Source organism: Crotalus tigris, unplaced genomic scaffold, assembly GCF_016545835.1.
Source record: "Crotalus tigris isolate CLP2741 ecotype Arizona unplaced genomic scaffold, ASM1654583v1 scf7180000019946.203332, whole genome shotgun sequence".
NCBI classification, from domain to species: domain Eukaryota; kingdom Metazoa; phylum Chordata; class Lepidosauria; order Squamata; family Viperidae; genus Crotalus; species Crotalus tigris.
Window position 1 is genome coordinate 27,701 of NW_024097784.1, and position 144,179 is coordinate 171,879.

Consider the following 144,179-nt stretch of genomic DNA (forward strand, 5'->3'; position numbering starts at 1 on the left):
TGACGATATGGATCAGAAATTCACAGGAAACAAAGGATCTTTGGTTTATGCAGGCATCAAATCTATAGTGAAAACTTCTATGGGTAAGTTCATTTTGCATATTTCATTATTTTCATATTAAATAATTTAAAAGTGATTGTCTTTAAGCTTTCATGGCCTACTCAGTATTATAGATTCATCTATTGACAACTTCTTAAACTAAATTTTTTCATGGACCTGCATGGTGTGCCATTTGATTCAAGGTAAAGCAACATTTGATTTAGAGAGGTGGCAGTAGGTGCAACATTATGCAGTCAACACTTTACACCATATTTTCTCTTTGAATCCAATTCATTGCATTGTCCTAGTTAATAGCATGATTGAATGCTAATAACAATATTAAATGATAATGATAAAACAATGCTTAAAGATTGTTGCAATACCTATATTATAATGATAAATTTAACATGATGCATTCAGATATTAAGAAGTTGTGTTTATTGTGTCTACTGTCAATCCATAATTCCTTTTCAGGAACAACAGAGAACTTGAGGCACAGCCGAAGTGGATCTGACAGACATGCAGATATTATTCAGTATACGAGTGAGGAAAGATCACTGGCTTTGCAGCTTTGTGGATGGGTAAAGAAAGGGGCAGATCTGGATGTGGAACCCTTTCTGTGCTCTTTGGAGCAAGAAGGAGACTGGGAGCGAGCTGCTGCTGTAGCGTTATTTAATTTGGACATCCGACGAGCAATACAGATAATGAACAAAGGAGCATCTTCTGGCAAAGGTGTTTTATGATATACTATCACTTTTACAGCATTTGTTCATGCTGAATATTATTTATATGTTTATCTGTTAATCAGACTGCTTTAAGCATTGTTAAATCCACAGGTACAAAAATACCTTTTGTTGATTCACTGACTGCTTTATAGAATGACATATAAGAAAACTGGGACCTAGTTTAAAATTATACTTCTATTTGTAGAACATATGAAATTCATTTGCTACCAAACTGTTTAGTCCCATAGCTGCACAAAAATCTGTGGGATTGTGGTTAATGACTTTTAATTTCTCTTGATTATTCTTTAGATCCAAGCTTGTAGAAACACTTGGACCATAACTTTGTCATTTATCTAATACTATATGAAAATTAGAATTCAGGTATCTTGAACAAGAGCTGTGTGGTGACCTAGTGGTGAAGATGCTCACCTCCCACTTGGAAGGTAGAGAGTTCAGTCCTAGGTAGCAGCAGATGTTTCTGTCCTAGGATGCAAAGAAAAAATATGCTGTGAACAAAAAGGGCATCAGCCAGTAAATGCTCAGTTCCATCCAATCATGGCCTTACATAGTTCACCTGAGTTGATTGGTACTCAGTGGATTGGTTCAGAGTAATTTTACAGAATTAGCAGGGCCAAGTATTGTGAAATTTTAAAATATACATATCTAAAAATTAAATTAATTAAGTATACTGGTAATTTCAAGTTTATCGAACCCTCAAAGAATGTGTAATAAAGAATGGATGTCTGTTTGTTTTTTCTTCCTGTTAGCATTATAAGAAATTTGAAGGTTCTTTAAGTCATGATCTGTATCTGTTTTGGTTTCAAATAACTACATGTAATTATTACAATACAATTACAATACAACGTTGGAAGAAAATATTATAATTAAGAATCTTAATGTTATTTCAAACTATATTCTTAAAAAATAGAATTTGTCACCTCCTTTGGTCTGTTGTATCTTGGTGTCAGGGACACACTGAGTCGATCAAGGTTACTTATTAATGGTTGCAATGTGTATTTACAAGGACAGATATCTGCATTCTCTTGGGAATGGTCAGATAAAACTTAAGGGACTCTGTGGGAGTTAAAGCTTTTGCCATTTTCTGCTGTGCAAGGGCTTTAAACTCAGTCACCTCTTCACACCTTCCTTCACACCCACCATTCTATTTGGAAATCCCACTATACTGGGATATAACAAAAGGATAATTTTATACAAATGGAAAATTAACTTCCTGATTTTAAGGAATGGGTCCAATATATGAATCTGTTATTTTAAAAAAAATTCTCTCTTCCAACATTGAGAAAATGAAACAATATCTTGCAGTATAGTATATATTTAGTGATAAGCTAAAGAACTGGATTTTATATTGCTATCAATAGTTATTGCATGGGTCTTTTCCTTTTTTCAATTTATTATTTTTTATTTTTGTCATATTTATTACATTTGAATCATCAAACAACATAGGCCACATATATTTGCGAATATAGGTACTCCTTGACTTAACGATCATAACTGAGCCCCAAATTTCTGTTGCTAAGCAAGACAGTTAAGTGAGTTTTGCCCCCATTTTATGCCCTTTCTTGCCATAGTTGTTATGTGAATCACTACAATAACACTGTTGTTATGTGAATCACTACAATAACACTGTTGTCAATCTGGCTTCCCCATTGACTTTGTTTGTCAGAAGATGATCACATGGCCCCAGGACACTGCAACCATCAAACATGAGTCAGTTGCCAAGTGTCTAAATTTTTATCATGTGACTATGGGGATGCTGCAGTGGTCGTAAGTGTGAAAAACAGTTATAAGTCATTTTTTTTTCAGTGCCATTGTAACTTGGAACAATCACTAAATGAACTGTTGTAAGTCGAGGACACCTGTAAACCAAGAATTTTAAGTACCAAAAAATTAAATTTGCCTTATCCATGGATGGGCTTGCCCATGTATATATACATGGAAATGTATTTTTAAAAGTACTATATTTCCATATAGGCTCACATATAAGCCCATCTACAGATAAGCCAAACTTGATTTTTTTTTCTCTTCCCCTATTGATATTGTAGGGATGTGGGTTTTTTTTATATTTATCATTAAAAATTAAAAAAAAGATTGATACATTTCACAGAATAATAGTTTATGTATATTTTGACCTGTTACCTATTGCTTATTATGTTGCTGGTAATTCTGCTGACTTTAGGTTGGGGTTTTTGTTTGTTTGTTTGTTTTGCAATGCAGGTGATCTAAATCTCAATGTGGTGGCTATGGCATTGTCAGGTTATACAGATGAAAAGAATTCCTTATGGAGAGAAATGTGCAGCACTCTTAGGTTGCAGCTGAACAATCCTTACTTATGCGCCATGTTTGCTTTTTTGACCAGCGAATCGGGCTGTTATGATGGGGTTTTGGTAAGCTTTTACCAATTTTTTAAAATTAAAAACTCTATCATTATTGAAATATTATGTAGCAAATAATTCATTTTTATGGATTATTCAGTGTCATATTAGAAGTTTGATCTATCAATTAAAGTGGTATAAATTTTGAGCCTTTGAGACAAAGGCAAAAGATATTTATGATGGAATATATTGTGGCAATATGGTTGAAAGTAGGTTTTCTTTGCATTTATTGTCCTTGCTCTGATGCAAAATATTTTGAAAAATCCCTGACGTTTATGAGAATGTAATCAGAAATATGATTACTTGATCCAAAATATATACTAGTAATCGAGCAATTAGGAGATGAATGATTAATCAAAATGTATCATATTTTTAAGAATTTGATACTGTTTTTATATTTTATATGGGGGTATGATAGCTCAGTGGTTAAGACGCTGAGCTTGTCAGCTGGAAAGCCAGCAGCCCAGGTTTGAGACCTGAGTGCCACACGATGGGGTGAGCTCCAGTCCTCGGCCCAACTCCTGCCAACCTAGCAGTTCAAAAACATGCAAATGCGAGTCCCAAAATAGATACTGCTTTGGTGGGAAAGTAACAGTGCTCTGTGATGTCATGCTGGCTACATGACTGTGGAAATGTTTTTGGATGGTGCTGGCTAAATGGACTTGAAATGGAGATGAGCACCATCCCCTAGAGTTGGCAATGTCTAATGGAGTAAAATCTGCAGGGACTCTTTTACCTTTTTTATCTTTATATTTTACATTTTCAAATTGCAATATATAGATACTTTATAATAGAAATACAGAACTGTCCTACTTCTTACCTCATTTCATGAAAAAATAAATCATTTTAGATTATGGTAAATATCTCTCTCTCTCTCTCTCTCTCTCTCTCTCACTCACTCTGTGTGTGTGTGTGTGTGTGTGTGTGTGTGTGTACATGGGGTTTTTTTTCAGAATGAAAGTAATGTAGCTGTACGAGACAGAGTGGCGTTCGCTTGTAAATTCCTAACTGATATACAGGTAAGGTGATCAGATGTGTTGCCTTTTTTTTTTTTATTCCCAAGTTTTTTCTAGAAAACACACTATGTTGAAAAGAATAAATAATAACACACTTTTCCAAATTTCTAATCTTCTTTGTGAAGAAGTAATAAGGCCAGGAATTGAATTACATCAAAATGATAAATATTTTGTGCTATTCTGGACATCAGTGTGTCTATAGATCAATATTTATCAACCTTGGCAACTTAAAGATATGCATACTTGAACTCCCAGATTTTCCCAGTCTAAGTTTGGTTGGAAACAGTTAGGGTTTGAATTTCACATTTCATTGCTGATAGTGACTATCCAGGTCTGTGGCGGTCTCTGAGCTTTTCTTGCAGACGTTTCATTACTCAAAGTAGCACTGATGATATTATCTAGTTTGGGTGATGAAATGTCTGCAAGAAAGCAACCAAGCTCAGAGACCACCAAGCTAACCAAGTTACAAATATTTTCCTTTATTGGTATAGTGACTACCCTGTGATATTCTGAGCACAGATAACCCTGTGATATTTTGAATTGGCTTTCTATTGACACAAATTTAGTGCTCTTATGAAGCAACAGCATGGCGTTTGCACTTTCTTTAATTGTTAAGAAAAGTTTTCTTAACTTCCTTAAGTTTACTTTTCTATCAAAAATAGAGACCTCAGCATATCCAAAGCTGTAGTTTCTCCCAGCAATTTCTCATATATATTCTGCAGATAAGTCAAATTAATATTTCAGAAATATTTTGAACTGAAAGACATATTGAAAATATGGATAATCTATATTATCATATTTCATATTTTGTTCATATTAAGAAAAAATTAACACAATATATATTTAATACCATATAGAGGCATGCCACATTTATGTGGGTGGGAAATAGGTAAATAATAGGTTAAAGACATTGAGAAAATCATAATTTCTTTTTAATAGCTAAACAGATTTGTTGAAAAACTAACAAATGAAATGAAAGAGGCTGGAAATCTTGAAGGAATCCTACTGACAGGACTCACAAATGATGGAGTTGATCTGATGGAAAGTTATGTAGATAGAACAGGGGATGTTCAGACAGCAAGCTATTGTATGCTGCAGGTTTGTATCTTTTTTGAAAATAATTCAAGCTTCAACATTTGTGAAAATACTATGCCTTGCTTTACACATTTATGTTCTTGCTTGCCTTTGAGGTAAATCATTTTTCATTCTATTGTTTCATTTTATGATCTGTGTGGTATCTTCAGTAAAATATTTTTGAATATTCATCTCCCTACTATTTCTAAATCACTTAGTTTTCAAGCTTGGATACAGTATATAAAATAGGATTATTTTTTGTGAAGACTAGCTAGGTTTTTTTACCTATAATTTTTAACTTCATCAGAAATATTATTTTGTTCTTGAATGCATTTTTGTTGTTGTTCATATTTACCTTTTTAGGGTTCTCCCTGTGAAGTGCTCAAAGATGAGCGAGTTCAATATTGGATTGAAAGTTACCGGAATCTGTTGGATGCATGGAGATTTTGGCATAAACGAGCTGAATTTGACATCCATCGAAGTAAGCTGGATCCTAGCTCAAAACCTTTAGCACAGGCAAGTATTCCTGGCTATGTAGCAATTTAATTAATCTAGTATCTTTAAGGACCTTAATTAAAGTACGTCACTATCTTGCTTGCTACGTTTTGCAAGCCTATTCATACAGTGCTAATCTTCCATTTATGGATGAGTTAAAGTAAAACAGATACCTTTGTCAACATTATATTTCACGTTATATTGTTATAGTAGAAATCATTTGCTTTTGTGTTTTTGATGATATAAGGAGATGTATGCTTTGTTTTTTTCTGCTAGGTATTTGTAAGTTGCAACTTTTGTGGAAAATCAATCTCTTATAGCTGCTCAACTATACCACATCAAGGCCGAGGTTTCAGTCAGTATGGTGTAAGTGGATCCCCAACCAAATCAAAAGTCACAAGTTGTCCTGGATGCCGCAAACCTCTTCCTCGCTGTGCTCTTTGTCTGATAAATATGGGCACTCCAGTTTCCTGCTGTCCAGGTGTGTTTTCCTAGTTTGAAATTGTTCATTTGATTCAAAGATTTCTAGCATTGAAAAACAATTGCTTGAATTCTTCAACTTTTTTTCTTTGTAGATCATTAATGAAATTCAGGACATTTTTACTATAACATTTTTTAGCTATCTATTGAAAACTCATTTTTTCATTCAGGCTTGCCAATATAACTGTTGGAAGAATCGTCCTTTTCTTTTTAACCAGTATTTTGTTTTTTTAAAATTTTCATTATAAACTGCTTGAAAAATAGTTCAGTATAAGAAATGGTATGCAGTGGAATATAAAAATATTACATTAATATTTGAATAACATTGTCTATAATATGCTGCTGATTTTAACTGAATTCAATTAACTTTTATTCCATTTTCTTTGCTGTGATATAATTTAAAACTGCTTTATAGTAAAATACAATTAAAAAGCCAGTATTTCTGGCAAGTACCAGGAGACTGACTCAGGAAAATAGTTTCTTCTTCTTCTTGTGCCATATCCGTTATCGGACGTTGGCGATCATGTTAGCATTCATTAATTGTCAAACTTATATTAAAATCAGACAACTCATGATCTGCTGGGTCCTCTTTTCATAGATGTTTCTAATCTAAACAGAGAAACAGAATGATCCGAGGGTGGGTAAAAAAGCAGTGGGATTGGGAACAATGTCTGACTTCTTATTGGTTTCCCTATTGAGTTGCCCTATGGGAAGCTGGCAGGAAGCATCAGCAATCTTCCTCCCTCTCCTGAAGTTCTGGCTGTCCCACCCTCCTAATAATGATATGGATTGTAATCCAGTCACTTGGCAAATGCCTGGCACTTATGTTAGTGTCCCTTGGTGATCCCATCATGACTATTTGGAACCTTCCCAGCTAGCTTCCCACAAGCAAAGACAATAGAGAAGTCAACAGAGAAGATTGCTAGTTGCACCCATCCCTTTTTCTCCCCAAAAGCCTATTCTGCAGCACCTGCCCCCACCATTCCTTGTCTATCCCCTGCCTCTTCCTGTTTAACCGGTGTGGTTTTGAGGTTGTAATGGCAACTGGGAGTGCCAGGATTGCCATCACTAAGCAGTGTGGTATAGGACATCACTCTTTACCACTGCATCACTTAGTGATGAAAATTCCAGTCCCCCAATTGCCCTCATTATTCAAGAACTGCTTGTATGTACTGTTACATAAACAAACGAAAAAAAACTTCATAACTGAAATCCAGGAATGCTGTTTTGCTTTATCTCAACTTGTTTGGCATGGGAGAATTGTCAATCCAAAGCTGTTTTAGTCATGCAGGATTAATTCAAGAATTCCTTGGATTCCTTTCTTTGCAAATTCATAACACAAATATGTATGAGGAAAACAACTATTTGCTTCAGCTGCATAAAACAAGAGGCATCCTGTCAGACAAATGAAATGACAAATTTTATTTTTGAATCTTTTTCACAATGAAGGGCTTCCTGTCCTGTTTGTTTGGGACGAGATGTCATCAATAAACAGATAATAGCCTGTTACACATGTCTACCAGAAGCTCACAGCAAGTTGTGGTAGAAGCCATGACGTAGATGTCTCGATGGGGAAAAGCAGACTCATATGCAACCTAAATAAGAAAAAATGTCTTTTGATTTGGAGGCCATTTGTTTCCGGGATTGTACCATTTTTTCTTCTTGATAGGATGTGCTCCCCAGGAGGAGCAGGGTGACAATCTGGGAATAGACCTGAACAACTGCTCACAAGGCAGGTGAAGACCGTGACATAGCTTCACTGAAACCTGGAAGAGGATGCACTGATTTAATTTAGAGATTGTTTTACTACAGGGGTGTCAAACTGCCGGCCTGCGAGCCGGATGCATCATAGCGAAACCACGCCCATCCCATTGCTGGCAATGGCAAAAAAGTCGTGATACGTCGCTACACATCACGTGACATTGCAAGTTTGATACCGCTGGTTTACTACAACTTGCTATGAATGGAACTGCCCTTGAAGACAATTTGGAAAATTCAGCTTGTCCAAAGTACAGTTACACTCATGCTCAGGGATCAGTTACAACGCAACAACAGTAGTAATTACTGATCGTTATCTATAAAGCCTTTTATGGCTTGAGGCCTGGGTATTTTAGGAATACCCAGGAATCTTTCCCAAAGATTTCTTCCCTTTGTACTTAAAATAACTAGGGAATGCTTGCTAAGAGCTTTAATTACCAGGAGCTAGGATGAGAAGAGGTCTGGCAGCAGGGATTCTTCTGTATAGCATCTCCATCATTATGGCCTTCTTAAGTAAGTATGTGTGGATTAGTTATATTAGCTATGCTGTATTCAATGAATTTAACTTATAATTTTAACCTTGAAATAGAATTTAATTTGATTACTATTTTTAATTGAGATATTAAGTTGTATTGCATTTTATATGTAAATTCTTTAAGTCATTTGGAGTCCTTATAGTTTCAGATGATATATACATATATGTACACTGTACATATATACATACATAAGTAGATGCAAGTAAGAGTCTGATTTTCCCTTATCACCTTTACAAAAGCCAAATCTGAGCTTATATTAAAATAAATAATTTGAATTTGGGATACTATGGAGGGGGAGGAAGCAACTTAGATAAAAGTGATCATACAACAAATACAAGAAACAGAACAGCAGAATCAGAAAAAAATATTTATTATTTGATATTTTAGTTTTAATTGCAATGGGTATCTGTGGAGATTCTCAGTCATCCAGGTCATAGTTATCCCAAAGATGCTTTTCCATGAGGCAACTGAACTTTCTTGTTTTCTTTGAAGATGTTTCGCTTCTCATCCAAGAAGCTTCTTCAGCTCTGACTGTATGATGAGAAATGAAAGGATTTATATTCCTTGCAGACAGCTAGTTGTTTGCATTCTTTTAGAGAGTTGTTGATGCCACCTGGAGGATTATCTGGTCACCTGAGTATTGCATATGGAACTGTCAAAAGGACTGTTTTATAAACTGAAGATAGATGATGTCGTATCCCTCCCCCTCTGTTGAGAGAGGGCTGTTCAATTTTGACATAGATGGCCTCTTTGACCTCTCTTTCGAACCAGCTGTCCTCTCTGTCCAAAATGTGAATTTGATGAAGGCCCACTTGGGATAGTCACAAGTTCTGAGGGCTTCCTTGATGTATTTTACATCTTTGCTGGTAGGCAGACCTTGAACTTGGTGTAGAGTTCTGATGTGTTCCAGTAGGTGATGAGAATCAAAATATAAATATTAATCTCTGTGTATGGGTTTTCTGCAAATTTCAGTGTTAAGGCTTCTGTCTTCCTTAATGTATAATGCACAGTCCAGGAAGGCTAGACTATTTTCCTTAACATCTTCACATATGAATTTGATGTATCTGTCTATCGAGTTGATATGTTTGGTGAATGCTTCAAATTCCTGTGTTTTGATCTTGACCCAAGTATCGTCCACATACCTATACCAGTGAGTGGGTGGAATTTCGATGAAGGAGTTTAGGGCTTTGGTTTCTATCTCTCCCATGTAGAGATTGGCCGCAGTGGGGGAATGCAAGTGAACCCATGGCGCAGCCACTTTTTTGTCTACAGAAACCTTCACTGTATTTAGAATAGGTAGTGATAGGCAGAGGTCCAGAATGGCACTTATGTGGTCTGCGCTGAGGTTGGTTCTATCATCTAAGGTGCTGTCTTGTAGCAATCATTTCTTCATTACCATGACAGCTTCAATTGTTGGAATGCAAGTGAAGAGGGAAGTCACATAATAGGAATCTATGGTCTCATCTGGGTCTATTTTTAATTTCCAAACCTTGCTAGCAAAGTTGTGTGAATTGTTGATTTTCTTCAGTCTAAAACACAGTCCTTTCAACAGTTCTAAGAAGGTTCCATACCCATTTGCACTCCTCAGGTGACCCTGAGGGCATCAGCGACTCTCTAAAATGAAAATGACCAGCTGTCTGCAAGGAGTATAAATGTTTCTATTCCCCACCATCCTTCTTGGATGAGAAGTGAAACGTCTTCAAAGAAAAATGAGATAATCCAGTTGCCTCATGAAAAAGCATCTTTGGGATAACATTGCAATGGGTATTATTAAAAACATAATTATCAGTTCTAAAGATTATTAGTCTGATACTTAAAACACGACAAAAATTTTCAACTATTTGTACCTATTTTTTTTAAGTGTTCATAAAAATAATTGTCCTATGTACTGATTTTTAACTTGTTCTTTTCTTTTTAGTGATTTAATAACAGCTTTTCTGCTGGAACAATATTCAGTAAGCAACTCTGATTGCTACAAAAGCAAATTAACTGGGTTTTTTTTTTTTCATAAAGGAGGATCCAAGTCAGATGAAAAAGTAGACCTCAGCAAGGACAAGAAATTAGCTCAGTTCAACAACTGGTTTACTTGGTGTCACAACTGCAGGCATGGTGGTCATGCTGGACATATGCTTAGTTGGTTCAGGTAAGGAACTAAAAATAATACTATGTGAAGCCAAGAATCCTTTTTAGCCTTATCACCTTTAGCCAATATGTTTACACATCAACATATATCAGCAAAATTCTAATTCTACAAAATATGTAGAACTAAGAACTATATCAAGAGATAGTCAGATTTGCAAAAAAATAGAGCACTTAATAAATATAAGAAAAATTTGTGTACATTCAGTAAAAGATTTGAGTTTAAAAAAAAGTCACCTGTTTTTCTTTACAAAATCTAACAATTATAATTCTAAATACCATTTGCAGCTCAGTGCAAAGGTTCACAAATAGATTGTACATCCATAAATATTGACATATAGTTCTTTTAAAGAACTGACATAATCTAGTCAGTATTTTTGCCTGAATTTTTATAATTGGACTAAATGGTCAATTTGTCTTTTAATGCATTTTTAATATTTGTATGCTGCCAGCAAAACTTGTTCCTCTTCCATAACATTTTTAAGCACAGTCTAGCTATAACTGCAGACACTAATTAATTACTGGCTCTACTGTCTACAAATAACTCTCAGTACATCCAATGTTAAGTATTTTATTCCATTCTGTATTAGTAAGTCAAATTTAAGAATTTTTCTTCTTTAATTGTAATCTTTATTTCCGTCTAGTTTCCTGTAATGTCCAACCTTTCAAGTTCCATCTTATCATTTTTTTAATAATTCAAAAACTAAAAGCATTTTCCCACAGGAGGGATTCTTATCATTAATTTCAAACTCTTTATTTCCTATCCATCTAGACCACAGGCAACCCTGGCTTTTATGACTCGTGGACTTCAACTCCCAGAATTTCTGAACCAGCATGGCTCAGCTTGGAAACCTCTCCCTTTCCCTTCAGCATGGCTGGCTCAGGAATTCTGGGAGTTGAAGTCTACGAGTCATAAAAGAGCCAAGGTTGCCTACCCCTGATCTAGAATCTCTATGCATTTGTAAATTTCCAAAATCAGTGTTCTAATCACCTTTTCGTACTTTATTCAAAAATAATAATAATTGAAACCCTTAACATACAGTGCTGCAAAATTTATCATTCCAAAGGCTCCTACTGGCTGAAAAGTAGTTAACCAGCAATTTCCAAAAGTAATTAGAAAAGAGTTTGTAAATTCAGTGCCCATAAAAGCACCAACCATGGCTAGAGTTCTAAATCCCACTAGAGCAGGGGTCTTCAACCTTGGCAACTTTAAGACTTGTGGACTTCAACTCCCAGAATTCCTCAGCTAGCAAAGCTGGCTGAGGAATTCTGGGAGTTAAAGTCCACAAGTCTTAAAGTTGCCAAGATTGAGGACCCCTGCACTAGAGACTGCTGTGTTGTGATCTTTTCACAAGGAGTAACTTTGTGGAGGATTTGGGGACAATCCCAAGTCCTTTCCTGTCCAATGGGAAATTACGAAGAGTTGGTCTACTTGCAGGTTGGTCATTCTGCCATGGTCTCAGTCTCTGCTTTTAGCAAAACCATCTTTAGTTAACCATTTCTTCCCGGGAAGTCTAGAACATGTTTCTGTAAAAAAGTATAGCTAACCTATGGCCCTAATTAAATATACACCATCCTATTTATAGAGTTAATTTTTCAATATTGGGAGCTTAATTTTACACTTATTAGCAATTTATAAATTATGTATATCTTCTTTTCTAAGCCCATTCTACCATGTACCACAATACCATGTTCATATTTCTTATGAAAGGTATGCATATAAATTTATAATAATAAAATAAATAATAATAAAAATAATACTGTATTTATACTGTGTGAACAAAGCAGTTGTTCTTGAACTGTTGAACAAAATAATATTCTTTTTGTTCTTATACAGAGATCATAATGAATGCCCTGTTTCTGCATGTTCCTGTAAGTGTATGCAGCTGGATACAACAGGAAATCTCATCCCAGCAGAAGTTGTTCAACCATAGAAGAGAGCTTTTCTAAGAATTTTCACAACATCTCTCTAATACATATTCTTCACAGCCCAAATACATACCTCAGAATAAATTATTCATGACTTGCTTATAATAGAAATATAAATCATTTTATCACATCAGCAATTTGTGCACATGGTTTTTGATGTGCTTTGCATAACCAAGTTCTGCTTGACTGAGTTTTTCAAATGTGTCATATGGGTTTTATTCAGTGGTTTGTAAAGCAGTTCTTTTCAGAAGCTTCATTGAAATATGAAGGAAGACTTATGCTCTCTGCACCTTGAGACAAAAGATGAAATACTGTTGAACACTACCTTTTTATGAATTTTATAAACTTCCAGAAAACTTTTCACCATGAGGCAAATAAATGTGTTTTAGATGTATTTTACACCATTTCTATTAGTGCTTTTCTTAGATCTGAGAAAGTTTCTGTATTTTATTTGCTCACAGTACAGTATAGTTTAGCGACAATCCTATGACAATCTTTTGATTAGCTTAGGTTTTATTTAGTTTGAATAAATAGATAGTAAAGCTGAATTTCCGGTTAGTGTGAATTATATTCATCTGAATATTGTTTTGAATTAGGACACTCATTTCTATCACAGAATTAAAAGTAATAACAATCTGAAAAAGTAGTTTAAATCACTGATAATAGTAGGTGCCACTTGCCATTATTATACTAATGATTTTTTTGCAACTAATCTTTCACTGCAAGTGTTTCTCCATTGATTAAAATCTGTTTAACATACAATAGAAGCTTTGTAAACATGTTACCAACAACAAAATAATAAATTGATTGGAATAGCAAGTTTATTTTTGCTGATAGAATGAATTTTTTTTTTACCCCTTGGACATTTAGTGTTCCCTGATCAGGAAGGGATGAAGATTTTTACTCCTGCATGAGTGGAAATTCACTTGGACATTTGGTATAGTCTGGCATACTTGTTAGTCTACATATTTTCTATCAATTACTAATACAACAAACAGCTATTCAAAATTTCAGTAGATAACTAGAAACCTCTCTACTTTCAGTGCAATTTAGTAACCGCTTTATATAACATTTGCCTAATTGTCAATTTTATATTTTGTATTGTGCAAGTTAGGGATCTAAGAACCATGCAATATTTTAATTCACTTCTTTTCTATTTCTTGAAAAAATCTTTTTGAATGAAAAATGTTCTTCAGAAACCTAGATAATGGGCAGGAATGAAAGGAATATAGAAAATGTATTTCTCTCGCTTATGGAAATGGCCTCCATTTGAACCCAGGATCCAGACAACATCTATATGCCTACTTGGTTTATAAGGGGAAAAAATCCTTAATGGATAAAGTTATATTTATTTTTATGTATAGAGTTTTGTTGCATAAGATGTAGACTTTCTCAGACTACTTCCAATCAAAATTTTGTTTGAGTTCTTAATTTTGTTATATATTTTTGGAATAATAAATAACCACCTGGTTTTAATAATTATCTATTAAGCCGTTAAGAGCAATTTAGAAACTATTTTTGTATCCTTGTATTTGAAGTACTTGTATTTGAGGTGCATGGATAGTAAATTGTCTTCTACCCTTATGTAAATATGAATTGATAATATTTGGGTTTTGAAAAGTAGGGAATTTCAGTTTTATTTCATGAGTAGGGCATCTTGCACTGTTACTTCAGAGATAGCCATGAGATATTGCTAAATAGCTACTCTGAGAACTCCCCTGTCAGCACAATGGCTAGAGAATTCTGAGAGTTGAAATCTATAAATTTTAAAATTGCCAAGTTTGATAAACTTAGTTCTAGATTATCTTCCAGATAACTTGAGTTTCCATCTTCCAAATTCTCAGCTAAATTCTTCTTTCTCGAAAGCTCTTCAAAAATCAGCTCCTAAAGATGTGTCACTCATTGTAAAACAGTAACTTTGAGAATTTTTAGTAAGCACTTCAATTACTTGGATTCCATTAAATACAGCTGTTTCCATTTTAACTAAACTAAATGCTTGATTTGATTGCGCAGTTTTGACTATGATTATTAGATTAAGCTTTTACTGTAAATCTGTATTGAAATATTAAGTTATACTTCATTTTTGCTTTTTCAATATATTTTTAAGATTTAATATTATATTGAAAAGAAGAGCGGAGCATCACCTAAGTTTAGATCATTGTTATTATTATTTTGCATTTTATGGTTGGTAAATACACACGCACACACACACACACACAAATTGTTTTGCTGCATTCAAAGTTTCTTATTAAATATTCATATAATACTATAATTTTCCATTTATTTGTCTTTAAGATCTCTTACTCCATTAATTTTCATTCTTAACTAAGGTCATGTTATTTCATTGTTCATCCCTTCCAATTTGTTCTATTCTATATAAATTACTTGAATTAATTTGTAAAGTATTGTATTTCTAGCGTGCTATATAACTAATGTCCAACAACTTAAACAATTAGATAGAACATTTATTTCTCTTTTCCCTTTAGCAACTTGTGTTGAATACACATATTACAGTCACAAAGTCATCATAGATATATTTCCCTTTTTGTAGAAAATAATAATTTATTCCATAAAAGTTGTAATGTTATCAGTATCTGAGATCAAAGAAGCTTATAGCCAATTGTTAAGAACACTGAAACACTCCTTTTAAAGCATTCATAGTATTGCTTGGGTCCTGCAATGTGAGCTTGAAGCAAAATCAATCAAAATATTTTTTTCAAGATAATTTTAATGAGATGAAAAATCACAGGATGTTTAGAAACACTTGGATTACAACATTTGGTCTGTCATAACAGTAGAACAAATTTCATCTTTTTGTTGTGAAAACAACTCAAAATGAACACTCTCACTCTTATGCACTCCCTCACATTTTCTCCAATATTTGCTAGTCTTTTAGAAAAGATTTTTGTCCCACTTTTCTTCCCATGTACAACTCAAGGTAATAAAAATACCAATACTCCTTCCTCCTATTTTCCCCACAACAACCTGTGAGGTGAATTGGTATGAAAGAGAGTGACTAGCCTAGGGGCGGGCGATTAATTTTTCCAAGGGGCCACATGAGAAATTGAAATTATTATGAAAGTCTGAACCAGAAGATTGAACGTAATACTGCTGAATATTAATTTTACCATTTTATAAAAAGCAGTAAGCTCTTACTATTTCGATTAACTTTTACTGTAACAATGCATGTTATTTTTTATTTATATTTGATTTTCAATTTCCTATTGATCTCAAGGCAGACAGACTGGAATGCAGAAAGGCTGGATGTGGGCAGGGGTCATAAAATGCCCACATTTGGAGTAGCCCAAAGTCACCCAAATGGTTTTTCATGGCTAAAGCAAGGCTAGAACTCAGTCTGCTGTTTTCTAGGCTAACACCTCAACCACTATACCAATCTATCTCAAAACTGGGAAACATTTATTTGCATTTATTTATCAGATTTTGAAACCATACATCTGTCACAGTGGGATTCTGAGCAATGTACAAATAAAATATTAAAACAAAAACAGTATATAATGTTTAAAAAGGCAAGGATGGATTAAAAATCTATGTTTAAACTTAAAATTAAACATCTAATACTGCTAGGAAAGCTGTGCCCCATCCTGATGAGCAAGTGCCAAGCTTTGATGTCACCTCTTTCCAAAAAACACTGCAGACGGTTAACATTCAGAAAGCAGCAGGCCCAGATAACTTCCCTGGATGTGTCCTCAGGGAATGCGCAGAGGAGTTGGCTTGTGTTCTCACAGATATTTTCAACCTCTCATTGCAGCAGGCAGTGGTCTCATCGTGTTTTAAGACGGCCATCATCTTGCCAGTGCCAAAACAGTCCACAATTACAGGCCTCAATGATTACTGTCCGGTTGCACTGACATCCACCATCATGAAATGCTTTGAGAAGATGATACAGGACACTTGTATCTAGCCTTCCGCCAGCATTTGACCCGCTTCAGTTTGCCTACCGACCAAATCGCTCTACGGAGGATGCTATTTCTTTCGTTCTCCATCTGATTCTGAAGCACTTAGAGGAAAGAAATACTCATGTGCATTTGCTGTATGTCGACCTCAGTTCGGCGTTTAACACAATCATTCCCCAGCCATCTAGTAGACAAACTGGGCCTTTTAGGCTTAAACACTCTTTTGTGCAACTGGATTCTTGATTTTCTTACGAACAGGCCCCAATATGTGCAAGTTGGAACAAATACCTCTAATACCATTTTCTTGAGCACAGGTTCTCCTCAGGGCTGCGTCTTAAGTCCGCTGCTGTTCACCCTGTTGACCCATGACTGTTGTGCTAGGTTTGCCACCAACCATATTGTAAAGTTTGCAGATGATACAACAGAAATGGGCCTTATTCAGGATGAAAAGGTGGAAGCTTACCGCAAGGAGGTTGAGGGGTTTGTGAACTGGTGTAAGGAAAACAGCCTAGTTTTAAATATCGGAAAAACCAAAGAGATCATTGTTGATTTCAGAAAAGGCAGGCACAGCCACACTTCTCTGTGCATTAATGATTCACTTGTAGAGATGGTTACCAGCATCAAATCCTTGGGTGTGCAGCTAACGAGTAGGCTGACTTGGTCGCTCAACAGCGAGAAACTGGTGAAGTGGGCACAGCAATGCCTGCATTTTCTGCGTCACATGAGAAAAGCACATCTTCTTTCCCCTGTCCTCACCACTTTCTACAGGGGGACAATCAAGAGCATCCTGTCATATAGCATCACGGCCTGGTTCGGAGGCATCACTGCTTCAGACAGGAAGGCGGTGCAGAGAGTGATGAGAATGGCCGAAAAGATCATTGGCAGTTCCCTCCCTCCCATCCAGGACATAGCACCGAAGCATTATTTGAGCAGGGTCCACAAGATTATCTGGGACACTACACATCCTCTTCACAACCTGTTTTCCTTGTTACCTTCTGGGAGAAGGCTTCGTGGTATCCATAGCAGAACATCCAGATTCAGCCAGTTTCATCCCATACAGCATTAACCTTGTAAACTTCCGCCTTCCGTTATATATTCAAGATGGACAGTATTTAATATTTATTTACTACGTATATGTAGGGATGTGGGTCTGTACATACGTTGTTCATAGTATGTTTAGGTGTGTGTCATGTATGTTTTTCACTTTGAGAGCAGGCAACTAAATTTCATTTTTGATGTGTGCCATTGTGCCCACAGTAAAAAAATGACAATAAAAGTTATCTTCTCCTCCTATTATTTTCCCACAAAACCAAATCTGTGAGGCAATTTGGGCTGAGTGACAAGCACAAAGTCATCCAGCTAGCTTTCACATCTAAGGCAGGACTAGAATTCAGTCTCCTGGTTTCTAGCCCTTTCTTGCGCACCTTTCCTAAACCTTACCATAATTCCCTTACGTTCTCATGTCTCTCCCTGGCAGCCGCTTTCTGCTACTGGCTGTTCGTGAGCCACCTGGGACTTGCAACTTTCTGCTGGCTTCCCCACTGACTTGGCTGTGAGAAGCTAGCAGGAATTTGCCTAGCCCAGAGGTAGGCAACCTTGGCTCTTTTATGACTCGTGGACTTCAATTCCCAGAATTCCTGAACTTACCCCTGGCCTAACCTAAGGACACTGGGGTTTAGTTAACAGTAACCAGGCTTGCAGGAATTGCCACCACTAAGTGGTGAATTTGCACTTTACAATCACATCACTTAGCAATGAACATTCAAGTGCCAATTGCCCTTGTAAGTTGAATACAACAGCAGCTTTATTTCAGTTCTGTTTCTTTTTATTTCCAAAGTGGAATATGTCCATACTACAGCAAGCGTTGCATTGATACTTTCTTTTTAATACTTACAAATTATATAGTTCAACCTTGTATTTAAAAAGTTTCAAATCTTCAATTTATGTTTCCTCTTCAAATCAGAGAAATTATCTTTCAGAAATAAATGTCACCTGGGTACTAATTAGTCTGTTATGTTTTGCACTTTTGTCAAACCAAGCAGTTGCATTTACCAATTATAGTAACATTTGTGGTAACGGTGTTTGCTTTCTAAGAGAGCAACCATTTTCTGAATACAGAGTGAAATGGTACCTACTATTCATAAAGCTTTTTAGTCTATCAATTTCACTGCAGACAGAATGGCTAAAAAACTCCTATATCAAATATGAACTGCTTCAAATGTTCAGTGCTTAGAAACCAAACCTATTTTAAGTAGAACATTTTCAAGCATTCTGTGTTGTTTCACATGTGATTCCAAATTTGTCTTCTGTGTTCTTATAGTGTAGTGGGAGGATCAGTTGTGTTCCTGCTATTGATTTAGGCTGAATGGATGAATTAGAATAAACTTTTGGACTAAAGCAATAGGCATTTATGAAGCACAGTGAGGGACTGCTATTCTAGATCTAAGAGAGATCTACAGCTAGAAGGGCATTTTTTCACAGGGAAGGAGAAAGAGACAGGATTAGGAAAAGCACAAATTGATTAGCAGCAAAATCCCTATTCTTAAGGACAGTAGAGAACTGCAAAGTGGCTGAAGCAGCAGATATCATACTAACTTCAACAAGTAGCTTCAACCTTTTCTGCATCACTGATGCAGGGAGCAAAATGTTCATACGACCTGAATGAATCTTGGAGATCTTCTAGTGCAGCCCTTGCCCAAGACAGGAGTCATTATGCCATTCTGGACAAATGGTTATCTAATCTTTGCTTGAAAACCACCAATGGAGCACCTATAACTCCAAGAGGCAAGTGGTTCCATTGATTAATCCTTCTGTCAGGAAATTCATCCTTAATTCCAGGTTGGATCTCCCTCTGATGGAACTTCCACCCATTGCTTCTTGTCCTGCCGTCAGGTGCTATGGAGAATAAATTGACACCTTCTTCCCTGTGACAGTCTTTCAGATATTGGAAGACTGTAATTAGGTGGCCCAAAAAGCAATATAGAATATTTGATGAAGAAACTAAATGAGTTTGGAGCTTTAGTTGGCTTTAAAATAAACAGAAAACAATGCTTGTTAAGAATATGACCTCCCAGGGTTATGAAATATTGGCTAAAAAGTTGTGTTTTAAGGTGGAGAAATACCTGGGGATTATATTGACAAATACAAATACTAAATTGTTTCAAAATAACTTGGTGCCTTTTTGGGATGATATTAAAAAAAAGTCTAATTAAGATGTGATAAATTCTATCTATTATTGGGCAGAATCTGTAATTAACATGAATGTCTTACTAATGATGCTTTTTCTGTTTCAGACTCTACCAATACTTATAAATGATATTCCATTTAAGCAATAGCAAATGGACATATCTAAGTTTACATGGCAAAGGAAAAAAGAAAAATTGGATATAAATTATTGCAAGATGCTAAGGAGAGGAGCTTTGGATTTACGATTTGAAATTGTATTTTGATGCCTGTTTGGTTTGGCTAAAAGAGTGGGTGATTCTCCAAAATACAGATTGCTTGAGCTGGAGGGCCATGAATTAAGATTTGAATGGCACAGCTATTTATAGTATGGTAAGGCTAAAAGTAAATATTGATTTCAAACATTGTTAGATGTGCCATCCTAAGAGTTTGGAATAAATATAAAGTAAGGTTCGTTCCAGGAAGCCTTTTTATCAAAAATAAATGGTGGGGAGGACAAATTGGTGGAATTATGGTCAAATAATATCTTTCAATTATGGTTACCCTATCATCAAATCTAAAGGAGTTATAACCAGAAGGTTTGCATATTTACAACAGAAATATGCAATTGGTTTGTATGTTTACAATAAAAAGATTTAAATTAGATTTTAAAAGCTATGGATTTGAATTTGTGAAAAATGAATTGGAAATCCTATTATATGAAACAATGAACATATTTTTGCTAAGGTGCATAAATTCTAATTAAAATTGGAGAAAGAGTATGTTAAGTATTACATGATTCAGCAGGCAATGGGAGAACATATCCCGTCCTTCTCCAGCTCCTGCAAACAAGGCAATTTGAAAGCATGCAAATACGAGATTAATAAATACCACTTCAGGGGGAAGGTAATAGCACTGCATGACATCGTATTGGCCACACGACAGGGAAAACATTTTGGGGGAGTGCTGGCTAGATGGCCTTGAAATGGAGATGAGCACCATCCTTAGAGTTGGTAAAGACTAGTGGAGTAAATCTGCAGGGACTCCTTTACCCTTTACTTCTTTATGGATAAAGAACTTGGAAAAAAATGGAACTTTGATGTTATATATGTTGACAGCAGTAAGAACACATTATGCACAAAAATTGAAGGATATTTTTATTCCCACACTGAACCAAGGCTGTAAAAGTTGATAGAATTAGTAGAGATGGCAAAATTGACTGCTTTAGTTAGAGAAAAGAACACAATTTTGTTTCTACTTAGAAACTGCATTTGAATTTTGTGCTTGAGGTGGAAAAAACGAAACTTTGATTTTGGGTTTTGCTGATTAGACAGGTTTGTTGTTATAGAAATAGCTAGTATATATTATTATATAAAAGTAAAAAGTTGGTTTTATGTTACTGCCTTATTCTGCTGTACCATAAAACATATATACAATCATACTGAGAAACAATACAAGATAATTTGAAACTCACACACTCTTTCTCATTTTGCTTAGACATTTTAAGGGTCTAACCAACTGATTTTTTAAAATTTGAATTATTTTATTTATAACTGTTAATTACAACATTTTTAAGTGAAACTTTTTTTCTCCTTTAATTTTTAATTCAACTCTGGTGCTTCTATACAGCAAGATTTTACCCACCCTCAAGTGAAATAAATTTAGAATGAATTTGCTTAAAGAGCAAATGTTTAAAGAGTTTATTAACAATGAAAATAACACTACCTCAAAACAGATTGTAACAGATTACACAAAAGCTTAATTGTTGGCTAGACATAGAGTAAATCAAATCAGGTAACATTCCTCATTAATATATCAAAAATAGTTGCAATATTTCAGGCTTCAATAAACAAACATCATGTATACATTTCCATAATTGTGTTATTCTTTTTGGACAGTTATTCGTATGTAGAAAATAAGGAATTTTGTCATTCTTTCCAAGCCTTGCATACTCAAGTGAGGCTGAGCCTTTATTGTAGTAAAAGTGTGATCTGCTCAATGAAACTTCTTTTAACTTGAGCATTTTTCACGCACACAGATTTATCATCAAAGATAGGTTACTGTCCAGTGAAGTCCACTGATAGGAAAACAAATATGAAATCCAAACATTTGCGACATATGATAGGCAAATTATTAGAAAATTAGATTTGTAGGAAAGTTGTTCCTCACTGAGGTTCTTTATACTTTTGTTCAATAAACATTATAAAAGGATCTCAAATACCAAAATAAGCATCAGTCATACATCCGTACCGAAAGGGTAGTACTCAGGAAACTCATGGATAACTTTTACAGCCTCACTGTACATTGAAAGATCTGAAAGAAATTGGACAGAAAATGAAAACAGAATGTATTGTTCTATATGAAAATACACATGTTCTAATGATGCCATATTAATCATATTTTTCATCTATTTTAAAAGATAAGCGAATTACAACATTAATCTAGTTGCAAAATATTTCAAGGAATTGCTTTTAATATCATGACTGAATCCATGTATAAATTAAACTGGATATTCAAGAGTTTTCAGATATAAAAATATATCTATAATAAATCTCTATATAGATGAAAAATCAAAACTGGAAAATCTAAGCTAAGCATCAGTAGGATCCTACTCAGCTGGATATATAGTTTTATTTATTTTTCAGATTAAGAAATTTTGAGAACTGGTTTGCTGCTGCAAAGTTGTTGTGAATATTTCTGTATTCACCTGCTTAGGCATGGAAACAAAAAACTATTATGCGGAAACAGGCTCCATGTGGATTTAAATTCTGATGTAAGAAATTGTGTATATTACAGAAGAATTAGCAAGAGACTTTGAGGAATTAGAAGCTTATTAAAGAGTAAGAAAAAGCCACAATGAAATACAAAAATAATTTGCTTACCAAACATGTTTTTATCTTCTTTGAATTGCATATATGATGAACACATGATATTCAACTGATTTGTAACTCTTCCTACTACTTCAATAACACCAGAAATCTCTTCTTCAAGCTAACGAAGTAGATGAGAGTCAGCATCTCAAAAATCAGGAATTTTAATCATTTCAATGAAATTTGGGGAAAACAAACTAAAATGAAGTCTTTACCCTCAGTATTTTCATGGTTAAAATTTATCAATAAAACTTTCTAGTAACCATTAAGCAATGTTTTAACAAAAAAGTTTAGGTTGTATTAAAGATTTTAAGAGGCCATAGTAGAATAGAAAACATCTCGCTCAGTATTTTCTGCTCATAGAAATAATTTCTATTTTCTCAAATTGCAACTTAAAATTAATTTCTTGAGAGCATTTGGCTTAGTCATTGCTTGCTTCTCCTCTCTTACTGTCATTTAAATTACAACACCTGAACCTGTGCTTTGCTTCTGTTAGAATAAAATGTAATTGAATCCTATATCATTTAGTGTAGATGATAAGAAAGTGAGGCATATAGCATCCCAATAAAATCATATGAGAAGAAATGATAGCGCTAGGAGAATGGGACACAAACAGACATCAAGACAAGTTTTAAGGAGATCCTTGTTGATACTACAGCAACATTAGAATGATAGGAGTTTGTTTCAGGATAACCTTTTCATAAACTGACATTGGTGCATCACAACATAATATGGTCATTCAAATGAAAACTTCCCAAGCCAATAAAAATGATAACTTGTAATAAATTACAAGGCCCTTTAATGTATATTCATACTTACAGGTGTATTTAGCTCAATTGCTGCATTTTTTCCTTCTCCATCAGATAGAAAGAAGAATTTCCCAGATGGATGGATCTACCAAATAATAATTAGTAGTAATATTTTAATAGAGACAAAGATCCACACAAAGAAAACGGTTAACACTGTGTTAGGATCAGAAGTCTAATAGCACCTTTCCTTTTTATATGCAGGTAGTCCTTGAGTTACGAAAATAGAGCCAAATCATTTTGGTTATGATGGTTGTAAAATCCAGTCATGGATTTTTTTGGTGGCAGTTACTAAGTGAATTATTAGTAAGCAAACTAAGCAAACTAATCCTTCACTATAGGTGCAGTTTTGCCCCAAACTGGAAGTAAATGCCGGTTTTCAGCAAAACTGTTACAAAATGCAGTCAGAGGATCATGGGACACTGCAAACAGCCATAAATGCAGCCCTGTTACCAAATGTCTGAAGTGAGATCACATGATTGCTAGGTGGAGTTGACTGTCAGAATTCTGAATCTAGGTCATAGGTACTCCATAAGTAGTTATGCAGCTGGTTATAAAGTTGAGGACTATCTGTATGTATAATTTTACTGAAAAGATTAAACATAAGAATAAGACTAATACAAACTAAAAAAGAGAAAAAGATGACAAAAGAAAAAAATAAGAAAAAAAAAATAGAGGTGCTAAAAGAAATAGTTTCCAATCTTTTTTAGAACAGTTACAAATATAATTGTAACGTAACCTCTCTAAAGCTACATCATAATGATATTGAAACCTGCCGGGGCAAAAGATTAGGATCACACAGGGGTGTGAGACGATATTCCAGGGGGTGTGAAAACCTGGGTTTATAAGTTTCAAAATTATAGTGTATATGCATAATTTGTTATTTTGAACTTTTGTAAGGGACACGAGAATATATCAGAAGTGTTCTAGAGGTGCGGGGTATAGAAAAGGTTGGGAGTTGCTGTGTTATGGGAACATCTAACCCTAGAAAGATGAGTGATACTCCATATCAGTTCTCTAAGAAAAGATGCTTAAAAAATGGCTGAAAATAAACTCTTCCCAACATTGAGTACCAGCAGAAGCCAAGCCATATCTATTAATATTTCCTTAGCCACTGCTAAAAGGGCAAATTATATCTAAGAGTATTTTCAGTATTATTGTGCAAATAGGATATCAGGCACTTCTTAAAGAAAATGGGTGGGCCATACTGATTACTTTTGATCTAATTCATGTGATTATGTGCTGGCGGCAGCATCAATAAGATTTATTCTTTTCAAATATTTGTATGTCACCTATTCAGATAGTCTAAGCAGCTTGCAAATTATTTTTTTTAAAAAAATCACACTAGTCTTACATGACAAAAAAGAACAAAGAAAAAAAGCAACAACAAATGAAGTTAAAGGAGGAATTTATGAAATTAGAATTAAAACTACTAAGATATCCACAAAAGAAAACACTTAAAAAGCAAATGGAAATAATAAAACATAAATTAAACTTAGCTGAGGCTGAAAAAATGGCTCAGCAAATTAAAAGGGCAAAACAAAATTTATTTGAAAATGCTAACAAACTGGGTAGGTGGTTACATACAAACTGAAAAAAGAAAGAGAAAAAATTGATAAATAAACTGCAAGACTCAAAAGGCGATTTACAGTTCCAAAATGGCATAATTAAAAAAATAATTAAAGACTTTTATGAGACACTTTATGACACAGAAGAAACTTCTCAAGAAAAAATAAAGCAATATTTAAAAAGCTGAGTTACAAAAAATTCCAGAGAACATACAAAACAGGCTAAATGAAAAAATACCAATGATGGAGGTAAAAGAGGCAATAAAAAGGCAAAAAAAAAAAAAAATGACAAGACTTCGGGTCCAGATGGGCTACCCACAGAGTTTTATAAATGCCTGCAAGATACATTAAGCCCACTAATGAAAGAACTGTGTGATGAAGTACTTTTAGAGGCTAAAATACCAAAAAGTGGATAGAAGCCAACTTTACTTTAATACCTACAGAAGATTCAGACTTGACGCAGATAAAGAATTATAGACCAATATCTCTATTACTTGTAGACTATAAATTTTTTGCTTCAATGGCAGAAAGATTAAAGAAATTCTTGATTGAATTTATACATACAGACCAAAATGGATTTTTACCTAAGAGACAAATAAAAAATAACGTTAAGAATGATCTTAGATATTTTGGAATATTATGAAATGCATCCAGGGAAGCAGATGGCGCTAATATTCCTAGATGCACAGAAGGCTTTTTGATAACTTAAATTGGCAATTTATGATTCAACAATTAAATAAAATGGATTTTGGAGAAAACTTTATAAATATAATTAAAACAATTTATCATAGACAAAGAACTAAAATAATCATAAATGGAGACTTTACAGAAAACTTTATCAAAAAGGCACAAGACAAGGATGTCCATTTTCCATTATTAGTACTGAACAGAAATATTAGGCAAGACTCAGAAATTAAAGGATTGGAGATAAAAGATGAAAAATATAAACAAGCATTCGCAGATGACTTGGTCTTTGTATTAGAAGAACCACTTGAGACAAGCCTCAAGCTTATGAAAAAGATAGAAGAATTTGGAGAAGTGGCAGGACTGAAAATAAATAGAGAAAAGACCAAAGTGATAACTAAAAACCTTACAGGTAAACAAAAAAATCAACTGTCAGAAAAAACAGACCTTCAAATAATTAAGAAAGTCAAATACTTGGGGATATATTTAACAGCAAGATGTGCAACAATAAAAGAAGATAACTACGTAAAATTACTAAAACAAATAAAATTAGACTTGGAAAAATGGAAAAATCTACAAGTTTCAATGTTAGGGAGAATAGCAACAGTGAAGATGAATATTTATCAAAACTACTATTTTTATTTCAACCAATACCTATAAAACTGGGGAATTTTTTTTGATGAATTAAATACATTGATTTTGAAATTTATATGGCAAGGAAAAAAAGCTAGAATTAGATTGAAAATGCTACAAGAAGCGAAAGTAAATGGAGGATTTGGGCTGTCAGATTGGGCCTTATATTATCAAGCATCTGTATTAACTTGGTTAAAAGAATGGATAACTCTTAGACATAAAAGATTACTATACCTAGAAGGGGCATGACCTACAACTCGGATAGCATGCCTTCTTATGGTATAAGAAACGCTTCTAGAATGGGAAAAAGTAAAAGCAAAAATTTATATGAATGGCTTTCAACAATGGAAGCATTTGTTCACCCAAAGTTAATTAACTATGAGAAAATTCTGACTTATAAAGACATTTTGAATACTGAAGGGAAACTAAAAACCAGACAAGAACTGGAAGAACAGGATACTGATCTATCATGGTAGCCACACCTGCAAATTCAAACGAGATATGAAAAAGATGTTAAAACATCTGGATTTTACAAAGAACAGACAGAATTTCATCAGGTATTATTGACATCAATAGTATGCTGTCAGTTTTTGGGCACTTGGTCTCTAAAAGGTTCTTTATCACTGTTTTAGACTGTGCAGAAATGGACAGACTGACACTGAAAATGAAAGAGAAAGAAGATTCAGAATACTTTAGAACATAGGATACATTTTATCAATGGCTAGAAAAACGAGGTAAAGAGAAAGGAGTTTAACATGTATTAGTAAGCTAAATATTGAAACCCAGACAATATGTTGCTGATAAAATATTAAGGATTTGTGACTATAAAAAATTAATAAAATATTGAAAAAAATCATCCTAGTCCACAATTGTTATCCAGCTAAATTATGTATTCTTCCCCGAAGAGCCATCTTCAATTCAGTAAATAACATAAGCCCCAAAGGCCCTATAACTTAAATAACATAGGGAGGAAGAGAAGCCCAACAAATTTAAATTTAATAAAATATTACACAAGCCACTGATTTAAAGCACCACTATAATACCTTCAAAATTACAACCCTTGGTTTCTAGAGCAAGATTACTCTAAATAGGAATACTTCAATATACATACAAACTTAACAAAGATAAGGGCATACCTCATAGTAAATATTTCATATGTCATCCCTGCCAAGAATAATAATCGGGATTATAGATGATTCCCCTATTTGAAATAAAGTGCTGGCATCTACCTACCATTTCCCAGATCAAGAAAGATCTAACTTAGTGGCGCTAACATCAAAGACAGTAACTATTTCCTATTACCTTTTCAAGGCGTCCCACGAAACAGACAAGCTTTCCAACGTATTGCGACAGTTGACTTGCGCTGACACGAACGCGGGGACCCTCTAATATATCGGCCATTTCAGAACGAAATCCTGGTTAACTTCTCAGCTTTTTGCCTTGGCGGGAAACTTGACTTCCGCTCTCCTGCTAGAGCGCGAGCGTATAGCCACAAGCAACTAAAGGCACGTGGAAGATCGAAACTTCCTCCCCCCTCCAATACAGTTCCAGAGCTGCAACCCCCCCACTAGACACGTGATTTGCGGGCAACGAGGAATGTCGGCAAAAGAGTAATGCGCAGGCGCAACGTGTCAACGTGCAATGAAGACTTATTCCAGGTTGCGTCCTTAGTGAACCGGAAGTAAAGATTGTTGTGGGAAGGTATCTGAAAGAGGTGGGTGTTTGATGGAGCAGAATAGGATTATTATAGTTGGATTCGGCTGTGCTGAGAGGGGAAGCTGGAAAAATGAAACTCGCCGGACACTAATTGCGTGATACCCTCAATTATTATATGGGGCATTGTACGTTAATTTGGTGGTTTTGACGTTTAAAGTATTTTGACGGGCGAAGGGTTCAAATGTGCTCGCTCATGAGTTGGTTCGGAATTCATGAGGCACTTCTGACAGATTTTATTTGCATGATTAGCAAGAATATCTGTCATGCACAAGCTTGATTTAGAAACCTTCTTCAGACGTTATATTCGTGTATGTGTGTGTATGCAGTTTTCTTAGCAATATTTTCAGTTTTGCTACTGCCTCTTACTAGGATTGAGAAAGAGTGACTGGCTCAGAATCTCTTTCCAGTTTGTGCCTTAACCCGAACATCAAATTAGTTCCTTCAGTCTTATTTAGAGTATACAGCTGTTTATGAACTGGTCCTTTTGTGTTGGCAACGGTTAGGCTTGTTGCTATAGCTACAAGCTGTGTCTCATTTGCAGCTTACAGTGGCGCTAGAACACCTCGGCAACTCCTATAAGTCCATTCAATCCTACAAATTTTGGTTTAATTTTGTGCCTAGAGTAGTCCCAAATTTAAACACATCATTCTTTCTGTTCCTGGAAAGTGCTTTTTTCTTGGGTATATTGACCTGTTTCTGTCACAGCTATTGTACAAAATGGTTTTTTAAATGCATTCTATTATTTCTTTTGGAAGGAGCTAGGCCAGGGGTAGGCAACCCAAAACACTTAAAGAGCCACTTGGACCTGTTTCCCACCAAAAACAAAACACTGGGAGCCGCAAAACCCTTTTGATATCTAAAATGAAGATAACACTGCATATATCCTTTTTTATCTTTATTATAGGTGTGTGTGTTTGTGTGTGTGGGGGTATTTGTGTGTGTGTATGTATGTGTGTGTGTGTGTGTGTGTGTGTGTATATGTATATGTATGTATGTATGTATATATATATATATATATATACATACACACACACACACACAGGTAAAAAAAGGATATATGCAGTGTTATCTTCATTTTATAGGTGACCAAATGGGAGACCTTGCTTATAATAATTGGGGTAAAGAGACAGCATGGGAATCCTTATTATCGTACCATTCTTTTAGCTGCATGGTGGCTCACTAAAAAAACTTGATCTTACTGCAGATATGATTGGGGACTAGTCTGAACTGCTACAGAATATTTTCAACCTCCTCTCTCTGGAATTAGAAGTGGTTTAGGACAGGGGTCTCCAATCCCTAGGCCACATCCCACTAGTGGGCCTTGGGCCATTTGGAACCGGGCTGCAAAAGTGGTAGGCAAGCATGTACGCATGTGTGCATCCCCACTTGCATGAGCAGCGGGTGAGAAGGCATGCACATGGTCCATTTGCGGGAGTGGCAGACACGCATGCCAGCTGCACACGCAAATGGAGCTGCGTGCGTACCTACCACTCACATAGACCCATCCCCTATCCCTCCTGGCCAGTCTGCAAAGCCAGAACGGTTGGGGAACAGTGGTTAGCAGTTCATGGCTATCATGCAAGCATGGGTTTGAACCAAATCATGACTGGTCCAACTCGTCTGCCCTCTTTTGATCCAGTGTTCATCTCAAAGGAGATGTGTGGTCATTTTGGTTACATGGAATTTTTCTATCAACTATCATGGAGAAATCACTTTTTTGTGACAATATTGATTGGAGTTACCAGTCTATCAGTAACATTTGTGATGGATTTAGGAGGCTTCTTGGCAGCCCTTCAGAAATGCTTTAGTCTAGAGTCAGTTTTGTTAGGTGTGTCTGGAATATGGAGGCAACCAAGATGTTTAACAATATCACTTCCAAGTAGCCTCTTCCCGTCTGCTAATCCCTTGTAGTTTGAGAATGAAGCAGCAATTAGTTTCATTCCATACAGCATTAACCTTGTGAACTCTCAAGCTTCTTCCTTCCATTATATATTCAAGATGGACAGTATTTAATATTTATTTGTTATGTATATGTAGGGGTGTGGGCCTATACATATGTTGTACATAGTATGTTTAGGTGTGTGTCATGTATGTGTTTCACTTTGAGAGTGGGCAATTAAATTTTATTTTTGATGTGTGCCGTGGTGCCCTCAGTAAAAAAAATGACAATAAAGGCAATCTTATCTAATAAAAATGGCAAAATAATTCACTTAATTATAAAACTGTGTGAATAAAATGAAAAGTAAATTGCTAAGAAAGTATGTGTGTTAAAGGACAGATAAATAAGAACTTTTTTGTAGTCAGTTACCATAGAGCTACCCTTAAAGACAATTTGGAAACTTCAAATGATGTAAAAAAAACTGCTGCATGGATAATAAATGGTGGCATTTACACACCACATGTAACTGCAGTACTCCATGAACTGCAGTGGCTGCCAGAGTATTTCTGAATGCAATTCAAGGTGCTGGTTTCACCTTTAAAGTCCTACATGGGTCAGTACCAAGTTGCCTGAAAGACCATCTTTTTTGCAAGAGTTTCTACCTGGTAAATTCAATCCAACAGGGCATGCTTCAGCCAAAGAGTGTTAACTGGTGGGAACTAGAAGAATGGCTTTTTCTGCCTTATAGAATATTCTCCCCTCAGAGATTAGAATGGCCCCAATCCTGTGGGCTTTACGCAAAGCTTTAAAAATTTGGTTAGATATCAGTCTGAGGTTCAGGATGGGTTAAAGCCCTGTTACTTAGCTTTATTATTAGTTGATTGATTATAATGGCTGCTATTTGTATTTATTTATTTTGTGGATGTTTCTATTTTAATGTTTTTGAAATTGTTTTATAATTTTAGAATTGTAATCTCCCCCCCAAAGGCCACGTGGTGAGTTGGGCAGCTATAGAGATTGAATTAAAGAATAAACAAACAAATAATAACAGAATTGTTAAGTGAATGTGGCTTCCCCATTGACTTTGCTTGTCAGAAGGACACAAAAGGTGATCACATGACATTGGGACACTGCAGCCAACATAAATATGAACCAGTTGCTAAATATCTGAATTTTAATCACATGATCATGTGGATGCTGTAACAGTTATAAGTGTGAAAAATAATCATAAGTCACTTTTTTCAGTGCTATTGCAACTTCAAATGATCACTAAATGAATGGTTATAAGTCAAGAACTATCTATATTTAAAGTATAAAACTTAGTTTAAATTATTATTGTTAATCTGCTACTGATGTTGAGCATCTGAGTATCTTTCCGAAAATCCTTTTTTAAATTATTGAATATTTTACTATCGACCACTTTTCCATGCAGTAGTCTAGTTCTTCTAAATCTAAGAACAATCCAAATTTAAGTCAAAATAGTTGCATCATCAGCATAAAGGAGTACCTCCAGCTCTTACTGTTAAATTTAGGGAGCTGGAATTCTGCTTTATTGTGCAAAATTCTAATGCTTGGGAACTGACCATTCCTGCTTCAACATACAATGCCTAGGTAGTTTTTTAAATTAATGGTAATTATTTAATTGTCTCTCTTTAAGTTTACCCCTTCCACGTGGAATGCTTTCCAAAATTTATTTTGATAATTCTGGGAATGTGAATTTGTTTTGCTTAAGCAGAAAATGTTCCATTTCTTTACTTTTTGTTCCTAGATTTTCATTGCAAAGAGATGTTCAATTTATTCAGAAAAAACCAGGATAGCAAAAAGATAGTAGTGACTGACAAAGAAGCAGATGGATTTGTTTTTCTGGGTAAGTACCTTTAATCACATAGAAATCATTTATTTTTTAAAATTATTTTCTAGATACTGTATGCTATAAGGTACTAGCTGAAAAGTACATACAATGTAGTGCTTGAATAAGTATAGATGGTTACTAATTCAGTCAATATTTTTAAATAAATTATTATTTTGGGAATAAGAATGTAAATGAATGGTTTATAGCTGTTGCAATTATTTTGCCCTCATTCTTTTTATAAGTTCCTTGCATCTCTAGCGACCATCTCCATAAACAAATAATAATATAGTTCTGTGATTTATTTCCTTTGGTTATAACAATCTAAAAATAGGTCAGTTAGTGTCATATTACGGTTGCTTTTAAAACCATTATATTTCAGGATGTTTTAGTTCTAAAGTAAGGTTTATTTATTTAGCTATTCTAAAGTAATTCCAATTTGTTGTTGTTGTTAAGTGCGAAGTCATGTGCAACCCATCGTGACCCCATGGACAACGTTCCTCCAGGCCTTCCTGTCCCCTACTATCTTCTGGAATCCATTTAAGTTCACACCTACTGCTTCAGTGACTCCATCCAACCACCTCATTCTCTGTCATCCCCTTCTTCTATTGCCCTCAATCTTTCCCAGCATTAGGCCCTTTTCCAGTGAATCCTTCCTTCTCATTAGGTGGCCAAAGTATTTGAGTTTCAACTTCAAGATCTGGCCTTCTAAAGAGCAGTCTTCTAGCACTGACCGGTTTGAACGCCTTGCAGTCCAAGGGACTCACAGGAGTCTTCTCCAGCACCATAGTTCAAAGGCCTCAATTCTTTGTCACTCAGCCTTTCTTATGGTCCAACTTTCACATCCATACATTGCAACTGGGAAAACCATGGTCTGGACTATACGCACTTTTGTTGGCAGGGTGATGTCTCTGCTTTTTAGTATGCTGTCTAGATTTGCTATAGCTTTCCTCCCCAGGAGCAAGCGTCCTTTAATTTCTTGGCTGCAGTCCCCATCTGAAGTGATCTTGGAGCCCAGGAAAATAAAATCTGTCACTATCTCCATTTCTTCCCCATCTATTTGCTAGGAATTGAGAGGGCCAGATGCCATGATTTTAGTTTTCTTAATGTTGGGTTTCAAGCCAACTTTTGCACTCTCCTTCTTCACCCGCATCAAGAGGCTCTTTAGCTCGTCTTCACTTTCTGCCATTAGAGTGGTATCATCTGCATATCTTAGGTTGTTGATATTTCTCCCGGCAATCTTAATTCCAATTTTTGATTCATCTAGCCCTGCCTTTCTCATGATGTGCTCTGCATATAAGTTAAATAGGCAGGGTGACAGTATACAGCCTTGCCAGACTCCTTTTCCAATTTTGAACCAATCAGTGGTTCCGTGCAGTTCTCACTGTTGCTTCTTGACCCGCATATAGGTTTCTCAAGAGACAAATAAGATGGTCTGGTATTCCCATCTCTTTAAGAACTTGCCACAATTTGTTGTGATCCACACAATCAAAGGCTTTAGCATAGTCAATGAAGCAGAAGTAGATGTTTTTCTGGAACTCCCTAGCTTTCTCCATGATCCAACGTATGTTGGCAATTTGATCTCTAAGTTCTTCTGCCTCTTCGAAATCCTGACTGTACTTCTGGTTATTGAATGGTTTGCCTTGGATTCGAAGTGAGATCATTAATTCCAATACAAAACTGAATACAAAACTTATTGAACAGTCACCACTTACAGGGGTTGCAAACACTATTATATATTTCTATTTGTTGATATACTTGATTTTGCATTGATTGTTGTCTTAAAACATTAAAAAAATGTAATGAATTCAAAAGTAACCCATAGTTTTATATCTCAATTAAATCATGTACTTTAGAGAAGAAGCAATTGTGAGAAAAACAGTTGTGGGGGAAACAAAAAAGCAAAGATGATTGGAGAGTTTTTGCTTTTGAGTAGCTAACCGTTCCTTTGTTGTTTCTATTGCTAATGTTCCCATTGCACTATTTCTCTGTGGGAATACCAGTCTTTTTCAAAAGTAGTCTTCAATGTATGACTTTGTCAAATAGCAAATAAGGTTCTCAGAATTTTTTCCCACAAGATTTTATGTGCTGCGTCATATCTCAAATCCTTTGTGGGTTTTTCTTTAGAGAATGAGAGGGAAACTATTCCAATCATGTGCCTGTGGGAGTTAGGTAGTACTATTGCTTACTATATGTTGTTTTCCAGTACGAGTTGCCTACTGCCAAGGCATGCATGCTCAAGGGTATGTGCTCATGTGCATCCCAGTGGATATACAATATAGTTGATGTTTCTGGAAAAGAAAGTTGCCAGAACAATTAATTTGCTAGGAACACAGAAAAATAACATTACTTCATATGGAAAAATGAAGTACAGCACATGAAATTTTAACCTTTTTCATTACCAGTGGTCTCTTGAATTCTAGTTTTATATATTTTTTGTGTTAACTAGTTAGGTAACATAACTCACATTCAGATCCTTGTGACTACATAGACAAATCCTATTCTGATCTGTTTTCATTCATCCACCTTATGTTTATCTTCTACCCGCTTCAAATTTGCTAGGCACAGGATATTGTCTGGTTCATATTATTTGCCCAAAATATGTGAGCTTTTTGCCTTAAGAGAGCAGTCAATAGTCTGTATTAATGCTATGTTGTCTATAGGAAATAGTTTGTGATTCTGTTCCGCAAGATTTCCTTCCTAAAAACTGACCACTACTCTAATATTTGGACCGATGTAATCTGGATTTAAAACAGAATATTCTTGTATTCAAGCACATTGCCATCAAAGTCATAACAAACAAAGATGTGCAGTAGTTTACAGATGAGGTTATGACTTTTCAAAGGGGAAGTGAAAAAAATTTACATGCATTCTTAGTTACTGCCTTTTCAATAGCAAAATTGCAACATCTCTAAACTCCAGTTACTTTTAACGAATATGTATTATTTGTGAGGTGTTCTTTTACTTCAGCGGCTCCCAACCTTTTCTATAGCCGCATCCCTAGAACGCCTGTGATATATTCTTGCACCCCTTACAAAAGTTTAAAATAACGGCAATGAATTTTGCATATACACTATAATTTTGAAAACCCCATGGAATCGTCTTCGCACCCCCTGTTTTACTTTGATGCAAGTAATAAGATTTCCCACCTGATAACCTCCTCTATAAAAGCCATTTCATGGTTTTCGTTTACAGATTACTTTTATGTAATAGCTACTTTCAGAAGTGAGATTTTTGGCTTTGTTGTTGTTCTCTATTTTGTGAATAATAGGGTTAAACGTTCCACATGTCTGATTTCAGTACTTTGAATTCAATGAGCAAGAACTATGAGGAGATCAGAAAAACAACCCTCTCCAGTGTCATTGATTTCTAGTCGCATAAGGAGATAATTGCAATCTGTTCATTCAGAGTAGAGTCAAATAATCCTCTTGGGTACTTTTGTTTTACACAAAAACAAAGTGCAGTATGCTTTTGAATCATTAGGTGGCATATTTCTTCATGTTCTCATTCTCCTTGACTAAATTGAATGCAGCATTTATTACCAGCCTGTTCTTTTATCTAAAATCATATTTCAATATTTTAAATGTGTTTTCAAAATTAATGGAATGAAATTTGTAGTCAGTTTAGTAAGTCTGAAATAACAGAAATCTCAAGACAGGTTTCATCATTTATTCCAAAACACGATTACTGATGAGTCATTGGAAAACAAAATACTTAAAATAAATGAATTTGCATATTTTCAAAGAGACAATAATGGAGTGCAGGAGTAGGAAATACTATAAGCTTTGTGTTGTATTAAAATTGTAAGAAATACAGTATATATGTTGGCTAACTTCATGAATGCCTTCATATTTTGGCTGAATGAACTTGGTAGGCATTTCCACTGCAGATTAATAGAATTTAGATAATGAAGGACTAATACTTTGTGGTGTAAGGGATGATTTTCTTAACAATAAAATCTTCTATGTACTGCTTTCTCTGGATTTTATATAGTGTCATGTCTGAGTGTTCCCACTGCTATCTACAAACACAAATGTTTGTCTTCTAGCAATTTTATTTATAGGTACAGTTATATAGTTCTGTAGTGGGTGTAATCTTTAAAAATAGTATCTGCTACATTTGGATAAAATAGGAGACTAGCTGCTAACCTATAGAAAGAGAATGTTTTAATTTTCCATGAGACCTATGTAAATTTATAAAACTGCACTACTTTTTAATCCACCACATATATCTTTATGTAGTTAGCCTTTAAAATGTGTTTAAATATCTTAATATGAAATGATAACAACATTCCAAATAGTCCAAGATCCTGCAGATGGGTCTGTTATTTAGAGAGTAAATGTTTCACACTAGGTATCAATTTTTTTTTTAAATATGTACTTATGGTCAGGTCATTTCTGCAGATAGACCTTGGGTTACAATCACTCATTCAGCAACCATTCAAAGTTACAATAGTACCGAATGAACAGAACTTATGACCAGTTGTTGAAGTTGCAGCCATTGCAGCATCCCCACAGCCATATGATCACCATTCGCAACCTTTCCTGCCAGCTTTCAACAAGCAAATTCAATAGGGAAGCTAGCAGGAGGTCACAAGTCACTCCCACTCCCACTGCATTTTTGCCCACCTGTCTGTACTCTGTAGCTCCTGCCCGCAACTCCTTCTACCATCCTGTGCTCTATAGCACCCACCTACTGGCCTGCTTGCATGGGATTCCTCTTCCCATCTTGTAGTCACATGAAGTCTTTGCTTAACACCTATGCAATTCTGGAGTTACAACAGTAACTAGGACTTCCAGGATTACCATTGCTAAGCAATACCATCACGTGACATTATGCTGCGCAACTGCATCACTTAGCAACAGAAATTCTGGTCCCAGTTACCCTTTTAACCTCAGGGTTACTTGTACAACTTTCCCTTATGTGAAATTCTTAAATTTATTGTAATATATACAGTATTATATTTGCCGAAGACTGGTGAACAAATATATATATTATGTGAAGATCCGTTCCTTCTCAGCAGTTGTACTAAGCCGGAGGTCTATGACTGAGTATTACCCAAAGCATTTTTCTTATCACACATCTTCCCTAGGATCTGCAAGTGCTAACAAATGACTTTTAGTAATACTATCCATTAGTACATCATTGTCCCTTTCAGTCTTAGCAAGAGAATTCTATAAATATTGCAGAATAAACAGGATAAAGTTTGAAATACCAGCAAATGAAGGTAAAATTATTGTGCCAAGAAAAGGGAAACAGTGATTCGCAGAGATGGCTGAATACAGGAAAACAAGGAAAAAGTAGTTTCAAAGTCAAAAGAAACAAGCACATGTTTAAAGAAATATTAGTAGAAATGTGTTGCTGAGCTGTGGAATCATTTCCAAAGTTATGATTTCAAATAAAGAGCTGCCCTGTGGGACCAAGTGATAATAATCTTTATGTGATAATTGTGCTGAAACTTATTTAAGAGGTATAAAAACTCAGAGCAACTTTTTAAATTTTATTTTCTTAATTCAAGAACAGTTATCTAAATTCTATTGAAAATGCCCCAGTTCAAACATAATTTTAATTGTATATTATACATAAACTAAGGCTGTATGCTTTTCTTCTGTTCTTCTATTTTATAAAGAAAACTAAAAACTTCATAATTTAAACAAAGCACGTTTTCCAGTAATATCTAAATTTAGGTAATGTTGCTCATTGATGCCAGATTGAGCAACCTCTTAATGGTAGGGGCATACATAATATATTTTGGATAAGACAATGATGCAAACTGAATTTCTTTTACTTTTTGTTTGTTGGAGAAGTTAGAACTGTGGACTTGTTTGTTTTGAAATAATATTAAGCCTTTTGTAGCAAAAACAATATAGTTGTTGGGTATTCATTGCTTTAATTGATTGAAATTATTTATTAATATTTTAGGTTCCTAAACTGCCCATCTATCTAAAATAGGGATTAAATAATAATAATAATAATAATAATAATAAATAATTGGAGAAGACTCCAGTTTCATAAAGAAAGGGCTGAGCTCTGCTTCTAGTTTGATTAATGAGAATGAAACATGATTTTACATTGAATTCAGATTGTACAAACTGAAATTCAGATGTCCCAAAATATTCTGAGTAGTTGTGAAATCGAAATATTCTTACCATTGGAGAATGAAGTAGAAAGAAAGAACACAGAGCTCAAGATTGCTTGATAATGAGGATGAGGATGTTAATCTTCAATTCAATTCACAATCTGGGACTGGTAAAAACTTAACAGTTCAAGTCCTAACCAAGGACCTAAGAGCTGTTAAGGTAGCGTCTGAATAAATAGGTAGTTCCGAGGGGGGGGGGTTTGCAAAATAAGGATATTCAGGTTTAATAAGTTCAAGATTTCCATGTATCTAAGTAGCCCTTTGGGTATTGTGTCAAGGGTTCTTATTACTATTAGCACAACCATTGACTTTTTTCTCTATAATCGCTCAACTTTAATTTTCAAATCATAATATTTTGTTATTTTTTTATCTATTTCTCCTCAATTCATGCATCACTTGGTATTGCAATATCAATGAACCAGACTTTTTTCTTTTCCACAATAGTGATGTTAAGCATGTTGTGGGCCAGATGTCTGTCTATTTGGATCAGAAAGTCCCACAGGATCTTGACTTGCTCATTTTCAAGAATTTTGTCAATTTTTGTTCCCAGGAATTTTTATTGCATTCAAACCCAAACTTCTGGCAAAGCTCCAGTGTATCATTTTGGCAACTTGATCATGACATTGTAGATAATCAGTCTGAGATTTTGCTGCAGCCACTGATAAGATGATCCACTGTTTCTCTAGATTAAAAGGAATAAAAATAAGTAAGATTGATTATAGGCTGAGAACTTTTGCTGATGATTTGGTTGTGACATTATCCCATCCAACAGATTCGGTTAAAGATTTGGTTGAAATTTTAGCACAGTATGGACAGGTCTCTGGTTTTAAGGTAAATAAGAATAAAACTAAAATATTATTGAAAAATATGTCTAGGAAGAGAAAAGATTTTATAGCTGAAACAACCGGTTATGAAATAGTTAATAAGGTTAAGTATTTAGGTGTTTATATTACAACATCTAATGGAAAATTGTATAAGAATAATTATGAGCGCTTATGGGTTAAAGTTCAAAAAGATTTAAATGATTGGCAAAAGCTACAACTATCGTTATTGGGGAGAATTTCAGTAGTGAAGATGAATGTTCTACCAAAGTTTCTTTTTTTGTTTCAGATGATACCCATTTTAAAGAAGGATGCTAATTTGGATGAGAGGCAGAAGGGTATTAATAAATTTATTTGGGGCGGGAAGAAATCAAGGGTAAAGTTTAAGATTTTACAAGATGCTCGAGAAAGAGGTGGACTTAAAGCACCAAATTTGAAATTATATTATGATGCGGCCACTTTAACTTTAGTAAGTGACTGGCTCAATTTAACAAATAGAGATATTCTTGTTCTTGAAGGGTGGGATTTATTATATGGTTGGCATGCATATTTAATTTTTGATAAGAAAGTAGATTTGGTCTTTAAGTCACATATTTTAAGATATGCTTTACTTCGAGTTTGAAAAAAATATTATTATAAGTTAAATTATAAAATACCTATTTGGGGGATCCCTGGACAAGCAATCCAGGGGGTTTCTTTTTTTTATTATTAAAAAAGTTTTTATTTTCCATTTATTCATACAAAATACAATTAACCATTGGTACCGCCTGCCCATTCCCCCCAGGCTGCGTCCACCCTCTCTAAACCTTCCCTACTTCCCTCCTCTTTCTCTCCTCCCCTCCTACTCTTTTCCCCTCCCCATCTCCTCTAACCATCCTACTTCCTCCCTACTCCTTCCTCCCCTCTCATCATCCAGGGGGTTTCTAAGGGGGTGAATTTTGACAACATTTCGTATAAAGAGTTACTTACCTGGTAGGGCACTGATTGGCAATTAAAGTCTTCTGATGTGTTAAGGCAAGAAAACATTTTACAATCGTGGTTTCAATATTTGCAAATTGTGCAGAGATGGACTTTGGATAAGAAAGTGGGAATTACTTTAGTAGATGAAAATTTGGTAATTCAGGTCAAGGATCAGAAATGTGCCCATATTAAAAGAATTTATAATGAGTTAATAAAATTGGATTCAGAAACAGAGTTAGTTAAAGATTGTATGATTAAATGGGCCCAGAATATTCAAGAACCGATCTCGTTGGACTTATGGGAGGTAATTTGGACTAGAAATGTTAAATTTACGCAGGCCCAGAATTTGAGGGAAAATTTTTACAAAATGTTTTATAGATGGCATTTGGATCCTAAAAAGTTGTCTTGTATGTACCCGAACCTGCAACCTAAATGTTGGAGATGTGGTTGCTTGGATGCAACCTATTTTCATGTTTGGTGGACTTGTAAAGTTATTAAAGCCTTCTGGATTATGATTTGGTGGAACATTCAAAAGGTTTTTAAAAGGAAGATTAAGTTTACTCCCCAACTGTTTCTTTTGGGAATTTTCGTGGACTTTAATGTTAAAGAAACTATCTTAATGTTGAATTTAATAACAGCAACAAGATTACTGGTGGGTCAATATTGGAAGAAAGATACTCTGCCTTCTTTAGAAGAATGGGTGGCGCAGCAATTAGAGTGCAGTACTGCAGGCCACTTTAGCTGACTGTGTTCAGCAGGTCAGCGGTTCAAATCTCACCAGGTTGACTCAGCCTTCCATCCTTCCGGGGTAGGTAAAATGAGGACCCAGATTGTTGGGGGCAATGTAAATATGTATATACATTGCTTACTGGTGTACACCGCTTAGAGAGTGCTTGCACTTAAAGCGGTATATAAGTCTCATAAATAAATAAATAAATAAATTTAAGGTTTCTAATTTAGCAGAAATGGTTAAAGTTTCTGCTTATTTAAAGGACCATTCACAAGAGAGATATTTTAATGTATGGAGAAGATAGATAGAATATGTACAGAAGAAATATGGAATTACAAAGTTTCACTTATTCTGTGAGTAATGATTTTGTTTATAAACTTATGATGTTAAAGTTTGAAGAGAGTTAAGGGTTTTTATGATTTTGTTCATTGTATAATTAGTAAACTTAAATAGATTATGTTTAATATGTTTGCATAATCCTGTATTTTGCTCTGGGAAGTCGGGGGGGGGAGGGGGTGGGGGAGGGGGGTGGATGGGTTGAAGTTTAAGTAGTTCAGATAAAGTAGAAATAGTCTTATTGTATATAATATTAATGTTTTAATTTTGAGAGAGGAACTGCTTGGGCATTTCCCCTGGACCACATCAAGAGGGAGGAGAAGAAGGTGAGAAGTAAGTAGGAAGGTTGAGGTGAAGGAGGAGAGGGGGTGAGTGAAGAAAAAGAGGGAAAGAAGTAAGTTGGTTTGAGATGGGATGCGGTTTGGGAGAAAATGGGCGGGCAAGACCGAATGTGGTATGTATCAATTTGTTTTATTTTTTATCTGAAGTATTTGTAAGATTGTTATGTATTGTAAAGTTGAAAATAAAAATTTTTACAAAAAAAAAAGATGATCCACTGTTTCATCTTTCTTGTTACATAAGCAACATTTGCTGTTGTTACTGATGTGTTGATTTTTTTGTTTCCATGGCACTGATCTGCAAGGCTTGCTCTTGAGCAACCAAAATGAAGCCGTCAGTTTCTTTCTTCAGTACCCCTGATCTCAATCAGCTCTGTGTTAGCTTTGTATCTATCTTTTCTTCAATGTTCTTCAGGTATTGACTGTGCATAGGCTTCTTTTTCCAGTTAGCAACTTGTAGAATAGAATAGACCTGGAAGGGACTTTGGAGGTCTTCTAGTCCAGCCCCCTGCTCAAGCAGGAGGACCTATACCACCTTAGACAAATGACTGTCTAGCCTCTTCTTAAAAATCTCCAGTGATGGAGCAACCATGATTTCTGGAGGCAAGCTGTTCCACTGGTTAATTGTCCTCACTGTCAGGAAGTTCCTCCTTAATTCCAGGTTGCTTCTCTCTTTGATCAGTTTCCAACCATTGTTTCTTGTTCTGCCCCTTGTTGCTTTGGAGAATAACGTGATCCCCTCTTCTTGGTGGCAGCCCTTCATACTGGAATATTGCTATCATGTCTCCACTATTTCTTCTTTTCTTTAGTCTAGCCCACAGGTCAGCAATGTGTGCCTCCGGAGCCTTATGCGGCTCTTTGAGCCTTCCCCTGCGGCTCCCAGCCTCCTCTGCCATTTGCAGAGAGAGACAGAGACAGAGAGAGGCACTTGCACTTCCCTTCTGTCCCCCCCCCTCTCTCGTGTGTGTGTGTGTGTGTGTGTGTGTGTAAAAAAGAAGCCTCACCCTATTCCGACGAGTTGACAAGCTTATTGGGCGGGGCTCCTCCTTTGCTTCATCTCTGCAGGAAGCAGGAAGGGCAGGAGAGAGCTAGCTAGCCTAGCTATGCTGACTCAGGAATTCTGGGAGTTGAAGTCCATGAGTCATAAAAGAGCCAAGGTTGCCTACCCCTGATCTAGCCCAATAAGAATGCGTGTCAGCTTGTTGGAGAACAGCTTGAAGCCAGCTTGCCAGGTGAGCAGAAGATTGGAAAGAGGAAGGGGGGGAGAGAAAGAGAGAGAGGGGAGGAATAAGAGAGAGGAGAGATGGGGGGAGAGGAGAAAGAGAGAGAAAGAGAGGGGGAGAGGAGAGAGAGGGAGAGGAAAGGGAGAAAGGGAGAGAGAGAGAGAGAGAGACACACACACACAGAGAGAGAGAGACACCTATAATAACGGTAAAAAGGATATATGCAGTGTTATCTTCATTTTAGATATCAAAAGGGGTTTGCGGCTCCCAGTGTTTTGTTTTTGGTGGGAAACAGGTCCAAGTGGCTCTTTGAGTGTTTTGGGTTGCCTATCCCTGGTCTAGCCAAACTTAAGTTCTGCAGCCATTCTTCATATGTTTTAGTTTCCAGGCGTTTGATCATCTTAGTTGCTCTTCTCTGAATTTTTTTCCAAACTCTCAACATCTTTTTTGTGATATGGTGACCAAAATTGGCTGCAGTATCTGTTTGCTTGTGCTCATTTTTCTACCTTGTTATTTATTTAACCTTCTTAGTATTATGTTAGTTTTATTTATCCTTTTCTTCCCTCTATTTTTTTTAAGTTTTTGAGCTTCAATTCAAAACTTGATGCTCAATTATTTCCTTTCAATATTCTGCTTTCAATCTTGCTGTTTTCAAAAGGTTTCCCTTGTTCACCTCCTTCAGCAGAGATTCTTTTGCTTTTTTTATGTAATCATTTAAGCTGTGTTTTCCTTTTCCACAGTTTGTTTAATCTGTAAGATCTAGGCAAGTACAATTGATCATTATCACTTTTGGGTGCAGAGCATGGTGTATTGTCATTAGTTTTCTTGTCTTTCAGTCTAAGTTATCACGTTCTAGCTGGATCCAATTAATTATTCCAGCTGAGTATCGTATTACAGGCAGTAATGAAAATTGGACCATAAGAAAGGCTGAGCGCAAAAGAATTGAGGCCTTTGAATTATGGTGCTGGAGAAGACTCCTGCAAGTCCTGGACTGCAAGGCAATCAAACCGGTCAGTCCTAGAGGAGATTAACCCTGTCTGCTCTTTAGAAGGCCAGATCTTGAAGTTGAAACTCAAATACTTTGGCCACCTAATGAGAAGGAAAGACTCACTGGAGAAGGGCCTAATGCTGGGAAAGATTGAGGGCAACAGAAGAAGGGGACGACAGAGAATGAGATGGCTGGATGGAGTCACTGAAGCAGTAGGCATGAGCTTAAATGGACTCCAGAAGATGGTAGAGGACAGGAAGGCCTGGAGGAACGTTGTCCATAGGGTCGTGATGGGTCGGACACAACTTTGCAACTAACAACAACAACAACCAAGGTGTTAATTGCCTTTATGACATTCCCTCCACTCAGCTTTGATCTCAAGATTTTCCGGACTCGCTTTATGTACTTTGTTGAAGTAAATTCCTTGACTTGGTTATGCAATAGGTCAGAAGCTTCCAAAACTCCTAAGTACTTGTACCCTTCTTTTGATGTTATTGCTTTTATCAACTCTTCATTACCAAGTTCGAATTCATCATCTTCAACAATTTTTCCTGCCTTAACAGTAATTGTTGCACATTTGTCAATGCCAGATTGCATTTCAATGTTTCTGCTAAACTCCTCAGTGCTTTTCAGCAATGAGTTCAATTCAGCTTTTGTTTATCCAGTTTCAAATATCCATGTGGAATAAATGGGAAATTTTTAACCCCTTTTTAGCCAATTCATAGCCACAATTTGTTTTGTTCAAAATTCTTGTTAATTATGCCATTGAAAGTACAAATCACAGAAGTGACAATGAATTGCTTTGGAAGATTCCTCAATTTCAATTTCACCAAGTTCTTCTCCACAGGCCATCAGCTTAGTTTGCCATAGCTTCATGGAAGTCTTCAGCAATTGCTGGATATTGCTGCTAAATGTCTAAGCATTTCTCATCCAGCTGTGTGGTACAGAATCAAATACTTTCTTATAATCAATCCAGGCCATGAACAAATTTGTTCATCTTTTCTTTGAATTCTTCAAACCAATTTATCAATCACCAGTTGGTCTTTGGTTCCTCTTACATTTTTGCAGTACCCTTTCTATTCTATAGGCGGCAAAATCTTGTTTTCTAGATATCTATGTATGTTATTGGCAGGCAAGTGATTGGCCTGTAATTTATTTCCCTTTTCTGCATCCTTCTGAATCAAACAAGTTCTTCTGGATGTTAGTCATTTTTCACTTTCTGGTGTTTCCAGAACTTGATTCATCTGGTTTGCTAATATTGCATACAAACTTGTTAGTGATTTCATCCAGAATCCATGCAGCTCATCTAAACCAGGGACACTCCAGTTTTTGACTTTCTTTGCTTGTTTTTGCACCATTTCTTTTGTTATATGAACATCTTCCATTCTAGTCACTTTTACAGTGCTTTCATCTTGCTTGATCCATTTTGAATTCCCATTTTGCTTCTTTGCCCACAAGTTCATGCAAAACTATGTCTACTTTCTATGATCTTACAGAAATAGTGCTGTTTCGCTCAAAATTGTGAATTTGCTGAAATTATTCGGTTGTCATATTGCTTTATTTTCTGTTTGTTTCAGCTCTTCAACTGTATCTGCAATTTTCTTGTTTTTCCAGTCATAGCTTGTTGTAGGCTCTGATTTATTTTATTCTTTAGGCTTCCTTGCCTCAAATCCTTCAAATTACTCAAATCCAATAGAACTTCATTTATTTTTAACTGCAGGATTTTCCACTTTGAGTTTCCCTTCTTAATTGCTTTATTCTTTCCAATTTTCAAATCCAATTCTTGCAGTAACATAACCTGCTGCATATATTAATGCTACTTTGTTTGAACTAATAGTCTGGACAGCTGCGTTCAGATTCTTCAATAATTTAGCCAAACTTCTCTAACTTGATTCAGTTTTGGCAATTAAATTCTTTCCATGTTTTCTAGCTGAATCTTCGCAGGTAATTTGGCTCTATCTGTTGGTTTTTCAAAATCTAATCCAGCTCTTGGTTTTTGTTCCTCATCCGCTTCTTCGATTTCCTTTCTTTCTCCACTACTTGTGGTTCCCTATCAAAGTTATTTCTGTTATCAGTTACACTTGAGCATTGATCTTGCACTGCTCTGCCTGCAGTCACTTGTAATTCTGTCTTAGTGAAGAGCTTGTGCTTCAAAATAACATATCTCTGGTCCATAAGTCTTTGTTTATTGAGATCCATATCCAGATGATTCTCCTTCCAGATCTTGAACATGCACTTTTGAAATCCACATTTTGTTGGTTCAGATTGATAATAAGCTTTCATAATTGAGTAATTTTCGTTCTTTGTCCAGATTTTTCATAATTTCGTTTGTCCTCCAATTGCTTGTCAACTCTATGTGGTGGTTGCCTAGCAGAGGGAGTTGAGTCATGTGGCATATTTTTTACTGAGCACCCAGGAACCATATTATTCAATATGAATCTTGTTGATCTGGGCGATACTCTATCCGACATAGAATTCACTTGATGTGTTTACCATAGTTAAAAGGATTTGGAGCAAGTTTAGTGTGGCTCTTCACAGAACATGTTGTTGTTGTTAATAATAATAATAATAATAATGATTTTACTGGGAAACAATAGCTTTCTTTACCTTAATTTCACCTTACTTTTTTTCTGCAGTATGTTCTTTGTGAAATGATTTTCAGGAAATTTTTGTTTGCTATCTCTCAATGGTATGGTCCTTTATGATTATGCTTCATTGTTTATTTCTCAGGGGTGGGAAGAAAATTCTATATTTGTTATGGTCACATATCTGATGCATCAGATCCTTGCCCCAACTCTGGTAAATCTTCCCAGATACTGTTTTTACATGATGGTGTAGTACAGCTAGTCCTCGACTTATGACCATAACGAAACTTGTTCATTACAGTCACCAGTAGTGACAGTCATTAAGCAAGATGGCCTCACTTAGCCTTCCACCCCTGCTCTCCCTAATATGGACGTTAAACGACGGTTGTTAAGTGGAGCATAGGTGTGTCTTGGGTGGGGAAAGCTTAGCTCAGAGCCTCACACCAGAGTCTGGCCCTCCCAAGGCTTCCTGCACCCCATGAGACACCCCATGTTCTGCTTCCCACCCATCAGGATATCCATATCTCTTGTGCTTTTCCCTCCACAGGATTTCCACAGGCCTTTCCTTGCCAGTGGGTCCCCCAGGCCTTGGACCTACTTTTTACTCATCAGGCCTCACATCTTCTTCTTGACTTATCTTTTGAAGAACTTCAGAGCTCAAGAGATCAGAGTTGGGATGTAGAGTAGGCCTCTCCATTTCTGGGCCACATGGTACGATCCCAGAAGCAGCAACCATTTTCCAACCAGATATTTTGAATTGCTTATAGAAAATGATGGCCACTTCCAGGGGGCGCTGTGCAGTCCATTAACAGAGCTCCTTTCTTTACTTCACTAATGTGAGCTCTGTAACATTCCACAGTATTTCAATGCTGTGGAATGCTGCAGAGCTCACATTAGTGAAATAAAGCAAGCCTATGCATTGCTGGGTTGCATGTCACAATCCCACAAGCAGCTACCATTTTCCAAGTAAGTACTTCCAGGATTGCACCATGTGGCCCAGCAACAAAGCGGTTTGAGATTGTACAGAGCAGTCCTGAAAGTTTCTGCTCAGAAAATGACAGCTGCTTGGATGGATCACAGTGCAGTCCCAACAATAGAGCACCTTGCTTTATTTTGCTAGTATATTCTCTGCAGCGTTCCGCCACTTCCAGGATCATGTCATGTAGCCCAGTAATGAAGGTGCCTGCCTTTCTTCACTAACCCAACCTCCAGAGCTCCAAGTTCTACAAAAAGTAAGTCAGAAGCAGGGTATGGGATCTGCATAGTGGGAGGCCCAAGGCCTGTAGGCAGGGGATGGGTTGGGAGATAGATGGAGGAGCTCTACAGCTTTCCTGCAGTTGATTGTAAGAACAAACTTCCATGAGGGTCTTCTGGGTCTATAACTTTGGGATTGGGTTGTAAGTAACTTTTGGGGGTCCCACCACAACTTTGAACAGTCACTAAGCTAGGACTACCTATAGCTTGCTTTTTAATATATTTCCTGGCTTTCTGCAATAATTTAAAATAAGCATATTGCTGAAAATTCCTATAACAATTTTATTGATCTGAGTCTGTAAATAAATTCAATTCTTATAACATTTTATCCATATTTGAAATAATAAAAAATGCCTGTCAGAACCAATGATGGTATAATTAATTGTATATTTTAATCAATTATTTAGTTAACTTCCAATCTAAATGGAAGTTACCTTCCAATCTAAAATAAAGTTTGTGTAAAAAACTGCTTGATTCAATTTTTGTCTCACTGTAATCTTCTTCATATGCTTTTTTATTTTACTGATGTTTTAAGATAAAAAAAATTAACATTTAACAAACTCAACATAACCAAATGACAAGGTTTATCTAATTATTTAGATAAAATAAAGTTGATCGGAAAGTCAGAAATGAAATACAAATATTTATTAAGAATATAGAAGACCTTGACAGGTAATTCATCTTGAACAGGAATATGGTATTCCCCTAAGATAAAGCTTTATATTATTTGTTTTGAAGATTTGACAGACGAAATAAAGTGAAAAACAACTATAAATGTATATCTTAGAAACCTATCTGTCTAATTCTTGTTATGGAAGTACTTTAACGTATAAAATAAAGTTGAGTTCTTTTCAGTGCTACAGTGTAACATTTTGCTTTTCTAATTCAGTTTGGCCTTAGGAACAATAATATCAAAAGGCCCTTTGGAAGTGACATTGACAAGAAAGGAATTATATCTTACTTTAAAATGGTCACCTGCTTCATAGTTGTCATGTCTAAAGCTATACTGACAGTTCTGGCTGTTATTCAGTTGCTGAAAAGTGATGCAACTTTGACGTTACACAAGTTCCTTGTAATAGTACAGATAGCTGGTAATGCTTAGTAAGGCAGCTTAAACTCACTGGTATTAATTATATCCAGTTCTTATCCTTATCTATTATTACCTTCCTGCTCTTTCTGACAATTGTTTCTTTTTCCTGGATTATTTATTTTCTATCCTGGTGTGACTGTTTTAGTATCTTATTCATTAAGTTGCCACATAAATCCGATTACAAGCAAGATCTGATCTCAAGTTTATTAATACTTAACTGATCACACTCAGACCAATAAAAACGTTATAAGAATTTCCTACAATTTGGTTATTTTAAATTATTGCAGAAAGCCAGGAAGAAATTTTGTGTCTTTCTAAAAGATTTAAATAGTAAAAATACATTGTTTGATGTGTTTTTGTTCAACTGTTGAACATTTATATGTGCATTTTATTGATTTTGATTTAAGCTGCATAATAAGTGCAACAGTTGAATTGTTTTTGCCTTTTGAGTATTGCTGGCAGATTACTATATGCAACAGTTTACATCCTGCTTATATATAAGGAAGAGATAAATACAAACCAATAAGCAGATAAAGTTTTTGTTATGCTTATGGGTTCTGTTAAAATGAATCCATGTGGACTGTTCTTTTCTAGGTTCTATAGCTATATGCAGGGCTACAGAAATGTTTTCTTAAATTACGGCTTTCATGGTTGCTACAGCAATTTACTTAGAAAATTTTTTAAATAATCCCTTTGACAAACTTTTTGTGTATTTGGATAAAGGTAGTTAATAAATGTTACCATCCAACCTAATTATGAGATCTAGGGTGAAAGGTAGAAAAGGTTTATTTCAAACTCCAATTATTCTTCAAGTGTTCTCAGTGGAATCTCAGAACATTTTAAACATTCAAATTTCCTTTTAAACATAGCCACATGTTTTTTAATTCATGCATACCCAACACCCAACGGGAATTTGTGCTTGGTCCTCTTAGATTCATTGAGATTTAAAGCCCTCAGGGAATTTAACTTAATTAACGTTTTAAATGTAAACTTGTACTGAAATATTTTAAAAAATCAGTTACATATCCACTCCAACCTCATTCCTATTTTACAGAATCTCTTCCCCAAGTCTCTCTTTTACTTATTCTCATATTTATGTTAACATTCAGTTCCAGGATGAAACAGAATTGAAAATAGGCTAAAATTTATTTATTTATTTATTTATTTATTTATTTATGAGACTTGTATACCGCTTTAAGTGCAAGCACTCTCTAAGTGGTGTACACCAGTAAGCAATGTATATATATATATATTTTACATTGCCCCCAACAATCTGGGTCCTCATTTTACCTACCCCAGAAGGATGGAAGGCTGAGTCAACCTTGAGCTGGTGAGATTTGAACCGCTGACCTGCTGAACACAGTCAGCTAAAGTGGCCTGCAGTACTGCACTCTAACTGCTGAGCCACCTCGGCTCTTAACTGCAATTTGGGGGTGAAAAGAAAGAGTAAACTATTAAATGTTAAAAAGCATTATGAAATTAATGCTACAAAACAACAAAATATTAGAATAAGTTATAGAACAAGAGTCAGTAAAGGCTTCTATCTGCAGAAACTAATATTTTGCTACTGAATCTAAAAGTGATGAGAAAACAGTCTAATCTATGATTCTGCTGTAATGAATTCAAAGCTATGTATAGTACACAAAAAAGCTCCTTCCCCACATTCTTTCCAAATGATTTTTTTTTTTAAAAATGGCGATGAGATAAAAAGTAGATTTGAAAACATAGACTAAAATCCAGATTTTTCAGGAGATTGCACTTAAATAACCAAACCTAAACCATTTAATGCTTAAAAATGATAATCGTAATTTGAATTGGTTCAGAAATAAACAGGAAGTAAGGGTAAGCTTGAAATGAAAGCAAGATGTGCTTTCAGCTTGAAAAAAGAACCACCCAACTTGAAATGTTTTGTTGAAATGCATCAACTTTTCTATTTCAGTGAATAGCACTCAAAGTTTTCAATCATGGGGGGGAAAAGGGAATTTGGGAAAAGCTTTTGCTTTTTCAGCCTGGGCCCAGTGGAGTTTGTAGTAGAAAATCTGCTAATAGTCAATTAATGTGAAGAAGAGAAAAAAAAATCTCTGAAAGGTTAATTCCCCCCCAAAAAATACTCTAAAATATTTTGAAAATATTTACATCCCTATGCAACTTTCTTATTTCCATTTAAAAGTAAGTTGATTTAGATTAGAATCTATTATCAGAAAAGATATCCCATCTTTCAACAGACAAAACTTTTAGATCTTAACTTTTGAAATGCTGAGCCTGCAGAAGAAGAAAGCTAATCTCTGAATATTTTTTCATGTAGTATTTCTCTCAAACTGAAAGACAAGCATTAATTATTAAGGTTTAGTGTTAGGGTTTTAAAATTCATAAATAAAATAAATTTACTTATTTATTTGATTTCTAAAGTGACCTATCAGCAAGTGACTCTGGAAGGCATATATCATAAAATAATTAAAGATAATTAAAACAATTAAAGCAGTAAAAATAAATATATATAGCATGAAGTAAAACTTATTATGGATGTTAATACAGCGAAGAAATGAAAGTTTTAACAATCTTGGGGCCCCAGGTGCAGACAGGCAACCAAGTCTTTACACCCTTACAAAATATTCCAGATGGCAGAACTATGGCAAAGAATACACATTTCTCGGTTTCTGCTGACTGACATTTCTTGGCTGAAGGGACTTGTAGCATGCTCAACTTGCCTGCCTGGTAAAAACAACTGGGAGAAAATGGTCCCTTGGGTAACTAGGCTCCAAGCCATGAAAGACTTTAAAGGTGAAAAGACTTTAAAGGTGAAACATACTGGCAACTAATGCCAGAAACATACTGGCAACTAATGCATTTCACAAAGCGGTGATACTACGTGTGTCAAATACCCAACACTCTTTATTTCCTGTGCAGATGCATTCTGTGCCATTTGAAACTTCTGAATGCACTTCAAGGACATGCAGAATGTGTTGCAGTAGTCCAGACAAAAAGTCACAAGGGCATGAGTTACTGTCAGTGCTTTTTTTCTTAAAAAAAAAAAAAAAGTGCCAGAACTCACACATGCCATACAACCCGCCTTGCCTACCCTGCAAGATTCCATCCAAAAAAAGGTGCCAGAACTCCATTCTGGGCGTTCTAGGAGAAAAAGCCCTGGTTATTGTGGTTAAAGCTTCCTGATCTAGGAACAGGTGCAACTTATCCTTTGTATCACTTTTCTACTGGTAGTTCCACCTTACAACAACAAAAAAATATATGTTTGCAGCAATATGCAAAATACCCTGTTTCTGGGCAGATCACATATGAAACACCATTAAACATCAAGCAACCACAGTCTATTAGTCTTTACATTTGCACCTTTAAACAGCATTAACAATATATTTTTGTAAAGATACCTTTGCGTTACTAATTGTTAAAATAAATAACAGCATGGCACTCATAAGCTCTGACTGCAACCCACATACTGACAGTAACAGTAATTTCTCCACAGTAAAATTTTTCATAGTTTAGCAAGTAGGTTGGTAGACATACAGCTGTGAAGTCTTCAGTCAAACCATATACATTGCTGCTGCTTTCCTTTCATGTTTAATCACCCATACATTCTAAACCAGTAGTACTGTAGCAGGAAAGTGTCATATTTCTGTTGTTGTACAGACTGACCTAGAAAAAGTTTTTAAAGGCAGGTCAGAGTTCCTTTCAAAAATGTTGCTATAAAAAAGAGGAAGTCCTATCATCCTTGAGCAAAATATGTGAAATAAGAGTTGAAAGTGAATAAAATATTCTTTAGAATTGAGTAGTGGAAATTAACTATTATAGTTGTAGAAGATATATATATAACTTATATAGATATGCTGGCAGCTGCCAGCGAAAGCTTGGTCTTTTATCTCATTAAAACTTTTTTATAGTTTTATAATTTCCTGGTGTTCATGCATTTCTGCTAGTTAAACATGAGTCTATCCAGGAATCACCTTTTTGTTTTTAGCATTCATATATATATATATATATATATATATATATATATATATGTGTGTGTATGTATGTATGTATAAAACATGTAATATTTGCAAGTTCTCTTCCATATTAATTAAATTTGGAGATTATAATTTCAAAGCTAGCCTTGAAGCAGTATTACAGATGTAATAAATTAGTTAATATAACAGACTAAGCCATAATATGGCTTCTTTGATTTTGACTTAGCATGATCTATTAATTTAACCATGGTTTATGTTAAGATAATGTAAAGAATCCATGATTTAGTGTGATGTAAATCCATGTCACTATTTCTATTATGTATTGTATTCATGATTGATGATGATGATGATGATGATATTATATTATAATTAGAGACCAAATGTTCTGGAGCCAATTTAATCTAATGGTTAAGGCACCAGCTAGAAACTATGAATTCTTCAGCACATGAGATGGAGAATCCACCAATGGGTTTTCTTTGTCTGCCTGCTCTTGAGACCAAGTTAGCCAAACTTGACACGCCCCTGTTGCTAGGGGATTCCAGTCTTGACTTGGTCTCAAGCTCTTGAAGACATGTCAGGTTTGGCTCTCAGATTTCAAGATCTTTCTAACGGCCCAAAAGTCGCGGCCGCCATTTTGGTTGGCTGCCGAAGTCAACAAAGTTTAAACGGAGGCCCTTTTTTTCTCATTATCTGGGGATCACTTCAAATAATTGACTCTGTTTTTCCACGTTCAGGACAAGGGCTCCAGGCTTCTCATAGCCTTTCCTACCCCAGGAGGTTTTGGCGAACTTTGCTGTGGCCGCCATTTTGGGCGCGCCATGTAGCCCTCCTTCAGGCCTCACATTACCCTTGACTTACTTACTGAGGGTCTTAAACATCCTACAGGGCCATTCCCTGGGACTCCAGGCTTCTCAACACAGTTTTGCCTTCCCCAGGAATTTTCGGCGGAGTCTGCTGCGGCCGCCATTTTGGGCACGCCACGCGGCCCTTCCTTAGGCCTCACATTAGCCCTGATTTACTGGCTGAAGGCCTCAAACCTCCTTTAAGGGCCTTCCACATATCACTGGCTCCATTATTCTTGCGCTACACAGGGGAGAAATAATCAATTCACAGGAGCAGGAAAACGACAATATACTGACAAATCAGCCTTCTTCTGCACATTTGGCAGACAATTCTACCAGGCCCTCTGCACCCATACTTGGGTATTCTGGTGCACCTTGCCTGGCCACTTAAGGCCACCAGGTGGAGCCCCATAGCAGGTCCCAACTGTCCCTTTGGCTCTAGTTTCAACAGCCGTGACCGTCATCCCAGAGAGATTGGCCTTCCCGGTCAGGTGGTCAGGGGAGCACTCCATCCCCTGCTCCAACTACTCTTCCCGCCAACTGCTTGCCTGCCAGAGCTCCCTCTCAGTTCCCCTGAGATAGCTCAAACCAGAATGGAGGATTCCACGGTACCTCAACCCATGACCACCACCTCCCCATCCTCAAGTTATGACCGGCACAAAACCTCCAAACAGGAGGCAGCAGGCAAGCTCAAGAACAAGGTGAAGGCCACCTTCAAAAAGCCTTCCAAGTTGGTGGAGAAGCAAGCCAGCCATAGACACCAGGCTCTAGAGAAGGAGTTCTCCAGAGTGCAGAGATAGGTCAGAGCAGAGACGGATCAGTTGGTGGCCCCTGTCTTCGACCTCCTCTAGGTCCTTCGACCTCTGCTCAGGGCCTGTGGTCCTTGGAAGCCCCCACCACACATTGCCCCCTCCAGTGACAGCTCAGAACACAGCTACCAGCCCGTCGACATTCCCCTCATGTTCGGTCCCTGAGGCCACCTTCACCCAAACGGTTGCCAGACTCGGGGCCAGATCTCGGAGACATTTTCTCTGATGACCACTTTACTTTCCAGGGTTGTGGACCGTGCACTTGCGGCACGGACTCACCACCTACCTGGACAGGAGGCTTCTACATCTTGGGTCCCGCCTTATGCTCCTACAGCAGGGGTTCCCATACATCAGGAACCACGTCTCCCGCCCGTTCCTCAATTAGTGGCTACTTATCCCAGGCAGGATGTGACCAGCCGGACTTCACTTGGTCTCAGGAGGAGGAACTCCCCCCAGACCCCTCTCCATCTGGAGGTCTATTCATCCCAGCTCACTTCTTTCCTTTGCTCCTCAAGGCCACCATGACGGCCAACATAGGGTCTGATCAGTTCCCTCAACCACAAGGCACATCCGATTTGAGCCCGAATCCGGTGTTCTTCGAAACGGTGGCAGCCCAGCACCGTGTTCCCTGCCCTTCCATCTTTCTTTTTTTTTTTTTTTTTTTTTAAATTAATTTTTATTCATTAATACAATTAAAACAACAATGGACAAACATGACATTCCAGAGTGAATTTTTCTATCAGTTCCTACCATAGTACAAAAATTTTATAATTTTATAATTTTTTGTTCTTAACCTCTATATAAACCTCATCTTTTATACAATACAATTATATATACAATTATATGTACAGTTATGTATATCTTTTAGTTCTACCATTAGTTTGAAGTCCGAGCAGTTCTTAATTCATACCAGCGGTAAAATTTGCCCCAGATTTCGAAGTATTCGTGTTCCGTTTTGTCTTTCATAATCATTGTAAGCCTGTCCATCTCAGCACATATTAAAATTTTATGCAGGATCTCTTCTTCCGTTGGGGTTTCCTTGTTCCTCCAATTTTGAGCAAAAACCAGCCTGGAGGCCGTTAAAATGTGTAGCATTAAATAAAATACGCCTTTGTCATGTTTTTGCGTAGTTAAACCTAATAGAAAGAGTTCTGGTTTTGGTTCTACCGCTTGCTCTAATATTTCTTCCAACCAAATTTTAATCCTGTTCCAAAAATCACGAGCTCGCGTGCATTCCCACCACATATGATAGTAAGTTCCACTTTTCAAATTGCATTTCCAACATTTAGGGGAGACATTGGTATACATTTTAGACAATCTTGTGGGTGGGAGATGCCATCTATAAAACATTTTGTAAAGGTTCTCTTTGTAAGAGGTGGCCAAAGTAAGCTTCTTGTTTCTTGCCCATAGTTCTTGCCATATATGCAGATCAAAATTAAGACCAAAATCCTTACTCCAATTCAACATAGTCACTTTTACTTGTTCCTCGTACGTTGCCTGATCTAGCAAATAATAGTATAGTTTTTTAATCATTTTATCCTCCGACCCCAAAATTATTTTATCCAATTCTATTGGTTCTAATTTAATACCTAACTCTTTTTTGTCTTTCCGATATCTTGCCTGCAGTTGCAGGTATGCCCACCATTCTAATTCTATCCCTTCATCGTGGATGGTTTTCCTGGATTTCAATTCCCCTCTTTCATCTAAAATATTTTTATATGTTATGATCTTGTCTAATTGAGTAAATTTTGGGTGTACATATATTTCTAACGGTGAGATCCAACTAGGTACTTGGGTATAATTTGGTTGCCAAATTTTTGTCCATACATCAATAAGAGCTTGCCTAATATAGTGACTTCGAAAATATTTATGTACTTTATATTTATGATCCCATAATATGGCATGCCATCCTATTTGTAGGTCATGGCCCTCCAGACACAATAGTCTCCTATTTTTTAGTAATATCCAATCTCTTACCCATACTAATGCTGCGGCCTGGTAATATTTCTCCAAGTCTGGAAGACCAAATCCCCCCCTTTCCTTTGAGTCCTGTAGTAATTTTAATTTAATCCTTGCTCTTTTTCCTTGCCAGATGAATTTACACATCATTTTGTTCAAATTTTGAAAAAATTTCTTGTCTAATTTTATAGGTATACATTGGAACAAAAATAAAATTTTTGGCAACACATTCATTTTAATCACCGCGATTCTGCCCGTAAGAGAGAGCTGTAGGTTAGTCCAAATATCGCCCTTCCATCTTTCTTAAAGGAGTTAAGAAACAATGGGTTTCCCCGTCCTCTTTTCCTTCCATGGGGGGAACAGACAAAAAGCTATTTAGTACCTCTCCAGACCTGACTGATGCTCTGGAGGTGCCAAAGGTGGATGAAGCCTGGATCCCTCTGGTGTCTTCGACCGTGGTCTCAAGGGACATAGCTGAGGCACTTAAGGCAGAAGACAGGAAATGGGACTTGACCTTTCGCAAGGCCCATCAGGCAGCCGTGTGGGCAATTAAAACAGCCACGTGTGCGTCTTTCTTTACCAGGACCACCCTCTTATGGCTCCGTCAGCTTCAGGCCAGACTTCCTCCCGAGGACATATGGACCCATCAGAACCTAAGCAAAATGGCTGCAGCGATGGAATATGCGTCAGATGCAACCCTGCAATTGGCCAACTTTGCTTCTAGGTCCATAGCTTCCAATGCTACTGCCAGAAGGATACTATGGCTCAAGAACTGGCAGGCAGATGCAAATCAAAATGGTGTCTAGCTACGGCTCCCTACCAGGGCGACCATCATTTCGGGGAGGCCCTGAATCTGTTCCTCACAGAAAACAAGGACAAACGGAAGGTCATGGCCCACCTCTCCAAGAGGTCCGATAGGTGCACCACTCCTTACGGACGTAGGCAGTCCTTTCGGCCAGCAACAGGCTCAGGAGCAGCCCAACCTTCCTGCCCTTTCACGCCTAGAGAGGACCGTCCATATGACAGGTCAGGCTTTAGACCCAGACAAGAAAATCAGGGCAAGAGGCCATTTCGAGGAAGTGGTCATCCCTTCAGGAGGTCCAAGTGACTCCTGGACCAACCCTCCCATAGGTGGCAGGCTATCCCTTTTCTTCCACCAGTGGGAGCTCATCTCCTCGGACGCCTGGGTCCTGCAAACTATTCAATTTGGCCTGTCCCTCGAATTTGTATCCAGTCCCCTGGGTCATTTCATTTTCTGTCCCACGTCCTGAGACTCAGCCAAACGGGGGCTTATGCAGGAGGCCATTCCCCATCTTCTGGAAATACAGGCCATAGAACCGGTACCGCCGGATCAGAAGGGAGGGGGATTCTACTCCATCCTCTTTGTGGTCCCAAAAGCCTCGGGGGGATAGAAGGCAATTCTAGATCTCAAAGGTCTGAATTACCACATTGCATACAAAAAATTCAAGATGCAATCGCTGTAGTCCATCTTAGGGGGGATCAGAAAGGGAGACTTCCTGACGTCTATAGACCTCACAGAAGCATATCTCCATATCCCCATCCTTCCGGACCACCAGCGGTATCTCTGGTTCTGCTACAGGGGCCACCACTTCAATTCCGGGCCCTCCCGTTAGGTTTATCCTCAGCTCCCAGGGTGTTCACCAAAATCCTAGCTGTACTAGCTGCTCATTTAAGGAAGGTATCTGTATGCTTCCAGTGATACCTGGACAACATTCTTATTCAATCATCCTCCTTCCAGATGGCACAGTTGGACCTGAACTTAATCATCCAGGTCCTCCAACAGCATAGGTTTTCGGTGAACTTCCTAAAGAACCAGACGGTTCCCTCATCCAGACTTCTGCACCTAGGAGCCATCACAGACATCACAAATTGCATGGTCTACCTCTCCCAGGAGCGTCTGGACAGCATCAGGGACCTAGCTCGCCAGGTGTACAGAGACCACACCATTTCCCTGATCTTACTTTCTCAATTCCTAGGTAAAATGGTCTCCTGCGTAGCCATAGTTCCCTGGGCCAGGCTGCATTTACGGAGTCTTCAATGGTTCCTCCTCCCATTCCAGCGGATGAACGTCAGCTCATCCAGCCGACAGGTGAGGCTCCCAGTCCAAACCCTGATGTCTCTTCGCTGGTGGTTCTCACAAGCGGTTACCAGCGGGTCATTATTCAAGGAGCCCGACCATCTCACAATCACGACGGACGCCAGTCTGTTTGGTTGGGGAGCTCACCTATGGTCTCAGTTTGTGCAGGGCCGTTGGTCCCATGCAGATTTGAGACACAACATCAAGGGCCATTCAACTGGCTCTGCGCCACTTCCGCAACCAGATCAGGGGGTGACAGATATTGGTCCTTACGGACAACGTGGCATCAAAGGCCCACATGAACAGGCAAGGGGCACCCGGTCCAAGGCTGTTATGTCCGAGGCCCAGTTACTGAGCTCCTGGGCAGAGTCCAACCTGTCCTCCCTCAGGGCCAAGCACATATCGGGGGAGAACTGGCAGGCAGACTTTATGAGCCGCTCCACCGTAGATCCCTCGGAATGGGGTCTACACCTGGATCTTTTCACCGAGATGTCCTAAAGGTTCGATGACCGGTCCTCGACCTATTCTCCTCGTCGAGCAATGCTCAGCTCCCGAGATATTTCTCTTGCTATTACTTCCCAGGGGCGGAGGGGACGGATGCTTTACGAACTCCGTGGCCGGAGGGCCTACTCTACACCTTCCCTCCCCTTCTGTTGATCCTGGCAACCATCCATAAGCTGATACAAGAGCAGGCGGAGGTGATCCTCATGGCCCCCTACTGGCCTCGGAGACCCTGGTTCGCCGACCTGGTGAATCTCTCCCACATTTCCCCTTGGAAGATTCCTCCGGATCATGTGTTCCTGCACCAGGGGATCCTACAACATCCAGACCCTCAGTGGTTAAAGTTAGCCGCCTGGCACTTGAGCGCAGAATCATGATTTAGGAGTCGTTCTCACCAAGGGCGATTTCCATGATTCAGGCCTCTCGCAGGCTGGCAACCAATCGCATTTATGACGCTACATGGAAGAATTTTTGCAATTGGTGTGCAGGGCAGCAACTAGACATTTCAAAATTGACAATCCCTCAGATCATTGACTACCTTCTGGATGGCCTAGATAGAGGTCTGGCCCCTGTGACCATCCGTAGACAGATGGCGGTCCTATCCACCCTACTCATCTGCGCCAACTCGATTCCTCTGGCTCATCATCCCAGAATACGCGCCTTTCTCAAGGGCGCCAGCAACACCAAGCTACCCGTGGTACACAGATACCCATCTTGGGAGTTGCCCCAAGTTCTAACCGCACTCACTAGACCACTTTTTGAGCCGGTTGCTACTATTGCTTTAAGGTCATTATCCCACAAGCTCACCTTCCTGATCGCTATCACGTCAGCCAGGCGCATTTCTGAGCTGGCGGCTCTATCAGGGATGATCTTTGTATTTTCCACCGGGATCGGGTGGTCCTTTGGCTGGATCCCACATTCGTGCCCAAGGTCAATTCACTCTTCCATAGAGCCCAGGAAATTATTTTGCCAGATTTCTGTCCCAATCCTTCCCATGACTTGGAGTGGCAGTGGCACAAACTGGATGTCTGCAGGGCACTACGACGATACATCAAGCGCACGGCGTTTTTTTCACAGGTCAGAGGCCCTCTTCATCTCCTTCCTCCCATCTTCTATGGGGCAGAAGGTGCCCGCTTCCACCATAGGTAGGTGGATCAGGGCTTGTATTGCGGAGGCGTATCAGTCTTTTTCACTGCCAGCTCCAAGTCATATCACAGCTCACTCCACTTGCAGCGCTGTAACCTATGCAACATGGGCCACTCAGGCATCCATCAAGGAGATTTGCAGGGCTGCAACATGGTCTTCTCCCTCCCCGTTTGTACGCCATTATAAGATTGACTGCTTTGCTTCCGCGGATGCCTCCTTTAGTCGGAGGTCCTTCAGCAGGTGGTTTACGGGGATGTGGAGCCAGCCTCATCTGTTTCCCACCCACTGGGACAGTGAGGCTTTGGTATGTCCCATTGGTGGATTCTCCATCTCCTGTGCTGGAAAAGGGGCGTTGTCTTACCTGAACGCCTTTTCTCAGCATGGAGATGGAGAATCCACACCCACCCTTAAGGTTAATTAGGCCGGAATTAGGGATTTGAGAGCCAACACCTAGTACCATCTTCTGACACTTTCGCCCTCGTCAAGACTGGGATCCCCTAGCAACAGGGGGCATGTCAAGTTTGGCTAACTTGATCTCAAGAGCAGGCAGACAGAAAACCCATTGGTGGATTCTCCATCTCCGTGCTGAGAAAAGGCATTCAGGTAAGACAATGCCCCTTCTAGTTCTATCTGATGCATAAAAGTCAATAGGTGACTTTGGGCCAGTCACTCTTTCTCAGCCTGACTCTTGTATTTGGTATGTTTGCTGCCAAAATTATAAAATAATAAAGATGGAATATAAACAAAAACAAACATTGTACAGAGTCCATTAATTTGTGAGAAATAAAAAGCTTCATATTTGATCATATGTGAATGTATGAGGTACTTAATATTGTCATTCTGGCAGAGGGAAATAAGCTGTTTCATTTGACCTCCTTTATGTCTTCAGTAAGGATTCTTACCTAGCCAAACAGTGTCTGCAAGTTTTCAGCCAAGTCCTAGCTTAGGAAATGAGTTTGTATGTAAAGTCAGCAAATTTATAATTTACTGCTAAGCCCTGGTTGAAGAGAATCTGATAAATGTTATAAGTGTATTTAGGTGAAAAACCAAAGAAATATTGTCAGAATAATTTGCAGATGAACCTTATCTTACATATATAACAAGGCCCAGAAGTATTAAAACTTTCATGTCTTTGCTCATTTCATGTAATATTTTAAATATGATCTAAAGCTTATTGATATGAACTATTATATCAATAGACAAATTCACACAATTATGCTTGGCTGTGAAAATATTTCCATTGATAGTCATTTCTTTCTACAGGTATTTATTCACATGTACTGGGTCTCCACATGTAAAAATTCTGTATATAGAGAAATAATATGTAAACCCAAAATGCCGTTCCTGTTCCATTATAGGTAGATAAAAATGGTTCAGCGATTAGAAACACTGAAGTTATCAACTGGAAGATTGACAGCCAGGGCTAGCTCCTGCCCACCTAGCAGTTTGAAATATGAAAATGCAGGTGGATGAACAAGTACAATTTGGTTGGAAGGTAACAGCATATAGTCATGCTAGCCACATGACCATGGAAACAGATAACACTGGCTCCTTTAGCTAAGAAATGGAGATGAGCACCACCCCAAAGAGTTGGACGTGACTGGACAGGAAAAAACTTTACCTTTACCTTTAGAAAATACCTGCTAAGGCTATGTACAAAGTTACTCTATAATTTGGAACATGTTGCAAATCTTGCTAAAATGTGGTTTATTTAATTGTGGTTTATTGACATTAATACTATTTGAAAACTAATTATAAACAACTGTTTACAAACCACAGTGCCTCAGTTAGTTTAGTCAAACCAAGCTTAAGTGATTTTCAACATTCCATATCTAAAATCTCACTCTTAAAAAAATCTAGTCCCTCCAAAATAGAAACTAGAAACCTGCCTTTTCCAAGAAGGACACTGCATATTTAGAAGCATTCTGTTGTTATATTCATCAGTTACCTTTGATAAAGCATTGAAATAATGTTGATAATGTTATTATACCTTTGTTACCCTCACGGCAGTGATATTGACAGCCCTGTCCAGTAGGAGCCCATGTGCTGCCGCCAGCCCACTTCTGCAGCCACTTGCACGTGTCATCCCCCAGCCTCTGTTTTGCCGGCAGAGGGCTTTAAGAAAAGCCTCTGCAGCTGAGAACAGAGCTCCAGATTGACATTCACGTTGCCCCCCCCCAGCCTCCATTTCGACGGCAGAGAGCTTCAGGAAAGGTCTCTGCACCTGAGAACAGAGTCCCAGGTTAACACGCACATTGCCCCCCCGGCTTCCATTTTGCCAGCATAGGCCTTCAGGAAATAAGAGCCCCTTTTCCTAAGGCCTCTGCTGGTGAAATGGAGGTTGAGAGTGATGCGCATGAGTGGCGGCGAGTGGCTGCAGAAATGGGCAAGTGGCAGCTATATGGGCTTCTGTTGGACAGAGTTGTGGGTGCTACCACTGCGAGGTGAGGCAGGTGTCAGAGCATGGGAGGCCTGGCTGCAGGGGCTGAAATAAGTGGGTGCGGGGTGCATGGGGCAGCTCTACCCCTTTCCCACCTGCCTTGCCTCACCTTATGGTAATGGCACCAGCTGCAATCAAGGCATTTGCTTAACAATTTCCATAAAAAAGGTAAAAAAATCAGTCACATGGTGATCTGCTTAATAACTACAACATCTAATGACCATAATTCCAGAATCAAATGCAGTATAAATTGAGGATTACCTGCATTTTTTATATTTTATATTGTTGCATTTTATTCTATCTATTTGAAATCACCCAGGGTTCAGTTGGATTATGAATTTCATAAATATATAACTAGATCTGAAGCAATATTTGTCACTTATGGAAAGAATTTTCTCTGTAACCCAAACCAAAAAATATATGGTATATCCTTCAAATAAGAAAGAGTTGACTAGTACAAATGTTATTTTATTTTGGCTCTTAAATTCTAATCTCTCAGAGAGTATTTCACTCCTGGAAATACTCTGTGGGATTAATTGCACAAATATGCCCATAGACATCTGCCCATAGACATCTCCCACAAGGTCCTTGAGATAACAAACGGACTGCTCCAGACACAGGATACATTCATCAGCCTTTTGGACAGAGTCTGATAAGAACACCTGCGTAGCCTTGCATCTGGAGAGTGTCTGTTATTTGATACATTGTAACCATCCCTATATACGTCTTTTGATTACGCTGTGTGATGTAAAAACGTTAGTAACAATAAAATAGGGTGTTGGAGTCAGCTCTAGGCTCCCATCCCGAGATACCTGCGTGCGTGTCTCATTCTCCATGGGAGACCACCACATCTGGTGACCCCGATGTGATCCACTGAGGGATACGTCCCTGCCGACCCTTTACTTATCGCCTGGAATAGGCTTGGTGCACCCGACGAAGTTGCTGGCAACTGACTCCTCTTCGTAAGTATGGGGGGTGGAATGTCTCACGCTCAAAAGCAGCATGTGGAAGAGCTGAGGCTACTTGGCAGGAAAAAATATCTTACTGATCAGGAACAGAAATTAACCCGTCACCTTTCTAAATCTGAGGCTGTTAAATTGCTTGCTTACGTATGGGCTAACTGCTCATCCTATCCGGGGTCTGGATCTTTAAAAGTAGATACATGGAGAAAATTGGTACCGTTCTCCATCAGTCTCCGAGAGCCCCCCCCAGAGATTTTGTGCCTTTGGAAAATTGCCTATACCCTGATTCAAACCCATGCTGACTCGCCTCATCAGCCTTTATTAGACCCTCCACCGTATAAAAGTCCGTCTGTTATGTTGGCCACTCCCTTGCCCCCTGGAGCAGGTTTTAACCCTCCTTCTGCCCCTGCAAATTCTATGGATCCTGATAAACAACAAACAGCGTCTCCTGTTCCTGCCACGTTGCCGCCTCTCTCCCGGCCCGGAATCATCCGTGGTGCTTTTCAAAAGGCTTTAAACAATGGTGATTTAAGCGTTTCTGAACTATCCGAGACAGAGTTGTTCCCTGTTACTTACCAACAGACTGCAGCAGGCATAATGGTCGATTGGAAAGCACTTCCCCTGGCTATGATCAGAGAATTGAAAAAGGCTACAAAAGATTATGGCATAACCAGTCCCTATACTAGAGGACTGATACATTCAATTGCTAGTGCATATCGAATGTTGCCTCAAGATTGGAAAGATCTGTTCCACATGCTTCTTAACGGAACGCAATACGTAGTTTTTGAATCTGAATATAAAAGAGAGGCACAAAACAGAGCTAATCACCCAGGTTCACAATGGACAGCAGAACAACTCTTCGGAGAAGGCAATTTTGCTACCCTTAATGCTCAGGCTCAAACTTTTACTCCCTTTGCATTTCCAATCATTAATAGTTGTGTTCTTTCTGCCATGGCTCGTGTTGATGAGTCTGGCACCCCGATTCAATCTTTTTCTGCCATTCGCCAAACTGCAACTGAATCCTATGCAGACTTTGTGAATCCACCTGCAAGTTGCCATTGAGCGTCAAATTTCAAACCGAGATGCAGCAAATGAAATCCTCATAAAATGAACATGCAAATGCAGACTGCCAGTCCATTCTTAAACCACTTGTTTCCAGTCCCACGGCCACCCTAGCAGACTTTCTTAAAGCCTGCCGCATTGTGGGAACCAATGCTTTTCAAATGGACACTCTTGCAGCTGCAATCCAAAAGGGGAATCAACCCCAAGGCACTTGCTTCAATTGTAAAAAACCTGGTCATTTTAAAAAACAATGCAGAGCCCCAGGAGGCGGCGCGGCTCGACCCGCTGCCATTCCCGGAGCCAAGCCCAAAACTGTGTGCCCAAAATGTAAAAAGAGTTTTCATTGGGCCAATCAGTGCCGTTCTTCTCAGTCCAATCGGGGAAACTAACAGAGGGGTCTGCAGCTAACCCCTCTCCAAAGGCTGCATCCTTTTCAGACCTTACTTCTTCTGCTTCGCAATATTTTTCTGGCATAGATTTAAAATTGGCTTCTGATCTTTCTGTTACTTTTCCTAACCTACTCACAGTTGCTGAAACCCTTTATTCTGGACCCTTGCCTCCGGAAACGGAGGCAATAATCCTTCCCACACCTGTTGCTCGGGAACAAGGAGTGTTTGTGCTTCCAGGTATGATAGATCCCACGTATAGAGACACCCTAAAAGTCCAATTTTATACCAATCTCCCTGTCACAATGAACTGGGGGGATACGGTGGCACGCTTGGTCTTATTACCATGTCCAGCACCACCCATTCCAGAGGCTGCATATGCACCTCACTCTGGGAATTCTTCCTTTCATTTATTGGCACTAACAAAGCAAATTACTCCCCAAAAACTGGTGATGCCTTTTTTAATCAATGACATTCTCTTCTCTGGTCTTGTAGACTCTGGTGCGGATGTCTCAGTCATAAGAACAGCTGAATGGCCCTCTAACTGGCCCCTGGAATCCTCACCAGCAGTCAGGGGAGTGGGAGGACTTCAACAAGCAAGCTCCAGTAAAAATTGGCTTACTGCACAACGAATCACAAAAGGCATTTCTGCTAAATTTAAACCTGTCATCCTCCCTCTTCACACAAATTTATGGGGCAGAGACTTACTCTCTCAATTTAATGCGAAGTTAACTCTGGAAGACTAACAATGCCTCCTTCACCCATGAAGCTTACGCTCCTTTCTGACACCCCTGTGTGGGTGGACTAATGGCCACTCACTTTAAAAAAACAAGAAGCATTGCAGAAACTGGTATATCAGCAAATACAATCTGGCCATTTGGAACCAACTACCAGTCCTTATAACACCCCAGTATTTATAGTCAAGAAAAAATCAGGCAACTGGAGAATTATTCATGATTTACGCCTCATTAACATAATAATTAAACCATGGGTCCACTACAGTGCGGAATGCCCAACCCAAATATGATCCCCAAAGACTATGATTTGGCAATTATTGATTTAAAAGACTGTTTTTTTACCATTCCCTTACACCCTGATGACAAACAATTTTTTTCCTTTTCTTTGCCTCAAACTAACATGTCCCGACCTACTCCTCGCTATCAATGGACTGTTCTTCCCCAAGGCATGCTTAATAACCCACCATATGTCAAGCTTTTGTGGACGCTGCTTGTTGCCTTTTCACAAATCCTATCCTAACTTTTTGCTTTATCACTATATGGATGACATTCTCCTAGCTGCCCCGGGTCCTCCTGGCACAGTACAAACTGTCCTACCCCAACTCATTCAGCTTTTAGCTTCTTATGGCTTTATTGTCGCCCCGGAAAAAGTTCAGACCCAATCTCCCTTTTTATATCTGGGACACAAAGTCCTAGCCTCTCATTCTGTTCCAGTACTCCCTGCCATCCACCTTCCTTCTCCTCTCACTTTAGTTGCTTTACAACAAATCTTGGGCACCATAAATTTTGTGCATCCATTTCTTGCGCTCACCACTGCCCAATTGGCACCCTTGTTTTTGGCTTTGCGAGGCCACACTCCCCCCTCCTCTGTTGTTGTTCTTAACCCCACTCAAAAACATGTTTTTGCCTTAATTAATAGTGCCCTCTCCACCCGCTGGGTGGACCGAGCCATTCCCAATGAGCCTTTGTCTTTGGCCATATTTAATACTCCCTCTATTCCTACAGCTGCCTTTCTCCAACATCAAAAGGGGAGGGTCTCCATTGTTGAATGGATTCACCTCCCCAATACCCCTCGCAAATCTATCAATCCACTGCCATATATGTTTGCTCTTTTAATTACAAAGGGCCGTTTTCGAGCAAAATGTTTAATTGGATTTGATATTGTTTTTTTATATGTCCCCATGTCTCTTACTATATGGGAACCTTTATTTGCCTCTTCAGATGTATTGCAACTTTCTCTTGCTGACTGGGCAGGATCTGTTTCCTGTCATATTCTCTCTGACCCTCGCTTCCAACTCCTTAATAATGTTTCAATTTCTCTGCATTCTCCCATTTCCTCCTCTCCCATTCCTAACACTGTCACCCTGTATGTTGATGGCAGCAAAACTTATGGTTCATGTGTATGGAAGGAGGGTGAACAATGGCACACAAAAATTACTCCTCCTCAAACTTCTGCTCAGCGTGCTGAACTTGCCGCTACAATTCTGGCCTTACAAACTTTTTCTTCTGAATCTTTTAATCTTATTTTAGATAGTCTTTATATATATAAAGTTCTCACCTCTTTATCTGACTCATATGTGTCACCCTCGTTGGATGACTCTCTCCTCAGTCTATTTCTCACACTCCAATCCCTTCTTCATTCCCGCTCTAGTTTTTTTTTGCTCATATTAGAAGTCACCAACCTTTCCCTGGTATTATCTCCGAAGGCAATGCCAAGGCGGATGCTGCCGCTTCGGCCGCCTCCACTCACCAGGATGTTTCTGTCCTTGTTTTATCTCCCATAACCCCATGGGACAGCCATTCATATTTTCATCAAAATAAGAAGGCTTTAATGAAACAATTTTCTTTAACGGCTACAGAGGCTGCGGCTATCATACAACAATGTCCCACCTGCAGCCTCCAAGCACACTCTGTTCCTCAAGGGTTCAACCCAAGAGGGACGCAGAGCTGTCAACTTTGGCAAATGGATGTTACGCAATATTTGCCATTTGCCCCCTGGAAATATTTGCATGTTTCCATTGACACCTATTCAGGTTTTATTATGGCCACCCCTCAAAGGGGTGAGTCTGCTAAACATGTTATTAATCATTGTATTCGTACCTTTTCTATCCTGGGCAATCCAAAAGAAATTAAAACTGACAACGCTCCTGCTTATACCAGCACCTCCTTTGCGCAGTTTTGCTCTCGCTGGTCTATTGTTCATAAATTTGGCATTCCATATAACTCCACTGGTCAAGCGATCGTGGAATGAGCCAATCAGACCGTAAAAAGGGCTCTAGACATGAATGCAAAAAAGAAAGGGGAAAATACCCCCGGCTTGCCTGGGATACAAAACACTTTTAATCTTGAACTTTTTACCTTAAACTTTTTGAATGTTTCTGGCACCCCTGGCTCAACTGCCGCAAGCAGGCATTTTTCTGCTTCTCCCACAGATTCTTCACGCCCCCAGGTATACTATCGACGTTTGCCTGATCCCACCTGGAAAGGGCCTGCCTCCCTCATTACCTGGGGTCGAGGCTACGCTGCAATAGACGACCATGGCGAGATCATTTGGACTCCAGCTCGTTGTGTTCGTCCTTATATGGCTCAACGTACACCACCTCAGCCAGGCATATGAGGATCAGGGACTGTGGGCTTTTAATGCTTTTGTACGAGATGCCAGGCGCACTGCTCTTACACTTAACGTCACGCACTGTTGGATTTGCATGCAAATTCCTAGTGACAGTCGTGGTGGTCTTATTTTCCATGCCATCCCGTTCAATGAAACAGGATGGAAGCAGCTGTGGGACATAACTACAGAGACATTGAATATGACATATGCTGTGGACGCTCGTATAATGGAACCTGCCAGGTTTTGTTTTTATAGCACAGGACTATTCCGTACTGCCATTTATTTGGGAACTTATAATAATTGTCAACAAGTTATTATATGGAATTCAGCAAAGAAATGCAAATCCATCAAAAGCAACCTTACTAAGGTAAATGACACTTATCGAAGCAATCAATGGACAAACATCAGTACCTACATAGCTTGCCTTGACATGGAATCCATAATAACATTTGCTAATGAGTCTCACCAGGGTTATTATGAGTTACCCGATATGTGGCTATTATGTGGCCGTAGAGCCTATCGCCAGGTGCCTAAGGATTGGAAAGGCACCTGTACACTGGGCCTTTTGACCCCTGCTGTATATGCTTTGCCTCATCTCCCTGATGGACGCCTGCGGAACAAACGTGATACTGGTTCCTTGGATCCACCCCTAACATTGGGTGGTAGTTTAGAGACTCAAATCAGCAGAGGAATATTGCCCAATCTAGGAGTTGCCATGAACTATAGGGACCTTCATTTGCTTAATAATTGGACTGTTCATATGTTTAATGAAACAATCAACAGCATTAAAATGATTAATCAAGAAATGGGGGAAATAAGGGAAGTAGTTTTGCAAAATTGGTATGCTTTAGATATTATTTTAGCAGCAAAAGGCGGTGTATGTGCCTTAATTCAATCTCATTGTTGTATGTATATACATGATTTTCAACCTAATATTTTTGCTACAGCGAGAAAAATGGAATCTATGATCCAAAATAATCCCTTACGCAGTGATGGATCAGGCACCGTGGATATTTGGGGTGCCCTTTGGTCCTGGCTACCGGATGGATCCTGGCTACGGTCTTTGATTTCTATTATAGTAACCATTTTGTTATTATTTGTATTGCTATGTTGTTGCATTCAATGTATTCCCTCCCTCCTGCAAATGTGAAAAAATGTTACACCCTCCACTAGGAAGGACACCTTAATTAGTGAATCAAGATCCCTTCTGGAACTGTAAGTGAGTAACATTAAAAAAACACAAAAGCAGGAAATGTGGGATTAATTGCACAAATATGCCCATAGACATCTGCCCATAGACATCTCCCACAAGGTCCTTGAGATAACAAACGGACTGCTCCAGACACAGGATACATTCATCAGCCTTTTGGACAGAGTCTGATAAGAACACCTGCGTAGCCTTGCATCTGGAGAGTGTCTGTTATTTGATACATTGTAACCACCCCTATATACGTCTTTTGATTACGCTGTGTGATGTAAAAACATTAGTAACAATAAAATAGGGTGTTGGAGTCAGCTCTGGGCTCCCATCCCGAGATACCTGCGTGCGTGTCTCATTCTCCATGGGAGACCACCACAATACTCTACTACAAAGACATTCGGTTCTCTTAACATAAATGTATTTGTTGGAGAATGCTGTTTCTTCCTACTTATCTCTGTTCTTCTATTTTCCACAGGCTCTTCTGATTTGGGGGAAATTTTCATCTCATCTAATTTACTTCTGCAGAAAACAGTGATATGCATGTAATAATAGTAATAATAATAATAATTATTATTATTTAACAATTGTCGATAAGAAAGACAAAAAAGTCTGGATAGTGGACGTAAGTGAAGAAAAAGAGGGAAAGAAGTAAGTTGGTTTGAGGTGGGATGCGGTTTGGGGGGAAATGGTCGGGCAAGACTGAATGTGGTGTGTATCAATTTGTTTTATTTTTTATCTGAAGTATTTGTAATATTGTTACGTATTGTAAAGTTGAAAATAAAAATTTTTACAAAAAAAAAAAAGACTGGCAAAAGCAAGCAAGGATACTACCAATAGTAATAGGCGCCTGTTAGAGAATTTTAATTTCTCTATTGGTGAAAAAATAAATCAGAAGCTCTCACAGTTGACTGCATTTAGCTGATTCAAAATAACTTCTTTATATTCATATAAAAATATTTACAATACCATACATTTTTCTTTACAGCAACATAGCTCAATTGAAGACTTCTTACAGAGAGATACAGAGACAAACCTGAGACTGAAAATTCAGCTCCTAATACCCTTTTTGCACAGACTCAGTAGCACTTTCTTCACATTGGCTGACTGAGTTACCACATGCCTGTTCCTGCTCATGAATATTCCAACATTCCTCCCTTCGTGACAGAAAGAGACATCAGACCTATTGACTTAATACATTCTCCATAGTGAACACTACCCAATGGTTTAGTCATCATGTCTGCCAAATTATCATCAGAAGAACAATGATGTAAACTAATCAATTTTCCTTTTACAGCTTCCCTGACATTACAATACTTAATGTCTACATGTTTACTTCTGTTCTTCACCCTGTCACCAGTTGCCATTTTTATACAGGCAGCGTTGTCTTCAAATACCTTTACAGATTCTTTTACATTAATACTTAAATCTTGCAACAACTGTGCATCATTATTTGGCAATACCTTTTTCTTATATACCCACTTACAACCCACAGCTTTGGTTCCCTGTGGCAAAATCACTGATTTAAATACTTCATGGTCTCCCATGGATTTCATCTCTTTATCCATGGCCTCCTTCCATCTTTCTTGTTCAGCTTTTGGTAATGCCAACACTTCTTTATAACTTCTTGGCTCATACCACACATTGCAAACGTTTACCTTGCTGGCAGAATACCTGTCAGGCGGAATTCCTTTGTTACATCGCTCTGACCTATGTGGTATTAACTGCTCCTGTATCTCAAGTCTTTCTGGCTTCATGTCTTGTTCAGCCTCTCCTCCCTGAACATTGACATGTTCAATAATCATTTTTCCATCATTAGATGAGTTATTATTGTTAAATAGATCACTGTCATTAAGTGAGACATACCCAGAATTTGCATTAATTCTGTCCCAATTTTATTCTGCAAAATTAGCAGACCTTGAAATTACAATTCTTTTACTTCCATCGCTAAAGCGATATCCTTTTGACCCTGGCTCATAGCCCACAAACCTGAGCTTTCTTGCCTTTTGCTGTCCCTTTCTTCTGATTGCTTTCGGAACATGTACCCATGCAGTACTTCCAAAAATTCTCAAATGTGCCAGTGATGGCTTTCTCCCATATAGAATGGCATATGGAGTATTATTAATGGAGGAACTCCACAGCCTGTTAACTATATAATTTGCAGTCAATATGGCTTCTCCCCAATATGACCTGCTCATACCAGAATCCTCTAATAATGAATCTTTCATTGTTTGCAAAACACCATTCCTTCTTTTAGCTACACCGTTCTCTGCTGCTGTGTAAGGATTTGTACGTCTGTGTCTTATCCCCAACTGCCCCAACCATTGTTGGAATTTAGTTGACATAAATTCAGTACCTCTGTCAGTTTGCAACTGACACACTTGTTGTCTGTATCTTCTCTCTACAAAACATACCCACTGTTTGAATTGTTGTAGCACCTCTGTCTTTGCTCTAAGCAAGTAGCAAAAACTATACCTGCTATAATCATCAACAATTACCAGTGCATATTTTGCTCCTCCCAAACTGGCTTGCATAGGTCCCACCAGAGCTTCATGGACCAGCTCCAGAACTCTTTTTGTTTGTCTTGTGCTATATTTACTAACTGGGAATGTCTTTGACTTTGATGCTTTGCATACTGCACAGTCCAAATACGTTTTGCATCCCTTCAAATTTAGTCCTTCTGCAAACTTTTGCATTTGTTGCAAAACTTTAAAGCTTCCAAGGCCAAGTCTTCTATGTAGAAGATGAACACACGAATCGTGTTCTGCAACATTCTTAAATATATGGGAACATTGAACCTTTTGTCCCTGCAATACATATAGATTATCTTCCTTTATGCCTTCTGCACAAATATTCCCATTCCTTTTGATGAGACACTTCCCATTTACAAAAATGATCTCAAAACCTTGTTTGTCTAAATTAGACACACTTAACAAATTATGTTCCATCTCAGGTACACAAAGCACATTGGTAAACTTTGATTCCAAATATGGAATTTTTACATCGCCTTTTCCGATGACTTTTGCTTTCTGGCCATTTGCCAAAGCCACAGCTTCTTGTGCTACTGGAACAAACCTGCAAAATAATTCAGAGTCATTAACAATTGTTTGACTTGCCCCACTATCTATTAGCCACTTGTCTCTGTTGTTGCTATTGCAAACTTTTGCAACATCAAAATGTTCCTTTTGCAAATCAGTCCTTTTACCTTGCACAAATGTCCTTTGCTGCAAATTGTTCCTCTGCAAACAATTCCTTTTCAGATGTGTCTTTTCTCCACAAATATAGCAATTCTTTTCTTGCTTAGCTCTCTACCTGCAAAATGTTTCTTCTTCAGAGACTTGCAGTCTGGACCCTTCTCCTCAGGAATTTCACCTCCTCGTGGCTGCTTTTAAAATGGCGCTTTTCTTGTTCATTAAGCAAACATGCCTTTAAAGCCTCAAACTTTAAGTCTTGCTCTTCTTTACACTCAAATATGGCAGAAATGGTGTCCCAGATTTTATCTAAACTGTTCTTTGCTAAGAGCTCACAATTCAAGAATACTAATGTTAACTTGGATTGCCAACAAAGTTCTGTCTGTGACAAAACAGAACACAAAATAGCCTTCTCCTTTGAACTGGGGCATTTCCAACCGAATTGCCTCTCCCTTCTTCCCTGATTCTGTCCTTCCTTCCTTGCTTCCTTCCTTCCTTCCTTCCTTTTTTTTTAAGCTGTCAGAGGCTACAGGCAGAGGTGGCAACAGGCAACCAGCTGTGGGCAAAGGCTTCCCCTCCCCGTCGTTACCTCTGCGTGGCTTAGCTTACCTCTCCCAGACACACACAAACATACACACAGAATGTGTGTGTGTGTGTGTGTGTGTGTGTGTGTGTGTGTGTGTGAGCGCACACGAAGGTGTGTGTGTTTCTCTCACCCCTTGCAGCCCCGCACTCTCAACAGAGACCTTCTGCAATGGCAGGCTGCAAACTAATGAAAACTGTTTTTTTGGAGTTCTTTTTCTCAATGTGCTGCCAATTGCATTGTGCCCTGCTCCCCTCAGCTCCCACCCCCAGCCCTGTGGCAGGCTACAAGAAGTGTTCCTCTCCCGTTCTTTTCCTCCCGATATTACAGCGTGGGGCTGCAGGAGGTGAGACCCCCACACACACACACGCACACACACTCACACAAACACGTGTGCAGGTTCTGGGAGAGGTGAGCTGAGAGCCATGGAGCAGGAGGAAACGATAGGGGAAGTGGTCAAAATGGGAAACTTCTGTCCGGAGCCTCTGGCAGCTTAAAAAAAAAACATGTGGAGCAGTGGTTTCCCTTTCAGTCCACCCTCCCCTCCATTGCCTCCATGCCAGGGTTGACTCTACGCCTGCCAAAAGGACAGTTTTGCTTACAACCCCCCCATGCCAGAACCTGAAAACTGCTGCCGATCACCTGCCGTGTCCCCCTGACAGCCTCTGAAAACTCCTATTGCACACTGGCAGGTAGAATCCTAAAGCTCCCATTCTGTTTCCTCCATGCTCAGGAAGGAAGCTGCCGACCGCGGCTCTCCCACTTGGCGGTGGGGCGATCCCAGTGAAAGCGTGACGGGCAAAGCTGGGAGGAGTGGGGTGAAGCCGGGTGGAGCGGGGTAAGGCAAATGAGCTGCAGCTGCTCCTGTGCACCACCAGCCTCTGAGCACTCACCATTTCCTATGCATGCGCCAGGAGATCACCCAGCGGGTTGGGATGGGCCAGGGCTGGGGCAGCAGGGGCTGGTTCCTTGCCATTTCTGTGAACAGCTCCAGGGGCCAAATTTGGACCCTTGGCAGGCCGTATCCGACCTGCGGGTCTTGGGTTTGACATGTCTGTCTTATACCATTTCAGGCAAATGGCTGTCCAGTCTCTTCTTAAAAACTTCCAGTGTTGGAGCATTCACCACTTCTGGAGGCAGGTTGTTTCACTGGTTAATTGTTGTAAATGTCAGGAAGTTTTTCCTTAGTTCTAGGTTGTTTCTCTCCTTGATTAGTTTCCATCTGTTGCTTCTTGTCCTGCCTTCAGGTGCTTTGGGGGGATAGTTTGACTCCCTCTTCTTTGTGGCAACCCCTGAGATATTGGAATTCTGCTATCATGTCCGCCCTCGTCCTTCTCTTCATTAAACGAGACATACCCAATTCCAGCAACCATTCTTTATATATTTTAGCCTCCAGACCTCTAATCATCTTTGTTGCACTTCTCTGTACTCTTTCTAGAGCAGTGCTTCTCAACGTTTGTGTGACGGCGACCCCCGTCACACAAACGTTCTGCGCATGCTCGGCGCCGCGCGCATGGGGGCGGTGCCCCCATGTGCGGTGCGCATGCGCGGCACCACCCCCATGCACGGCGCGCATGCGCGCCGCCCCCATGCATGGTGCGCATGCATGGCGCCGCCTCCAGGCGCAGCGCACGTGTACGGGCACCCCCATGCGCGGCGCGCATGCACGGCGCTGCCCCTATGCATGGCGCACGTGCACGGCGCCGCCCCATGTGCGGCGCACGTGCACGGCGCCGCGAAAAATGGCGGATTGCCACCTTTGGTGACCCCCGAAAAATGGTCGATCGACCCCAAATGGGGTCGCGACCCATAGGTTGAGAACCGCTGTTCTAGAGTCTCAACATCTTTTTTACATCGTGGTGACCAAAATTGGATGCAGTATTCCAAGTGTGGTCTTGCCAAGGCATTGTAAAGTGGTATTAATACTTCATGTGATCTTGATTCTATCCCTCTGTTAATGCAGCCTAGCACTGTGTTGGCTTTTTTGGCAGCTGCAGCACACTGCTGGCTCATATCTAAGTGATTGTCCACTAGGACTCCAAGATCCTTCTCACAGTTTTTACTATTTGTTTGAAGTTAGTATATTTTGTGAATTTGGCAAGTAATTGTAACAAAGTCTAGAAAGAGTTTCTCTTTTTTCAGTATTTTTCTATGCATGCATAATTCTTGAACCCAGAGCAATTAGTCACTAATAACCATTGTATCAGAGTTTATGCTGCTATTTGCTTATATTCTAATTGCTTATTGGATTTACAGTTTGAGCTCAATATCCCTTTTTTCATGTAGGTTCTTTCTTTGATAGAGAATTTGTGAATATATATAAACAGTGAACATCTGTTCATATTCTGATTCATTTTTAAAATAATAATAAACACGTACCATTTGTACTTTTTATTTCCAAAGGATCTATATGGTCATATCCTCAAATAGTATTTCTACACTATTTTATCAACCCAAGGAGACTGTTTTAAAAATATTTTGGAGTGACATGTGAACTTTGCTATTTAAAGAAAAATGCTTTTTTAAAAAAATCTCACAAAGTACATCCAAGATTTGAATGTACTTAATGAAATTTTCTGAGTCCCATCCAGTGTTTCTGTATTTGTTCAGTCTGATTAAGGATGAAATATATGATGATGAGGAGACTAAAATATTTAAACACGATGCCACAAAAATCACCACTAATCAGAATAATAATTATAATTGTTATATTAGAACAATGAAGAAAATGTTAGGAAGTTTTTATATGATAAATTTTCCATGAATGAGTTTCATAGTATGAATAGTAAGCAGGCACCTTACTATAAATATAATAAAAGTAAAAACATTTTTTTCTCATTTTTTTTCCCTTATGGGTAAGAGTGACTGGCCTAAATTTACCCAGCTAGCTTCATGTCTAAGAAGAGACTAGAACTCACAAACTCATTTCTAGCATTAATTTTACTACATCAAACTGGCTGTTTATTAGAACAAGGATTTCCTATCAATTGATTATGTCCAAGGTGGCAAATAAGATTTTATCCCTAGTGGTAGGTAAAAAAAGGACAAAAAGCCTTTGGGGTCTTCTTTTCAACCTTTTCACCCATTGTACCACTTTTAGGATATGGCATTATCCGAGTACCACCAGTCGCCTAGCAAGGTGTCAAAAACTTGATGACCCCCCCCCCCAAGAAAGGAAAAAAGTGATAAAGTACAGATAGTCCTCGACTTACAACAATTCGCTTAGTGACTGTTCAAAGTTACAATGGCACTGAAAAAAGTGACCCCCAAGCCACAGCTGAGCAAGACACCTGCCTGCCTGCCTGGCCACGCTCTTCTTCCTGTCCGAGGTTTTCATTGTTGTAAGCAATTCTGTTGAGGATTGGCAGCGGGGGGTGGGGTGGGGGTTGTTTGATTTTTATTTCCCTCCGTCTGGGTGGTTGCAGCAGGTTTTGGTCACTTCACATGATCCTGGGACACTGTGACCGTCATAAATATGAATCATTTGCCAAGCATCTGAATGTAAAACACAAGACCCTGCAGATGCTGCAACATTCCAGCTGATCGGTGCTTCTTCTGGGCTCAACAGAAGCTCCAGGATCAGCGCCAAGCTCCAGCTGGAGCCTGGCGCTGATCCTGGCACTTCCACTGAGCCCTGACAGCCCTGAAGAAGCGCTGATCCTGGCGCTTCCGCTGAGCCCTGACAGCGCTGCAGCTCCAGCCATCTCTCGCTCAGGCTTGTGCAGTGCTGCCACTGGTTCAGCTCATTCCCTTCCCCCGCTACCACTTTTCTAGGATGGTCACGTACCATCTGCCAGGTGCCAAAGTACCACAGGTGGTACCCGTACCACTGGTTGAAAAGCCCTGTTCTAGGCCAAATCACTACATAATCACTACAGCACAGTGGCTTTCATTCCAAGCATAATGGTCTTCAATTTTGGGGTTGTATATTACTCTTACGCCTTTAGGAGAATTCGCATTTTTCAGTCAGCTTTAGCAAGTTATGCTAAATACTCTAGAGATTTTTAATATGTGTTTTGTGGATTCAGTGGATGAAGTTAAAATTTTATCTTAATGACTGTCTGGTGTTGTGACATATATACTGGTACATAGTATTTTTATTTTATTATTTCTTTTTGACTGTGTTCTAAATTTTTACAAAAGATCAATATTTTGCTATCTGTATGTATGCAGTCTATGGCTAAAACTGTGAGCTGTAAATAATCAAAACATAGCATTTTCCAGATGGATGGATGGATGGATGTCAAGATAGAGATATATGGTTTTGAGAATTCAAAGCAGTTTAGTTTGTTCATAACACAGAACCTATCCACAGAGAACAATTTATAGTCTGTGCCATTCTTCACAGCTGAATGGAGAAGAGATGCTTGTTCATTGAAACAGAGCAGCTGCACCCTGTTTAGCTACTCACATTAACATTTTGTTTTTTTTAATCAAGACCTTCACAGTTCTCAGTTACAGTTTTCCATGACAGCCATGGGCATTTGTGAGGCAGCTGTTTAGAATATAAACAGACTTAGATTTTAAAAAATAAAATAAAATAAAGGTTAAATTTACAACAGGTTGGAAAAATTACAGCCTGATATCATTATGATACAAGAAATACAGATTTTACCAAATCTTTTTCAGATATTCCATCTTTCTCAAGGGATTGGATAAAGTTATATTGGTAGGTAGTCAAACAAACAAATGGCATAGCTATCATATTTATTAGCAATCTTAAAATTGATGTATGAATATTGTGGTAGTAAAGGATATTTTATTTCTTGATATTTAACATAGATTCTCTCACTATTGCCCTTTTGAGGTCCTATTAATTTATTCTGAAATATTTCATAATTATTTTGCAAAATTTTGCAAGTTTCAGTACCTTATATATGTATGGCCAATTATAATGAAATTTAAGATTTTTACTTGTATTTTAAAAAAACCTCTTACTTTTTTTCAGAATTGGAAAGTATTGTAAGCATATATATTGGAATTCAAATGAAGCAATTCGACATTTTTTAAAATCCGTAGCACAGGTAGTATATTTTTTTATGTACACATCAAAGCTGCTTAGACTAAATCAGTTTAGATTTTTATTTTTACTTTTTGCTACAATAGATCACATTATGGACTTTTTTATAGGTCCTGTTGCAATTTCAAATCATACAGTTTCTGGTTTTGGAAATTATTACAAATTAGCTAACTTTCGATGGTACATAAATAGTTCTGTCATTAGACTCCAAGGCTAAGAAAATTTCATTTTCTGGTTAAGTAGATTTGTTCTTTTTTAAAAATCTAAAAACTAAGACTTTAATTTTATCGGACATGTTTAAGCATTTATTAGGAAATTCATTTTTTCTTTTGCTTCAGCAAAAAAGAGGCTTAACAGTTGGTTAAGTATTTACTGTTGTTTTATGCTGGAAACCTCATAGATGAATCATATCAAGACTGACAGCAGCAAAGTTTAAATTGGGGCTGTTATATTCAGAACAATTTGAATATTCTTTGAAATATATTAGGCAGAAATATTGGGAATCGGAGAGAAAGCTGGCAAGCTCTGGGCACTTTGTTTTAAAAAACAGAAACAATGAATTTTTTAAATATGGAATCTAGATTAATGATGGACAATTATTTATTGAAGGAGAATCTAATGATTTACAGTTTTATTATTTTTACCAGTAGTCCTCGATTAATAACTAATTGGGACCAGAATTTCCATTGCTAAGTGATATAACCTTATATTACAGCATCATATGAATGCATTTGTTTAATTCCTTGTTGACACTGTTAAGTGAATTCTCCAGCACTGGAGATGGATAATCCACCAATGGGTTGAGACTGTATTCCTGCCCAATCAGATCAGTCAGCCAAAGTTGCCACGCCCGTCCTGGACCACGAGATCCCCAGTCTTGACTGATCTCGCCCAGCGACCAGATGTGCAATTTTGGCTCTTAGGCAGGTACAGTCTCTCTATTTTTGGTGGATTATCTTCCAGTAGCTGAGAGTTGGTAGGAAGTAATTGGACTTAGTTTAATTGGTCTACTACTAAATTTTTAAATTTCCAAAAGAATCTAAAACTCATATCCCCACGGGGGGATATCACCTTGATAAAGTGCTTGCACTTAAAGCGGTATATAAGTCTCATAAATAAATAAATAAAATCCCTACTCCCCTTACCTAATCCCCTCCCCTACACTCGCCCTCCCGGTCAGCCGGATCAGCTGGATAGCGCTCTCACGCGAACAGAGCTTGCGGCCACAGCTCCGCTGTAGAAGCCAGGCACCTCTTCACAGAGCTCGGAAGTAGAAGAGGGCGGGGAGTGCACGCGGGGAGGGAGCCACACTCAGGGGCCGGATGATCTAGCGCAGAACAGCTGATAGAATAGAAACCGGGAGAACTATTGTTTTTTCGTCTCACTGGAGAGCTCCCAGACTTTTGAGCGGACTGCCATTGTCGGAGCTGCTCAGCGCATGCGCGGCTTTCTTTGTTTCCAACGCACGTAGCATAGGCAGAAAGGGGAAGCTACTGCGCATGCACGGTGGCCATTTTCGCACATGCACGACAGCTTTCTGAGTGCATTCGAAGCTAGGGAGCCACTGCACATGCGTGGCAGTCATTTTGCGCACGCGTGGCCATACTAATCCCTACCGGCCGCAGATTTAAAGGGGCAACTTAAGCGGCCATTACCGGGAGTATCGGCTGTTTAGAGTGGCTTTCTCCTGCTCCACGGAGACAGGAGAAACCTGAGCACAGCGAATTTCCAAACAGTCAAAACAATATTTAGCAATTTCTCCTTCCAGGACTTGGTGCCTCCCCACCTATAATTAATTAAAATGTAATTAATTACTAATAACTAATTAATTAATTAACTAACTAATTTAACTGGCTCCATCCAGACCTCAGGTAACCCCATTAGTGGACCTGTACATATCTGGGTTATTATTGCTTGGATTCCAGGCACTCCCAGTCGTGTGCCTGTCCTTATCCACAACAGACCGGGCCGGATTCCAGGCATCCCCATTAGTGTGCCTGTCCTTATCCGTACACAGCCATTGATTCGGGCCTAGACACAGAGGCTGTACCTGAGTTCCAGGCGCCCCCTGTAGTGCATCTGTCCTTACTCAGGGTGTATACTCTCCTATTACCGGGGTCCCCCTATCGTGGCCCTGCGCTATTGGAGAATGGAGGAAGCTATCATCCCCTCTACAGGAGCCCTGCCTTCCACGTCAGGAGCACCTGCTTCAGAGGGCTCCGACAACACAACGGCCTCTAAGGCCAGGTCTACCAAAAAGTCTTCCAGGAAGGCAGACAAGCAGGCAAGCAGGAGACACCAAGCCCTAGAAAAAAAATTTGCCAGGGCTCAAAAAAGGGCCAGACTTGAAAAGAATCAGGACGGGGGCCTAGTCCCTGAGTTACCCCTGGGGGCCTCATCATCCCCACTGGGAGTCTGGTCAACAGGGGAATCATACCAGTCCCCAGCACGATGCGGGACACGTGAGTTCTCCTCCCTATCCCAATCTTCTTCACCACAGAGGTCGCAGGGGGTCCCCGAGGCCACATTCATACCCACGGCAGTGGGGATGCAAACGAACCCGCCGCCCCCTCTACCGTCGGAGGACCGACTAGCGGTTTTGATAGTGCAAGCTATAGACTGAGCCCTCGAGGCCAGGGCCCAGGGTCCCAGGCCGGGAACGTCCAGGCACAGGACCGGCCATCAGAAAGAGACTGGGACCCAGCAATGCCCCTCCTCTCCCTTCGGGTCATCCCTTTCCGATGACTCCTAGCTTGACCAACCAGGGGCAACGTAGGAGGTCCAAATGTCCGAGGACGAGGACATCCCACCTGAGACGCCTTCTTTCAACGGTCTCTTTAACCCTTCTCTTTTTATCACCCTACTGCGTAAGGCCGAATCCACGGCTCATCTTGGACAGGGAACTCCAGCAGAACCCGCCCTCCCTGACGTGGAGGCCGACCCGAGTTTCGCCGAAAAGGTAACGACCCAGCATTGCATCCCCTGCCCGGCCCTGTTCCTGAACGCAGTCCGGAAACAATGGACCTCCTCCAGCTTCCCTCCCTCTTCCAGGTAATACCGACAAGAGGCTGTACAACATAGCCAAGGAACCGGAGGAGGCGTTGGAGGTACCAATAGTGGACGAGCCCTTAGGGCCCCTTGTATCGGCCACTGCCGTATCTGGAGACTTCTCCGAGGCCCTTAAGGCCGAGGACCGCAAATGCGAGTCCACCTACCGGAGAACGCACCAAGCAACACTATGGGCTACTAGAGCCGCAACCTCCGCTTCCTTTTTCAGCAGAGCCACACTCTGTTGGCTCCGGCAATTGCAAAGCCGGGTGCCAGCGGAGGACATCCGCACACAACAGGAACTCAGCAAAATGGTAGCGGCCACGGAGTATGTGGCAGACGCAACACTCCAAGCGGCCAGGTTCTCAGCCAGGGCCATAGCTTCCAACATCACGGGCAGACGCATGCTTTGGCTAAAACACTGGCAAGCCGATGCCAAATCCAAATGGAAACTGACATCTGCTGCATACCAGGGAGCCAAATTATTTGGGGATGCACTGACACCTTATCTAACAGAGAACAAATGCAAGGTCCTTAATCACATTCTCAAAAGACAGGAGAGACGTTCCGGTCACTACGCAAGGAAGCAGTCCTTTCGCACAGAAACCAGGTTTGCCTACTCCCAGCCATCACAGTCCTTTCAGGATAGACAGGATAGACAGGAGAAGCAGACAGAGAGGCAAAACTCAAGGCCCAGACAGCAAGCACAGGGCAAGTGGCCCTTTCGTGGGAACAACCGCCCCTTCCGCCACTCCAGATGACTCCTCATCAGTCCTTCCCATAGGGGGCAGACTCGCCCAGTTTGCCCACCAGTGGGAAGCAACCACCATGGACGTATGGGTCAGAAACACTGTACGTCATGGGCTTTCCCTAGAATTCCTCTCCAACCCCCCAAATCGATTCCTCCCTTGCCCTTATCCCCGAAACCGAACAAAGAAAAAACTCATGAACGAGGCCGTTCAACATCTACTAGGTATTCGAGCCATAGAACTGGTACCACTGGACCAGAGAGGTCAGGAGTTTTACTCCATACTCTTCATCATCCCCAAGCCATTAGGGGGATGGAGAGCCATTCTAGATCTCAAGGGTCTGAATTTCCATCTGGCATATCGCAAATTTAAAATGCAAACGCTACGCTCCATATTAGGAAGCATAAGAAAAGGGGACCTCCTGACATCTATCGACCTCACGGAGGTGTATCTACATATCCCTATCTCTCTGGCCCATCGCCGTTTTCTACGGTTCGCATTAAGGGGATGCCATTTCCAATACAGGGCGCTCCCGTTCAGCCTGTCATCGGCTCCCAGGGTATTCACCAAGATACTGGTGGTCCTGGCAGCTCATTTAAGGACAATACCAGTCAGAGTCCAATGTTACCTGGACGACATACTAAGCCAGTCATCGTCCACCCGCTCCGCCCTGGCGGATCTTGAACTAGTGGTGAGACTACTCCAGGACCACGGGTTCTTGGTGAATTTCCTCAAGAGCCACCTGGTACTCACAACAAGGCTACTTCATCTCGGGGGCATCATAGACACAGTGGAGTGCCGGGTGTACCTTTCCCAAGAGCGCCACAACAGCATTTTTATTTATTTATTTATTTATTTTTAAAATTTATAAGCCGCCCCACTCCCGAAAGACTCTGGGCGGCTAACAATAAAAAACACAAAACATAACAAAACAACAATACAAAAACAATCATCCAGGGGTAAGGTTTTATAACCCCCAGGCCTGCCGGAAAAGCCAGGTCTTAAGTAGCTTACGGAAGACCAACAGGGTGGGAGCGGTCCTAATCTCCGGGGGGAGCTGATTCCAAAGCGTGGGCACCATCACAGAGAAGGCCCTCCTCCACGGTCCCGCCAAATGGCACTGCTTGGCCGACGGGGCCTGAAGGAGGCCCAGCCTGTGGGATCTAACCGGACATAGGGAATTATGAGGTAGTAGGCGGTCTCGCAAATATCCTGGCCCTGAGCCATATAGGGCTTTAAAGGTAATGACCAACACCTTGAATTGGACCCGGAGACCAATAGGCAACCAGTGCAGCTCACGGAGGATAGGTGTAACGTGGGTGTATCGAGGAGCACCCACTATCACTCGCGCGGCTGCATTCTGGACCAACTGTAGTCTCCGAATACTTTTCAAGGGTAGCCCCATGTAGAGCGCATTGCAGTAGTCCAAACGTGAGGTGACAAGGGTGTGAGTGACTGTAAGGAGAGCCTCCCGGTCCAGGTAGGGTCGCAACTGGTGCAACAGGCGAACTTGTGCAAAGGTCCTCCCAGCACAGCCGTCAATTGATGTTCCAAATTCAGCTGTGGATCAAGGAGGACACCCAGGTTGCGAACCCGCTCCGAAGGGGGTATATTTTCCCCCGCAAGAGTCAACACTGGACAGTCGACATGATCCTTGGGAGGCAACACCCAAAGCCACTCGGTCTTGTCAGGATTGAGCCTGAGTCTGTTAACCCCCATCCAGACCCTCACAGCTTCGAGGCAACGGCCCATCACATCGGCCGCTTCACTGAGAGAGCTTGGGGAGGAGATATATAACTGGGTATCATCAACATACTGATGAAACCTCACCCCGTGCTGTCTGATGATCTCACCCAGCGGCTTCATATAAATGTTAAATAGGGGAGAGAGGACTGACCCCTGTGGCACGCCACATTCAAGGGGCCTCAGGGTTGACCTCTGCCCTCCCACCAATACTGATTGCGACCGGCCAGAGAGGTAGGAGGAGAACTACTGTAAAACGGTGCCTCCCACTCCCACCCCTTCGAGTCGTTGCAAAAGGATATCATGATCGATGGTATCGAAAGCCGCTGAGAGGTCAAATAGCACCAAGACAGAGGAATAACCTCTGTCTCGGGCCCACCAGAGATCATCCATCAGCGCGATCAAAGCGGTTTCTGTGCTGAAGCCAGGCCTGAAGCCAGATTGAAAATGGTCTAGATAATCCACTTCATCCAGAGACCGTCGGAGCTGGAGCACCACCACTCTCTCTACAACCTTCCCCACAAAGGGGAGATTGGAGACTGGACGGAAGTTATTTAAATCAGCCGGGTCCAGGGTAGGCTTCTTGAGCAGGGGCCTCACAACCGCCTCTTTCAGGGATTGTGGAAAAGACCCCTCCCTCAACGAAGCGTTGATCAACACCTGGAGCCAGCTTCATGTCACCTCCTTGGCAGCCGAGACCAATCAGGAAGGACACGGGTCCAATAAACACGTGGAGGCGCTCATTTCTTCCACCGCTCTGTCAACATCCTCAGCGGTCACAGACTCAAATTCATCCCATAAAACTGAGCTAAGACCTGCCCCAGTCATCTCAAAAGGCCCTGCCCAATCGGAGTCTAGGTCTGTCCGAATCCGAGCAATTTTGTCTGATAAGAATTGCACAAATTCCTCCGCTCTACCCTGTAAGGGCTCCCCAGCTTCCCGAACATTAAGTAGGGAACGGGTCACCCTAAACAGGGCGGTGGGGCGAGATTCTGCAGACGCAATAAGGTAAGGGACTCAGTACTCCAGTTGCGCTGGCGACAGTCGGTAACACTGGTCAGCCTTTCCCAACTGTTGGGGAAGATGATCTCGACCATAGCAATCGTCCCATGGGCCAGGCTCCACTCGCGGGAGTTGCAATGGTTCATGCTTCCTTTTCAGAGGCAGGAACTCAGTGCATCCAAAAAAGGATAGGGCTGCCACAACGGGTACGGCGTTCCCTCACGTGGTGGCTATCACCAGCCATACTCAGAGGCTCCCACTTCAGGGAGCCGGACAGACTAATACTCACAACCAACGCAAGCCTGTTTGGTTGGGGAGCTCACCTCGGGATCAAATGGACACAGGGCCGCTGGTCCACATCGGATCTCTGACACAACATAGACTGGCTCGAACTTCGAGCCATCCACCTAGCACTACGGCACTTCCACAATGTACTAACACGGCGCCACGTACTAGTCCTCGTGGGCAACATGACAGCCAAAGCCCACATAAATCGCCAAGGGGGCACTCATTCCCTCTCCCTATGGACCGAGGCCCTCCTACTAGGATCCTGGGCAGAACAGAACCTAGCCTCAATCAAGGCCGACCACATATCAGGGGAAGCAAACACTCAGGCAGACCTACTGAGCAGAACAACAGTAGATCACTCGGAATGGCACCTCCATTCGAGGATCTTCAAGGAAATCTGTCACTGCATCGGTCAACCCCAGGTAGATCTCTTCGCATCTCAGTTCAATGCCCATGTGACTCGCTTCTTCTCCTGATTTCTGTCTGCGGGAGCGGAACAGACGGATACGTTACAGAGCCCATGGCCATTGGGTCTCCTATACGCCTTTCCTCCCCTGCCTCTCCTCCTGGCCGTAATGTGCAAACTCTTCCGGGAACGAGCCGAGGTACTTCTGGTGGCCCCATACTGGCCAAGGAGGCCTTGGTTCGCCAACCTGAGAAGCCTCTCCCTCATGGATCCTTGGTGGATTCCTCCGGACAAGATCTCAGTCAGTGGGTGATTTCCCACCCGGAGCCACAATGGCTACAACTAGCCGTCTGGCACTTGAGCGGTCGATCTTAACAAGGGATTCTGCTCGCAAGGGGTAATAAAGGTAATCTAGGCCTCCAGACGCCCTTCCACGAACCATATTTACGAGGCCACGTGGAAAAGTTTTCAATCATGGTGCTCTGACCAGCGCCTGACCTTCAGGGAATTCACGATTCCCAACATTTTGGAATTCCTACTAAGCGGCCTGGAGAGGGGTCTAGCTCCAAACACACTATGCAGACAGATCGCCGCCCTCTCAACAATACTATCATATAACTCTGGTGAACCCCTGGGTCACCACCCCTTACTCCGTTCATTTCTCAAAGGGGCTGCAAACATTAGACCACCTACCATACACAGGTATCCCTCGTGGGACCTACCATGGGTCCTATGGGCTCTCACCAGCGCACCGTTCGAACCACTGAAAACATGTGATATCCTGACCCACGGTAGCATTCTTGGTAGCAATTACGTCGGCTCGCCGTATTTCTGAGTTAGCCTCACTCTCGATACGGAACGATCTGTGTTGCTTCCACAGGGACTGGGTAGTCCTGCGTTTAGACCCCACTTTCATTCCAAAGGTCAACTCCCTATTTCACAGGTCACAGGAAATAGTCCTACCGGATTTTTGTCCAAATCCAACACACGCCCTGGAACGACATTAGACATCCGTAGGGCTCTAAGGTACTATATTTCGCAGACAGCGGAATTCCGCAGTTCAGAAGCTCTCTTTATATCCTTCCACTCCTCTTCCAGGGGTCGGAAGGCTTCTTCCTCCACTATTGGTAGGTGGATCAGAGCATGCATTGCCGGGGCATATCAGGCGGAGGCCTTGCCGGTTCCCAGACACGTCACGGCACACTCTACAAGGAGTGCAGCCACCTCGGCAGCATGGGCCATCCAAGCTTCCATTGAGGAAGTTTGCAGAGCAGCCACATGGGCCTCACCTTCCCCGTTCATTCGTCACTATAAAATCGACAGATTTTCCTCTGCAGAGGCCTCCTTTGGTAGGGGGGTTCTTCAGCAGGTTTTAAACCAAAGTTCCACTCAGGACCAGTCTATTTCCCACCCTCAGGGACAATAGGCTTTGGTATGTCCCATTGGTGGATTATCCATCTCCAGTGCTGGAGAAGGGGCATTGTCTTATCTGAACGTCTTTTTTCAGCATGGAGATGGAGAATCCACACCCACCTTTATAGGTCATGTAGGTCTAGGGTTAGTTAGTTTGAGGCACAACATCTTGCTGTCAGTCAATGGCTTCACTCGTGTCAAGACTGGGGATCTCGTGGTCCAGGACGGGCGTGGCAACTTTGGCTGACTGATCTGATTGGGCAGGAATACAGTCTCAACCCATTGGTGGATTCTCCATCTCCGTGCTGAGAAAAGGCGTTCAGGTAAGGCAACGCCCCTTCCCTTCCCAGGTTTCACCCCAATCCAAGCAATTCCAGGCTTGGCCCCTCCCAACTCTGAGCCTTGGAAAGGTAAGGGACTGCCTCTAACTCCTCTCACCTGCTATCCTCCCGCCTCTGCACTTTTGGCCACCCTTCATCCTGTCTTGGGGGATAGCAAGCAGCTGCAGAACTACGTGGCTCTGCAGCTGCTTGCCATGCTGCAGCTCAGGAACTTCTTGGCATGCTATAACTCTGGGGCTGCAAGATGTCTCTTGAGTTACAGTCAGAAGCCATGGGCACCCTGTATCTCTCTGCCATTTTATTAAAAGGCATATGCTTTAATAATATTTTATATCAGTAAAGGCTTTCCAGTATCAATCCCGTGATAATGTATTTTCAGGCTTAGAGGCCATGGTTTAATTATTTTGTATCCTGATAGTGCTAAAGATATCAGCCACAAAACATCCAGGTAGCAGATAATTAGACAATAGCCTATTTAGTCTGGAAGCTCATCACAATTTAATAACATTTATTAGCCAGAAAACATGCTACTAGACTCTTCCTGATGTCATATCTAGACTAACGTATCTTTGACAATTGCAATCAACCAGATTTAATCAACTATATCATTGAGCTTTTATCTTAACATCTGTATTTTTTCTTATAAGAGACATTAATTTCCAGTCAAGCCTTAACCATGAAAGGCATCTGGGGGACTTTGTCTCAGTCACTTTCTCAGCCCAACCACCTCACAGGATTGTTGCTCTGGGCAAAATAGTAGGAGGAAGGAATGTAAGATATGTTCACCACTTTGAGTTGTTTATAAAAAATAAAGGTGGAATATAAATTCAATAAATAAATATTGTGATTATTTTCCTCTGTTGGAAAGCAAATGTGTAACACCTTTGAAATCATGGCAGCTATTGGGGTCTAGGAATATTGAACTAGGATCTTCCTTTTCTTTGTTTAGTTATTAATAGGTAAGCAATTATGATTTGATTGTAAAGCACATGAGAGGTTGACATTATGGCCTGATGTCCCTAATTTAGCCTAAGTATTACAACAAAATATTTTTTCTGAAAATAGTGGTGCTAAACAAGAGTTTAATAGTATAAATTAATACTTTGACAGTTTTCAAGATTTTTTGAGATTGTATTTTCAAATACACTTGGCAATATATAAAATTGAAATATATATTAACGAAATAATGTAGACTATATTCTTTAGTAGTCACTAAGTTCAATTTTAATTTCCTTAAGAGATCCTTCACTGAACAGATCAAACCAATTTTATATGGTATTAAAAAGTGAAATAAAAGTTACCATTGTACTACTACTACTTTGTGAAACAAAGAAATAAAAAAAAATTATTAAAGTTCTTTGGGACTTTTCATAGAATGTTTAAAAAAGGGCAGACATTAAACTTTTTATATTGGCTATGTAAGATATTTGAAATTCTTTAACATACCTAATTTGATCTTATTCTGTTAGAGCCATTTTTTGTTTCAAATTAATATATTTATTTGAAGAAATATTTATTTATATTTCATGTTTCTTGTCCATCTCTCTTAAATACATTTAAGAATCCCTATATAATGTTGATTTACATTTCTAAAATATTGAATTTGTCATCTTGTGAAGATCCTTGCCTTATTAAGTTTGGGGTACAGCTCAACACTTAAATAGTAAGAAAATAATTTTCTAATTAAAGAAATGGATCCAGGATGTGATGTTGTTTTTAGTCTTTCAAAAGTCTCTGTGCTCTAAAAATGAAATGCCAAATTATATTACCATATGATCAAAATTTAACAATAAGCTTACCAATGAAATTAATTTAATATTGATTTATGTGGATATTTTGTTTTTGTTCGTATTTTAGCTTAGTTATTTTAGCCACTCTATTTAGTTATTTTGTCTGTTATGCTATTATTATTCAATGAATGCAATGAGCTAACTGTAGCAAAATTTAAAATTAAAGCAAATTTTATTATTGAAGTATTTTTTTTAAATATAATAGTCTTACATATTAACTTAAGTAGTCAGCATATTGAGCATTCTGGAACATTAAGCCCCGCCTACCCTTATTAAATCCAATACAAATCCACATGCAAGCTCTGATTGGTCGAAACAAGTCACATGGCTTAAGCCCCACCCACCCGTGACATCATGGGAAATCCCCAAAACACAAAACCCCAACCACACTCTAACCATTTTGGGAAATCCCCCACACTCTAGCCAACTAAGCCTCATCCACACTCTAACCCCAGCCACACTCTGGCCAACTAAGCCTCATCCACACTCTAGCTAACTTTCATCTACATTCTAGTCTCAACCACACTCTAGTCTCATCCACACTCTAGCCTACTAAGCCCCCCTGCCACACATTAACATTTTTGTCTTCTTTATAAAAACATGTCCACAATAAATAAATATCCACTTCCAGTCTTAAAACAAATAATGAGAGATAATAATATCAAAGGCACAACAACTATAAACATATCTTGAAACTTCTTGCCGAAAGAGGGTTTCTTCCTACTGAGGCCTTACAAAAGGACAAAAGATTGTGAAAAAGATTAATCCAAAATACGAGTACCTTAAATCAGCCTGTCATAATCCAAGGAAGGTGTTAGTTAAAGACATAGAAAGCAGGGTTGTGACAGAGTATCCCTCAAACATGCACTAAGATGCTCATGGAGGAGTTTAACAAACAGCGACAGAAAACTGTATAAGGGTAAGTATGAAATAACACTCATTCCGGAAATTGAATACACCATAAAAAAAATCTTATGCCTAAATAAAATGGACAATAAGACTTTTTGTGAGTTATGTGTCATTGCAAAACAGTGAGGATTGATGGACTTTTATAGACTCAAAAAGCTGAGCTGATAGTTCTACTCAACAAGCCAGTTTCAGAAATACAGGGCGTACTTCCAACACCAGTTCCAGATATATGGTTGTACCTCCAATATCAGCTGCTCCTAAAAATCTTTGGGACAAGGCCAAAACCACCATCAGCAAACATGCTAATTGGATTATTAACCATGTATCCGATGAACCAAAGAGAGTTGTGAATGAAAAACTCAAAGCGCTCAAAACACAAATCCATTGCATTTTCAACAAACCACAAGTCAGAGAAAGCAAGACGGCGATCAAAGGATTTACAAAGCAATACATTATTGATGGTATCGATGGAGTCAAAGCTATTCTGTTTCTAAGATGGGCGAGAAACAAAGTTGTAAATCTGGCTAATAATCGAGGGTTAAAATATAACGTGGTCCTTCGTTGTGGGATGTCATGCACTGATATGAATAACGGGAAAGTTATCTGTTTCGTTCAAAGACTGAAACTGTATTAGAGCTATACGAACTGTATAGCAAAGACGTCATAGCCAAAGTGATTGTGAATGGAGACTGTATTGAGAGCTTTGAGATAAGAAAAGGCACAAGGTCAAAATTGCCGAAGATCCTATTTTTATTTCAAACAATTCCGATAAAACTTGAAAAAAAAATCTTCCAAGATCTAAACTCATGAATTTTGAATTTTGTTTGGCAAAGAAAGAAAGCTAGAATTAAGATGAAAATGTTACAAGGTGCTAAAGAAAATTGAGGTTTTGGGTTACCAGAGTGGGTTTTGTATTTTCAAGCATCTGTTTTAACATGGTGAAAGAATGGATAAAAGGTTGTTATATTTGAAGGGGCATGACTTACAATTGACATGGCACGCTTTCTTATGGTATGGGGAAAATAAAGTCCATAAGTATTTCCAAAATCACTATATGCTTTGTTAACAGTATGGGAAAAAATTAAAACTAAAATATATGTAAAAAATTTCAGTGTGGTTATCAACAACAGAAGCATTTGTACATCCAAACGTGGTAGACTTTGAAAAAATTTGGACATATAGAGATATTCTAAATATTGATGGGAATTTAAAATCTAAACAAGAACTGGAAAATCAGGGTGTCACGGTGGGCACATTTACAGATGTAAAATAGATATGAAAAAGACGTGAAACTATATGGATTTTATAAAGAACAAACTATATTTGATAAGATTTTGTTAACTTCAGATGAGAAATTAATTAAGAAAATATATAATTTTTTGATTCTGGAAATGGAAAGCGAACAAGTTAAAGAAACAATAAAATGGGCGAAAAACTTTGGTTATAATATAGAACTAGAAAAGTGGCAAAAGTTATGGGAGAGAAATTATAAATTGACAATGTCAACCTCGTATAAAGAAAATTTATATAAAATTTTATAGATGGCACTTGCCATCAGCAAGATTAGCAAAAATGTTTAAAAATATGTCAGATAGATGCTGGAAATATAAGCATAACTCAGGTACTTATTATCATGTTTGGTGGACATGTGGTAAAGCTAAGGTGTCCTGGAAAAAGATACATGCTTGGTTAGAAAAACTGTTGGGTGAGCATGTTGTTTTTAAACCTGAACTTTTCCTACTAGGTATAATGCCAGAAAAGATTAACAAACAAAGCCTATATTTGATTTTACATGTCACAACAGCAGCAAGAATAATTTTTGCGCAATAGTGGAAAAATGAAGGACTACCATAGGAGGAAGAATTAATCAGAAAAATATTGGAATGCGCAGAGATGGACAGATTAACTATGAGACTGAAAGATAAAGAAGAAACAGAATATTACCAAACTTGGGGTTTATTTTATCAGTGGCTTAGAGGAAAGAATGAAGGATTAGGAAATGAATATGTATTAGCATTTTTAAACTCAGACAGCACATTGGTTGAAAAACCAATATACGTATGTAACAGAAAATTAATAAAATCTTTATTTTAAAAAAGGATCATAGTCAATGGCGCTGTGCCAGATGAAGGGTAGTAACTGGAGGTTCAATGCCGTGCAAAGGTTGGAGATAAACATTGCCACTTACAGGCCATTAAGGGGTAGGTAGTACATTCCACTTCCACCGATTTTGGCGAGTAAAAAGGCGATTGTCAACATGAAACAACAAATGTTTCCAGTGGTGCATGATGCGAATGTTGAATCCAGTAGACCATAATCCTAACAGAGTGACAGATGAATTGTGGAAACAAGCCAAGAACCTGGTTGAAAAGTGCTGCTATATGCCATTATGCATACTATATTGCATTATTGTGCCCGTGCCTCTAAACCAGGGCTTTTCAACCAGTGGTACGGGTACCACCTGTGGTACATTGGCACCTGACAGGTGGTACGCGATCATCCTAGAAAAGTAGCGGGGGAGGGGAATGAGCTGAACCGGTGGCAGCACCGCACAAGCCTGAGCAAGAGATGGCTGGAGCTGCAGGGCTGTCAGGGCTCAGCGGAAGCGCCAGGATCAGCACTTCTTTAGGGCTGTCAGGGCTCAGTGGAAGCGCCAGGATCAGCGCCAGGCTCCAGCTGGAGCTCGGCACTGATCCTGGAGCTTCTGTTGAGCCCAGAAGAAGCACCAATCAGCTGGAATGTTGCAGCCTTTCCAGGTCACAGTGTCCCAGGGTCATGTGAAGTGACCAGAACCTGCTTCAGCCACCCAGCAGACGGGGAGGGGGAATAAAAGCCAAACACCCACCCCACCCCCGCTGCCAATCCTCAACAGAAATGCTCAGAACAATGAAAATCTCAGATAGGAGGAAGAGCGCCGCTGGGTGGGCAGGCAAGTGTCTTGCTCGGCTGTGGCTTGGGGGGCACTTTTTTCAGTGCCATGGTAACTTCAAACAGTCACTAAGCTAACTGTTGTAAGTCGATAACTACCTGTACTTTATCACTTTTTTCCTTTTTTTTTTTTTTTTTGTTTTTTGGTCATCAACATTTTGACACCTTGCTAGGCAACTGGTGGTACTCGGATATTGCCATATCCTAAAAGTGATACAATGGGTGAAAAGGTTGAAAAGCTCTGCTCTAAACCTTCTCATCAAGTGGCAGTGATTACAAACTTTGTCCACATCGCTCAACTTGCCTTTGCATATACGGCATGTAGTGGCTGCATCTTTAAAACTTCCCTTTAATGGCTGTGATTGGGAGATTTAACAGTCAACTCACCTTCACATATGTGACAAGTAGTAACTGAGGCAAACAAATTTAGATGAAAGGATGATTTTTAGGAATATTAAATGAATACATCGACATCTTAGGAATCAGCGAACTAAAATGGACAGGAATGGGTGAATTTAACTCAGATGACCATCAGGTATACTACTGTGGGCAAGAATCCCTCAGAAGAAATGGAGTAGCCTTCATAGTCAATAAAAGAATAGGAAAAGCAATACTGGGATACAATCCCCAAAATGACAGAATGATCTCAATTCGAATCCAAGGCAAACCATTCAATATCACAGTAGTCCAAATCTATGCCCCAACCACTGGTGCTGAAGAGGATGAAATTGACCGGTTCTATGAAGCCCTACAGCACCTTATAGAATTAACACCAAAAAATGATGTCCTTATCATCATGGGGGATTGGAATGCTAAGGTAGGAAGCCAAAAGATAACCGGAATAACAGGCAAGTTTGGCCTTGGAGTACAAAATGAAGCAGGGCACAGGCTAATAGAATTTTGTCAAGAGAATACGATGGTCATAACAAACACTCTTTTCCAACAACCCAAGAGACGGCTCTACACATGGACATCACCAGACGGTCAACACAGAAATCAGATTGACTATGTGCTCTGCAGCCAAAGATGGAGAAGCTGTATACAGTCAGTAAAAACAAGACCAGGAGCTGACTGTGGCTCAGATCATGAGCTTCTCGTTGCAAAATTTAGGCTTAAATTGAAAAAAGTAGGGAAAAGCACTAGGCCACTCAGGTATGAACTAAATCATATTCCTGATGAATATACAGTAGAGGTGACAAATAGATTTAAGGAACTGGATCTGATAGACAGAGTGCCTGAAGAACTATGGATGGAAGTTCGCAACATTGTACAAGAGGTAGCAACTAAAACCATCCCAAAGAAAAAGAAATGCAAGAAAGCAAAATGGCTGTCTGAGGAAGCTTTGCAAATAGCTGAGGAAAGAAGGGAAGCGAAAGGCAAAGGAGAAAGAGAAAGATACACCCAATTGAATGCAGAATTCCAGAGAGTAGCTAGAAGAGATAAGAATGCCTTCTTAAATGAACAGTGCAAAGAAATAGAAGAAAACAACAGAATAGGGAGGACCAGAGATCTCTTCAAGAAAATTGGAGATATGAAGGGAACGTTTCATGCAAAGATGGGCATGATAAAGGACCAAAATGGCAGAGACCTAACAGAGGCAGAAGAGATTAAGAAGAGATGGCAAAACTACACAGAAGAACTATACAAGAATGAGCTTAACATCCCAGATAACCACAATGAGATGGTCACTGACCTCGAACCAGACATCCTAGAATGTGAAGTGAAATGGGCCTTAGAAAATCTGAGCAACAACAAAGCTAGTGGAGGTGACAGTATTCCAGCTGAGCTATTCAAAATCTTAAAAGACGATGCAGTAAAAGTGCTACACTCAATTTGCCAGCAAATTTGGAAAACTCAACAGTGGCCACAGGATTGGAAAAGGTCAGTTTACATTCCAATTCCAAAGAAAGGCAATGCCAAAGAATGTTCAAACTATCGCACCATTGCACTCATTTCACATGCTAGTAAAGTTATGCTTAAAATCCTACAAGCTAGACTCCAGCAGTATGTGGATCGAGAACTACCAGAAGTACAGGCAGGATTTCGAAGAGGCAGAGGAACTAGAGATCAAATTGCCAACATACGCTGGATCATGGAGAAAGCTAGGGAGTTCCAGAAAAACATCTACTTCTGCTTCATTGACTATGCAAAAGCCTTTGATTGTGTGGATCACAACAAATTGTGGCAAGTTCTTAAAGAGATGGGAGTACCAGACCATCTCATTTGTCTCCTGAGAAACCTATATGCGGGTCAAGAAGCAACAGTGAGAACCGAACACGGAACCACTGATTGGTTCAAAATTGGAAAAGGAGTCCGGCAAGGCTGTATACTGTCGCCCTGCCTATTTAACTTATATGCAGAGCACATCATGAGAAAGGCAGGGCTAGATGAATCAAAAGTTGGAATTAAGATTGCCGGGAGAAATATCAACAACCTAAGATATGCAGATGATACCACTCTAATGGCAGAAAGTGAAGAGGGACTAAAGAGCCTCTTGATGCGGGTGAAGAAGGAGAGTGCAAAAGTTGGCTTGAAACTCAACATTAAGAAAACCAAAATCATGGCATCCGGCCCTCTCAATTCCTGGCAAATAGATGGGGAAGAAATGGAGGTAGTGACAGATTTTATTTTTCTGGGCTCCAAGATCACCTCAGATGGGGACTGCAGCCAAGAAATTAAAAGACGCTTGCTCCTGGGGAGGAAAGCTATGGCAAATCTAGACAGCATACTAAAAAGCAGAGACATCACCCTGCCAACAAAAGTGCGTATAGTCCAGGCCATGGTTTTCCCAGTTGCAATGTATGGCTGTGAAAGTTGGACCATAAGAAAGGCTGAGCGCCAAAGAATTGAGGCCTTTGAACTATGGTGCTGGAGAAGACTCCTGCGAGTCCCTTGGACTGCAAGGCGTTCAAACCAGTCAGTCCTAGAAGAGATCAACCCCGACTGCTCTTTAGAAGGCCAGATCCTGAAGTTGAAACTCAAATACTTTGGCCACCTAATGAGAAGGAAGGACTCACTGGAGAAGGGCCTAATGCTGGGAAAGATTGAGGGCAATAGAAGAAGGGGACGACAGAGAATGAGATGGCTGGATGGAGTCACTGAAGCAGTAGGTGTGAATTTAAATGGACTCCAGGAGATGGTAGAGGACAGGAAGACCTGGAGGAACATTGTCCATGGGGTCGCGACGGGTCGGACACGACTTCGCAATTAACAACAACAAAATGAATACTTGCTCATTTTGAAATTAAAAAAAGTGAAACAACTTTCAGTTCTAAAGTTGAATTAATTAAGTAGTATATTAAGTTCCTGTCTGGAACAACATTCCATGTTTCATCACAAGGTTTTTCTCTTTTATTTTTTTAATATTAAAATATATTAACATAATGGGATATTCTTTTTTCTAGAATTACTCTTTGCAAATAAATATTTTACTTACCTATACTTGCTGTAACAATTATATAAACCACTTGTCCTCCTTGGTATGCTTTTTCCTATACAAGGCCCAATATCCAGCTAACTCATACGTCTCTGTTAGAGAGAGAGAGATAAATATTGGGTCTTTCTCCTGTTTACTTATTAGAATGACATTTTTTGATAAACAGTATTTCACAATGTAGCTTTTTAGCATCAAGTGCTAATTTCAAAGTATCTTCATTTTTCAGATATGTTAACTGTTGGGCTGCTGCAGCATTCTAGTCTAGAGAACCTATAGTTTTCAAAAGCCTTTACCCTTTAGAAAGTTGCTAAGAATCCCCATATTGATAGAAAACGGACACAAAAGCAAAAATTGAAAAGCTTAGCTCCACTAGTAAAGCATTCTGTATCAGTAATGAAGGCCTTTAGGTTATGGGCAAATTTATGTTGAGGTGGCAATAAAGTATAATTGTAACAAAATGAATTCATTTGCAACTGAGCAATGAAGAAAATTGAAAAATAAGAGGATATTGATGAGCATGGGAACTAGTTATATGCCTTAAGTTCCTGCCAAATTATGTCAGTGCAGTGTCTTTTAAAATTGATAAAAGATCTGATAATTGACACTAGAATTTGTCTGTTAGACTTTGAAATATGATACAGCTGCCAAGTGAGATGGGCAATATATACTGTAAAATAAATAAGGTAAATAAGTGCCCGCAAGTCTTGTCTCCAGCAATCTTGTATATCCTTTGCATTTTCTGATAATAAGAATTTGTATTGCCAACAAAAAAATAAGGTTTAAATTATATGTCCCATTTCACATGAAGAGTCTTATTAGCCAAGAGACATGAGTTGACTATACACCTAGAATGGTGTATGGCAGAACTCTCTAGAAATCTAGCACTGAAGTGGGATGGTTAAGATTTCCTCCAATAAAGTGAAGCTTAAAGTAGGAGCTATTTCTATGGAGTTCATAAAGTCAAAACAATATTTGTCTTACTACTTTAATTACATGAAACGGGATGGTCTAATAACAGGTGATTGGAAATATTCAAGTTTCAAAGTTTGAAAATTGTTTTGTGGGAGAAAAGTGGCTTATTTTATAAATCTATAACTAGTTCTTTCAATCAACTATGGAAAAAAGAGGTGCATTCTCTCACTATAGATTATATTTTCTCACAACTTGTTGGTACTCAAGTATTTCCATTGCCCAGTGCTGACAGTGGATTTAGATCTTATTACGCTGGTAGATTTTTCTTCAAAAGGTTGCCTATGAGGATTTCTAATATTTCTGAGTTGCCTCAATGATCTGTTTCCCAACAGCATTTGAAAGATATTTCAGTATTCATGGATGATATTTTTGATTATAGCTGTATTGAAGATGAACAAGGGCAGAAACTATGTTCCAGAAAATCAGTCATAAAAATTGAGCAAAAGCAATTACATACTATATTTCACATACTTTGAACACATACTTCACATAGTTTGGAACTCAGAATCAAAATAGAAACATAATCATTCTATTTTTTAAAAAAGTATAATGTTCTTGATTTAAGTAGTATTTAAACAATGCATATAAATAGTATTTTATGTTTATTTTTAAAGCCTTTCTATTGTCCATAAATACCTTATATTACATATATTGTATAGCAACAATAAATAATAAAGCAAAGTAGAACAACTGTAGCCTGAACATATACAGCTTTGTAAATTTTCTGTAAAAATGTGTTCAATTTTAATACTTGCTATCATATGCAATACTGTAATCACATAGTATTTTTGTTAAGACTGGAAGAGAAAGTTCTAGAATCTACTAAATTAAGCAACTCCAGTTGCTTTGTAGAAGCTGAGAATACCCCCCCCCCTTTTTTTCAGGTAATTTTTTTGGAAATATATGGACTTCTCTGGTCCTAAGAGGACAGGTTAGAGAAGGTATAAAAGGCAATATTTTAGATATTTTTGCTTTCCTCTGGCTGTATTGAGATAACTGATAAGTCTTTTTTAAAAAATTGGTTTGACTTCTAATTACAGCAGAAATGTCCAATAAAAATCAGTACTGGCTGCATTTATTAGATAGGCATAAGCTTTTGTTTCCCTTCAGGAGAATCATTGTGACAGTTCAGAGAACATCCTGTGCACTCCATCTTTTGAAGATGTTAATTTGTTTTGCTTTTATCATGCCAAAAATAATTTTTGTACAAATTAAAGTTGAAACATGTGTTGGCTCATGATCCAAGGAAAAGATGTGACTGTTAAGAAAAAGCAAACAATTTCTATATCTCTTCACCCATACTTTTTGGAAATAAATCCAAAGAACTGCATTTCACTATCTGATACATAATTGTGAGAATGAAATCTTTTTTTGAGATATATTAAGATTTTAAACTGAACAGTATAAAATTAAGTTTCTCAGTAGGATCATTATTTCATTCACATGACCTTGTATTGTGTTCAAGAAATATTTAGTGATTCAGGTTATGTCATTTACATGTTTTATTTATTTAAAACGGGGGTGGGAAACTATGGCCCTTTTGTGACTTGTGGACTTTAACTCCCAGAATTCCTGAGCCAGCCATGCTACCTGAAGAATTCTGGAAGTTGAAGCCACAAGTCATAAAAGGGCTATAGGTCCCCAACTCTGATTTAAAACATTTGTATAGTTCTTACTGTTTTAAAAATAACATTAAGTTTTTCAAACAAAACAATAATTTAAATCCTTGATTAAAGATATATTAAAATATTAAATAAAATACAGTATTAAAATAAATGACAAAATAATAAAACAATAAAAGAAAGTAAAACAGTAATGCAAACTATAAATTATAGCAACATTAATGTTTTGTTTCAATGTTCTGAGAGAATAGGAATGTCTACTACCAGAAAGAACAGTAAAGATGTCAACAGATGTATCTTTTTGGTGAGAGGTAAATAGGGAACTACCATTAAAAACGCTCCTTTCAGTCATTTACACCATCTTAGTATGGGAGAATGCCTGGATAATGCCTTGCAAAAATATTATGATATAAGTACAAATATATATGGGAAGAAATGTTATGTTAAATAGTGTGATCCCAAACCATGAATGGTTTAGATGGTTAAATTTGGGACTGGAAACCAATTGTAAATATATATATACATTGCTTACTGGTGTGCTTGCACTTAAAGCGGTATATAAGTCTCATAAATAAATAAATTGGGAGTCATCAATGAAGGTCATAGAAGTGGCATGATGTATTCGTATTGCCCCTTCCCAGTCAGTGTGTTTGACTGGGGCATTTTCTACCAACTGAAATTTTCAAATCATAACTGAGGGCAGTTATATAACATATTGCATAGCATCAAGAAGAGTTAACCAGGGCATGCATCACTGTAGCAAAGTAATCGTTATCCAGTGATAATTATAGTTGGTGTATCAGCCTAAGCTAGTGAAGATTTTTATGCAACAGAGGCCACTTGTGCCTGAACAATCAACAATGAATAAAGGAATATCTCCAAACTATAAATATGATCCTTTATCAGGAATATGATACTATCCAGAATAGGTTGAATTCCACTCAACCTGGGCATATGCCATTCACTGGCAGTACCTCTCCTTGTCTGAATTGACTTTCAGTGTTTGGGCTCTTATCTAGTCCATTACTGCAGGGAGGCAATGGCTCAACAATTGCACCCAAGCCAGTGAAAAGAAGAAAAGGAGAAATAGAACTTAGTGCCATCAGCCCATTGATGGCATTTTATTCTATATCTGTGAATAATCTCTCTTGTAGGGAGGAATTTAGAAGCTTCCCACTTAATGTGATCAATGATGAGATAAAATGACCAGGCAAATATATTGTTGGCTGAACATGACTAGCCACCTATTCAGTTAATCAAATATTAAAACTGGACTTGCAATATTCCTGCAAACTGAATTGCCAAAACTGAACACTGTAAGTCAGAAGAAATGTGATAGATTTTATCCTCAAAGCATCTATCTAATACATGAGTCCCCAACCTGTGAGCCGCGGCCCACTATTGGGCTGTGGCCAGCTGGCCAGCAGGCCGCAGAACAGGCTGGCCAGTGCCCGCACATGTGTGTGCATGCTTATCCCCATTTGCGCTAGTGTCACTGATACTACACTAAGGGGTACTGCACGGTGAAAATGAGATGCCGTATGGCAAAAATGGGGCACCACATGGTGAAAATGCAGTGCTAGTGCCCACATGGCAAAATTGGGGCAGTGCTACTGAATGCCATGCAGATGCTAGCACCGCCCTGTTTGCATTGTGCATCCTCACGGTCCTGTTTGTGTGTGCGCATGCATACACATGTAAAATGCTTCCCCCTCCCTGTCCCTCCAGTCTAACAACCAAGAAAGATTGGAGACCTCTGATCTAGTAAATACAGATAGTCCCCGCTTAGTGACTGTTTGAAATGACAGTGGATCTCAAAAAAGTTACTTACAACTTGGATTCAAAGATCCAATGCTGTTTCTTCCTTACTTGTGGTCATGTGATCACAGTTTGGCTATTAGGCAACCAGCCCACATTTATGACCATTTACAGTGTCACACAATCACAATTTATGATATTTTTTGCTGGAAAACTCTCCCATTGTGAACAATGATTGCTGGAAAAAAATGTCATAAAATTGGGTTGGTCATGTGATTACCAGTTTAATGACTGCCATGACTTATGATTATAATTCTGGGCTCAATTACAATTCTAAGTTGAGGACTACCTGTAAAGACTATTACATTTTTTTTGAAATTGATAGATTGCCACTTCAATAGGTAACAAGTTGAATAAAAAAAAAAAGAATTCTTGTAAGCTACAGCAGTTCTCTCTTCCTGATTGTATGAATGATATTGGGAGCTATAGATTCTCAGAGCATGAATACCAATTAAATCAATACCTAATAGCTCTCAGCTCTAAAGTTGAGAATCTCAAGGTAAAATGTCCAGGCCTAAAAGAAATGCAGGATGTAGCAAGACTATTTCTGGTGCAAAAATGGCAGCAGTAGTACTGCTGCTTCTTTTCCAAGCAATATATTTCATTGGTTTGCTTGCATGTATGTGATAGAGGTTGAGAGATTTTTAAACTCTTCAGAAATACATTCCTCATTGTGAAATGTAAAATTGCTTAATCTATCCTGTCAGAACATTTCTCATTATTTTGGAACAGTTTGATTCATTTAGTTAACTGTTATGATCTTCCATTGAGCCATTGAAGAATATTACCTTATCTTTTGAATAATATGTTTGGTCTTTATAATTTTTGTTTTTAAGAAAATAGGAAAACATTTTTATGATTATTATGATAAATATGTGTATAGGTATTATATATAAGCTTGTAAGAGATAAAAGTTTGGTGGAACTGGGTTATCTTTCATTACTTAAGCTATGTTTTTTGAGAACATCCCAGTGACTAAGAGTTACTGGGAGGATATGGAAGAAAAGGTTTACAAATTAATGTGTAAAGAAAATTGTATTCATGAGTGATACTGAATGTATATATTTCTTGCACTGTATCTCCTAGGCACTACCATTAACGAAGAAAGAAATAACTCAGAAAATAAACCTCCACTATCTGTGATGGGAACTCAGTTTGACCATACTTCACAGGTCAGAAATCCCTCATCTGCTGTTTTGAAAAAATATGTGATTGAATTAGGGCTAACAGGTCTGGGTTGCAAAATTTCAGACAGCCATAAATATGGCAGCAAAGAGGCACTGAAAAATTATTTGCTTCCATTTACCTGGATGGATGGATGGATGGATGGATGGATGGATGGATGGATGGATAGATAGATAGATAGATAGATAGATAGATAGATAGATAGATAAATAGATAGATATTTACAGATAACTGATTACAAAGACTGCTGAATAATATTTGCTTTTTTACTTACCATGTTTCCCTGAAAATAAGACCTGGGCTTTTTTTTTTTTTTTGCCTATAAAAGAGGTACCATGTCTTATTTTCGGGGAATGTCTTTTCCACTCATTTCCATCCCTAACAGCCTCACCCAACCGACCCACTTCTTCTGCAGCCGAAGGAGTAGCTTCATTCTGCAGCTGAAAATGGAGCTTGGGCCTGCATTTCGCAGTTGGGCTTTTCCGGAAGGCCTCTGCAGCCGATAACTGAGCAATGGATTCAATCCATAGCTTGTATTTCGGTTGTAGAGGTCTTGCAGAACTGAGCTATGGATTGAATCCATAGCTTGTTTCTTGGCTACAGTGGCCTTCCAGAAAGGCCTGACTGCGAAATGCAGGCCTGGGGGCACCGCAGAAGAAATGGACTGGCGAGCAAGTCCTGGCTGCAATGGTAAGTGGGTGTGGGGTGCATGGAGCAGCTCCACACCCCCATCCCCACCCTAGCTTTATTTTTAGGCATGTGCCTTGCCCCCAAAATGTGGGCTATTTTGGGGGTAGGACTTATATTAGGCCCACCCCCAAAAATCAGGCTAGGACGTATTTTCAGGATAGGTTTTACTTTGGGGGAAACATAGTAGTTAAGGTTTTAAATATATTTTAAATATATTTCTGTCATAAACCACTCAGAATTAGAGAATCAACAACTCAAGCCAATATCTGGCAATTGAACAAGGGTGCTGCCTATAATGTGAAGTGTTGTGCTGCTATTGTATGACTGCATTAAGTAATGTTATTAATGATGTTGTGGTATTTATCTTAAAATTGTGCATGAATTGCTATCAGTATCATTTATAGTGCTTCAAAACCTTATTACCACCGGGAACATTTACTATGTAAAATCATATTTATAGATAACGTATTTATTCTGCATATTAAAATTTGTTACAGTATAAAGTCCAGAACTGTTATATGCAAGCAGTTCAATTACTGCTAGATTAAAGGACTTCAGAATTTAATGTGAATGGAAAGGGAAAGAAGATACTGATATATTAATTATTCAGTGGTATTATGATTGGTTAACTGTAGTGATATAAAGACAAATGTAATGGCAAGATTCATAGTAGTAATTTATCTGATTAATACATTCAATCTGTTAGGGTAAAGCAATTTGTTTAATTATCACCTTGATATTTTCACTGCAGTAACTTCTATACTAATTGCTAACTGGAAATAACCAGGTTGTTTGTAACACCACCTGTTTCCAATTATCTCTGCTCATAACTATGAGTTCTGGCAGAGTGGACATGCTTAAGATCCTTTCTGTAAAGCAATGTCACCTAGCAGCAGATATGCTTCTTCTCTTGTAGCACTTGTCCTGTAGAACAACATCTCACCTGAGATTCAGATGGCCTGACCCTGTTGCTCTGTAAGGCCCCCAAAACCTGGTTCTTTTCCTGGACATTGGACCAGAACATCATATGAGCCTATCCAAAAATAAAAGTTAATTCAATAAAATGTGCAATAGTTGGCCTCTGTTATTCTGTTTTTCTGCTTAGGGTGTTTGTTATGTTTTCTTTTTAGTGCCTTCATTTTTATGAATCTAACCAAGCAAAGCCTAGAGTCATTTTTGTGAAAAGTAATTTATATAAATAGAAAATAAATACATAAAGCAGGATTAGAACTCAAAATCTTCTGATTTCTAGTGAAGTGATGTTAACCACTACATCAAACTAGTTGTAACTTTTAGTTGTAGAAATATGTAGGCATAAATATAATAGATACTGGATGGTGAGCTTTTGTTATTTAAACAGATTAAATTTAATAAATAAAGTGGATTTAAATTATTCATGATTGATATCAGCTTATTACCAATTCAAAATATATAAATGTTAAAATCAAAATATTATTTTATTGTATGCTATATGTTAATGAGGAAACACAGAGGGAACAGATATAAATAACCAATGCCTGAATAACATTTTTCAGTCAATAGAGTACAAGAAATTTATAGACAAAAATGCATAGACATAGAGAGTATTCTTCTGTTTATTAGGACAACAGGCATGCTAAACCTTCTCAGAAATTGTGAGATTAGGGTTCCAGCTATATGATAAATTGTTCATCACACATTAAACATTTTACAAAAGAAGACTAGTTGCTTAGATAAAATTATCAGAAATACTATTCTTAATTTATATAGGTATTAAACAACTGTAAAATATTTTTAAAATTAAGAGTGGTCCCATACCATTAGAATCAAATTTGACTCAAAGGATATTCACTTTTTTATGATAAGTTTAACATTATATCTAGTATAAATAGTATACCCACATTGATTGGGTCAAACATATTATCAAGTAGTTAATAAGTCTTTGACAAAATGTATCTGTAGTTCCTCTTTGGAAACACTTTGAATGTGCCTAGAAAAGTATTTATGTTATTTGTTAGCTATGAAAAGAACCACTATCATGATTAAACTGAATTCATTCATATTTTAATTGTTTCCCGGCATGTAATAATAGTAATTTCTTTAAATAAAGAAACAATCTTGCCATCTCCATTTCCTTTCATTCAGTCTAACTCTCACAAATTTCTTATCCTCTTATTTCAACCAACTTATTCTTATTATTCCTCTTTTTCAACTTCCTATTTTTTTTCCCCCTAACTTCAGACATTAGTTCTCACACTCTTCAATGTTCTCCAATCCTGTTGAATTGCAATGACCACAGTTTCTAATTGCTAATTGAAACTGAAAAATAAGCTACTCATTATTCTACTCTATTTCATTCCACTCACCAAAATGTCCATTGTTCACAGAAGACAACTACCGTATATGCCCCCTGAGACAAAAAAAAAAAAAAAATTCCCAGAGAACCTTCAGTTTCAGGAATCTGTTACTAGCTTTAAAAACTGGAAAGATCTTTATAAATGTCCTTTAATGCCAGCATAGAATTGAATCATATTTTATCGGGAATCTTTAGAATGATGGTTCTCTGTAGATGATGTTAAAAAAAATATAACTACAGAATCACAAATACAAATAAATTTGTATTTTAGCTGATATATTATGTTTCTTTTCCCAGGTATACTGTTCTCTGGTGTTTTTTCTCAATATTTATAGAAGGTGCTCAATCTTGAAGTGAATTGGATATATTAGTATTTAATATTTGCTCTACGTAGGGCCTAATCATAGCATGTTTATGAGCATTCTTGTTTTATAACCAATTGTAAGCGTTCTGTAAAAAACTACTGTAAATATTTGTATTGTTTCAAAGTTTACTTTAAAAGAGAATATAAAAGTAAATGGAAGATATAATTACCAATTATTAATTATGATATTATATATTACAACTAACAAGTAAATGTTATAGACCTTTCAATGCCATTTGTCAAAAAATACGAACATGAAGCATAATCCATTCATGTCCTGTTTGTGGTCTTCTCATAAGTATCTGGTTAGCCATTGTGAAACAAAATTCTAGATAAGAGAATCTGGGAAATGTTTCAGTGCAGAATATTTTTGTTCTTTCTGTCATTTTCTTAGGTAAATTCAGAAAACCAGTCAAAGTTGACTGAAGCAGACATTGAACGGGAGGCAAAGAAAAGTCAGAATATGGAAAGCAGTTCTGTGTTGGAATTTCCAAATGATGTACCTTTTGCTCTTGCACCACATATTTTGGCAATACAGGATACCTGTAATGATTTCTCAAGACAACTGATCTCCTGTCATGTTAATGACAATTTAGCACGATTTTGGTATGATTTTACACTTGAAAATTCAGTATTGTGTGAGTCTTAAAGATGGGTTACTTAATATAAAAATGCACCAAAATCACTTGAAATAAAATATGCTGGTATTGTCTATCAAGTAAATTGGTTGTTTGTATCTACGACTAGTCTGACAGAACATTATCATTTTCTTGACATGACAATATAAGAACAGCTAAGCCAAACATTACAAGTCAATTACAATAAATAGGCTATAATCTGAACTCAATGAAAATAATCATATAAACTTCCAGATAGCTTAGTCCTTGCTTGATCATAGAAAAATAAATTAAATGTTATATCATATTGTAATTTACAAATGAACAACTTATACTATATTAATAAATTAGTTAATTTTATTACAGCATCTTTCATTGGGGAATTCACAACAAAATTTTAAAATCTAAATTTACACATTGTTAGTGCAGAATGAATTAATATCAAATATCTGAGGTTGGCTTTGGAATTCAATTCATATTTCTTGGGACTGTAGTTTGGCTGGCTGTATTCTAGATTTCTATGTTCAGTTTTTCTATTGCAAGTTTTTGTTGCAACAGTATAGCTGAGGTATATGATTATATTGTACATTATGTCAGTGTGCCTGTCTGTGTACATATGATGGGTGCATAGGTATATATGCAGATGAGTACATAATATACATGAGCATGTTTATAAATGTATTTACACCAGTAAAATAAACATGGATATTTAAAATATATCACTATAGCTTTTCATGAAATACTGTATGCTACCCTTCTCTATCTTCATCTCCTTCTTTATCTTATTTTGTTCATTGCTTTTGTGCAGTGAAGAACAATATACAAGATGTAAAAAGATAATATTGTGTAAAATATAATTATGTTTTTAAACCAATTAAATCTTAAACAGAACCATGTTGTCCCGTGTTTCTGTTGTATGATAAAGAAGCTAAGAATGCAAACATTTCTTGAAGCTAGCCTTAATATTGGGTATATAGTATTCTTTCCAAGAAGACATAGGAATCTTTTCTGCAGTAATTCAGGCTTGATATGCCCAATATTCTTCACTGATAGATAGATTCAATTTTTTGGAATATAATTTAAAAACACATTGAAATCGTAAATCCTTTCCCTAAATCATATTTACAAGGCTAAGAATTTTCTACCTGTATGGGATGTGTCTAAATCATACATATCACCAAATTTGTTGTATTTCTGATATAAAAAGTAGGCAACTCTTTTTAAATATTTATTGAGTCAAAAAAGACATTTTTACAAATTAGTCTCCTTACATCAGGGTGTCAGACTCAATTTCATTGAGGGCCGCATCAGCATCATGGTTGCCATTGGGGGGCGGGTGGGTGTGGCTGGCATGGGCGTGGCCTACTGGGTGGGCATGGCCAGCTCCATGTCACTCATGTCAGGGGCACCTGTGCGGGCCTGGGCAGGAATGAGGCACATCCAAGGGTGAGGAAGGATGGGTGAGATGGGGCGAGCGCCAGGGCATGGTCCACTGGAGGAGCCTCACTGAGCCTTAGGCTGTGCACGGGGCCCCTGGACAGTGGCATGGACTGCCCAGAGCCCTGGACAGCCTGGCCCTTGAGCTCCCACAGCATCAGGACCACATAGCCCTGCCTAACCTAGCCGCACTTCCCCGAGGGAGCGCCCAGCTCCACTTATCTCCTCCTCAATGCTGCTGCTGCTATGCTTACTCTTCTTGGCCAGGTTGTTCATGGTGGGTGCAGGAGGGCAAAGTACATGGGTCAGAGGGAGGCCCACTACCTCTCCATGCAAGGAAACCTGGCTTTGTAACCAAAGCATCCTCAGCAATAGGATGGGAGACCACCAGGGAATGGCAAAAGGGCAACAGGGCTAAAACAGGACTTCCCTCAGATCCTTCCTCCCTCCCTCCCTCCCTCTTCTCCTTTCTTTCTTCCTTTCCTTCCTTCCTTCTTTTTCCTTCTTTCCTTCCTTCGTCCCTCCTCCCTCCTTTTCATTCCCATCTCCTTCCTTCCCTTACTTTTTTCCTGTTTCCCTCCCCTCCTTCCTTCCCTCCTCTCTGTGCCCAGGAAGGGACAAGGAGAGGGAGAGAGTTGGCAGCACTTCTCTCAAAGAATAAGAGTTGGAAGAGCCCTTTGAGGTCTTTAGTCCAAGTTCCTGCTCAAGCAGGGGACATATACCATTCCAGACAATGGAATATCCAATCTCTACTAAAAGCCTCCAGTGATGGAGCATCCACAGCCTCTGAAGGTAAGCCTTTTCACTGGTTAGTTGTTTTCACAAGTCCTTAGTTCTAGGCTGGTTTTCTTCTTGATAGTTTCCATCTATTATTTGCCTTCTGATGCTTTGGAAAATAGGTTGATCCCTTCTTCTCTGTGGCAGCACATCAAATATTGGAACACTGCTATCATGTCACCACCCTTAGTCCTTTTCACTAAGCTAGACATACCCAATTCCCACAAACATTTGCCATATGTTATAGCCTCCAGCCTCCTAATCATCTATGTTTACCATCCATTTAGATCAGATGGTCCCCCTGGTTTGGTTTATAGAACAGTGGCCACAAGAAAAGCCTTCTCAGAGACAGCACCCCCATTATAAAACTTTCTCCCAAGGAAAATGCTGTATGAACAGTGCAACCCTCACCCATTTAGAGGCAACTCCAAACACACTGTTCAGCCAGGCATATATAAACAACACATTTTATGGTCAAACAGCACTAAGTAAATTATTACTATTTTTCTTTCTTAAAATACATACTTTTAATATTGTTTTAAGCAGTGCTAGTGATGCTTTACAATAGCTGTCTTTGAGAGTTTTCTTGTAAACCCTGGATTTCTCAGAAACTTTTAATTTCAAATTAGATGTTGATTTAATAAATTAGGCAGAAGAAACAAATGTATGTGTATGAGAGACACAGAGAGATCCTTCTTTTTGTAAGTTTGCTTGCTCTGCAACTCCCTGCTGGCTCTCTCTCTCTCTCTCTCTCTCTCCCCCTCTCCCTCCCTCTCTCTCCCTCCCTCTCTCTCTCTCTCTCTCTTTCTCTCTCTCTCCACACACACACACAAACACAAACACACATGTTAATAAAAAGGGGGGAGAAAGGTGGAAGCTCTCCTTTTTTGTAAAACCTTGGCTTCCTCCTCCCCTCCTGGCGCTCTCTCTCTCTCTCTCTCTCTCTCTCTCTCTCTCTCTCTCTCTCTCTCACACACACACACACACACACACACACACCCTGTTTTCTCCTCATCCTTTTCCTCAGCTGCGCCTGAACGGAGTGGGGGAGTGGGAGGAAATTAAAAAAAAGAAAGGGGTGGAAGAATGGGGAAGCTCTCCTTTTTTGTAACACCTCTGCTTCCTCCGCCTCCTCCTCTTCCACTCCTGACCGGGCCTGACGGGGTTAAGCTGGGAGGGGAGGGGCGGGCTAAAGCAAATGAGCTGCTGCTGCGCTCGCTGTTTGTGCTCCAAGGCACCCAGCTGGGTTGCGGTGGGCCAGGGCTGGGGCAGTGGGGGCCAGTCCCTTGCCATTTCTGGGACAGCCTCGGGCGGGCAAAACTGGGCCCTCCCCGGGCCACATTCCACCAGCGGGCCTTGTGTTTGACATGTATGCCTTACATTTATAAAAAACATATTCATTTTTAAAGATCTAAGATTATTACCTTGATAGAATTGGAAACTCCAGTTTTGTATTCTAAATTAATTATCAATATTTATTTTTGTAAAAATTTTCAATTATTAATCTGTTAAGTTATCCAAACAGACGTCAAAAGGAATTATCTATAGCTCATTTTTCAGCTGATGGTGAAATGCAGGTCACAGGGCGCCACACAAGTGGGCCAATGAGGCGAGGCAGATGTTGATTCATGGGAGGCCTGGCTGCAATGGTAAGCAAGTGTGGGGTGTATGGAGCAGCTCCACTCCCCCACACACCCTAGCTTGATTTTTAGGCGTGCAACTCACCCCAAAACTAGGACTTATTTTGGGGGTGGGGCTTATATTAGGCCCACCCCCAAAAATCAAGCTAGGGCTTATTTTCGGGGTAAGTTTTACTTTCAGGAAAACACGGTACCTGTAGATTGTAGCACACAATACTGTAAATAGTTTTAGCCTTTATGAAAGCCTCAAAAATCTGTGTTTATAATTCTAATAATTGCTACTAATATTAAATTGTTTTTAATATGAGCTTTGTGTATATTTTGCCTAAATGCATTTAAATTATTTTATTTCTACTGTAAGCATCCCTGAGTCATTTTGAAATGTTGATATAGAAATAAAAGAAATAACTACAACAATAAATTTCATATTATATTTTCTTTTTTCTTTGTTGTTTTTTTCACTTTTTTGTTAAAGCATTTTCTATATGTTCTTTTTTTCACTTTCTCTGTATATTTGTATATACATGTGTATATCTCCATCTATCATTTTTGGTTTGCTTTTTGTTAATTATTATTATAAAACAATATTTTACTACTACTAATATAGTATTAATAATAGCACTAGAAATAATAAATAGCAGGTCTAATTATAAATTTGTTCTCAAGGTAAAACAATATTTAACATAAACTCAAGACTACTGTTTTAGTTAAAGGAAAAACAATTTTGTTTTCAGTTTTTTTATCTATTTTAATATTATAACTGTAGTCCACAGTGCAACTCTAGATAGAAGACAATTTGTTTGTAATTGCTATTCAAAACAGTTTAGAAATCTGCAGAAATCTGCCAGCTAATAATTTGATATCCTTAGTGGAAATTATGTATAGCTTTCTTTTTATCATTCGTATGGCAGATAAGAAGGCATTTTAAACAGACCAAATTATCCATACTTGGAAACAGGGTGAAAGAATGTAGACCTAATCCTGGGATAGGAAAGGAATGATCACACTGATATGAAGAAACCTTCAAATTTAATACTGAGAAAGAGAAAAGTATAAGATAAACTTTAAAAAAAATCTGTCTTGCTTTTATTTAATATTGGGTAGAAAACTCTTGACTTTCAAGATTCTGTTATTCCACTCAAAAAAAATATTCCTAAAATCCATGCTATGCCACTTTCTAGGCCTTATTTATTTTCAAGGGCTGGCACTGGAGAATGATAAATTATTTCAGTGCGGTTGTTTCTCATTTCTGCTTTGTAAAAGGGAAGATAAATATATGACTTGAGAATCATTTAGCACAGTGGTTCTCAACCTTTTTACTTCCGCAACCCCCAACCGGTCGTAAGTCAAGGACTATCCATCCGGTCGTAAGTCGAGGACTTTCCCTGCCCGGGAGCGCCGTGCATGCGTGGTGCCACCCCCTGCACTGGCTGAGGCGTAGCTGGCAAGCAGCAGAGACGGCGCAGGTCAACCACCGGCTGGGCCACCAGCTGGCCCAGCCCAAGGAGGTAAGGCACCCGCTGGGCCCCACACACGCCAGCAATCCTCCCTGCACCCGCTGGCCTCCCACCTCCCATTCCTGGCCCTCTTTTACTTACATTTTTAGTAGTTGCTCAGCAGGGAGGGGTGGAAACTTCCAGACAGCTCGCCTTCACTGCAGAATGGGACGTTTGACGGGCTCAGCAGGGCAGAGACAGCCTGGACAATTCCTATTGGCTTTTGAAAGCCAATAGAATTAGACTCTATTCAAGAGAGTCTATTCTATTGGCTTTCAAAAGCCAATAGAATAAAAGGGAGTAGCACAGCTTAGGAAAAGGAGGAAAAAATGGCAGACTGCGTTGTTTGGCGATCCCCATGAAATGGTCATTCGACCCCAAATGGGGTCCCGACCCACAGGTTGAGAACCGCTGTCCTAAACAAACTGAATGCATTTTTTGGTAGATTTGAGGCATCAAATAGCACTCATGCTAGGAAAGCAGTGCCCCATCCTGATGATCAAGTGCCAAGCTTTGATGTCACCTCTAGACAGAAAAGACTGCAGACAGTTAACATTCGGAAAGCAGCAGGCCTAGATAACATCCCTGGATGTGTCCTCAGGGAATGCACAGAGGAGCTGGCTTGTGTTCTCACAGATATTTTCAATCTCTCATTGCAGCAGGTAGTGGTCCCATCATGTTTTAAGATGGCCATCATCTTGCCAGTGCCAAAAAAAGTCCACAATTACAGGCTCAATGATTACTGTCCGGTTGCATTGACATCCACCATCATGAAATGCTTTGAGAAGCTGATAAAGGACACTGTTGTATCTAGCCTCCCGCCAGCATTTGACCACTTCATTTTGCCTACTGACCAAATCGCTGTACAGAGGATACTATTTCTTCCGTTCTCCATCTGAGCCTGAAGCACTTAGAGGAAAGAAATACTCATCTGCGTTTGCTGTTTGTCAACTTCAGTTCAGCGTTTAACACAATCATTTCCCAGCATTTTAGGCTTAAACACTCTTTTGTGCAACTGGATTCTTTTTTTTATTGAAAAGTTTTATACAGTATACAATATCCCAAAACCCACCCACTCCTAACCCTCCCCCCACTTCCCAGAGCTGAGTACAGGGTTACAAATTAATAATCAAATTCTAATTAACATTACCCAACTATATAAGTAACCAAATCCATAAAATACTTTAATTCCCATTTAAGATAAATATAAGCAAATTAAAACAGAATAATATAAACAAGTCAATATTAATTAAACCATAGTAATACCAAATCTAAAATGAGTTATTATACTATCAATACCAATCTAAAATTTACTCATAAGCTAGATGAAACTTTTTAATCCCATATTTATTCTGAATATAATCTATCCATCTTCTCCAAACCGAAATATATCCTTCAAATAGGCAGAAATTTTTGCCATTTCTGCTAAATTTGACACCTTAAACATCCATTTTTCTACAGTAGGCAAGGACTCTTTCTTCCAATATTGCCCTACCAATAACCTTGCTGCTGTTATTAAGTTCAACATCAAATTAGTTTCTTTAACATCAAAGTCTACAATAATACCCAACAAAAATAATTGAGGGGTAAACTTTATCTTTCTTTTAAAAATCTTTTGAATGTGCAACTGGATTCTTGATTTTCTTACCAACAGGCTCCAATATGTGCGAGTTGGAACAAATACCTCTAATACCATTTTCTTGAGCACAGGTTCTCCTCAGGACTGTGTCTTAAGTCCACTGCTGTTCACCCTGTTGACCCATGACTGTTGTGCTAGGTTTGCCATCAACCATATTGTAAAGTTTGCAGATGATACAACAGTAGTGGGCCTTATTCAGGATGACAAGGTGGAAGCTTACCGCAAGGAGGTTGAAGGGTTAGTGAACCTGGTGTAAGGAAAACAGCCTAGTTTTAAATACTGGAAAAACCAAAGAGATCATTGTTGATTTCAGAAAAGGCAGGCACAGCCACACTTCTCTGTGCATAAGTGATCACCTGTGGAGATGGTTACCAGCATCAAATTCCTGGGTATGCAGCTAACGAGCAGGCTGACTTGGTCGCTCAACAGTGAGAAACTGGTGAAGCGGGCACAGTAGCGCCTGCATTTTCTGCACCGCATGAGGAAAGCACATCTTCCTTCCCCTGTGCTGACCACTTTCTACAGGGGAACAATCGAGAGCATCCTGTCATACAGCATCATGGTCTGATTTGGAGGCATCACTGCTTCAGACAGGAAGGCGGTACAGAGAGTAGTGAGAATGGCCGCAAAAATCATTGGCAGTTCCCTCCCTCCCATCCAGGACATAGCACAGAAGCGCTGCTTGAGCAGGGTCCATAAGATTATCTGGGACACTACACATCCTCTTCACAACCTGTTTTCCTTGTTACCTTCTGGGAGGAGGTTTTGTGGTATTCGAAGCAGAACATCCAGATTCAGTCATAGTTTCATTCCATACAGCATTAACCTTGCGAACTCTCAAGCTTCCTCCTTCCGTTATATATTCAAGATGGACAATAGTTAATATTTATTTGCTATGTATATGTAGGGATGTGGGTCTATACATATGTTGTTCATAGTATGTATTAGGTATGTGTTATGTATGTGTTTCCCTTGGAAAGCGGGCAACTAAATTTCATTTTTGATGTGTGCTATTGTGCCCACAGTATAAAAATGACAATAAAGCTTATCTTATCTTATCTTATCATGCCAAGTTAATCAGATCAGATTATTTGGCATATTCCTCACAGCAGCACTGCAGATGAACTTCAGAGCCAGTCCAAAATTCATCTGCAGGGTTGCTATAAGGAATATGCCAGGGATCTGAAAAATAAAATTCCCCAGATCCTTTAGTCTTGGAACAGGTCCTGGGGAGACTTTGAGGGCTGAGCTGGTATAGTTATCTAGGGGATGTAGTTGACAAAAATCATATAAGACTCAAATCTGAACTATTGTGTTTAATCCTCCTAAAAGTAAATATTTTAATAGCAAGTTAATATTAACCAGGAATGGACTCTTGCTTTTCATTGCTATACAAGTAGTCCCCCTGAATCCAAAACTTCTATTGCTAAGCAAGACAGTTGTTAAGTGAATTTGACCCCATTCTATGACTTTTCTTACGACAGTTGTTAAGTGAATTATTGCAGTTAAATTAATAACAGTTGTTAAGTGATTCTGGCTTCCTCAAAGACTTTGCTTGTCACAAGGTCTCAAAAAGTGATCACATAACTCCGGGATACTGCAGTCGTCAGAAATATCAGCCAGTTACCAAGCATCTGAATTTTTATCACATGACCATGGGTATGTGCAACAGTCATACATGTGAACAAAGTTATAAGTCATTTATTTCAGTGCCATTATAACTTTGAGTGGTCAATAAATAAATAAATGTAAGTCAAGGACTACCTGTATAAAGTTTATGTCTTTAGCTATATATTATTAGATTTTATAGTCAGAGTCTAAAAATATTTAATAAATACATAACTCTTATAACATTTCAATCTGCAAATATGTGTCCTCTCTTCATCAACTCTTGAATAATAAGATTGCTATATAGAAACTAAAGCTCCTGAACAATACTTGTGACTAGCTTTACAAATTAATATCAGGATTGATATTTGGAACATGTCTGTGTCTGCATGTATATAGCTGGATTGACACTAATGATGATATAAGTGTATAGCCTGGGTCTGAAAGATTTGAATATTACTTGTTAACCCCTTATCTAGGGTAGAAGTTTGTTTGGGGATGTTTTGCATCTCATTTGCCCTTGTATCTTGATAAAGCTGGAAAAAATGGGGGACACAAGAAACAGAATGTAGTACAGTACCTTTTCAGTGTTCACTGAATAAATATTACATGTTTTACATCTCCTTCAACAATTCATCTGTAAGAACCTCAAAAGCCTAGAGTGCATGACTCGCCAGTCGGGTTTCTGCAGCTGCCAGCAGTACTGTCTCAGGGATGGAACAGATTTGCTAGAGAAAAGAGTACAACTAACAAGACAGAAAATCTAAAGATGAAAGGGAGAATTCTAGAATGTGAAATGTACTAGATAAAGATGTATAAGAAATGGAAATTCCATCTTCCCTCTATGTCTTTGGATAAGACAAATGAGAAATGGAAACCTGTAACAAGAGAAGATCTTGTCTGCTCTAAATGAAGAAGAAATAGAAATGGAAAGAGCAATACTCATAACCTATCAGCTTCTGCCAGCTGATAATACAAAAATTAAAAGGTGCAAAAATATATTTCATAGGGTACAAGAATCAGATAAATAAACATATTGTTGAATAACTATGAAGCCCTATTAGAATGAAATCAAGGTTCAAAATTGTATATCTCTTTCTCCATGCAACTGATGCAATTGGGCTAGATGCCCTTCTCTCTTGAACAAGAGAATATTTATTTATTGCTGCCCAACTCCATAGCAACTCTGAGGTTTTCATCTGTCTCTTTTGTTTTGGTAATAGACAGATCTGATGTCAGATTGGCTTGTTCTTTTAAATAGAATTAGCTCTCACATAACCAGAAAGAGGGAGGAGCAGAATAATTTAATAATTCCAGGAAGAAAGTAATAATTTAATAACTCAGAGGAAGAAGAGAAGGAGAAAATAAGGAAGGAGATAATACAAAGGCTGAGCTGTTAAATGGGAACTAACAGTTTCCATGTTAGAGAAAAATGTTACCTAAATATATGAACTGCTTCCAGACAAAACGCTAAGTATTTGTATTACTGCAATATGAAATCCTGTTTCAGTTTGCCATTTCATTATAGTTCTCTCTGCTGCATAGTTTTAAGAGCTATATAAACTGAAATTGATTTCCGGGTGCAATTCAAGCTGCTGACTGAAACATCTGATATTCTATATGGCTCCAGACTTGGTTATCTTAAGTGTTACCTTCTGTATCCGTTTGCCTGCTTGATCAGATTGAAAAGATTCAACATCCCACCAAGTGTCTTATCTATCTAAGAATGCATTTGATGGGACCTATGAAACAGACACTTTCAAGTGCTGCCTCATGCTGCGGAACCTCCTTACTACAGAGTCCAGACAAACTCTTCTTTCAGGATTTCAGGAAGCAGTTAAGAAATCTGGAAGGCATGTGCTGGATGCATTTTTCTATTAATCCTCTATGAGGCCATTGAGGTTTTTATGGATTTATTTTTATTGAAGATTTTTTTTAATGAGGATTGTCAGACATTCATAGGCTTTGTAGTATCATACAGATTTAGTAATTAAAAATTTTTGAAAGGCAGAAGGAAAAGGTTGAGAGCTTAAATTCTGAATGATGGCTCCACACTTTTGAAGCATTGTTCTATGAAGAGATGAATCAGAAAAAGTTTTCAGGCTGCATAGGTACTGTATGATTACATTTGGCAGAAACCAAACACCGCATTCCACAATTAGAATTTATACCAGCTGACAAGCATGGAAATGGTACAGTCATGAACTGTATGTAGATGTTTTGTTGATTCAACCCATGAATTCTGTTTGTATCAAATTTTACAGAAAAAATAAATCTACAGGATTTATCATCACCTAAGATTGAAGCACAAATAGATTGTTTAGCAATAAGTGATTGCGAACATATAAATAAATGCATGATAGATGAGGGAAAAAAATTATGTTCTTTAAAATGACCAAGTCAAAGTCTAGATCAGTGGTGACAAACCTATGGCACGGGTGCCAGAGGTGGCACTCGGAGCCCTCTCTGTAGGCACATGTGCCGATGCTCCAGCCTTGCCTCCTCCTGCAGCCCCCTCCTTGCCTCCCCCTGCAGCCCCCCTGGAGGAGAGTCGCCTGCGAGCATGGCCCATGCGGAGCAGCGCAGCCAAGGACATGGCAGACAGGCAGCGTAGACAAGACTCTGCCCTCACTCCCCATTGCGCACAGTTGATGCTACGAGGCGCAGGCAGAGGGCATGGCCGCCATGGCACTGCTGGGCTGCATGGGCAATCTGTGGCGGGCCCTGGAGGCGGTGAGTGGTCTTGTGGGCAGGTGGAGCGGGGTGGAGTAGGGGGTGGAGTGGGGGTGGGGCCAGTTTTTGGCCACTTAGTCTCTAAAAGGTTTGCCATCACTGGTCTAGACCTAAAGGCCACAAAAATGTTCTGGCAGGATCTAAAACAAGCAGTTCACGATGGAAAAAATAACTCTAATTCACACTATTGGGAATTTGTCTCGGAAGACTGGGCCAAAATTTCTACAAACACAGCTTCTACCAATTCCAGTACTGAAAACATTTGGCTATAATTATTGCAGTAGAGATAGTGCAATCAACTGCTGAATTGTATTTTTCATATTAGCTAATAATATAAGGCCAGGGCTTTTTTTGTCATAGAACGCCCAGAATGGAGTTCCAGCACCTTTTTGGGATGGAACCTTGAACAAGGCGGGTTATATGACATGTGTGAGTTCTGGCACCTTTTTTTTTTTTTTTACGAAAAAGCACTGTGTAAGGCTATTTTATTATATAAATGGAAAAGCATCAAACCTTGATATTATTTGTTCACTCTAACACCTTTATATAATAGGAGGACTCATATGAAACTGATAACATTCAGCACTGAAGATACGCAAGCATTTAAAAATCTGAAAGGCAAAAATGTCTTCACAGATCTCTATATGTTGGACACAGCTGCAAAAAGCAGAATTTCTTAACCTGGTTTATTACTTTGTCTTGTCAATATATTTATACTTCTCCCTACTAGATTTAGAGAAATAACACCATCTGAGATATTTAGATTGATAGAGTGTGCTCAGAAGGTATAACCTCTTTATCTTATGAAGAAATTCATGTTTTATTTGTTAACACTGTCTAACATTTTCCATGAGATACCAAAGAACAGTGTTTCTGAGAAGAAACAATCTAATCCTCTTGCTAGTTCTGTTCCCTTTTAGAAATTCATCTCAAATGTTTCACCATCTATTAAGCTTTTTATAGAACTTTTTCATTTCATTTTTGATTTTGAAAGTTAAACGATGTTATCCTTGTTTGTACTTGAATGGAAGATCACTAGAAAAGGTAAAGGTTTCAGGCTAAATTGAAGAATTGGAAAAAAAATATTTCCCACATTGTTGCCTTGAAAATTACACGTTGTCACCAGGATTCAGACTTGAAGAAGACTTTACCTGTATTTGATTATAGCAGAAGGTATTCAAAAAATCAATTCTTTCAGCAGTTGATCTTATTGTTTCAATTAATTTTTCCATTTCATTTCCAATTGCTCTGCAAGTATCTAAATATGGTTTGATTTACTGGAAGCTGGACTATCTGAATCATTTTGTGAGAGAAATTATTTTGCGTTAGAACATTGTCAATATTTTCTAATTTGAATCCTTATACCTCTATTCCTCATAGTTGCATGATATGAGAACACATTCTCCATCATGATGGATGGAGAATCCACCAATGAGTTGACTCTGTCTTCCTGCCCAATCAGACTAAGTCAGTCAAAGTTGCCATGCCCGTCCCAGTCTCGACTTAGTCTGTTCACCCAGATGGACATGACAAATTTGACTCCAAATCCATTTCCTCAGGCAGGCTAGATTAGGGGAAAAATATTATTCTCATTTTTCTTCTTTCTCCCATTAGTGGATTCTCCTCCTGTAGGACGCCTTAGAGGCCGCACGGCCTCTAATCATCCTCCCATTACCGATTGTCTTCAAGTCTCTGCTATCTGGTGACTCCAGTCGGATCGGATGCCATTTTAAGTGCCGCTCGATTGGCCTCAAGACGTCAAGCTCCCTCAAAGCAAAAACTGAGCTCGAGGAACCTGACCCAGCTGAGAAACGCTGCTCCAGGCATGCCCTTCAGTGGCTTGACACGATGCTCTGATCACCTGCCTTGAAGAGCCTTAATTGCAACTTCAGATTCCCTCACTCGATCAGCGTGGCCGTCATTTTGAGCACCCTGTGACTGACACGTCCTCACAGGCCATATCAGACTTAATCTAGCAGGTTTTTACTCAGTTGATCTATTGCTTCCGAGAGGTGCTGCGATGAGTGTGCCTCTCAGCTGCTTGACGCACAGTCCTGGCTCCAAATTGATCAGATAGGGAGCAATCTGACAGTTAGCCTCAGCAGGACTGTTGCGGGCACCATTTTGTGTGCCGCGCAAATTCAGGAGAAAATTTACATTTTTTTTTCAGTCAGGCACAGTAGAATAGGTCTCTCTGCCCCTATCAGGTGCCCAAATTTCATCCAGGACACAGATCACGCTTAAATACAGGGGGTTTCCATTTTGAGTGCAAAATGCTCCAAGACCCAACTATCTGACAGACTCAGGAGGACCATAGGCTCCTCCCTGCCAGTGCACCCGGTGGCACAGAACCAGAATCAGCCTCCAAATTTCCCTGTCAGCAGGCAAATCGTCTTTACAGTCTTTTAGGCCATTTACAGTCTCATCAGCTTAGCTGTCTGCCAGTCCGCATCTAGTGGTTGCTCACTGTGCCCTGACCATCGCCACTAAGTGAGACACGTGTGATCTCATCACTGTGCGCAAATTAAACCTTAGCATAAGCCTGCGCATTACAGAGAATACTGACTATTATTACACCTCATTCAGTGACGTGCGCATCCTCCTGCGCTAAGCATGACTCCAAACTTGCTAGTGGGCCGGACTACCACTTATCCATGTGCACGTCAGTCCCACCTCGGTGGGCAACTGCCATATCTCTTGCAGACCAAGATTGTTTTCAGTTCTCCACTGGGACCTTCTTGACTCATCATGGCAGACAATCCTGTGCCACAGGCTTCTACCTCATCTGGACAAACTAAACATAAGTCCTCCAACCAAGACGCTGCGGCTAAGGTCAAGGCCAAAGCAAAGGCCAATTCTGGCAAAAGACCATGCAAATCTGCCAAAAAATGGCCAGTCGCGCACATAGTGCCTTGGAGAAACAATTCTCTCGGGCACAACAGCTGGCAATGGGGGAGATGGACATACAGCCACTTCCCTCACTTGGGACTCCAACTTTCAGCCCACAACTTAATCCCCCAACACTGACATGGTCTCCAGAACACTGAACCTGAAGAAGGCTCTATACCAAGCATTGGCCAGGAAGATCCATCCCTCTTTGGCAAGCAGCTTGGTCCCCACTGCCCTCCCCTGGCACCTGCTGCCACATTTACACTGGCAGCCAGGCTTTGGCCTTTATAGGATCCTTCATTCGCAGATCAACTGCAGGCCATGATCTCTCAAGCGGTTCTTCAAGTGATGGCTTCCACCGGGCACCAACAATCAACATCCTTCCCAGATCCACTTAGCTCGGCGCAATTCGGTGTACTCGACTGTCCAGATTCAATTTCACCCACTCACTCCCTGGGGAATGACACCTTGAGCTCTGCTGATTATGATTACATGGTCGGACTGTGAGGAACCACCTCAAAAACCTCCTCCCATCATAGAGCTATTCAATCCCACACTCTTCCCTTCTCTGCTCCGCAGGGCATGTGCAGCGGGTAAGATCAGTCCAGACCCTATTCCCACTCGGGAACCGTCCTCTACTCAGGACGCAGATCCGTTATTTTCCAAGCCAGTAGTCAGGCACCAACATAGCCCCTGTCCCCCCTTATTCCTCAAAAACATACAAGGGCAATGAGAATCCCCGGGCGCCCGTCCCTCCCAAGGGGGAGCAGAACGAAAGTTGGTGAATACTGCTCCAACTCTAATGGAACTGTTGGAGGTGCCTAAGGTAGACAACTCCCTAACTGCCTTATTCTCATCTTCCAAGTTGCCAGGAGATATTTCTGATGCCTTAAAGGGCAGACGATAAAAAGTCTGAACTCTCCTTGCACAGAACGGACCAGGCATCGGCATGGGCAGCAAAAGTGGCAACCTCCACCTCATTCTTTGCCAGAATTTCTCTTATCTGGCTCTGATAGCTCCAGGCCAGAATTCCCCTAGAGGAGGTGAGGGTCCACCAAGATCTGACCATGCTGGTGGCAACCTCAGAGTATATGGCGGATGTATCCATGTATGCCGCCAGGCATTCGGCCCGAGCCATGGCATCCAGCATCATCGTGTGACAACTACTGTGGCTAAAAAAACTGAAGAGCAGATAACAAACACAAATGGCAGGTGGCTACAGCCCCATTTAGTGGAGGGCGACTCTTTGGGGAGGCGCTAACTCCCTATCTAGTAGAAAATAAGCAGAAACAAAAGGTAATCTCTCATCTGATCAGGAGATCGAATAGGCGGTTTTTTCCTTATGCTCGCCATCAGTCCTTTCAATTGGGACCAGCTTCAGACGCTGGCCAAGTATCCCGGTCCTTTGTTACCAAGCCGGACCGTTTATTCGACAGGGCGAATTATAGAGACAGGCCCCGACCGCAAAACTAGGGCAAGCCACCCTTTCGAGGCAGGGGAGGCTGTCCCTTTCATCACTCCAAGTGACTTGGGGGGTACCTCTCCCATTGGTGGCAGACTCACATTATTTATCCACCAATGGGAAAACATGATGACAGACTCTTGGGTGCTCCACACCATAAAGGATGGGCTGTCCCTGGAGTTTGTAACCAGACATATAGAACATTTTGTTTCCTGTCCAATGGTAAGGAACCCAACAAAGAAGGGCCTCATGTTGGAGGCCATTCAGCACCTATTAAACATAAGAGCCATAGAGGAGGTACCAGCGAGCCAGGCAGGAAGAGGATATTACTCCATCCTTTTCGTAGTCCCAAAAACCTCAAGGGGATGGAGGGCGATCCTCAACCTCAAAGGTCTGAACTCCCACCTTGAGTATCGAAAGTTCAAGATGCAGACACTCTACTCCATCCTGGGCAGCGTCAGACGAGGGGACTTCATGATGTCCATCGATCTCACAGAGGCATATCTCCACATCCCCATCCTCTGGATCATCGACAATTTCTGAGGTTTTGCTACGCCAATCATCATTTTCAGTACAAGGCCCTACTATTCAGCCTCTCATTGGCCCCCAGGGTCTTCAACAAGATCCTGGCTGTCCTCGCAGCACACTTGAGGTTGATACCAGTACACATCCAATGCTATCTGGACAACATCCTGATACAATCTTCCTCTGTTCTGACTGCCCAGTCGGACCTGGCCTTAACAATCCAGACCCTTCAGGACCACAGGTTTTCAGTAAACTTTCAAAAGAGTCAGACGATTCCCTCAACCCGCCTCCTGCATCTGGGCACAGTAATAGACACAGACTCTTGTCATGTTTACCTGTCAAGGGACTGGGTCCTCCGAGACCTGGTCCTCTGGGTCCAAGACCTGGTGCTCTGGGTCCGCAGGGAGCATGTAGTGGCACTAGCTTTGCTCTCCCAGCTGCTGGGAAAGTTAATATCATGCATAGCAATAGTGCCATCAGACTACATTCCAGGACTCTTCAATGGTTCTTGCTCCTGTTTCAGAGACTGGGCACCAGCTCCTCCAACCAAATGATAAGGGTTCCACCTCAGATCCTGCGATCCTCCCCAGCCATAACCAGAGGATCACTGTTCAAGGAACCCACTCAAATCATCCTAACCACAGATGCCAGTCTGTTTGGCTGGGGAGCACACCTCCAGTCTCAGTTGTCTCAGGGCCGACGGTCCCGGTTAGACATGAAGCACATCAATTGGTTGGAGCTCCATCTGGCTCTCTGCCATTTCCACAACAAGATTGTGAGGCAACATGTGCTGGTCCCCACAGACCCCCTTTCCAGGTCCCTCATGACGGATGCCCAATTGCTAGGTTCTTGGGCAGAGAGCAACTTTCTTTCCATCAGGACTGATCACATTTCGGGAGAGGTGAATTGGCAGGCGGACTTCCTCAGCAGATCAACAGTGGACCATTCAGAGTGGCAACTGCACCCGGATCTCTTTACGGAGATCGCAGAGAGGTTTGGCCATCCGCTTCTGGACCTGTTCGCTTCTCCGGAGAATGCTCAACTTCCCAGATTGTTTTCCTAGTTTCCTTCTCTGGGGGCAGAGGGAATGGACGCCCTCCACAGTCCATGGCCATGGGGTCTACTGTACGCCTTTCCTCCTCTCCCTCTGATTCTGGCAGTTATCAGAAGGATACTGCAGGAGCAGGCGGAAGTAATATTCATTGCTCCACACTGGCCGAGACAACTGTGGTTGCAGACCTCGTGAGTCTTTCCACGGCTCCCCCGTGGAGGATTCCCCCAGGGCGCATAGTTCTAACTCAGGGAGCCCTGCACCATCCAGAGCCGCCTGGCGCTTGAGCTCTGCACCCTGACACAGGAGTCATACTCATCAGGCGTGATTGACATGATTCAGGCCCCAAGGAGGCCAGCGATTAATCACATTTATGACCACACTTGGAGGAACTTCTGCCACTGGTGTGACAAGAATCACTTGACTCTCTCAGAAGTGACCATCCCTAAGGTCTTGGACTATTTATTAGAAGGCATCAACAGGGGCTTAGCGCCCAATACTATCCGCAGACAGGTAGCAGCTCTATCCACGGTGCTCACTTGGGACAAATCTGGGTCATTGTCTCAACACCCCATGGTCTGCTCCTTTCTTAAGGGAGTCACTAACAACAAGCTGCCCGCGGTTCACAGATATCCCTCCTGGGAGTTGCTGCGGGTCCTACAGGCCCTAACTAAGTCACCATTCGAACCCATCAGGACAGTCTTTATCCCTAAGATCAACACTGTGTTTCACAGAGTACAGGAGGTCATTCTCCCAGACTTTTGTCCTCACCTGTCACATGATTTGGAATGGCAATGGCACACACTGGATGTCCGCAGGGCCTTGCACTCTTATATCAAGCGGACGGCGGCCTTTCGTAGCCAGAAGCCCTTTTCGTCTCATTCCAACCTTCTTCTATGGGTCAGAAGGTGTCTGCCTCTACCATAGGCAGGTGGATCAGGGCTTGCATAGCAAGGGCGTATTTGTCGCTCTCCCTGTTGGTTTCAAGTCATGTGATGGTGCATTCCACTCACAGCGCTGCCACCTCTGCTGCGTGGGCAACACAGGCATCTATAGAGGACATTTGTAGGGCAGCGACATGGTCCTCACCCTCTCCTTTTGTGCGGCACTATAAGCTGGACAAATTTGCCGCTGCAGACGCCTCCTTTGGTCAGAGAGAGCTGCAACAGGTAGTGCCAAGTACCAGGACACAGGCCCCAACTGACTCCCTCCCATAGGGACAGTGGGGTTTTGATATGTCCCATTGGTGAATTCTCCATCCATCATGCTGGTGAAGGAGCGTTGGCTTACCTGAATGCCTCTTCTCAGCATGGTGATGAAGAATCCACACCCACCCCTCTAAAGGTCCATTAGATCCTGTGTCAGGAAGTTGGTTTTTTTCCTGTTTTCAGGAGTCAACACATTGGACTATCGTCAATTGCTTTGCCTTTGTCGAGACTGTGTGGTTCCAGACCAGGATGGGCGTGGCAATTTTGACTGACTTAGTCTGATTGGGCAGGAAGACAGAGTCAACCCATTGGTGGATTCTCCATCATCATGCTGAGGTGTTCAGGTAAGCCAATGCTCCTTTTCTATTCTTTCATTCAATCATGTCCAATTCTCTATGACTATCTAGACCAGTGATGGTGAACCTTTTAGAGATTGAGTGCCCAAACTGCAACCCAAAATCTACTTATGCATTGTCAAGTGCCAAGTGGGTCTGGCCCATTGGCTGGTGTGGCCCATTGGGTGGTGTGGCTGCGGTGGTAACGGCAGACTGGGTGAGACTAAAAAGTTCAATCAATCAATTCCAACTTTGCAAGATCTTTTTTTTCCGTGAGAAATTGAAATTGACTGATTGAACCATTTTTTTTTTTGCACACAGCGGCGGAGGCCTAAAGCGAAAAGGTTTTATAAAACCCAGCTGAAGGCCTAGGAGTGGGATGACAGCGCACATGCCCACAGAGAGGGCTCTGAGTGCCGCTTCTTGCACCCATGCCATAGGTTCACCACCACTGATCTAGACCAGTGGTTCTCAACCTTTTTAATGCTGCGACCCCCAACCGGTCGTAAGTCGAGGACTATTCAATCGGTCGTAAGTCGAGGACTACTCAACTGGTGCAGCACCGTTTGCAGAATGGGACTTTTGGCGGGCTCAGCAGGGCAGAGACAGCCTGGACAATTCCTATTGGCTTTTGAAAGCCATTAGAATTAGACTCTATTCAAGAGAGTCTATTCTATTGGCTTTCAAAAGCCAATAGAATAAAAGGGAGTAGCACAGCTAAGGAAAAGGGGGAAAAAATGGTGGACTGCGTTGTTTGGCGACCCCCGTGAAATGGTTGTTCGACCCCAAATGGGGTCCCGACCCACAGGTTGAGAACCACTGATCTAGACAATCCCTGCAGTATTCTCTGTATGGTTTCTCAGAAGTAGTTTGCCTTTGCCTCCTTCCTAGGGCTCAGAGAAAGTGACTGGCCCAAGGTCACTCAGCTGCCTTCGTGTCCAAGGCAGGACTAGAACTCATGATCCGGTTTCTAGCCTGATGCCTCTTAACCACTGCATCAATTTTTTTCTGATGAGAATATATACACCATGCGATAAAAACAATAAAGTTTGCATCAATGCCTTTTTTTTTAGCATAACCAACTTTTTAAAATAAGTGTCAAATGTAAAAATTGAGCATGAGTTTTAAAAATGGAAAACAGTCTGGCTTTAATTTTTGCACTGTTGCCAAAATGTTACCTACCAGATGTGTTTTGTTCTGTTGGATAGTTTTGATACTCTCTTAAATCAAGTGGCAAAGCCACCTCCCACTCAAAACAAGAAGTAGCTCAAACCACCCTGACAGATGTCTTCATTTCATGGTTGCTTGCATTTGCTTGGGATAATTAGTATGTACATAAAAAATACACACTATATTGGCAGATACATCCAGTTTCAATACTGTACTCCTTTGTAGAAATGAAAGTAAATCTGAGGATAGGTTTAAATTTGCTCTTCTCCTAATTTAATATTTCCTGAAAGATTTAAAGGAAAAATGGTGAAAACCCAATTATTTATCTTTCATGTTTATTTGGCATTACCACATGGAGTATATGACCTGTTTCCTTTGCAGAAAGTTTCACAAATTTATGATTGGAAATCACTCCTTTCATGAAAATATTTATAAGATGAAAAATGTCCCAATTAAATTAAATTAAATTAAATTATATAGTTAAAGAAATCTGCAATCATTATAAAAAACAAACCAAAAAAAAACAAAATTGAATGCCAATGGGATAGAAACTAGAAAAAAATCTAAAATACGCATTAGAATTATTTCTGTATGTGTAAGTGTATAGTACAGTTATGAGAAGGGAGTGGGTGGTTTAATGACAAATACATGGTTAGAGTTTTGCTGTGTTTTCAATGCTCATAAATAGCTTTTCACATTTTTTGCTTACATGTGTTTTTTTCCAGTTTCAGTTCCATATATTCTTGATTCTGTCCCATGGTATTTAAAAAATATTAGTAAGCAACAGAAACTTGCCATCCATGGAGCTAAACAGGAACCTCAGGTAGAAGAGTTAATGGTAAGCTCCATGACTTTTCTTACGGGAACTATTACTCTCAGTCAAGAAGACAGCAAGATTACATGTTGGTCTGGATTATTTTTTCCAACAGATCTGTAGGAGAAAAAAATGAAATATTTGGCAATCTTTAGGGTTTTTATTTTGAAGTGATTATAACTTAAATGGCTAAGCTATGACAGAAATAGAGTACATATGGTTATATATTACTGTATAGCCTAGACAAGATTTGAAGATATTTATCTCCCTTGTAATACTAAAAGTTAAAGTCATTCAATTAAATTGGTGAGCAAAGGATTCAAAACAGGCAAAGTAAATTCTTCACACTACCATCAGTTCATGATAAAGATTGGCAATATGATAACACCAAGATATAGCAAATCTTTGATATTCTTATGAAATATCTTTGCAAGATCCAGCAACCTTGAGAAATTTCTAACTGACCTTCGTTAGAATGTTGTTTTGTAGTTGATTTATGGAATTTTTTATTACCATCAGATATAATGATGGCTAATAGTTTAGATGGGTTTAGGCAAATTAATAAAGGTTATGAACATCTCTGTAATTATAATGTTATCTCCAGGATCATAAATAGGATACCCCAGAATATTAGGTGGGGCAATAACTGCTGATGAGGTTCTTTAAAGGTATCTGACTGATGATTGTAAACTGGAATGTAGAATTAGATCAGTCTTTGTCCGATTACAGTAGAACAAATGAAACATATGGAACCTATAGTGGTTTGCCATGATTCTTAATTAACCAATTGTTTCTATTAGAAGCTGCTGTTCAGATCTGTCTGTGACCCTAATTGTCTAAATACCTTGTTAATGGTATCAAATTACATTGATAGCATTATAGTTGCCTTTGGCATGATTTTGAAGACAGAAGATCAGAATAGATAACAATGGCTTTCGCAAAAGATTAGGCAAGGATTCTAAGATTTCATAAATGAAAATAGATACCTTATTTTACCAAAGAAAACAAATCAATTAGTTCCTATCCTTCATCTATATGCTTTGTCATCTGTGCTATATACTGTTGCAAAATCAGTCTCATATTTAAAATATTAAGATGTCTCTTTTCTCTATATTATGAATCATCTCCCCCATAGTCAGTTTATACAGTCTTCCGAGGCCATCCCCAGGAGTCAACCCTTCATGTACTATAATGCCTGGATCATATGGAAATTATATTCCAATGCAGCTGAAATATTTAGTCTGAGGACAAAAATATAAAAGACTGTTAAAAAATTGATGTTAAAATGAACTGGTAGGATGAATTGCACATGCCCTTTTAAAACTATGTGCATATGTCAGTTGCATTTGTGCTATTGGGCATTTAGTATATACACATATTTACTCTATGAAGTAACTGGAACTGGTCCTTATGTACCTTTTTCCAAATGTCTTTTATCAAATATATAGGTTTGCCTCTGATTTTTATAAAACAAGGTTTTTTTTTTTAAAGATAGAAGACCTAAACATATTGTGGATATTGGTTGACATTTCTGTTTTGTTGATTTTTAACATATGAAAGTATGTAGAGCCAAGACCATGCTCGTCTTTAGCCATTGACCAAAAAGAAAAGTTAAAGCAAGACTGGGGAAGTAACTTACATGGTATAAATACCAAAAATAAATATTTTAATATGTTAATATGAGCTAGCAGACTATTTTCATAGTTGAGTATTTAGCATTGTTTATGGTAAAGAAAAATATTTCTCAGAGTGATTAAAGATGATGATGATTAATTCAGGATTGTGATCTTAATAGCATAATAAATTTGGTAATATTTTTATTAAATTTATATGCTGCTCATCTCACAGTTTGACTGGCTTACAATGAAATAAAACATGGATATAAAAATAATTATAAATATAAAAACATTAAAATTATAAAATATTAAAACAGGCTGAAAAAACACGAGTTTAGAACAGGGAGATGGTGGCGGCTTTTGTATTACTACACTAGCCACCTTCAGCCAACAGCTTCAGCTTTTAAGGCTTTTCCTGGAGGCCAGGAGAGAAGGGTGGATCTCACCTAATGTGTAAAGATGTTCCAAAATGTGAAGGCCATGGATGTAATGGAAATACATTAAATGCACAGCCTTGTATATGGTACACAACCTTAATGTAACAGTGGCTTTCAGCCAAGCTGTCTTTTACAGAGATTCATTTTTTAATTGGCCAGGCCAGTTGTGTAGGTTTAATCCCATCCCTTTTCATTATATTTTTGTGATAAGGGGAGTTTTAATGATCAGTTTTTAACTGTTAAGAACAGTAGTTTAAAAAAATAAAATAAAAATTACTCTGATACCACACCTTGTAATTCTCAGTCATGCTAAGTCATAATGAGGTTTCCTTCATTTGGACTAAGAATATTGCGTAAAGTGAGCTGTTGTGGTTTGTGTAAACTACCCATTGTGGTTTAAATGCATAGTCTATGGCTTACCATCTGATATCATCTCTGCTATTAGTGTGTATATAGACTAGACATGGTGCTTTAATATGGTTTATAGTTTAACTTCATTTGTGAACCCAGCTGTTGAATTTTGTAAACCAGCCATTGTGATTTATAAAACATAGTTTATGACATAGAAAATTAATAGGAATGCAGACAGTTTCAATTCAGTCAACAAACCATGTTCTCAGATGCTAATAGCAATGATTAAATTTAGTGAAAATTAACTGCCCTGGAAAACAGAAAAATCTGATAATATCTTAGTAATTTTCCACTACGATGACCTGCTGAGTTTCTATCATAGATTTTTGTTGCAGGGACATTCTGCTTATTACAATGCAAAAGAAAGTGTGGAAATAGAGAGCTGATGCAACAATTGTGGACAAATATGTGCTAGCAATCTTGCCTTCAACAGCACACTGGAATAACACTAGTGTGGTTTCTGCAAAAATGTTGATCTCTGCAATAACCCCTGTATTTATCCTTAAAGCAAGCATTTATCTATATTTTTGCTTTCATATTTCAGCTAAACATACTTTTATTCTTTTAAGTATAGAGTTAAACAAAATGCAAATCTACAATATTTAGTGCTTACAAATTAATCACCTCTTATATAATTCTGGGGTACACTAAAACAAGTATCATACCACAATTCATTATAGCTTAGTTTTTCTAATGACTATTCACTTTATCAACATCTTAAAGAGATGGATCAGTTGAAAAGCTTTGTTTTACATTTTGAATATGAAAGAGTGGACATAATATAAAAAACAAATAATTCTTATTTTTGAGGTCCTTACAATTGTGAAGAAAATCCTCCTAAATGTTTTGAACATTTCTATCCTTTTTCGGGATATATTAAGTCTCCTGTATGCATATGAAAATTTCTTATCATTACATAGATGGCTTCACTGCCAAATGAGATCTCTTATAATTTGCCCTAGCACAGTGATGGCAAACCTTTTAGAGACCGAGTGCCCAAACTGCAACCCATATCCCACTTATTTATTGCCGGGTGCCAGGTGGGCGTGGCCACTGGGTGGATGTGACCCACTGGGTGGGCGTGGCTGCAGTATTTGAGTACCACCAGTCGTCTAGCAAGGTGTCAAAAACTTGACCCCAAAAAAACGTGATAAAGTACAGGTAGTCCTCAATTTACAACAATTTACTTAGTGACTGTTCAAAGTTACAACAGCACTGAAAAAAGTGACATATGATCATTTTTTACACTTATGACTGTTGCAGCATCCCCAGGGTCATGTGATTTACATTTGGATGCTTGGAACTGATTCATACATATGATGGTCAGTGTCCCAGGGTCATGTGATTACCTTTTGCAACTTTTTGACAAGCAAAGTCAATGGCCAGGGGGCATGGCCAGCTCAATGTCACTCAGGTTGGGGGCGCTTCTGGGGGGTGCGGGCAGGGCTGTGGGGGGATCCGTGGGTCTCTGGTGGAGGGGGTGGGACTGCGGTGGGTGGCTTCCTTTTCTCCCATTGTCCCTTCCTTCCTTTCTTCTTTCCTTTCCTTCCTTCCCTCTCATTGTCATTTCTTCCTTCCCTCCCTCCCAGTCTGTTCCTTCCTTCTTTCCTTTCCTTCCTTCCTTTCCTCTCATTGTCCCTTCCTTCCTTCTTTCTTTTCCTTCCTTCCTTCCCTCTCATTCTCCTTTTCTTCCTTCCTTCCCTCCCTCCCAGTCCATTCTTTCCTTTCCTATCTTCCCTCTCATTGTCCCTTCCTTTCTTTCCTCCCTGTCCCTTCCTTCCCACCCTCCCTCCCATTGTCCGTTCCTTCCTTCCTTCCCTCTCATTTTCCCTTCCTTCCTTCCCTCCTTCTCATTGTCCCTTCCCTTTCCTTCCTTCCTTCCCTCTCATTGTCCCTTCTTTCCTTTCGTCCCTTCCTTCCTCCCTCCCTCCCATTGTCCCTTCTTTCCTTCCTTCCTTCCTTCCTTCCTTCCTTCCTTCCTTCCTTCCTTCCTTCCTTCCTTCCTTCCTTCCTCCCTCCCTCCCTCCCTCCCTCCCTCTGTGCCCATGAAGGGACAAGGGGAGGGGGACAAGCTGCCAGGCACCCCTGAAGGAAATCAGCAAATGGCTCTCACCCACTTCACACAGCAATGGACTCCAGGGGAGGGGATGCCACGAGCAGCATGAGAGTCCACGTTACCTGTGCTACACCGCCCAGACCCCAGCAGGCAGCAGCATGTTCTCACCGCATGGAGTGGCTGGGCCAGGCGAGGTGAACTGGCGACATGCTGAACCTGCCTGGGTGTGTGCAGAGGCGGTGGCGAGTTCATGTGCCTGGTGCCCTGGGCAAAAGGGAAGCACTCAGAATGCGGTCAGCCTGCATGGCAAAACAATCACCCAGGACACCAGGTGCCAGGCGCATGTGCTCGCTGCCACCTGCGCACACCCAGGCAGGTTCGGTATGTTACCGGTTCACCTCGCCTGGCCCAGCCTCTCCGTGCAGTGAAGAGAATGTGCCGCTGCCTGCTGAAACCAAGCTGGGGTCTAGGCAGTGTTGCGCAAGTAATGTGGACTCTCATGCCACTCATGGCATTCCTTCCCCCAAAGTCCACGGATGTGTGAAGGGCCACTTGCAGATCTCCTTTCTCCAAACCCTTTCTGCTTCGCTCATTCACCCTTCTCTCACATTTTCTCCAAGTGCTTTCTGCTTCGCTCATTCATACTTCTCTCACTATTTCTCCAAAGTCCAAACTCCCACTGCTTCCCTCACTCGTCCTGGTCACCTTTCCAAAGTCCAAACTGCTGCTGCTTCCCTTGCTTGCCTTCCCAAAATCCAAACACGTCCGTACTACTTTTCTTGCTTGCCCTGGTCACCTTCCCAAAGTCCAAATGTGTGCATACTACTTTCCTCACTCATCCTGCTTGCCCTTTCTCCAAAGTCCAAACTCATGTTGCTTCGCTAGCTCACTCGCCCTTTTTCCAAACTCACGCTCACTACTCACTCACTATCCCAACTGCACTGTCGCTTCCAAAGGCCACGTGTTCTCTCTCTCTCCCACCAAAACCTGCTCCTTTTACAGGTTCCCCTCTCCCCGCCCAGTTCTCACAACTGTTTCCAGACTCCTGGTGCAGAGAGAGAGAGACCGAGAGCACTGCTGGATTTGTTTTCCCTGCCCTCTTCAGCTCCCACTAGTCAGGCGTGCATGGAGAGGGGGAGGGGAACAGCCCCGCCCCACATCCCTCTGGGGCGATGGCATGTGTGCCCACAGAAAGGGCTCTGCGTGCCACCTGTGGCATGTGTGCCATAGGTTCGCCACCACGGCCTTAGCATCTATGGATACACAAAGCTATTCCATTTTGAACATTCTGTTTCAGTAATATTTAAGCTTTTTAAAACTAGCACAAATCATATGGAGGTTCTTACGGGGATATGAATTCTATCATTCTATCTATGAAGACCGAATGGAACAAATATTAAGAGAATGTTAACACTTAATTCTACAATATTCTATATAAATTTACTTTGAGTTAAATTATACTTGATGGAATTTAAGTAGCTAATCTCCCTGCAATAATATTAATAGAATGGGGAAGTGACCATTTTTCCTTCTACATTTTCATTTCTGGGGACAATTTATGTGCTACAAGAGGGTGAGTTGCCCTTTCAATCTGATAGAAAATCAGATGAGAGACATTATTACCATGTTCCATAAGATGTATTCCTATATAATGTCTATACAAGTAACATGTATGGTACTTAATTCTGATATTAGATTATTTAGCCATCCTATTGTCACATTCTAGTTAGACAGGAAGATCAGCAATTTCCAGATATTTTCAATCTCCTCTTCACCCAGTGTATCCAAATATGTTGACCTTGACTCTAATATGCTTCCAAGTCATTTGCTTTACTTTAAGACAGCGATTCTCAACCTGTGGGTCGGGACCCCATTTGGGGTCAAACGACCATTTCATGGAGGTCGCCAAACAACACAGTCCGCCATTTTTTCCCCTTTTCCTTAGCTGTGCTACTCCCTTTTATTCTATTGGCTTTTGAAAGCCAATAGAATAGACTCTCTTGAATAGAGTCTAATTCTATTGGCTTTCAAAAGCCAATAGGAATTGTCCAGGCTGTCTCTGCCCTGCTGAACCTGCCAAACGTCCCATTCTGCAAACGGTGATGCAAGTTGTCTGCAGTGAAGGCGAGCTGTCTGGAAGTTTCCACCCCTCCCTGCCGAGCAATTATTAAAAATGTAAGTAAAAGAGGGCCAGGGGTGAGAGGTGGGAGGCGGGCGGGCGCAGGGAGGGTTGCTGGCGCATGTGGGGCCTGGCGGGTGCCTTACCTCCCTTGGGCTGGGCCAGCTGGGAGGTAAGGCCTGCGCCATCTCTGCCGCTTGCCAGCTACGCCTTGGCTGGCGCAGGGGGTGGCACCACGCATGCGCGGCGCTCCGGGGCAGGGAAAGTCCTCGACTTACGACCGGTTGGGTAGTCCTCAACTTACAACCGGTTGGGGGTCGTGGCATTAAAAAGGTTGAGAACCACTGCTTTAAGAAGATAGATATATTTTTCCCGGGCAAAGGGAGGGAGAAGAGTATCATCCAAATAGTGGTAGAGCCTCTTATGCACCCCTAAGGTTTTCTTTTGGGGGGTGAAAAGAGTGCTCCCATGGAGTTCGGATTGTCTCCGCTTCCCAGCTGTTTTTGTCTCTAGGGACAAAACAAGCCGCTGCAACCACCTCCGCGATTAAAGAGATCTGGTGAGTTTTCTTAAAAAAGCAGACAGAGCTGAGTAGAGGATTTTGTTTTTTCTGATCTTATTTGGATTTTAAATTTAAAGTTTTACTTTTATTCCCTCTTTTTGTTTTTTTTCTTTTGCTGAAAGGGAAAGTAAAATGGCGATCGGCAGGCTTTTTGGTGTTTTTTTTCTTTTTTTGACTGGAACAGAATGGAATGGATTTGATTATTTATAATGATGTCGGGTTTGGATTTTAGGAGGATTACTTTCCCTTTCTGTTTAACTTTTTTTATTTCTTGAAGGATTTTTTTTTTTGTTTTTTGTACTTTAAAAAAAAACGGAATGGACTTTTTTATTTAATTATTATTATTTTTTTCTTTTTCTCTCTTTTCTTTTCTTTTTTATTGGATTTTATTTGGACTTTAGTTTGAAAGGCTGATTTTTATTTTTCCCTCCCCTTTTTTTTTCTTTCTTTTTGGGTAATTTTTAAGAAGGAGTAAAGATTTTTTAAGATGGCTCCAAAGCATCCAGCAATTCCCACAGCTCCTAAGGTGGCCTCTTCTTTGGTGATATCATCAGTGCAACAATCTAAATTAACAGCTTCACCCTCTTCTTTGGCACAGCTATTAACGGTAAAGGAATTGCAAGATATAATGGGAAATGCTATATCTCAAATCAGAGGAGAAGTGAAAGAGATTTTAGCAGAAAATAATAGGATTCTGAGGCAAGATATAGTTTTGGCTTTAAAAGGAGTTGCCTCTGTTCTTGAAAAGTTGAACTTTCGTGTAGAAGAGGTAGTAGAGAAAGTGGAGCTGTTGGAGGGAAAATTTGAAGGTATGGAAAAAGAGATGGAAAATTTTCAAGATGAGATTCTTATGCTTCAATACAGAGAGATGGAATATGCCTTAAGAATCAAAGGCCTGAGGGAGTCTTTGCAAGGAGATCTGAGAGAGATGGTTGCAAATGACTTTGCCGTGATACTGGATAGAGAAAAAGAGGAAATATTTAGTGCAATTGAAAAAACATTTAGAGTTAACTCTGTGGTGGCAAAGCAAAGAAATCTGCCAAGAGATGTGGTGATTTATTTTGGGAAAAGATCCCTGCGCAATGAAATTATACAAGCTTTTTACAATAAGAAGTTTCAGATTGCTTCACAAGATGTTATAATTTTAAAGGAGATCCCATCTAAAATTCTAAGAAGAAGAAAGGAGTTTGCTTTCTTAGCAGATGAGCTTAAAAAGAGACAAATGTTGTTCAGATGGGATGTCCCGACTGGAATGGTGGTGAACTATCTGGGGACACGTTATAGACTTAATACTGTTTTCAAAGCAAAAGAGTTTTACACTTCGGTCCTGGGGGTATGTTCATCGCCACCTATCGCTTCGGAAGAGAGGAAGGTAGAATTGCAGTCTGAAGAGCCTATATTGATGAAAATTGGGAAATCTCAGATCGAGGGGCCTCAACAAGTTGAGATGAAGGAGCAGAGGACAACTAGTGCAACACATAAACGTAAAGAAAAGGAGCAACAGAAGAAGGAGCTTAAGGAAGCCTCACAAGTATTTGTTTCTGAGATTGCGGGAGAAGCAAGATCTATAAACTTTTTGGAGCAACCTTTGAGGGCAGATTTCCAAGCACTTCTTTCGAGGTTTTTGGATAAGAGAGATTGATAGAAGGAATTGGCTATTGGTAAAGAGGAGAGATGTTTTAATGATATAACTAACGCTTATATGTCTATTTTTGTGTTTGATGATAAAGAAAGAGGGAGAGATTAGATTTTATATAATATAAGTATGATATTATGGAGCTTGAATGAAAATTTTAGATAGGTAGCGTATGTTTAGATATCTAAGGAGTATTTAAAGGAATATTTTATTTTAATATGTATAAGGGAATTTTAATGTTATAAGTAATGTTTATATGTGTGTTTTTGAGGGTGTTTATAAAGAATGATGGATAAATTTTGAATAATATAAGTATGACATTAGAAAATGTTCAGAGTATTTTATAATGTGTCTAATGATTGTGATTATAATTTTTTTTCTCTTTTTGCTTTTCATATATTGGTCTTAAAGTATTTTATAAATTGTTTAATTATTGTAATTAATTGTTTATGGTATATAGTTTATATGTGTATTTTTGAGTTTGATGACAAAGAAAGAGGGATAGATTTTATATAATATAAGTATGATATTATGGAGATTGAATGGAAATTCTAGATAAGTAGTGTATTTTTAGATATTTTTTTTTGTTTTTTATATATTGGCTTTAAAGTATTTTATAATTTGTTTAATTATTGTAATTAATTGCTTATGGTTTACAGTGTTTAAAATTTTTTTTAAAGTTTTAATTAAGCCTATATTCAGCTCTGGGAAGGTTGGGGGAGGGTTGGGGTGGGTTGGGAGGGTTGGGGAGCGGGATTTTTTTTTCTTCTGTAAAACTTCAAAAACTTTTAATAAAAAAAAGAAGATAAATATATTTTGTCCTTAGGATGCATTTAAAATAATTCATCTCTATCTATCTATCTATCTATCTATCTATCTATCTATCTATCTATCTATCTATCTATCTATCTACCTACCTACCTACCTACTTACCTACTTACTTAATTTCTATAACTAGTGAGTGGACAGTACATCATATAGGAAATATATATAGGAAAAAGTTGGGAGGTGGAAGATTACTTTAAAGATAATAGAAAGACATCATAATTTCATACTATGGGGGAGAATATAATGACAAACCATTCTTGTATTTTTTTTAAGATAACCACATGAATAGATAGTACAAAATGATAGGAATAGGAATAGAATAGAGCTGGAAGGAAACTTGGAGGTCTTCTAGTCCAAGGCTTTTCAACCTTTTCACCCATTGTACCACTTTTAGGATATGGCAATATCCTAGTACCAGGAGTCGCCTAGCAAGGTGTCAAAAACTTGATGACCAAAAAAAAAAAAGGAAAAAAGTGATAAAGTACAGATAGTACTCTACTTACAACAGTTTGCTTAGTGACTGTTTGAAGTTACAATGGCACTGAAAAAAGTGCCTCCCAAGCCACAGCCAAGCAAGACACCTGCCTGCTCACCTGGCAGCACTCTTCCTCCTGTCCAAAGTTTTCATTGTTGTGAGCATTTCTGTTGAGGATTGGAAGCGGTGGGGGGGTGTTTGGTTTTTATTCCCCCCGGCTGCTGGGTGGTTACAGCAGGTTTTGGTCACTTCACATGACCCTGGGACACTGTGACCGTCATAAATATGAATCAGTTGCCAAGCATCTGAATGTAAATCACAAGATCCTGGAGATGCTGCAACATTCCAGCTGATTGGCACTTCTTCTGGGCTCAGCAGAAGCATCAGGATCAGTGCCAAACTCCAGCCGGAACCTGGCGCTGATCCTGGCACTTCCTCTGAGCCCTGACAGTCCCAAAGAAGTGCTGATCCTGGTGATTCCGCTGAGCCCTGACAGCCCTGCAGCTCTAGCTATCTCTCATTCAGGCTTGTGCAGTGCTGCCACCGGTTCAGCTCATTCCCCTCCCCTGCTACCACTTTTCTTGGATGGTCGTGTACCACCTGCCAGGTGCCAATGTACCACAGATGGTACCCGTATCACTGGTTGAAAAGCCCTGTTCTAGTCCAGTCCCCTGCTCAAGCAACCCAAAACACTCAAAGAGCCACTTGGACACGTTTCCCACCGAAAACAAAACACGAGGAGCCGCAAAACACTTTTGATATCTAAAATGAAGATAAAACTGCATATATCCTTTTTTAACCTTTATTATAGGTGTGTGTGTGTGTGTGTGTGTCTGTATGCACGTATGTATGTATATGTATATTTATGTATGTGTGTATGTGTGTGTGTATATATATATATATATATATATATATATATATATATATATATATATATTTTCTGAGGTTTTCGTGGGTGTTTGTATGTAGGTCTTTGGTTGATCGGATTTTCTCCCGCGTAAAATTGGAAGTGTCTTGGCAACATTTCGACGAAGTCCCATTCGTCATCTTCAGGCTGGTGTTTTCAGCTTCGTGCTCCTCGAAGCACGAAGCTGAAAACACCAGCCTGAAGATGGTGAATGGGACTTTGTCAAAACGTTGCCAAGACACTTCCAATTTTACGCAGGAGAAAACCCGAATAACCAAAGACCTACATATATATAAAAGAAAAAAGAAAAAAGAAAAAGAAAGAAGATTTCTTTCTCCCATATTTGGGCCAGCAGGGTGCATCAAGAAACACTCAAGGTAAATCTCCTCCCCCTCTCTCTTCCCTCCCTGATACAGCTGACAAAGCGAGAAACAGCCTGTGCCCTAGAGGTTAATACAGCTGATTAACATGCACACAGCCCAGATTTGAATCTCAGAAGGGTAAGTCTGGCTGAAGAGAGTTAAGAAACTCGAAATAGCTATCCCAGTTCTCCCTTTATTCTTTGTTTGCAATCTAAAAATGTATGTGTGTGTGTGTGTATATATATATATATATATATATATATATATATATATATATATATATATATATATTAATAAGAATAGTGAAAATAAAAATGTGATTCCTGGGTGAATCCATAGTCAATTACCAATAAAACGTGAACACCAGGAATATAATAAACTATAAAAGTTTAATACCATCACCGATCACCAAGCTTTCGTCAGATACTTCTGACATCATCAGGGTTAATGCTGGTCTGTGGGAGAGTGCCTTTATAGGTGAGCCGTCATTTGCACACAGCTCTTAGATCTTGTCGTAGGTCCTAATTGATTTAACTGCTTTTTAATTATGGCTTCCATACTGATGACTCCTCTTTTCTTGCTTTTACTGCTTGTGGGTGTGTCATTATTCCCCTCTACCTCCCACTGTCTTGAATTAGGGAGGTTCTTTCCTCCCCTTTTTTGGTCATTTGTATCTCTAAGTTGTTCCCTCTTCACACCTCCGTGTCTCCTACCTTCCTCCTTCTTCTGATCTTTACTTGCTCCCCAATTGTCATCCCTCATTCTATGGGGGCACACTCTCAGCCTTTCTCCCCATCCCTTGCTTTCCATTTCCCTCTCTTTGGCTGCATAACTTCGTTTCTGTCGTTGCCATTCCGTCTGACATCTACTTGCTCTTTCACCCCATTATCAATGTTCTCGGACTCCACGTCAGACTGAATCCCTTGAATATCTCCTTCCTCCTCATACAAGCCCTTGTGTGCCCTCCTTTTTTGAATACGTATGCCTGGTTCCTTTGTATCCCTCCCTCCATCAACACAGTGATCTTTTTTACAGTTTCTATCACGTTCTACCCTTATTTGCATTTCCCCCCATTCACACTGCTCTCGATCTCTATATTCTCTTGGGCGTTCCGATTGGCACTCTATTGTTTCCGTTGATGGACTGTCGTCACAGGGCAAGCCGGTCCCATCCTCCTTCTTTCTTGATGCTGCTGGATCATCACTGTTTTGGATTTCGGGGGGTCGGGAATGATTGTTCGTTGGCTAATTGCCTGTTTCTCATCATGCAACCGTTCTCTCACTGTCTGGGAGCATGTGCATGGTCCTGGAGCAAGGGGGGAGAAGTCCCTCAATCGTTGACTATTCTCCTGAATGTCCATGGGCCATTGCTGTTGTTGGGGGTGTGTGTGTGAAAATTCATCCCCTCCATAACTTCTTCCCTAGGGTTACGTGGTACTGTAGCAGGGTGTCTCCTTAGGGGTGGGCGGTCTCGCCTGCTCCATGCTCTTAAAGTTAGATGTGCTGGGCACAAATCGATGTGCCGGTTGACAGAGTCCCTGTCAGAGAGCCATGCCTCTTTTAGTAACCGGCCCTCTTTCGTATTGTCACCGCACAGGATGCATACATTATCAAAGTCAAAGCAATGTCCAGAATCCGCCATGTGCGCCCATACTTGGGAGTGCTGTTCCCCCCTTTTTACCTGTGCGTGTAGGCATGCATGCAACTCCCCACTCCCCCGCCCACCTTTTGTCCTGCTCTCTATTCCCTCCTTTTCCTGTTTTAGAAACTTCCGTACTCCTATCCTCTGGATTGGCACCATCTAAACTGCTGCTGCTGCTTGCTTGATTCCTCTCCCTGGCCAAAAAAAATCATCTTTGTCCAGCCCCTGAATCCCCACCACCACTCTTTTTTTTTTTTACTGCTCCCTCTCTGGCACACCAATTAATCTTTTTGTGTATTTAGGAAGAAATATTTAATAGACACTTTTTATATTAAAAGAAACCTATGTATTGAGTGACGAGGCTGCCTCATTTGCTTCTGTTAGCTGTTTGGTTGGACGCTACTGGGGGACCTGGGGGGGCAAAGGGGGAGACGGCTTTGTGACGAAGGCTTGTCCCACCCCTGCTGGCGGGGTGGGACAAGCGAGGTAGCTGCAAGGCTCGCTCTTGGCTACACCCCACAACAGCTCCAGGGAAATCGAGCCCAGCTTCCTGGTGCTGGCATCCAGGAGGCCGACGCGGCTGAGTTCATGACACAACAGAAAACTAGCCAAGCACTGCAGGTGTGAACGCAGCCACCACGGCAGCATTTGCATGTGGGGCGGTCAAACGCAGGGCTGAGATTTGGGCTGCTTACAAGGCAGCGCCCCTGAAAAACAGAGCCTCTCTTTTTCCCCATCGACGCTCCTGCTCCAAAGCCACTGATCCCTCCATTCTAGCAAAGCGCTGCCTGCTTTCCTTTTTTCCTCCTCCTTTCCCTTGGTCCCTACTCAGTTCGGCAGGATGGATGAGATTTCTCCTGGCCCGCGTTTCAAAGGCGTGATTAGATGCACAACAACAAGGACATCCGCAATAATTGAGCCATGAGGCACAACTTCCCCCCGTAGGCAGAAAGAATTCGGGCAAGCAGCATTTTGGAGATCAGACCAGGGTGCAATTAGGGGCGGCTCTGTGGAGTCCTGGGTGCCTGACTCACGGAAGAAGCCAGCAGGGAGCCCATAATTAGCGGGCCTGCCAGAGGCGGCTGAGATGGACACCCCCGCGGCAGTCAGGTGGCCCCCAAGCTTCCCGCCGAGCTGGACAGGATTCCTGGCCAGCCAACTACAGGGCAAGAGCGGCTCCCTCGCCGGGGCTGCCTGGCCTCCCCTGCCGGCTGGCCAGTCCAGCCTTTCCAGAGCCAAATCCTGCAGGCTGCAATTCGCACAGCCCCAGTCCAGAGGAGCGCCCTCTTCCTGGTGGATGGGGGGCTGGGAGGGGGAAGCCCCTTCTGATGCCCAGAAAGCAGCGCTTCCTCTCCTGCTCCGGGTGTGGGAAAATGGGCAGAGGTCCCAGGAAGTGTGTGGAGGGGGCAGGAGCAGCAGAAGGCACCTGGGGCACCACAGAACGGCCCAGGGAGATGCGTGGCCAGCTCAGCTGCCCAGGCAGGAAGCGGCCTGGGGACAACCCAGGGAGCAATGCCCCCGCCGGCTGCCGGCCCAGCCAGGACTGTCGCCCAGCCCAGCCTGAGGAGACGAGTGGCCAGCTCGGCTGCCCAGGGAGTAGCCCGGGGACGGCCCAGGAAGCGATGCCCCAACCAGGACTGCTGCCAGGTACAGGTAAGACCCAACTGATCTGTTATTTTATATTTGTTTATATTAAATATAAATATATATTTGTATTTGCTACTCTAGTGCCAAATAGCTCCCAAAAAACTAAATTAATGTGAAATATTAAGGTGCCTGATTTTCACTTATGATACTTTCAAAATAAAGAGTTTAGACAAGAGTTCTGAATGTCTAAAATTAACATGTTTTATTTTTTTAAAAAACGATGGTCTTCTCTGGAAGAATTTTCACTTCTAAGTGTAGGCACTGCTCTGATTTTTTTAAAATATCAGTATTTTCTTAGAATTAATAAACTTCAGATTGCTATTGCTCCAACATCTGAAGGTTTAATTCTTAAGTAGGGTTAGCACTTTAGGACGCTAGTATTTGTTTATAATTTCCAGCTTCCTGTACATTACAGTACATTAAGAAGCAGTCCTGGAAGCAAATAGTAATAATTATCAGAGACAGTCCTTCATCATGTACTCCCTATAATAGTAACTTTACTAAAACTGCCCTACCTCCTACACATCCCTACACAAAGCGGCTTTCAGCCACCATCCCCTCCCTCTCGCCCTCTTCTCCACCTACAGGTAAAGTGGAAGGCAATGGTTGGTCAGATATGCTGCCTTTCGAAGATTCTGACCAATTAGACACGAATTAACGGCGGCCGGGCGCCCAATGGGCGCATGGCTGGGCACCTCTTGCGCGCCACAGGCAGGGTAGGGGAACCTGCGGTGGGTATTTAGGAAGAGGACGGTGGAGTTGGGGGTTAGGTGGTGGGTTGCAGGTGCGGTGGTGATCTGGAGTTCCTAGTCAGGCAGGAGCCCGAGTCTTATGCTCCCCGCCCACTTCGCCGCTGCTCCTCCTCCTCCTCGTCTGTAGTATTCGCCGCCTCGTCCATGGACGATGTAAGCCGCGAGTGGTTAAGCTGCCGAGGCGGGCAGTCATGGCCACATCCCGGCGATAAACGCGCCGCTGAACCCGCTGGAAACTGCTTCTCTCGGCCTCGTCCTGTCCCCTCTTCCAGAGGGCGTGTTCGCGCGTGAGACAGTCAGAGAAAAGCCTTCCTTGTTTATTTCGCCTTCGGAGTGCCGCCATGTCCAGCTCCTCCTCGCAGACCCCTCCTCACCACCAGACCCCGCAGAGGATGCGCCGTGGCGCCGCCGGGTCCCCAACCAGCGGTAACGCCGGGGTTTCGGTTGGTAGTAATGGGTCTGGCGGCGGAGGAAACGGCGTTGGAGGCGCCTCCAGTGGTGGCGCTGTGACTAGCCGGCTGCTCCAGCCGATCCGCGCCACCGTCCCTTTTCAGCTCCTGAGGGGCAATCAGCACAGCCCCACTCGCTTGCCGACCTCCTCAGCCTCCGTGGGGAGCAATACCGGCCCTGGAGGGCCGCGCGGCGCAGGGGGAGGAGGAGGGAACGGCGGCAGTCCGCCTCCACCAAACTCTACTTCGCCGTTGGCTCTGGCGGCTGCTCCTGCTACCGTCGTCGTCGTTGCCCCGCCGGGAGCAGGCGGGGTGGTAGAACCGAGCAGGGTGAAGGTAAGGCAGAAGCGCTCGCCTGACAGCAGCGGCACCGCTACCACCACCATCAACAGCGGCAGGCGGAGGAGCAGCTCACCTGAGAGAAGGAGCCCCAGTTCGCCCATATATAGAGGTAAAGCGGAAACTGGCTAGAGCTGTAACCCACCCACTCCCATAAAAGCCTCCCTTGTCGTACTGTCCCCCTCCCAAAGACCTAACACGATTAGTAAGGAAAATAATAGACTTAAATTTACCATACTTAACAAACGTCCGCCCTTCAACATTGCTAAGTGATTTCTTTGTAAGTTCTACTGTGTCATTGAAGCTTCAATTGGGCAGCTCAAAAGAGAAATAACAGATTTCTAAACAAAAGCTTTTCCTCAGCTGAAACCGAAAAAGATTTGGCCCTTTACTTATACGTTGATTTCTTGATCTCATATCACTTTATTTCTCAAGAATCGGGCAACTAAAAGGTAACAAAAGCATTGTTTTTTTTCAATCCAAATAGATGAGTAAAATGAGGGCTTGGAAGTGTAGAATCTTGGAGCTTAATTTGGAATAACACAATTTGAAATGCATTATACATTGATGTGAGTGCTGAAAATTGTTAGTGGTTTGCTCTTTTAACAATTTATCAAGTTTTTTATGATTGAGAGCTTTAATGCTGAATTCATGCTTTTTATGCAGATTCTCATCTGTTTCAGTGACTAAAATGCAACTTGAATTTAAGGGACTTAAAGGGAAGCCAAGTGCTAATACTAACTATATTTCTATATAATTTACATTCCTAACAATGTGCTTTAGAAATCGATATATGCTTCTACTTACAGAAATAAGAAATATGAAAACTAGATTAAAATAAAATACTGCTAATAGAAGTGCAAATTCTTTATATTATCAGCCATAGGATGTGATGGCAGGACAATTGTTTACAGCATTTCTAAAACCTGTAGGTTATGTGAATGCCTGCAGTTTGTACAAAAAGTCTTATAAAAGTATAAATGCAATAATCCCTTTGCAGATTAAACCTAAATGTTAGTGAGGTTTATAATCTTAGAATATGTGTTTCCTTGTTCATTCATTTTAAATATGTCATGTAAATTTGTAAATTAAGTTCCTCAATATATTGCAGATATAAATCAAAACACATTCTAAGTGTTACAGAAACCAATGAATTATTTAAGTCTTCTAATGTGAATGATTATTTTAACTGTCCAACTGTCCTTTTTCCTTTCCATATTTAGATGAATCAAATTAATTCACTACTTATTATAATTATATACTTCATCTTCAATCGTTTTGCATCTGTAATAATGCTGGATCTGTGTTTAATTTTAATAACAAATTAAATATGTAAGCCTCTTGGTAATATAAGCAGCAAGCTGATTCTTTGCTTAAATTCTTCCCATTAATTCTTAAGATAGATGAATTTCACAAGTTATTCACTCCTCTGATTTGAAAAATTATACCAAAATGTATATTATGGTTCTTTGCATTTGAATCTTCATTTAGAAAAAGTATTTGGAAATTATTTATGGAATTAATCTTTATCTGACTTGATAAAAATTTAACTTTATATTATCAAGTTTAAAAAAATTAAACTGGGGCACAAGAAAAATTCAGACAGACGAAGTAGTAAGAACATTTATTTACTTTAAAAAAGTAATATAATATGAAACCTCTTTTCATAGAATATTTATTCAGGGTAAAATAAACTCTTTTATATATGGCTTAAACCCTTTCCTAAAATATTTTTAAAAGAGTAAATTAAGTTATATTCAATCAGTCCTTTAAGCCAGAAATTAACATGACCATGTTTTAACTCTGCCTTTGGCATTTGTTGCAGTCAACGGTTTGAGGATAAATGTGAGCATCCAACAATATGAA

At 39.8% G+C, this 144,179-nt stretch overlaps 4 protein-coding genes across 8 annotated transcripts in view; 3 read left to right on the plus strand and 1 right to left on the minus strand.

The window, feature by feature from the left end:
• MIOS (meiosis regulator for oocyte development) overlaps positions 1 to 14,853 on the plus strand; it is an 18,372-nt gene extending 3,519 nt beyond the window's left edge. Inside the window, exons 3-11 of one of the 2 annotated variants that reach the window (XR_005559366.1) lie at positions 1 to 83; positions 514 to 771; positions 3,000 to 3,169; positions 4,111 to 4,176; positions 5,113 to 5,271; positions 5,611 to 5,763; positions 6,019 to 6,223; positions 7,672 to 8,493; positions 10,530 to 10,659. The exon at positions 1 to 83 is cut by the window's left edge and continues 16 nt beyond it. Coding sequence is in view for 1 of the 2 variants with exons in the window: in XM_039365055.1 (XP_039220989.1) it covers positions 1 to 83; positions 514 to 771; positions 3,000 to 3,169; positions 4,111 to 4,176; positions 5,113 to 5,271; positions 5,611 to 5,763; positions 6,019 to 6,223; positions 10,530 to 10,659; positions 12,493 to 12,589 (1,321 nt within the window). In the remaining variant the exon portion in view is untranslated. Of the gene's footprint in view, positions 84 to 513; positions 772 to 2,999; positions 3,170 to 4,110; positions 4,177 to 5,112; positions 5,272 to 5,610; positions 5,764 to 6,018; positions 6,224 to 7,671; positions 8,494 to 10,529; positions 10,660 to 12,492 lie in introns of those variants that run through there. The other variant, XM_039365055.1, reaches the window with a different exon arrangement.
• A 6,405-nt stretch (positions 14,854 to 21,258) lies between these two features.
• Positions 21,259 to 27,765, minus strand: RPA3 (replication protein A3). Its single transcript, XM_039365054.1, has 4 exons — positions 27,524 to 27,765; positions 23,350 to 23,424; positions 22,543 to 22,651; positions 21,259 to 21,973 (listed from the first exon to the last, which is right to left on the minus strand). Exons 1-4 carry the CDS (start codon positions 27,620 to 27,622, stop codon positions 21,897 to 21,899), a joined length of 360 nt encoding a protein of 119 aa, XP_039220988.1. The 5' UTR covers positions 27,623 to 27,765; the 3' UTR covers positions 21,259 to 21,896.
• Positions 27,766 to 27,804: 39 nt separating this feature from the next.
• On the plus strand, positions 27,805 to 106,183 carry UMAD1 (UBAP1-MVB12-associated (UMA) domain containing 1). 2 transcript variants are annotated; one of them, XM_039365053.1, is made up of 4 exons: positions 27,805 to 27,935; positions 31,585 to 31,683; positions 101,188 to 101,273; positions 105,070 to 106,183. In XM_039365053.1, exons 2-4 carry the CDS (start codon positions 31,602 to 31,604, stop codon positions 105,322 to 105,324), a joined length of 423 nt encoding a protein of 140 aa, XP_039220987.1. In that variant the 5' UTR covers positions 27,805 to 27,935; positions 31,585 to 31,601; the 3' UTR covers positions 105,325 to 106,183. The 2 variants fall into 2 exon arrangements, with proteins under 2 accessions (XP_039220987.1, XP_039220986.1); XM_039365052.1 differs by having other exon boundaries at positions 27,925 to 28,062.
• Positions 106,184 to 141,006: 34,823 nt separating this feature from the next.
• The window catches only part of GLCCI1 (glucocorticoid induced 1), a 34,024-nt gene continuing 30,851 nt past the window's right edge, over positions 141,007 to 144,179 (plus strand). Inside the window, exon 1 of one of the 3 annotated variants that reach the window (XR_005559368.1) lies at positions 141,007 to 142,425. Coding sequence is in view for 2 of the 3 variants with exons in the window: in XM_039365057.1 (XP_039220991.1) it covers positions 141,867 to 142,425 (559 nt within the window). In the remaining variant the exon portion in view is untranslated. The remainder of the gene's footprint in view (positions 142,426 to 144,179) is intronic. The other 2 variants (XM_039365057.1, XM_039365056.1) reach the window with 2 other exon arrangements.

Excerpts from the sequence above, each read along its gene's own strand:
- UMAD1 (XM_039365052.1), top strand. Across the intron at positions 31,684-101,187 it reads AGATGGATTTGTTTTTCTGG|GCACTACCATTAACGAAGAA; the intron begins GTAAGTACCTTT and ends TGTATCTCCTAG. Across the intron at positions 101,274-105,069 it reads AGTTTGACCATACTTCACAG|GTAAATTCAGAAAACCAGTC; the intron begins GTCAGAAATCCC and ends TCATTTTCTTAG.
- RPA3 (XM_039365054.1), bottom strand. The coding sequence starts at position 27,622 with ATGGCCGATATATTAGAGGGTCCCCGCGTTCGTGTCAGCGCAAGTCAA. Across the intron at positions 23,425-27,523 it reads TCGTGGGACGCCTTGAAAAG|ATCCATCCATCTGGGAAATT; the intron begins GTAATAGGAAAT and ends ATTATTTGGTAG. Across the intron at positions 21,974-22,542 it reads AGAAGATAAAAACATGTTTG|ATCTTTCAATGTACAGTGAG; the intron begins GTAAGCAAATTA and ends AATTTCTTTCAG.